We start from the raw sequence: 137,933 nt of genomic DNA on the forward strand, positions 1-137,933 counted from the left end.
TTACTACTTCCTACATATGCTGCCGCAACAATTTCTAGAAAGTTAATTTTGCGTTTATTCATTATAAAGGCATTGTTTAAATTATTTAATATGAACAATGTCGCGATATCAATTACTGCGAAACCAAATTCCTTTAATCACTCCCATTTTGTTTGATTATCTGAGATAGTAATAGCCACATTTATTATTTTTTCGACATGTATTAACTTGACAATAAACTTTTAAAAAAATATATATGTTCTCTATTTATTCGGATAGAGTTCGGAGTAGAGTTCATCCGTACTACCTGGAGCCACTACGTTCATCCACAGTGCGTTCCAGAGATCTTTTTTGCCACGTACCATCCGGCTATGGAATGAGCTCCCCTCCACGGTGTTTCCCGAGCGCTATGACATGTCCTTCTTCAAACGAGGCTTGTGGAGAGTATTAAACGGTAGGCAGCGGCTTGACTCTGCCCCTGGCATTGCTGACGTCCATGAGCGACGGTAACCACTCACCATCAGGTGGGCCGTATGCTCGTCTGCATATACGGCAATAAATAAAAAAAAATATTATTTACTTATTTGTCGTCTTTTCATTAATATAATGAGCGTAGGTTTACGTACGTTGGTTTTATGGGCTAGTGAACTTACAGCCGAACTGACGTATTCATTGTTACCGAAGTGCGCAGACATCCCACAACTCGAAGAATGTTGTTCAACTTCAGAAATAAGATTGTGGTCTCATAATATGAAATCAGATTAAAAAACAAGGAGAAAATAAACATCATGCACTCGGAATTAATAAATTTGTTAATATACTTATCAGTTTTCCGTTAGAGCCACATTACTTCAAAATTGCGTCGGAACGCGCGGGCGCGCGGGGCACCGCGTATAGCAACGAAAGCGGTAGTTTCGTCCTGCACGCACGCTTCTTGTATCCGCGTATAGTACCGAAATTAAACATTCGATTTTTTACGCTGATTGATTTGTTAAGTATCGATATTATACTCATTGAAAACATGGTTTAATATGTATTTTGTAGCTTTTTCTCTTTTTTGTGTGAAAATATACATAAAAAGAAATATCTTAGTGTCATAAAAAAAAATCGCAAATTTTCAGTTTCGATACTGTACGTAGGGACAGTCGATATGTATTTAAATGAACTTACATAGGTTGGTGTTATATAACAATATATTATATTTTATAAATTGTGCACTGCAACATGCCTGTCATATCTTTTTCAGAATTTTCCTAGATGAAGAGATCAGGAGATAGCTAGCAACGACCTCCTATTGTGTTTTGTTGTTGTTGATTTTTTAGTTCACGTTGTGGTATCAATGGGCTCCGATAATCACTCAACATCGGGTTGGCTGTAAACTTGTCCTCCAAACTAAATATATAAAAGAAAACACACACACAAACACAAATCTGCTTAAGTTTTTCATAACTCGTAGAAACAATTTTCCGCTTTTCACATTTCCCGTTACAGGGGGGTACGATTCATCCTCACTAAAAAAACCATTCGCTTCGCACTGAAAAGGTTGATGAAAACTAAATTTACATTCTTTTTTATTATAATAATAATGTTTTTATTGCAAGTAACCATGACTCATACAAATTGTTAGTAAGACTTACACCTATGTTAGTAGTTACATTTACATCACAATGAATGACTGTCGTAACATCCCATGGGAGTTATTATGTAGTTAATTTATTAAAAAGATGTATTCGGTGGTTAAGATTAACATAACCCAAATATAACTTTGTATGCTCATTTTCTATTAATTTAATTTAGAATATTTTATAAAATTTGTTCCTGAATCAAATCAACTTTGCACTTATTTAAAACTGGTTATGGTTATACAGTTTTGACTAACAACAGCAGTGGTTGATTTTCAGATCGTTAATAATGCTATTACAAGAATCATAGAGAAAAAAGGCAACGTCACTAAGACTAACAATGTTTTTACTTTAAGGAAACACAGAAAGCTCTCTCCTTTCCAACGCTAGCTGGCTCTGAAAAATGTAATTTATAATTAACGGTTATCACAGTACATTGTAATGAATTAATTATATAACAGAAGTTGCTAATGAAAAGTCGACTAAGCTCAGCGACTGTTAATGGACCCATTTTCCGGGAATGTTAAAATTTTTTAGGGAGCTCATAATTTTTATTTGCCCACGTTGTGGTTTTTTCGATTATTTTTTGTTAATATCAAATGGACGATATAAAAGACAATTAATTAATTTAATTACCTTTAGTTAAATTGAAACCTTGACAAAATGCAGAAGTTTAAGGAAAGCGGTCTCTAGCACTAGACCGGGAAAACGTTAAGAAGAAGAAGAAGAATTTCCTATGACTAGTTTCTTGGAAGAGAAGTTAGACAATTTACCGTAGTAAAATTTATAATAAAACTGTTATTTCAATCCTTTAAAATCCTCACTATATGCATTGTCAACAATAAGTTGACATTTCGGAAAAGATGAGTAATTAAACAAATTCTTTCTAATTACTTTGTTGATAACCAAGGAAATTTGGATTAAATTACTTTACATAATATGAGAGTTATCATACGTAAGTGCGATTCAGAGGTTTGTTTTGTCACTTACCGTCCCGCTTTGGGATGAATTTCTCTCACGGTGATTCCAGAGCGTTATGACACGTCCTTCTTGAAGCTTCAGAGGTTTGAGGAGAATTCGGAGCGCTTTCGCTATATCCCTGAAGCTATACCCCTAGAATCCATGAAGGAGGATGACCACACATTATCACAGATTTTTTTTTATTGCTTAGATGGGTGGACGAGCTCACAGCACACAGGTGTAACCACTTAACACCAGGGTGCTATGTGGTTACTGGAGCCCATAGACATCTACAATGTAAATGCGCCACCCACCTTGAGATATAAGTTCTAAGGTCTCAGTATAGTTACAGATGAGCTCTACGAAAAACAAAAAAATAAGTTAATAACTTATTTAAACTTTCAGGTTAAGCCGTTTCAGAATATATAGCAAATACGAATTGAAAATTAAATAAATCACGTGTATAAGTAAAAAATATTAATAACTAGCTGTATTTATGTTTCCATGTCACGTTGAATTAGAAATTTCGGCTGTATCGTGAAATTAAAATGAACTTTAGCTCATGATATTCAAAACATTTTTTTATTCTCCCGTGAAGAAGTTAGATGGGTGGATGAGCACACGCCCCACCTGATGTTAAGTGGTAACCGGAGCCCATAAACATTTACAACGTAAATGCCGCCACCTACTTTGAGATAATAGTTGTAAGGTCTCAGTTTTTACATACAGTACAACGGCTGCCCCGCCCTTCCAACCGAAATGCATTATTGCTTCACGGCAGAAATAGGAGGGTTGTGGTACTTATCTGTGCGGATTCATAAGGCATCCTACCACTAGTAAAAATAATTGCTGTTTATTTTATTTTATTTAATTAATTTACTAATTTAATAAAATTTATTTTATTTTATTAACTTAGTTATTGTTTGTAATTTGATTGAAGGATTACTGGTGGCCCGGAGGCCATTCCAGTTTCACCAGGACAGGTGGGCGAGCAAAGGCTCAGCCAGAAGGGGTGGGATTTGCTAACAGCTACCCGAGTGCCTCCGAAGAAGACCTAACAACTTAATTGCAGCTGCTTCGCGAATGAATCTGCTACCGGATCGGAATCGCGACCCGCTGAGAAGATACGGCGAGAAACTCAGCGAGCTGATGAGTTAGGTTGCGCGTCGACCTCTTTGTCGAGTTCGACGAGTACGGTTACCGGGGCCCTAAGCCTGCTCCTAGTGTTAGAGCTTAAGGCATCTAATGTAAAGGTTATTGGATCTGATGAATCCGTAAGGACGTGCCTAGGGCGTCGACGGTGACTGACTCCTGCGTGATCAGGATAAATAAGCATTGTCTAAAGCAGTCTTTCCCAAAGTGGGCGATAGCGCCCCCTCGTGGGCGCTGCAGGCCTAAAGGGTAAGGCGGTAAGAGACCCAAAAAAATGGGGGCGTTGTGTAGAGACTTGGGAAGCGATTTGTAACTTCATCTAAGAGGACTCTTAGACACCGACTGGGCTCTCGCTACAGTGGTTTTTAAGTAGGGGAAAAAATGGAGGCGCTAAAAAATAATTTATTCTCAAAGTGGACAGTAGACAAAATAAGTTTGAGAGCCCCTGGTCTAAAGGATGACGTGTTCTTGTATTGAGCGTATGTGACTAGGAGTATTCGAATCCAAGAGTCAGGTACCAATTCGCCAAATGAAATACGTATTTAATACATACACGCGAATCACTTCCACGATTAAGGAATAACATCGTGTAATAAACATCAAATTAGCATAAATTATAATTAGCGTAATTACTGATGGTAAGTCGCCTTGTGAGCGCGTACGGGTAAATGCCCTCACATTGCTTATTTCTGCGACGAAGCAGTGATGCGTTCAGACTGAAGATTTGAACAATATTTGATAATTATGACTCAGATCGTATGTCTCAAGGTGCGTGGCGGCATTTATTTAGTGACGAGCAGCCCGCTCCGGCTCCGCTCGGGTCTTTAACAAAAATTTCAACGATATTTGACGTTGTTTTATTTTTTTCAATAAAAGAACATTTATTGTTTCTTTTTTTTTCTTTTTTATTGCTTAGATGGGTGGACGAGCTCACAGCCCACCTGGTGTTAAGTGGTTACTGGAGCCCATAGATATCCACAACGTAAATGCGCCACCCACCTTGAGATACAAGTTCTAAGGACTCAAGTTCTTCAAAAACGAAAAATTTTTTAGAATGTATAAAAAACACAATAAAGGAAATAATAAGCTTGGTACGGTTAACGTAGGTATGAGTGGACCAGACATGCCAATATTTATTTCGGAAAATCTTACAGCCAAAAAGAAGAGACTTTTTTACCTGTCTAGGGATTTTGCTAAATGTAATGACTATCGCTACTGCTGGGTATCAAACGGAAAAATATTCATTAGGAAAAATGATGGATCCCCACAACACTTAATTAATGAAGAAGCAGATCTTAGAAAATTAAATATAACAATATGACAATTGTATGTCCAATGTTTTTGTAAGATAATTAATCGATTTTTGTTTTTATGCAATGAGGAAATATTGTTACTATTAATTGTTTCGTTACCCTTATTTTCGTTTAACTTACCCTATTTGTTTTGTATTGTTTTTGTTGGATTGATTTATTTAAATAAAGGTACTCAATATTATGACACTTACATTTTACACTCCGCTACAAATCACACACATATAAAAACTAATATTTTCTACTCAAGTAATTTATCATTCAAACAATTGAAGATAATATTTCAAGTACATATACTCAAACCTGCGCTACTATATTTTCGATTGGTAACAAATACTTATATTCTGACCATAGGTGACCCTCGCAAGATGCTAATGTACAACAAATTGTTAACTCTAACTTTCAAATATGGATGACACCACAGGCATGATAAACGATTTAAATTATTTAACTACTTCAAAATCCTACATTTGTGCTCCTGAAGAATGTTGTACATATGTCCAAAATGACATCACAGCGCTTAAAATCTTTCACATGAATATCAGAAGTATGGGTAGTATAGCTAACTTTAACAATTTTCTTATTCTGATAAAACGTCTTAATTTAATGTTTGACATTCTTATTTTGTCCGAATGTTGGCTAAGTAAATGCACAAATGTGCCTAGTATACCTGGTTTTAAATGCTATAAATCCAAATATTTCAATCAAAATGATGGCGTTGTGGCCTATGTGAGACTTGACATTCCAGTCTCAATAGAGGTTTGTAATCGTTTTTACCATCGCACCTCCCGCCACCGGAGTAGAGTTCATCCATACTACCTGGAGCCACTGCGGTCATCCACAGTGCGTTTCCAGAGGTCTTTTTTGCCACGTACCATCCGGCTATGGAATGAGCTCCCCTCCACGGTGTTTCCCGAGCGCTATGACATGTCCTTCTTCAAACGAGGCTTGTGGAGAGTATTAAGCGGTAGGCAGCGGCTTGGCTCTGCCCCTGGCATTGCTGAAGTCCATGGGCGACGGTAACCACTCACCATCAGGTGGGCCGTATGCTCGTCTGCCTACAAGGGCAATAAAAAAAAAAAAATAATAATATCATAAATGCAAGCTGTATTCTAGTCAAATTGAGTACAAGTGTCGCTGTTCTAGCAGTGTATCGTTCTCCTTCCATTCATAATATTAACGGGTTTATTAATAGCTTAGACAAAACTTTAACAAAACTCAAATTGTAGCAAACCGACCGGTACGTCACTCTCGCGGCCGTATGCCCGCTCGCTATACATAGTTAGCATCTATGTCGATCTTTTTTAACGGTGTATAATCTATGTTCCGGGCGCTTCCGTTTTGAGTGTGAATAGCGTGCGCCCGCGTCTAAATGTATTTATTGTATAAAAATTGAAAATTGTTTGTGTTAAAGGAAGATTAAAATTCGAAGTTCGATATTGGTGACTAACCCATAGTTTTAAATACCCCTGAGATCTACCCCTCACTATATCTGGCTGCCCAACGTTTCCTAATTTTTTTCTTGCTTGGACTAACAAAATGGCGCGCACGCTTTTGTGAAAAATTTGCTAACTATTGTATGCTGTTGGTGCTTAATTGTAAAGAATGCCTTTAACTAGAAATCAAGATCGCCAGCAACGTCGCAAAGACGACGTTATTCCTGCTGCAGATGCAAATGCCAACGAAAATCACGAGGAGCATGATAGCCCCCATGATCGCCCCCACGCCGAATCACGTAGCAACAATTCTACGTTCAACCTGGATGATGTTTCAGCGTTGATGGCCTCGCTGCAACGTTCGCAGGCCGAAACATTTAAGAACATTATGTCGTACGTGATGGAACAAAGATCGTCGACTCCGGCACCTCCGCCGATGCCCCCAGTGAACGTAGATGGTACCTTGGCGCGTTGCAGAGCTTCTTTCAGCGGTGCACCTGGTGAATCTGTTGAGGCCTTTATAGATGCACTTGAAAGCTATACAGAATGCGTTCAAGTATCTGACGCTAACATCATACGAGGCCTAGCCATGCTATTGTCTGCTGACGCAGCTACGTGGTGGCTAGGATTAAAGCATCACATCTCCACTTGGAACGAAGCCAAAGAAAATTTAATATATGCATATGGCACCCGCCTTCCACCACATAGAATATATTTGGAAATATTTGCTTCCCCGCAGGATAACGAAAACACAGACAAGTTTGTTGCTCGTATTCGTGCGCTTATGGCAAAGCTACCGCGGGATGATATTACTGAAAAAGTACAACTTGATATGATATACGGGTTGCTTCATAATAGAATACGCACAAGATTGCGCCGTGAAGAAATCACATCTTTCAATTCATTATTAAACCATGCTCGGAATATAGAAGATTCGATAGAGGAGACTCAATCGAGACCAGTGTCGTCCACTAGTGGTGTGCGTTCGATCCGTGCCCAGCCGGCCCCGGCTGCGAGTCGGCCTGAACCGTGCGCCGCTCGTGCGAGTGCGCCGGCGCCGCGCGCGCGCTTTCCTAACTCCGCCGCGGCCGTCGTGCCCGGCGCCGCTGTGCCTGTCGCTGTCGCCCAGCCTAGCGTTGCCACGCCTGCCGCTGCTGTGCCAGGTTCTGCAGAGCAATTCGTGACCACGAAGAAACAGCGTCCAGTGTGCTCCTACTGCAAACGGTTTGGACATGCACGGGAACAGTGCCGTAAGTTAAACAACCGAGGTGAGCAAAGTCAATCTAACTTTTCCGAGGGTGTGCAAAATGACAATAATGCGTTTTACAGTGTTCAGTGTAATGTTAATAATTCTAACACAATTAGTTCTAATTTACCTGTTCAGAATGCAATGTATGATATTAAGCAGCATGACAAAAATAATTTTCTGAGTAATTTTGAATGTCAAAATTTTTGTAACCGGGATGCAAATATTAATTATGCTACCATTAACAGAGGCCCTACTCCCAGAAAATCTTATTTTCATGCCAGTAATGATTCTGTGTCAAAGAATATTAACTGTAATTGCACTAGTAATAATGAGATGCCAACCTTTTGTGATTCTCATGTTTTATATAATCAGGATGTTCGGACAAAGTGTAAAAATTTAAATATTTGTTATAACCAGGGAACTAGACCTAAATGTAAGAACTCATTTTTACCTTATGATCAAATAATTGAACCAAATTGTAATAATTTAAAATTTTCAACTAACCATGACTGTGACACAAAAGGCAGTAAGTGTAATTTTGGAAAAATTAACGAATGTGTGGAAATTGATAATTGTTTGAATTTTAATTTTTTGTACATGTGAGGGAAGTGTTGTAGCGTCCGTGTACGACCGTGAGAGTGATGATAGGTATTTGCATTTACGGCCTATTTTCAAAATTCAAGTTCTCGGTAAACATGGTACTGCACTTATAGATACAGCAGCTAAGCATTGTATTGCTGGTCACACGCTGTATGCTCTCCTTCTGCATAAGGGTCACCCTCTTACTCCCTCCACTAGGCGAGTCAAACTTGCTGATGGGCATGTTCGGAATATGGATGTATTGACAACCATATTACCAGTGAGGTTAGAACACATAGTGATTAACATTCCATTTATAATCTTCCCTGATTCTAATAATAACGAAACTTTACTGGGTATTGATTTTATTAATGCTGCCAAAGTTATTATTGATTTTCATCGTCATGAATGGTATTTTAGTGCTGATGCTAAGGTGCATTATAAATTACTTTTTGAACCTATGTCTCGTGGTGTGTGCATAGCTTCTACTAACATGCTTCGGGATGATGAAGGCATGCACTTGCAATCAGCTGAGCGCGAAGCATTATCTGAGTTCCTTATTCGGCATGAAAGTATTTTTACAGCAGAGGGAGGTCCGACACCATTCATAGAACATTGCATAGACACCGGAGATCACCCCCCGATAGCTGTGCCGCCCTATCGCCTTAACCCTTCCAAGAAGGAGACGATGAAGAATGAAATAGAGAAGATGCTGGCAGATGACATCATTGAAGAGTGCGAATCCGCCTGGTGCTCTCCTGCATTGATGATACCGAAGTCCAATGGTAATGTAAGATTCTGCGTGGATTACAGGCGCTTAAATGAAGTAACCAAATCGGATACTTACCCACTCCCACGCATTGATGATCTTCTCCAGAGTACGAAGAAGAATTGTTACATGACCACAATAGACCTTCGTTCTTCATATTGGCAAGTTATGGTCCGAGAAGCAGACAGAGACAAAACAGCTTTTGTCTGCCCCCTAGGCACTTACCGTTTTAAAAGAATGCCGTTCGGCTTGAAGAATGCGCCGGCGACTTTCCAAAGGCTTATTGATCGTCTACGCTCCTGTGCTGCTTTGAAGGATGTTACAGTACTTGCTTATCTAGACGATTTGTTAATTATTTCAGAAGGATTCCAGCAACACCTACAAGATCTGGAAGCTGTTTTTAGACGTTTGTCTGAATTTAAACTTCACTTAAACAGAGAGAAGTGCACTTTTGCCAAAGAAAGGGTCCGTTATCTGGGCCACGTCATCACTCCAGACGGTGTGTCTCCTGACCCTGAGAAGGTCAGTGCTGTCCTTAATATGCTGGAACCATCTAGTCTAAAACATTTAAGAACTTTTCTCCAAACATGCTCTTGGTTCAGGAAGTTTATTCCAAACTTTTCAAAGATAGCAGAACCGCTTACTCGACTGACCAAGAAGAATTACACATGAAGCTGGGGACCTGAACAAACACAGGCATTCAAAGAATTGAAGCGTCTGCTGACCACGGCGCCCGTACTTGTTCAAGCGAATTTTAAACAACCCTTAGTACTGCGTACCGACGCGAGCAACTATGCACTTGGCGCAGTTTTAGCTCAAGGGGAAGGCAAGGACGAAAGGCCTATCGAGTATGCTAGCCGCCTACTCACCGCAGCGGAGCGCAACTACTCTACTACAGAACGGGAAGCGCTTGCTGTAGTCTGGGCCGTGGAGCGTTTCAGACCATACCTCGACGGCCAACCAATTATTATAGGCAGTGACCACCAACCCTTGCGTTGGTTGCTTTCTTTAAAGTCTCCTGCTGGTAGGTTGGTCCGTTGGGCGCTTAAACTCCAAGAATTTGACATCAGATTCGAGTACACCCCAGGAAAAGCTAACGTTGTCGCTGACACGTTAAGTAGACCGATCTGTTCCAACGAAACACAAAATAACTGCGGCATCTGTTCTGTCATTTGCGACCTGCCCACCGAGTCACCTACCCAGTTACGTCAAGACCAGTTGACTGATCCGGAAATACAGAAGATCATCACAGAACTGGAAGGAGTGGATGAACTTGCTGCTAAAAGATGGTCAGAAAGAGGATTTCTCATTAGAAATCCTCCATTGAACAAGGTGTTTTATATCGACTTAATCCGGATTCTGATGCCGAGGCCCCACAATTAGTCATTCCTGCCCATCAAGTGACTGACGTTCTCAAAGAGCTTCACGATGCCCCTACCGCTGGACATGCAGGAATTGACCGGACTTACCAACAAGTCTCACGTCTGTTCTACTTCACAGGAATGAGAAGAATCATAACCGACTATGTAAAGGCATGTATCCATTGTCAACGCTATAAGGCTGCTAATACCAAGCCTCCAGGTCTATTGCAGACGCCGGTGATGAACCAGCGCAACGAGGTCTTGGCAGTTGATCTTTTCGGCCCGTTGCCACCTGGAAAACAGGGGGAGCGTTGGATCTTGCTTATAGAAGATACTGCTACGAGGTGGACAAAACTTTTCCCATTGAAGGAAGCTACTGCTGAGGCGTGTGCACATGTCCTCATAGAGGAGTATTTTATGAGATTTGGTCTTCCACGCCGACTAGTTTCTGATAATGGCGTACAATTTATTTCGGCAGTCATGCGTCAATGCATGTCCATCCTGGGGATAAAGCAAAACCTTATCCCTCTCTATCACCCAGAAGCAAACCCCGCCGAACGTAAAAACAGAGATCTTAAGACTTTGTTAGCACAACTCGTGGAATGTGACCACACTTCCTGGCCAAACATGTTACCAGTGATTCGGTTCGCTCTTAATAACGCTAAATGTCGCACCACAGGTATGTCACCTGCTTACTTGTCATTTGGCAGAGAGATGAGGTCCCCCACAGAAGTCACCCATGACCTTCGTGCTGTTCTAGATAAAGATAACTTTGTTCCCCAAATAACTCCCTATCTCAGGAAATTTGTTAACTCCTTTTCAGCGGTGCGCGAACGTGTAGAGACGCTTCAAGATAAAGCTAAAGGGTATGCTGATCGTTCGAGACGGCCCATTGAAACATTCAACGAAGGTGACATGGTTCTCATCAAATCACACGTCCTCAGTAAGAGCGCTAAGGGCCTTACTTCTAAGTTTGTTCCAAAACGCGATGGTCCGTATCGCATCGTTAAAAAGGTCAGCCCTACTACTTACCACGTCGCGCATGTTGATAAACCTGATGAAGTTTTAGGGAAATATCATGTGAACGATCTCACTCTATACCGTGAGAATCAGAGTGATGCTCTTCCGCGGCCGGTGATGCCTAAAAAGAAATGTGGTCGTCCCCCAAATAATGTTAAAACAGATTCTCGAGTTCCAGGGCATATGACGACACGGCATGCTGAACCATGTGCTGAAGCTCCACGTCTTTCTCCCGCAGCTGGTGGTATGGTTGGTCTTGCGCCTGTCCCTCAGCCCAGTAGTAATGAGATGCTAGTCCAGGAGCGAGGGCGTCCTCCAGGACTAGAGGGGGAGTATGTAGCAAACCGACCGGTACGTCACTCTCGCGGCCGTATGCCCGCTCGCTATACATAGTTAGCATCTATGTCGATCTTTTTAACGGTGTATAATCTATGTTCCGGGCGCTTCCGTTTTGAGTGTGAATAGCGTGCGCCCGCGTCTAAATGTATTTATTGTATAAAAATTGAAAATTGTTTGTGTTAAAGGAAGATTAAAATTCGAAGTTCGATATTGGTGACTAACCCATAGTTTTAAATACCCCTGAGATCTACCCCTCACTATAAAATCATTTAAGACAATACTCTTAATCGGAGATTTAAATATAAATATTTCTGAAAATGTCGGAGATGCGGTTTCTGACTTGTATTTAAATATGTTGGCCTCACATGGTATGCTTCCAGCTCATTTGTTCCCAACGCACGAAAACAACTGTATTGACCAGGCAATCTCAAAATCAGATAAACCTGCAATTTCTCTAGTACTTGACACTCAAATTACTGATCATCGCCCTATTGCTATTTTCTGTAATTCGGAAATTACTCGTAAAAAAAATTCTAAACGACGAAAACATGTTAACATCCCTGCCTGTGTAACTAATCTTGAAAGCGTTGACTTTTCACCCGTACTGACTGCTGTTAATCCAAATATAGCTGCTTCGAAACTGGTAAACATTATTTCAGATGTGGTTAAATCAAATACTACTATAAGATGTGTACCTAATAAAGCAAAAATTATAAAACCTTGGATTACTTGTGGGCTCCTAAGATGCATCAGAAATCGTGACAAGCTGTATGTTAAATCAAAAAGAAACCCAAATAATTTTGTACTGAAAAAGATATATACGAGATATAGGAACTTCTGCAATAACCTATTAAAGAAATTAAAACGGGAATATGAAAAAAATGAGTTTCTAAAACATCGTAATAATCCGAAGGCTACCTGGAGACATATTAAAAACATATCGAACATTACAAATGATAGATCTTCCGCCAGTGATTTGTTATCGCTCAAAGGAGATCCCATGGCTTCGGCAAACGCAGTAAATGAGTTCTTTGCAAATGTTGGAAAGAGTTGTGCATCTAAAATAACTAATAAGTCAAATACTTCACGCAACAAGCAACGTCCGAGAATCACAACTACATCATCTGAGAACTCAATGACGCTCTTCGGTACGGATATTCATGAAGTGATGGGAGTGATAAATGGCTTGAGAGGGGATTGTGCGGTGGGTTGGGATGATATACCAGCTGCTTTAATAAAGGCGGCTGGTCTCATTCTCGCTCCAGTGCTTTGTCATGTTTTCAATACTTGTATTGATTCCGGTATCTTTCCAACAGTTTTTAAAAAAGCATTAGTGCACCCCATACACAAGAATGGTGATAAGATGAATATTACAAATTACAGGCCCATATCAGTTTTATCAACCTTATCTAAGATCTTTGAGAAATTATTAAATAAGAGACTGCTAAATTACCTGAAAACGTATAACATAATTGCCCAAAACCAATACGGTTTTAAATCTGGTAGAGGCACTGAAGACGCAGCACTGGAACTAACCTCCACTATATTAGAACACCTAAACAACAAAGCTAAAACGCTCGCCATTTTCCTCGATCTATCAAAGGCGTTTGACACTGTATCTGTACCTATATTGCTGAGTAAACTGGAAGTCATTGGTATCAGGGGACACTCACTCAAAATATTTCAAAGCTATCTGTCTAACCGCTCACAAATAGTCACCATTGATAATACCACTAGTGAAGAAGCGTCTGTCACTTACGGTGTCCCGCAAGGCAGTGTCCTTGGGCCTACCCTATTTCTTCTGTACATAAACGAGCTTTGCTTGTTAAAAATTAAAAATACAAATATCGTTACATACGCTGATGACACAGCTGTAGTTGTTCATGGTGATAACTGGATAGAGACGCGTTTATGTGCAGAGGAAACGCTAGAGACAGTATCTGATTGGCTTAAAACTAACTTGTTGACCCTTAATATGGAAAAAACTAGATTTGTTACCTTCTCTCCGAGGAATGTATCGCAGCCACCGCTTTCCTTTTCCTTGACTGTTCATTAATGCCATTCAGAAACGAACACACATGATCTTTGTCCAAAAATTTCACGAACTAATGCTGTAAAATATCTTGGTCTAAAAATTGACGGCACCCTATCTTGGCAAGAGCATATAAATGATTTGGTTGGAAAAGTACGAAAGCTTATCTTTGTCTTTCGGAAGCTAAGAACATCAAGCGATCTCCACATACTGAAAATGGTTTATTATGCTTTGGCACACTCTGTCATAACCTATTGCATTGTCGTCTGGGGAGGCTGTAAGAAAGGATTATTACTTAGATTGGAAAGAGCACAGAGAGCCGTGCTTAAAGTAATATATAAAAAACCAATAAGGTTTCCAACGGAGGAATTGTATGATATCTGCAAAGTGCCTCGAGTTAGACAATCTTTTATTAGGAGCACATTGTTACGTAAACATTTGGAACTCGTTTTTGACCCTAATATCTGTTCGCAAACTCGTCGTCAGGGCAGAGTGTGCAAAATCTATGTAGCAAATTATAATGTAGTCAGGTCTCACTATAGGTATTTAAGCTCTATTCTGTACAACAAGATAAATAAATTACTAAATATTTACCCACTTATTTCTAAAGAAATTAAAATTATCATTGATAGATGGCTTTTCTCCCTTACATACGAAAATATGGAAGAATTACTGGAGTAGATTACACATTTTTACACATTTTTTGTAATGAGCAATTTATATATTAGGTATTAACACGCATCTACACATACACTCAGACATACACACACACACACACACACACACACACACACACACACATACACTAACTGTACTTCTAGATTTTGAAATAATATTGTATTAATTTGATAATTGTATCTAAAATTAATTATTATAATGTGTTAATGAAATATTTAAGTTTATATGTTATTGTTCGTTGTGTGTAGGGGTTGGCGTTGTTATCTGCAACACAGTCTATGACTACAGCAGATAACATCGTTTCAATATTTGTTATTATGATTAAAATTGTATGTTTTTGTAATAAATAAATAAAAAAAAAAATAAAAATAAAAAAAAAGTATAGTTACAACGGCTGCCCCACCCTTCAAACCGAAACGCATTACTGCTTCACGGCAGAAATAGGCAGGGTTTAAATTTTATTCTATCATCAATAGTTTTCGCAGGGCACGCGATGTAAATAATATTATAGATATTTTTTTTACACCTTGGGTCACATTATTGGAGCTTTAGTAAGGTTCCCTAATTTTTTTCAAAAAAGATTATTGCCTATGTCACTCGGGAATAGTGTAGTTTCCAAACAGTGAAAGAATTTTTCAAATCGGTTCAGTAGTTTTGGAGCCTATTCAATACAAACAAACAAACAAATATTTCCTCTTTGTAATAATAGTATAGATGTCAATGGACTACGGTAACCACGCCACATGGATAGTGAGATGTCAATAGCAAGAAGTAAAACTTTTGTCCCTTTCTATCTGATATAGTGCTGTTTTTTTGCATCATTATCATTTATCATTTCCATACAGTTGATTTATTATGTGTATGTAAGTATATTGGTATGTATTGTATGTAAGTATATTGGTATACAAATCAGTTAGTTATATATTTCATATTATATGTAAACGGTATATATCTGTTTATTGTATGTATATATTTTCTATAATAATGTATTGTCTATAGTACACAACAACATACCTGCTATATTTTTATATTTTCCAGAATTTCTGTAAATTAAACGGTTGTCTGGAAGAGATCGCCTATTGTACAAATGTATCTGCTTTTTTACTGTCTTTTGAATGTAAATTGTGTCTTTGTGTGCAATAAAGTGTATTCTCTGTATTTTCTTTGCCATACCAATGAAATATTCACTTCGATAAGATTAAAAAATAATCGTTTCACGAAGAATATTCAACGTGAAAACGTGTTGCAATAAAAATAACAATAAACAAGTTGAACGTAGAGCATTATGCGCACTTACAGTCAGCGCCAGACCGCACTGCGAGTGAGCACTCCGCTTTTATTACAATTTATTGTGCGAATACATTATATTCTCGCTTAAAGGTTATAACACTTCAAATTTATGATTCGAGATGATTGACTCTGAGATATTTACATAGGAATCGCGTTTTTTTTTCGCACGTTTTTCGTTTTTGGAACTCCATCCCGCTCTCTCTTTCGTATGGGTGGTGAGGAAAGATGTAAAGTCAGATGTATAAAATTGTCAGGCTCCGCTTAATACTCTCCACAAGCCTCGTTTGAAGAAGGACATGTCATAGCGCTCGGGAAACACCGTGGAGGAGAGCTCATTCTATAGCCGGATGGTACGTGGCAAAAAATACCTCTGGAAATGCTCTGTGGATGACCGCAGCGGCTCCAGGTAGTATGGATGAACTCTACTCCGGTGGCGGGCGGTGCGATGGTAAAAACGAGATGCCGGTATCATCTCGAACAATTCCTCAGAGCACTCCCCATGGAACTTACGGTACCAAATACAGAGGGAACCGAAGTCCCTCCGCAGACCCAGAGGTTCGAAACGATCCGTGAGAATGGGATTATCGACAATACGAACGTATAGGTATAAAATTTCCTGAAAATCCTGAAATATTCCTATCAACTCTTATCGATTCACTAATTTTTCAAAATATATGTTCAGAATTACTTTCAATCTACATTAATAATATGATGTAAAAAATTACCCAAAAACTTTATGAGGTTTCGTAGTGATTGATAGGAGGGCGTACAATAAGCTGCGGTATGAGGCAAATTCAAATCACAACGTGGTTCTGAGTTATGATTATGTGACAATCCTCACAGTAAGCTAAGGTATAATTTGAAAAAAAAAGTCTGATACTAAAACTATTTCTTGATAAATACCTTCAACTTCGCTTAAGCCGATAAACATTGCGAATCAAAAAGAAAAACATCTCTCTTTTAGATAAACACAGTATTATTAAATAACAAAAATTTCGACTTTTTGAAATTTCTATAATAAACTTTATTCGTAATTTTTTCTACTGTCGTACGAAGTATACGAGGTTATACGAAGTGTTTTATGACGTCATGTTTCGGGTAAAGACAATTGTGAAATAGGCTCTTAGTTCAATAAATAAATATTCAGGAAGATTCCACCTTTACCAAAGGGTTCGGTAGGACCCTTTTTTCAATCCGCGAGGGTTAAATAGGTTCACGCGTCTCAGCCTGACGTTGGGCGTGTATCCAAACAAACCTTTTATAAGAGCCTTTTCCATTGAGTTTTTATATGTCCGGACGTCGCGTCAGTCGGTGTGAAGAGACCTAAACAGAGATGTGTTTTCGTGTGACACACGGATCTATATTGTGTTTTACATCGCGCAATCTAATATATAAAATTCTCGTGTCACAGTTTTCGTTGCCATACTCCTCCGAAACGGCTTGACCGATTTTGATGAAATTTTTTGTGCTTATCCGGTATCTATGAGAATCGGCCAACATCTATTTTTCACCCCCCTAAATGTTAGGGGTAGTCCACCCCTAAATTTTTATTTTTATTTTTTAGACAAAATTTTTAATTTCTATTTTTTTATGATACAACATACAAAAATACATACAATACTCAATTTTCACCCTTCTACAATCAACCCTTATTTTTTATTTGCTAATTAAAAACTTTAAATTTTTTTGCGAGAATTTTGTTTTTATTTTGTCATGACGTAGAATAAAAAAAATCATATTACTCTGAAATTTTCACCCCTCTACGATCAACCCCTATTTTTTATTTGTTAATTATAAACTTTAATTTTTTTGGCAAGATTTTCAGTTTTATTTTTATTTTGTCATGAATTAAAATAAAAAATCTGATTTTACTCTCAATATTTCATCCCTCTATGATCAACCCCTATTTTTTGTTAATTATAAACTTTAATTTTTTTGGCAAGTTTTTTATTTAGTTTTATCATGACTTAAAATAAAAAAAATCATATTACTCTCAATTTTCACTCTTATACGATCAACCCCTATTTTTCCATCCGCAATAAGGTTGCAAGATGGCAATCAAATATTATAATTGTAGTACGATAAATTCTTATTCAGAGTTTATAATTTCAAGTTCCTTTAATTATGATTTTTTTTAAATTGAATTTGATCTCCCGCGCTCGGCGGTCGACTACTGATCAACTATCAATCGATCAGCTATCCCCACCAGGTGTCACCACTGATCCAGCAAACATCACGTAGTAGGGATGGGGACGAAGCCGGTCTCCTGTCTTACTTACTCACTATACATCATAGATTATACACTTAATATATTTGAGAGCTATACAATACTATATATTTTTCAGCCATGTTTTGTTGGTTTTATTTGTGTATCAATAGTATGTTCAGTAGGTCTGAGAATCGGCTACTATCTATTTTTCATACCCCTAAGTGAAAAGGGTTGTCCACCCCAAACATTTATTTTTTATTTTAATTTTTTGGATATATTTTTTTTGTTTATAATGAGGTATTATGTAGTTAAATGAGGTTTTTATTTCTACAGTAGAATTTCCCTAGAAATCTTATTTAAGGCAACACAACGTTTGCCGGGTCAGCTAGTTATTATATAAAACTACAAACGCTTTTTAGCCGATAATGACAGACTAAGTAGTACCGTCATTCATAAAATTAAATGCAAAAATAATAATTGCATTTTCTTTCAATACTTTAAATTTTGTAATTAAATCTACTCTGAAATATCTAATTAATTTAAAAGGCTTATTCGTATTAGTTACAACAGCTTTTCACGTCTACTAATAAATTATGCATAGGCTTGAATTGATTGAAATAAAATACTTTGTCCTTTTAACAAAGTGGCACAAAATATTGAACATGTGAGGCACAATGTTAAATGTACTACATCGATTCCATAGATTCTCCGTAACAACATAAAAAAATATATTCAAAACTAGCTGACCCGGCACACTTCGTAGTGCCTCAATCGATAAATACACAACAAACAAAAGGAATCCGTCCGACGGGGGACACATCAAAGCGAAAACAAAATTGCTATTTTTATTTAATTCCGAACATTTTCATATTTTTATTTACCTTTTAAACCTTCTCTGGACTTCCACAAATAATTCAAGGCCAAAATTAGCCAAATCGGTTCAGCCGTTCTCGAGTTTTAGCGAGAGTAACGAACAGACAGCAATTCATTTTTATATATATACCTATAGATATCTCAAAATTTAAAATATACAGAAGAAAAAATACACAAAAGTGAATCCTGTTTAAAATACATAGGATAATCCAAGTGAATTATTTTAAAACATTGTCTGCAAGAATGGAATCCAAATGAAATAGTTTACGTCGAGTATATAATACAATGAGAAAACACACACGAAAGCGAATGAGCCATAAGCTTTAATAATTTAGGGTCGCTTTATCGCGAAACTTATAAAACATATTCTAGAACTAGCTTAAAACTAGCTACAAGCGTTTTTTCATGCAAAATCCCATACCGTGTGTCTCGAAATATGCGACGAGTGAAAAACACAGTGATTTATATGGTCAGCCGTGGCTGTCTACAAATGAATTACCCCGCAACGCAGATGCACTCATTTGTTATGAGAAATGTACGCATATTCATAGTAACACACCGCGCATTTATAAAGCGTATGTTTAAATATTTATTAAAGCATAATAAAATTTCAACACACAAATCGGTAAACCGAAGAACTATGAGAACAGAATAGCGGGTATTCAAGGTTTTCGAAATAGGAGGGGAGAACGACTAATTCAGTACGAGATTGTATCCAAACAGGAAGAGACTGGATGACCACTGCTAAAGATAAGGAAAACGGAATTCTTTGGAGGAGGCTTTTACCTTTAGGGAGTCCACATTAGAAGGAGATTAAATTGCATGAGTAGTAGATTTATGGTTACCTAAATACTAAATTAATGAAGGTCCATCTAATTATTTTGGAATCAAATAAAGCTATTTTTTATTTATATTTTTATAAATTTGACTTTTATGCTTCGTATTACTTTTCAGAAGTCTTGTTACTTCAAGATGTCGATGTATACTTTACACGTGCAACTTTGGTTTTAACTTGAGAATAATTTTGTAACTTATACATTATGCTTTAAGTTTCCATTAAGTTTTAATGTTGGGTTGGTAATACTATTTTGTTTTTCATTTATCATTTAAGCACAAACTCGATAAATCATTTTTAATTATTATAAAATTCTTGTTGGAATTTTCAAGAAGAGTTCCCTTCATCGATGCAAGCAATGCCAGGGGTATAGATAGTGAAAGCGCTCACAATTCTCCTCAACCTCTGAAGTTTCAAGAAGGACATGCTATAGCGCTCTGTAAGCTGTGAGAAAAGTTTATCCCAAAGCCGGACGGTGACAAAATAGACCTCTGACTCGCACTTACGTATGATAAGTCTCATATGTAAAGTAATTTAATCAGTCCTTGGTTATCAAATTAATTTTTATTGCTTTTGTAGGCAGACGAGCATACGGCCCACGTGATGGTGAGTCGTTACCGTCGCCCATGGATTTCAGCAATGCCAAGGGCAGAGCCAAGCTGCTCCCAACTGTTTTATCGAAATAGATACCATAAACGTAGGATGGGGAAACTAAACCAGATACACTACACATCTGACACCGACTAACTCAGAGGTACTGTAGTCATTCCGATAGAGGCACCCGTCACATGCGGACGTGCTCATCGTCCACTCGATCGCCCGGTCTTTGTTCGCCCGGCTTTTGTTAGCCCGGCCATTGTTCGCGCGGCCTGTGTTCGTGATACATCTGCCGACCAAGTGTGTTTCCTGGAAGCTTTTATTTGTTTTGTTTTAGTTATTTTTGTGTTCGTGGAACATTTGCCGACAAAGTGTTTTCCTGCAAGTATTTATTTGTTTTGCTTCTTTTTGTAATTTCTGTTTTGTTGTGCTTTTTCTTTGTCCTGTAGTAATCGCGCCGCATTGCCACCTGTGTTCAATAGAACCGCTCAGGTCCGAGAAGTTGGGGCCTCGCCGCAAGGCGAGTGTTTTCAAGACCCAGGGCCGCCTCACCTGGGTACTCAGCGATCATGGACGCTGTATTCGTGGAATTCCTCCGACTTCGTCACCCACAGCTCGCCTCAGAGTTTCTGGCTTTCAAGGCCAATCACACTGCGAGCTCTTTCGAAGACTCCGCCGTGCTCGCTGCTCCTGCGTCGCCTGTACCTGCGTGCAAAGCGTCTACATCGAGCACCGCAGCCTCCGTCGTGCCTGCCGTTCCCGCGTCGCCTATACTGGCGAGTAAAACTACTGCGTCGTCCGCCGTGGCCACCGTTCCAGCAGCGCGATCATCCGCGGCCTCCGTCGCGCCCTCCAAAACTCCTGCTTGTAGGTCATCTGCGCCCGCCTCCTCGTCCTCCGACTCTGACTCGGAGATGGAGGTCGACCTCGCCCCCGCCTCATCGACGGATGGATTCACCCTGGTACAAAAGGGTAAGAAGCGTGCCGCGGAGTCTCGAGCTCTCGCGGCCGCTAAAATTAGCAAAGCCGCGAACGCGTCGCGCCCCCGCCCTCAGACTCCCGTTGCGCCTCCAGCCCGTGCCACTCCGTCGCCGCGACCGGTGGCGCAATCTAAAACTCAGACCCCTCCCCCGGTTATCCTTCAAGAGAAGGCAGCTTGGGACCGAGTTTCCCTGGCCCTTAAGGCCAAAAATATTAATTTTGCCAGCGCCCGTAATCTCGCCAACGGGATTCAAATAAAAGTAACGACACCCGACGACCATAGGGCCCTCTCAAGTTACCTCCGAAAGGAGCGTATAAGTTTCCACACTTATACGCTCCAGGAGGAGCGCGAACTCCGCGTTGTCATACGTGGAATCCCGAAGGAGCTAGATGCCGATCTCGTCAAGGCAGATCTGATAGAACAAGGCCTACCAGTAAATTCCGTGCACCGCATGCACACCGGCCGCGGTAGGGAGCCATACAATATGGTTTTAGTCGCCCTCCAGCCTACCCCCGAGGGTAAGCAAATTTTTAACATTCGGACCGTCTGTAGGCTCTCCGGTATTGCCGTCGAAGTCCCCCATAAAAAAGGCACTCCTAGTCAGTGCCATAACTGCCAACTGTACGGGCACTCTTCCCGTAACTGTCACGCGCGCCCCCGATGTGTTAAGTGTTTGGGCGATCACGCCACGGCCCTCTGCGCTCGCGACCAAAAAACCGCGACGGAACCGCCTAGCTGTGTCCTGTGCCGAACACAAGGTCACCCCGCGAACTACCGTGGATACCCCCGAGCTCCAAAAATAAATCGCCGCGTCGCCCGTCAAAACCGCCTCCGAGCTTCCGGCCCAGACATCAAAGCCACGGTACCCTCTGTGCCGAAGGCTAAGCCTGCTTTCGTGCCGGCGTCGGTGCCCAGCGTCTCGGCTTGGGCTAAACCGTTGCCGTACACGAACACGGCTACAACTCTCTCCCCCGCGACTCGTCCCACCCCCGCGATACGTCCCTCCCCCGCGACCTGCCCTCCAACCGCGTCCGAAAATCTCGCTCTAGCGATCGACTTTTTTCAGTCGATCAACTTTGAGCGTGTTAACGCTTTGGGTGACGCCATTCGCGCCGCCTCCACTGCACAACATTTCATCGCCGTTGTGCAAGAATACGCTGACGTATACGCGTCGTTAAATACGTACGTCCTCCCCTCACTCCGCCGGTAATCAATGGCGTACATTAGTAGAATAAAACCCTTATCCGTAACAATAGGATTTTTTAACGCTTACGGTCTCGCAAATCAACGTGATCAGGTTTGTGATTTTTTGCGTGACCATCAAATTGACATTTTCTTAGTGCAGGAGACCCTACTTAAGCCCGCGCGCCGTGACCCTAAAATCGCGAACTATAACATGGTCAGGAACGACAGGCTCTCTGCCCGTGGTGGTGGTACCGTTATTTACTATAGAAGAGCCCTGCATTGCGTCCCGCTCGATCCTCCCGCGCTCGCTAATATCGAAGCATCAGTGTGCCGAATCTCACTGACGGGACACGCGCCGATCGTTATCGCGTCCGTTTATCTTCCACCGGATAAGATCGTTCTAAGCAGTGATATTGAGGCGCTGCTCGGTATGGGGAGCTCTGTCATTCTGGAGGGCGACCTAAATTGTAAACACATCAGGTGGAACTCACACACCACAACCCCGAATGGCAGGCGGCTTGACGCGTTAGTCGATGATCTCGCCTTCGATATCGTCGCTCCGTTAACCCCGACTCACTACCCGCTAAATATCGCGCATCGCCCGGATATACTCGACATAGCGTTATTAAAAAACGTAACTCTGCGCTTACACTCGATCGAAGTAGTTTCAGAGTTAGATTCAGACCACCGTCCCGTCGTCATGAAGCTCGGTCGCGCTCCCGATTCCGTTCCCGTCACGAGGACTGTGGTGGATTGGCACACGCTGGGCATCAGCCTGGCTGAATCTGATCCACCATCGCTCCCGTTTAACCCGGACTCTACCCCGTCTCCTCAGGATACCGCTGAAGCCATAGACATCTTAACATCACACATCACCTCGACATTAGATAGATCATCGAAACAAGTTGTAGCGGAGGACTTCCTTCACCGCTTCAAATTGTCCGACGATATTAGGGAACTCCTTAGAGCTAAGAACGCCTCGATACGCGCCTACGACAGGTATCCTACCGCGGAAAATCGTATTCGAATGCGTGCCCTACAACGCGACGCAAAGTCTCGCATCGCCGAAGTCCGAGATGCCAGATGGTCTGATTTCTTAGAAGGACTCGCGCCCTCCCAAAGGTCTTACTACCGCTTAGCTCGTACTCTCAAATCGGATACGGTAGTAACTATGCCCCCCCTCGTAGGCCCCTCAGGCCGACTCGCGGCCTTTGATGATGACGAAAAAGCAGAGCTGCTGGTCGATACATTGCAAACCCAGTGCACGCCCAGCACTCAATCCGTGGACCCTGTTCATGTAGAATTAGTAGACAGTGAGGTAGAACGCAGAGCCTCCTTGCCACCCTCGGATGCGTTACCACCCGTCACCCCGATGGAAGTTAAAGACTTGATCAAAGACCTACGTCCTCGCAAGGCTCCCGGTTCCGACGGTATATCTAACCGCGTTATTAAACTTCTACCCGTCCAACTCATCGTGATGTTGGCATCTATTTTCAATGCCGCTATGGCGAACTGTATCTTTCCCGCGGTGTGGAAAGAAGCGGACGTTATCGGCATACATAAACCCGGTAAACCAAAAAATCATCCGACGAGCTACCGCCCGATTAGCCTCCTCATGTCTCTAGGCAAACTGTATGAGCGTCTGCTCTACAAGCGCCTCAGAGATTTCGTCTCATCCAAGGGCATTCTCATCGATGAACAATTCGGATTCCGTACAAATCACTCATGCGTTCAACAGGTGCACCGCCTCACGGAGCACATTCTTGTGGGGCTTAATCGACCAAAACCGTTATACACGGGAGCTCTCTTCTTCGACGTCGCAAAAGCGTTCGACAAAGTCTGGCACAATGGTTTGATTTTCAAACTATTCAACATGGGCGTGCCGGATAGTCTCGTGCTCATCATACGGGACTTCTTGTCGAACCGCTCTTTTCGATATCGAGTCGAGGGAACCCGCTCCTCCCCACGACCTCTCACAGCTGGAGTCCCGCAAGGCTCTGTCCTCTCACCCCTCTTATTTAGCTTATTCGTCAACGATATTCCCCGGTCGCCGCCGACCCATTTAGCTTTATTCGCCGACGACACGACTGTTTACTATTCTAGTAGAAATAAGTCCCTAATCGCGAAGAAGCTTCAGAGCGCAGCCCTAGCCCTAGGACAGTGGTTCCGAAAATGGCGCATAGACATCAACCCAGCGAAAAGTACTGCGGTGCTATTTCAGAGGGGAAGCTCCACACGGATTTCCTCCCGGATTAGGAGGAGGAATCTCACACCCCCGATTACTCTCTTTAGACAACCCATACCCTGGGCCAGGAAGGTCAAGTACCTGGGCGTTACCCTGGATGCATCGATGACATTCCGCCCGCATATAAAATCAGTCCGTGACCGTGCCGTGTTTATTCTCGGTAGACTCTACCCCATGATCTGTAAGCGGAGTAAAATGTCCCTTCGGAACAAGGTGACACTTTACAAAACTTGCATAAGGCCCGTCATGACTTGCGCGAGTGTGGTGTTCGCTCACGCGGCCCGCACACACATAGACACCCTCCAATCCCTACAATCCCGCTTTTGCAGGTTAGCTGTCGGAGCTCCGTGGTTCGTGAGGAACGTTGACCTACACGACGACCTGGGCCTCGAATCAATTCGGAAATACATGAAGTCAGCGTCGGAACGATACTTCGATAAGGCTATGCGTTATGATAATCGCCTTATCGTTGCCGCCGCTGACTACTCCCCGAATCCTGATCATGCAGGAGCCAGTCACCGTCGACGCCCTAGACACGTCCTTACGGATCCATCAGATCCAATAACCTTTGCATTAGATGCCTTCAGCTCTAATACTAGGGGCAGGCTTAGGGACCCCGGTAACCGTACTCGTCGAACTCGACAAAGAGGTCGACGTGCAACATAACCCATGCATCAGCCCGCTGAGTTTCTCGCCGGATCTTCTCAGCGGGTCGCGATTCCGATCCGGTAGTAGATTCATTCGCGAAACAATTGCTCTGGAGTTGTTAGGTCTCCTTTGGAGGCGCTCGGGCAGTTGTTAGCAAATCCCACCCCTCTTGGCTGAGCCTTTGCTCGCCCACCTGTCCTGGTGAAACTGGAAAGGCCTTCGGGCCACCAGTAAACTTTCAATCATAAAAAAAAAAAAAAAAAAAAAGGTACTGTAGTTAGCACCTTTGACTATTGGGTCGTGGTTTCTATTCCCACATCGGGCAAACAATGTGTGATGAATAGGTTTGTTTGCTCTTTGTCTGTGTGGTTATAATGTATATATGTAAATATTTAAACATATATAAGTATGTTTATCAGCTTCTGGTGCCCTTAAAATAGGGAATCCTAAACTGGGCTCGGATGACCGAACATGATTTATCCCCAGCTATTTATTATTTTTATTATGAGCCCGAAAAAATATACCATAGAATCTCTAATAATTTCTTAAAGTGCTACCGTCACCCGACGTGATATTTCACTTGGTGGTATCAAAATGTTAATAATGGAAACTTTTAAGTTTTTAATGAAACGAAAGTCCAAATTAATTATCGCACCTCAAGCCAATACCTCCACCAAACAACAAGGTAAATCTCATTAAATAGCCTTTAGAACTTAAACCAAGAAATCCGTTTATCAATTCGTGCACCTGGCTTCCGTTAATAAATAATTAAAGTGACTGTACTGGTGGTAGGACCTCTTGTGAGTCCGCACGGGTAGGTACCACCTCCCCGCCTATTTCTGCCGTGAAGCAGTAATGCGTTTCGGTTTGAAGGGTGGGGCAGCCGTTGTGACTATACTGAGACCTTAGAACTATATCTCAAGGTGTGTGGCGCATTTACGTTGTAGATGTCTATGGGCTCCAGTAACTACTTAACACCAGGTGGGCTGTGAGCTCGTCCACACATCTAAGCAATAAAAAACAAAAACAAAAAAAACACTGACAGAAAATTTAATAGCAAAACCTGAATATCTAAATAACAATTTTCTAATTCTTTCGGATTTGGAATATCAGAACATAGTCCTGCATGTCACGACCAAGAAGAGAATGTGATAATAACGGGTTATTGTAATGCAGTAGATACAGTATTATCAAGACACATTAAACCTAATAAACTATGAGTAGTAAATCTACTATATTTCATGAATTGGAATTATCAAATGTACTGTATTGTAATGTATTATCAAATACTTAGGAATGACCTTACGTTAGGAAAAACTTTGGTAATTTCAAACAAGAGATCTTCAATAATGAAACATCTCTTTTAAATAAGGCGAAATTGATTTCATATGTAGTGTGCAACAACGCGTTACTTTAGTTGTAGTATAGGTATAACCATTGTATTTTGTATTAAGTAATTAGTAAGACAGTAAATAAACGATCATCGACCAAAGCACTCGTTTCATTTAGATAGCCCACACATCACACATACTTTAACCCGCCACTTCATGATACCGGGCTAGCTAACTTCCAACGATTAAACCATAAGGCGGGATCGCCCTTCGTCGTAAAAGATGAATTTAAACATAATTCACAATAATGAATAAAAATTATTCAGTATTAGTGAGTTATCGGTAAGTTATCATATTAGTATATAGAGTATTTTATCAGTATCCAGAAGTCTTTTATCAGCCAACCTAACTTTTTATTTATTGCTTAGGTGGGTGGACGAGCTCACGGCCCACCTGGTGTTAAGTGGCTACCGGAGCCCATAGACATCGACAACGTAAATGCCGCCACCCATCTTGAGACATGAGTTCTAAGGTCTCAGATTTTACAGTACCCATTTTTTTAAATTCTTTATTAGAACCATACACCTATTAAGTTAAGTCGGCTATCCATTTTTTTTAATTTAAATATCTGTTTAGGCAGAGTAGAGGTAATATGACGAGCCAGCTCAGCACACGCACAAGCATATAAAGTGAAAATAAAGCTTTGGCTTAAATCGACTGTCCCTACGTACAGTATCGAAACTGAAAATTTGCGATTTTTTTTTATGACACTAATATATTTCTTTTTATGTATATTTTCACACAAAAAAGAGAAAAAGCTATAAAATACATATTAAACCATGTTTTCAATGAGTATAATATCGATACTTAACAAATCAATCAGCGTAAAAAATCGAATGTTTAATTTCGGTACTATACGCGGATACAAGAAGCGTGCGTGCAGGACGAAACTACCGCTTTCGTTGCTATGCGCGGTGCCCCGCGCGCCCGCGCGTTCCGACGCAATTTTGAAGTAATGTGGCTCTAACGGAAAACTGATAAGTATATTAACAAATTTATTAATTCCGAGTGCATGATGTTTATTTTCTCCTTGTTTTTTAATCTGATTTCCTTAACAATATTCTGTGATTAATTAAGTTTACCTCAAAAACAATGTATTTTAAAGTAAATGTCATTCACCCGAAGTATACTATCGAAAGTCCCAAATTCGATTTTGTACGTCGATTAACATTTTTTTTGGAGTATCGAAAGTGACAGTTTCGATATTATTCGCTGATGTTTAATTTCCTTGTGTAATCGAATCTGGTACATTCATGATTATACGCGGGTACATTAGTCAACGACCCTATCGAAAATACCACTTTCGATGATTTCATTCGGAATTATATTTTTTTTATTTTTATATTCGATATATCTACCATAGAATATTACTTTTCTTAAAATCAATTTGTATGTTTTATTAATTTATGTTATAACATATCAACAGAACTATATTTTTTACAAATCAATTTCTGTTTTATTAACTTATTTGATACATGGACACTATTATAATTTCTCCTAATGTGGCCATACCTAGTGCCGCGTCACTTATAACTGAATCGAACTGAACTGAATGTGAGTCTCCACTTATAACCTTGTTGGAAGGTGACTCGTCATCTACAGTTAAAAAAAGAAAATCTACTTTTAAAGTTAACCCAAGCAAAAAAAGAAAAGGAGGAAAGGAAAAGGTGCAAAGACAACTAGATAGATGTTAAAATAAAAATTGTTGTGAATACTAGTCAGCAATATATTTACAGGAATGAAAAGGTACATAACAAAAAAGGAATTGTAAAGCGATTTGTAAAGCAACTTGTAAATTAAACTGCTGCGAACATTTTAATGAAACAACTCGTCAGAAAATTTATACAAGTTTTTAGCAATTGGCTGACCATGCTAAAAAATTGAATTTTTTTAACAAATTTACCAAAAAGTTAAACAAGCACCGTTTTACCACTGAAAGTACATCTAGAAGACAGTTTACCACTCAGTATTTCTTACCAGATCCAGTCGAAAATCAAAACTATCCCTGCGAATATAGACGTGTTTGTATTAAAACTTTTTTGAACACCTTGTCGATTACGGATCAATTCGTCCGTACTGCTCATCAAAAACTAAATCAGGAAGGTATCACTTTACCAGATAACAGATGAAAGCAACCATATATTTAAGATAGATTCTAATATTATTCAAAGTGTATCTGATCATGTAGCCACTTTGCAACCAGTTGAATCCCATTACACCCGAAAAAATAGTAGCAAGCTTTATTTAGATAACAACTTATCAATGAGAAAAATGGTTTCTTTATATAATGGGTGGGACAATCTTCATCTCTATAATAACAAAGCGCAAACTTTACGCCAGTATACAGACATAATTAATGAAAATATGAATAGGATATATGTGACCAATGCCACAGTTTTTCTAACGAAAACTCTCCATCTGAAGAGCAAATTAGCGCCTATAACAAACATAATTATTGAGACTAAAACTGTTGCTAGAGACTTTAAAAATAATGATAAAATTATTGCTCAAAAGTGGTCTGAAACAGTTGTGCCACATTAGATTTCCAGAAATTTTTTAATCGTCCTCATGGTGAGGTGGGATTGATTATTTTATTATAAACGGAAGCTCTGTGTGTACACTTTTATTTTATTTGATACTGGAAAGAAGGAAGAGGCGTGTTATATGTAGACAGAGTGCACAGGCAAAAGGGGAGCAAATGAAGTAAGCAGTTGCTTACTTCATTTTGCTAACAGAAAAGTAAAGCAAGGTGCCAAGGAATTTCTCTTTTGGTCCGATAATTGCGCGGGCCAAATCCCGTAACCGAATAATATACTCTTTATATATGTATCTGGCAAAATAATATAAAATCGATATTACTCATCGCTTTTTAGAGCAAGGGCACACGCAGAACGAAGGAAATCTAAATGAACTGATATACATACACCCCAGATCAATGGTTTGCGTTAGTGCGTTGGTATAAAACTAATAAAACCCCATATAATGTAGTGGAAATGACTCAAGATGACCTTTTTAATTTTAAAGCTATATTGGATGATCGCAAGTGGAAAAGAGATATTAGAAACGAAAACATGAAGTGGAATTTATTTTTATTAAAAAAATTAGTGTGCGTAAAGATGATCCAAATTGTTTATATTTTAAATACAACCTTAAAGATAATCCTTCATGCTTAAACACCAAAATAGAAACAAGAAGGCATGGAAGAAGGCAAGTAATTAATATCGAATTAAATAAATTGTATAGTCAAACATTACCATTACCTGAAGCTAAATACATATAAGGATTTAATTCATTTAAGTAACACTGGAGTCATATCCAAAGAATATTATAGTTATTATAAGAATTTGAAATATAGCAGGAACACATTTGAAGAAGACTGACGATTCAGACTAAATACAATATTACAGTTATCCTACAGTCTGTACTTATCTGAATCTGTTATGTTAACTGCTTTAGTTTGATTTTGAAGACGTCCCTTTTTAAAACTTCCCTTTATTCAGTATTTAAATTTTTTATGATTATTTATAGAATAAATTATAAGAAATGTTTATTTTAATAAGAATACTAAATCATTATTAGTATTACTCTAAGAAATGCGAATGTTATTGGATTTTAAGTTAATTTAAAGCTTTTATTTTGTTTAGTTTTTACTTTGTAGAATTAAGTATGTTCATATTTTATTCAAATAAGTTTTTATTTCTATATTTTATTTTTAACTAACTGAAGAATAAAAGTGTGTTTCATTTGATATCATTATATTAAACGTAAATCTGTGATTGCAATATTAGTTATGAATTTTATTGATTTCATTTTATAAATTAAAATGAAATCAATTAAAACCTTAGTAAACTAAACTTGCCTTTGTTTTAATTAAAATCGTTTTACAGGCCAAGTATCGAAACGTATATAATACTTTGACGTACTGTATCGAAAGTGACACTTCCGATAATTTCTTAATTTAAATGTACAACATAAAATATCGAAAGAGTCACATTCGATAATTTTGATAAAACAGTTCCCAAGTAAATAATCGAAACGGGCAGTTTCGATTGTTCACGCTAATTGATTAACGTAGTAAAGTATCGAAACTAACATTTCTCAAAAACTATGAAAAATTTGGGATAAAATGACATATACATTTAACTGCCAGTAAAAGTTTACCATATATCTGAAATTATTTGCAGATAGGCCAATAAATGACAATTTGGTACACAAAATTAACTTCAAAGTGCTCTCCTGTAAAGTACCGTTTTTCAATTTCGATATTATACGTAGGGACAGTCGAAATATTGGTCTTATCATATTAGCTTTAATATACCTCACTAATACCCAATTTTCTGATTTCATCAACCCATCCCGAGATTATAATAGGACACCATACAAATCAAAAGTCTTTGAAGTACGAGCTTTAATTAAATTAAACTTTGACAAAGTGACCGTGGATCTTGCGTTGACATGAAAAGGGGCCCGTCGGGATTCTTAGCTTTACCGTGTTTCAGAATGTTTAAAAGTTTAATCTTGAAGTTTTTGACAAGTAAATAAATATTATTTGAGAGTCCGGAAGCTTTTAATGTGTTTCACTGTGGGAGCTTAGTTTGATAGCTTTAGCTTTGATTGTTTGTTTATGGAATTTTAATACTTTTGTTCTTATCTTTTGATATTTGGTCAAATGAATGATCAAAGCTACTAAGGATTATATCACTGTTTAACACGCTTTTATTACGTTAACCTCCTACCAATCTGTGTAACGGTATTTACTACCAAGCGTTCTATTTAAAAATTTGCAGACGTATCAAGTACCGCTGACAATACAATAATTTTATTATTTCGGCTTAGTATCCAAACTATTACATATTAGATGATTATTTAAATTTTTCTATGACTAGCTACTTTTGCCGCGTTTTTAATATTTATTACTTACTACAGTCATCTGTATCCTTTGACTACTAGGCAACCAGACTGACATCATTAGGATCGTCTGATGAAATAAGTCAATATCAATGAATTTATAAATATTGTATTTATTTGGTCACTTCAATGGTCTTTTGGGTTAATGACTGACTTCTATACCTACGAATCCGACTTTTATTCCAGGTCGGAGACGTTATCTTTGGTAAAGATGTTTGATGGTTATATATAAGATGGTTTATCGATAATGGAAGAAAAAATAAATAGTTTTGAATTTTGCGTTTAGTTTTTTTCTTTTTTTAGTGTCGCATTTTATCGGAGCTGCGCAACTGTTTAGAGTGTTTTGACTTTCAACACAACAACGTCAAACAAGAGATCCATTCTTTTTGAACCCTGATTTAAATTTTTAATCCAAGATATGACATCTACCATTACTCCTTCTACACCGAAATTTCCAATTGAATAAGAATACGATTAGAGCTCGCTTAATTAAGCTGAAATTAAAATTTAACAATGATGTAATGGAAGATGCTTTTCACATTATGAAGGAGTGTGAGCGGAACGATGATTTGAGACAATTCAAACAATTGTTTGCAAAATATACAGATTTTCGACAAGCTGGAGGTGTAAATTACGTATCAGCCTTTCCGGAATCCGAAATGGCTAAGTCACTTTATAAAATAGTATTGGTGGGCCTTCAGAGACGATAACAGTTTCCTTTATTTTTTTATATAATTATTTTGTTGCACAATAAAGTGGCATATTCATTAGGTGAATAATCTCCTTAAATAAAGATAAAAAACAAAAATTAACAGTCGGTTAAAATTTAACAATCGGTTATTTAAGGCCATCTGCTACAGAATTTCGCGAGCGTCGGAACCCTGACAATCTCATATTTAATTTACACCATCCACGTAATAAGAGACCGGCAGAGCCTGCCAATTAAAACACAAAAAGCGAGCTTATAAATAAATATACGCTTTTGATCGTAGCTATTTTCGGAAGTGAATTGTATAATATGTTTATTTTGAAATCTAGTACCGAGTCAACCCCGTCGAATGCGTAGGTCAATATCAATGTCCATAACTAAATACTACAGGGGAGATGCCAATATATTGGTATACTTTTGACTTTTGAATAATTTAGCTATAAATAAAAATAGACATTTGTCGTAGAAAAAGAAAGTAAGATAAATTTTACATCTTAATTTGATAGTGTTAGTCATAAAGTACCTCATAGCGTCAAATTCGAGTAGTTTCAAACGTATTTCTTTTATTTTGAAGGCAAACCGTTTCAATTTGACTTTTTACACCTCCCGGGATGATTCTCAAAACATATTGCCTGTGCCGTTGGATATCTGAGAATGCCTAAATTGAACAATATTGGACATTTAATAAAAATGGTGTCGCCGTTGAGGAGAGGATACACCGTGGATACGTTATGTTATTTTTATGTTTAATACTTTATTCGAATTGAATGTGTAATATGTTATTTAATTTTTTGAAACTTCATGTTATTATGTGGCGTCGTCCTATCTTATATGTCAATATGAGTTTATCAACAAACGTGGAATGAGTTATGCAGCAATGTTTGTAATTGACTGTAACTAGATTGATAATAAATTTATTTCCCTTCATAGGAAAATTACTTGCAATTCTAATGGGGCTGGGGCTACGGGTTTAGATGTATATAAATTAAGGTTTAAAAGTATTTTTTTCTTTATAGTTGTTAGTGTTGGCGGCCTTGTTTACATATATTTTGATTGTGGAAACATATTTGGTTATTGTATTAGCTATATTTTTTAAAATATTATATTTTTGTTATTGTACTGTTTGTTTCCCAAATAAATAAATAAATACTTTTTTATTCACAAAAGATTGGATTTTGTGATGTGATTTCGACTATAATTTCTTTGCCCGTAGACTTTAGGTGGAAGCGCATAAGACCTAATGGTCTACTGATATTGAGAGTTATGATTTTGCCGGCTGAAGACTTGTAACATCAATTTTACATTTTAACAATTACTTCCAACGTGTAATACAGTTATTGGTCGTAGGGTGCATTGAGAGTGCGCGCAGATGTTCATGGTGAATCATTTTCCGGGGTCCTTGTATAATACCATGAGTATGCTACTTCTCACTCTACAGCAGATCCAGGTGAAAAAAAAAAACATAAAAAACATTGCGTCATATTTATATATTGCTACGTGCCTTCACGTAATCACAATATACTCCTTTCATGGAAACGGATATTATTTCCCGTGTTCTGTGTAGAGAACGATTGACATTTTTATATTTAAAGCACAATAAATTTCTATGAAACTCTACTTATATTACCTTTCAGTTTAATAGGCGGAATTGAAAATGTAAGAACGAAAAAATAGTCAATATTCTGAAGTGAACTATTTTCGAGATCTTCTCTCAGACCACAGAACGAAGCGAGAAGTTTACCATGTGCATGCTAATATTGAATTCCCCAAAATCTTACGTCCGTATCGTTTATTTATGAGTGATGGTTTACTGGTGGCCCAGAGGCCTTTCCAGTTTCACAAGGACAGGTGGGCGAGCAAGGGCTCAGCCAGAAGGGGCGAGGTTTGCTAACAGCTACCTGAGCGCCACCAAGGGAGACCTAAGAACTCAAGAGTAGCTGCTTCGCGAATGAATCTACTACCGGATCGGAATGGCGACCCGCTGAGAAGATCCGGCGAGAAACTCAGTGGGCTGATGCATGGCTTAGGTTGTACGTCGACCTCTTAGTCGAGTTCGACGAGTACGGTTACCGGGGTCTCTGCTCCTGCTGTTAGAGCGGAAGGCGTCTAATGCAAGGGTTATTGGATCTGATGGATTCGTATGGACGTGTCTAGGGCGACGACGGTGACTAGCTCCTGCGGGATCAGGATTCGGGGAGTAGTTAGCGGCGGCAATTATAAGGCGATTATCATGACACATTGACGTCCATATATTTTTTTAATTTTTATTGCTTAGGTGGCTGGACGATCTCACAGTCCACCTGGCGTTAAGTGGTTATTGGGGCCCATAGACACCTACAACGTAAATGCACCACACCTTGAGATATAAGTTCTAAGATCTCAGTATAGTCTCTAGTCAGTATATCTCAGTCTTCAAAACACACACTTCAAGGAATCAGATTTTTATTAACAGTGTGTCGTGATAATGTCAGTCAAAATGAAATAGCGCATGTTTGTTATATTTTGATATTGTAAGTATTTAATTACGGTATACGATACGTTCTATCACTAATTGGTACTACGTCAGGTTAGTCGAAGTATAACATGTAACATTTAATGACTAGAGGCAAGTCGATTAGTGGCAGAACATGGTGCGGATTACAATTTCGACAGCTGCTACACAATATAATAACTTGATTTTAAGGAGTATTTGAACTTGATGGTAACCATGCTATAATTATGGTCAGAGGACTGTGGTGTTCACGGAGTGTTGATCGTTATATCGTATTTATCGCCTCATTGGCCTAGTGATTAGTGACTCTAACCACTACACTACGTAGTCCAAATTTGATTCCCAGGCTGTACTTGTTTCGGGTGAGTTTTATTTATCTAAAATACATAAGCCTTAATTTTTATATTTTAACCGAGTTCCAAAAAGCAGGAGGTTCTCAATTCGACTGTATGTTTTTTAATGTTTGTTACCTGATAAATTTTGACTGGATTAATCGATTTTGATGATTATTTTTATATTACAAAACTGACGCTTCCTGTGTGGTCCCATTTCAATTTAGTCCAGTTCTGATAATGGTATCCATGAGAAAACAATATAAGTCTTAAATTTGCATTCAGTACGAACGCGACAAATAGATGAATAACTCAATAACTCAATATCACGCCAACCGATTTCGATGATTATTGTTTTTAGTGTATATTAATTTGTTTTGGAATATCTTTTTTTTCTATTTGAAGTCGTTTTTTGTTAAAGCATGTCTATTTACAATTGTTGTGTAAAAACAACAGCTGTGTTGTCTTTCAATATCTCGATCTGATGATTCTGGGCAGGATAGCAGGCCAAAAATTAAAATGATTGTATTCCTGTTGGCTCTTGATACGTATGAAGATGTATATAGCTAGTGACATGCAGAGATATATTTTAGAAACACGAGTCCATTTTTTTTATTATTGTCCTCGTAGGTTTCCGTCGCCTATGGACTTCAGCAATGCCAGGGGCAAAGCCAAGCCGCTGCCTACCGCGAATTTTTTCCTAACGATGCTTAAAATCAATTCAACATTATTTCCAGTTCAGTTCCGTTGCGCTAACGAGTTTTTAAAATAACAACTCATTAACGTAAGAAAAAAGTCGATGAAAACATTCCCCGGAGAAGAAAAACAGATTGATTCTGTACGAGATTAATTTAAAACCAAGGAAATATCTTGGGATTTGTGTCTACCAATTAGTTAGAAGTTTCAATATTTTAAACATAAAATAATTAAGGTATTAATCTATAATATATAATAATATTATAAAGAGGAAAGATTTGTTTGTTTGTTTGTATTGAATAGGCTCCGAAACTACTGAACCGAATTGAAAAATTATTTCACTGTTTGGAAGCTACACTATTCCCGAGTGACAGGCTATAATCTTTTTGAAAAAAAATAGGGATCCTTACTAAAACTCCAATAATGTAACCCAAGATGTAAAAACATTACGTAAAATATTCTTTACATCGCGTGCCCTGCGAAAACTAATGATGATAGAATAAAATAATGTATTACGACTTTGTAGAACACATTACTATTTACAAAAAGTGTCGAGACAGCATATGTATAACTATTACAGTTATGCCGCAAGAAGTGTTCTTTTATTTAAAAAAATAAAACAACGTCAAATATCGTTGAAATTTTTGTTAAAGACCCGAGCGGAGCCGGAGCGGGCCGCTTGTGTTGTTTTTTTTCCTACCTAAGCTGGTAGCCTTGAGAGGCTATTCCAGCGTAACCTTAACTAGTAGGTGAGTTCACGGGGCTCAAACCTCACGACGTTGCTAACACGAACCCTAGCAAGAGCCGTGCTTCGCAGAATCTACTACCGGATCGGAAACGCGACCCACTGAGAAGATCCGGCCAGAAACTCAGTGGGTTGTGTCTGAGGGTTAATTTACTCATCGGACCCTTTCGACGGGTTCGACGAGAACGGTGACCGGTGCTTGGGGTACCTAAAAGCACCGTTAGTGGATCGGGAGGATCCGAGATGATGTGTTTAGGGCGACGTCGACTGTTTTCCATTCTTTCCACAGGATCGGGTATGTAGTTACCGGCGGCCACAATGAGAGGGTTCTCGTGTCGTGCCGCTTTATCGAAGTGTTCCGCTTGTGTAATAATAATTGTAAGCCCGCGCGAATAGGTACCTTCATTCTGCCTATTTTTCCTGCAAAACATATGATTGATGGTAGGACCTCTTGTGAGTCCGCGCGGGTAGGTACCACTACCCTGCCTATTTCTGCCGTGAAGCAGTAATTAATGCGTTTCGGTTTGAAGGGTGGGGCAGCTGTTGTAACTAAGTATACTTGAGACCTTAGAACTTATATCTTAAGGTGGGCGGCGCATTTATGTTGTTGATGTCTATGGTCTCCAGTAACCACTTAACACCAGGTGGGATGTGAGCTCGTCCACCCATTTAAGCAATTAAAAAAAAATATATCTTCGTGATTGAAGTGTGTAGTAGTTGTACAGTGGAAATGAAACCTAGACCTCATGTCTAAAGTCAGGTCACGACATTCACGTTGCAATCACGTTTGAGAAGCCACTTAATGCTAAATGGGCCGTAATGAGTAATAACAAAAGCAGCTTGTCTTTATTTTTGTACACCAAAATAATTTCCATCAAACCACTTACATCGCAAACGTATAAAAGCTAAGACCAAACTTTTTATCCAAAGTCTGACCTCGTTTTCCATTAGCTCCAAACTCGAAGCCTCAATATCTTGTTCCTTCCTTAATTTGTCACAAACTTTTCCTCCTAAAGATATAAGTTCAGGTCGTTAAGGACACTTTTGTTTTTCTCATATTTTCATTACAGTCCCCGTTTCCGACTGAAGTTTCCAGGGCTTGAAGCATCTTAGGACTTGCAAGTCCCTCAAGGTACACATTTATCGTAAGGATGTCGACTTGAATTGTTTTGTAAATAAACTTGGGAATAAACAGTAAACTCACACTGAAGTAGATTTGCAGGGTTGTGGGATCTTAATTTGATTTCCAGTTCGATCTTATTCGTAGGTATTAGCATATAAATTGTAACGTTAGTTTTTTTATTTTTTATTTATTGCTTAGATGGGTGGACGAGCTCACAGCCCACCTGGCATTAAGTGGTTACTGGAGCCCATAGACATCTACAACGTAAGTGCGCCACTCACCTTGAGATATACGTTCTAAGGTCTCAGTATAATTAGTTACAACGGCTGCCCCACCCTTCAAACCGAAACGCATTACTGCTTCACGGCAGAAATAAGTGGGGCGGTGGTACCTACCCGTGCGGACTCACAAGAGGTCCTACCACTAGTAAAACCAGTTAGTATCATAGGTAAGCCGTTAAATGTCTACCAGCATCAATTATTGGTTAATGTCGTCGAAGTTGGACAAGAGTTGACGGATGGAATGCGATACGATAATACGAGTGACTACTGGTGTTCATTGATATGCGAGGACTACAACAAGATTGTTGTCAATCGCTAACAATATAAAAACTGAATAGTTTATAGTCACGTGCAGTTAGCAGTCGTCGTGGCCTAAAGGATAAAACGTCCGGTGCATTCGTATGTAGCGATGCACGGGTGTTCGAATCCCGCTGGCGGGTGTACCAATTTTCCTTTTGAAATACGTACTTAACAAATGTTCAAGATTGACTTCCACGGTGAAGGAATAACATCGTGTAACAAAAATCAGACACGTAAAATTATAATTTGCGTAATTTCTCGTGGTAGGGAGTCCTGTGAGTCCGCACGGATAGGTACCACCGCCCTGCCTATATTTGCCGTGAAGCAGTAACGCGTTTCGGTTAGAAGGGTGGGGTAGTGCGTTGTAGATATCTATGGGCTCCGATAATTACTTAATATCAGGGGGGCCCTAAGCTCGTCCAACCAACTAAGCAATAAAAAAAAGTGCTTGAATTGTCACTGGAGCTGATGGAATGTATAAAGTGAAACCACTGTCTAACACTAAACTTTTACAAGAAACTAAACTAAACTTTTTATTATTTTGACAACCCTACATCCCGAAAACACAGTTCTAAGAATTGTTGACTTCCACGTACTTTTAAGTCTGAGAGTTCATGCGGGCTATTAGTTTACCTTCACATTTTTTTCCAAGGACTTTCTTCGTATTCTACAATGAAAAGCTGTTTTACTTTTTAAAACCCAAGGTCATGACAATTGCGGGGAGCATTCGAAGATATTTAGTCGGTATCTACAGATATTTATAGATTTTAATATAATTTAGAGGTCATATTGTCCATATTATGTTGGTAGCCACTTCTGTGCAATGATCTGGGAATGTATCGTTAATTATTAATGTACTTCAGCAATGCCAGGGCCAGAACCAAGCCGCTGCCTAACCTTTACCTGTTTTTTTTTCAATATTGATTTTTCTGTGCATATTTTCGATCTGCTCTGGTCTATAAGTGGATGTGTTGCATGTTCCATGTCATGTCGAAGAGGTTCCTCAACAGGATACTCTTCATTCGTCACCAAAGCTGCCCTAGCAAAGATGCATACCATGGATGCCTATTTTGACGGTAGAAATAAAAAAAATATTTATAATACAGCTTTCTTATACTAAATGCCATTTTTACAAGCGCATACTTGTTACTCTACTACAATTACCTTGTATATTTTAATTTGAAATTCGCTTGAAATCGACACGCTAATATAATATATTGAGATTAATGTTTTAATGTTCACAATACATAGTCTGAACAATAGTTAGAGTTACACTTCTCTCATAATAGGTCATGACAAACAGTTTTTTTTTTCAACTTTATTAACAGATTACTTTTCATAAAACAATTTTCCCGTATGACTCCATTTCACCGACACCATTTTGAGTATAATTTAGTGTTATTTGGTACCGAAAGTGGAAACGTGGCTCTATTCTCTTCATTACTTTGTTTTTATTATCTCAACTACACTATCGGGTCCTTGGTCTATTCCGATCGCTATCTCATAATAGGATAGGCTTTTCTAGAGAAAAAAAAGCCGTATTGTGAAGTCACATTTTTATTTTTCTTCATCTGATTCTTATTTGTCTACCTTACTAAAAATACTACTTTAAGCATTGGCAAGTCAGAGCATATCCGAACTAGTGATATTTTTAGCCTATTTGTTTCTAAGATAAGGAATTATTTGAGATGATCCATTCATCTCCTTTTTATCACCACACCTTCCGCTATCGGAGCAGAGTTCATCCATATTATCTGGAATCGCTGCGTTCATCGACAGTGCGCTTCCAAACATATTTTTTGCCACGTAGCGTCCGGCTTTGTAATGAAGTCCCCTCCACGGTGTTTCTTAAGCGCTATGACATGTCCTTCTTCAAATGAGGCTTTCGGAGAGTACTTAATGGAAGGCAGCGGCTTGGCTCTGCCCCTGGCATTGTTGACGTCCATGAGCGACGGTAACCACTTACTATCAGGTGGGCCGCATGCTCGTTTGCTTACAAAGGCAATAAAAAAAGAGAAATTAATAGAAAAAAAACTTTTAGCAATCGATTTTCATTGCATTCAGAGCAGAGGATCCTGTCCTGACAATAATATATCCGAAGGACACACAGAAGACACAAGTATATAGCTACATCAACTATTTAAATAATCTTTAATAGCAAATTGTAGTGAGTTTTTCTCAATGACCTTCTTCTTCCTAAATATCATTGCATCGCCTGCCACCGGTACAGAGTTCATCCATACTACCTGGAGCCACTGCGTTCATTCTCACTATGTTTTCAGAATGTTTTTTTGCGACATACCGGCTTTTTTACTGGTGGTAGGACTTCTTGTGGGTCCGCACGAGTAGGTACCACCACCTTGCCTATTTCTGCCGTGAAGCAGTAATGCGTTTCGGTTTGAAGGGTGGGGAAGCCGTTGTAACTATGCTTGAGACCTCATAACTGATATTTCAAGGTGGGTGGCGTATTTACGTTGTAGATGTCTATGGGCTCCAGTAACCACTTAACATCAGGTGGGCTGTGAGCTCGTCCACCCATCTAACAAAACAAAAGCAACAAAAAAAAATGTAATGAAGCCAACAAATTCAAAAGCCAGTTTCCCTTGACTTAATAAATGCTTTAAATAGTGGTAGTATCAAAATAAAGTAACGCACTAAACAATATTCTGTATTAATGAATCAATTTTATGGCATATTAGAATGGCAATTTTAAACCTCAAGAATGCCAACGCCCCAAAATATGCGCATACCTCTTGGAATAGCAGTGCAATGAAAAACGACTCGATAAAAATGCAAACCTGTGCTTTCACTGGGTTCAACTGAATCGCATTCAATTCAACCCATCCAGGGATGCGTCCCAAAGAGTTCGCCTGCTCAGACACAATTTCGAATAGGTTTGAAGTTTCAATCGCTTTCCCTGAATTACCGTATGAGCTCAATTGAACTTGTGTTCTCTCGATTGAGAGGCACCCTTACTATTGGGACACAAGTGGAACTATTTTAAGTGTATCGAATATAATGTTTTTTCTTTTAATTATAATATCAACCAAATATAATTTCAAGCATTTTGACGGAAGATTTCAATTTCGACTTGTTATAGTTTATTGGTATTATTAGTAGATGTGATCCGCTGTTTCGTTAGCGATACATTTTTTCCGAGACATGTGTAAAGGTCAGCCTTCTATTCATATGCTCTGGCTTTGAAAAAATCATGCATATTCTTTCCTCGGTTGCTCCAAGAATAAAGGATCAAAAATATATTCTATTGGCTTTTTTATTTCTTAGATGGGTGGACGAGCTCACAGCCCACCTGGTGTTAAGTTGTTACTGGGGCCCATAGACATCTACAACGCAAATGCGCCACCCACCTTGAGATATAAGTTCTAAGGTCTCATATAGTTACAACGGCTGCCCCACCCTTCAAACTGAAACGCGTTACTGCTTCACGGCACAAAAAGGCGGGGTGGTGGTACCTACCCGTGCAGACCCACAAGAGGTCCTTCCACCAGTAAAAAATTGATGTTAATAGACGGACAGATTTCTCCTTTCATACTCCATATCAAATATCATTTTGTAGGCTCACCCCCCTCTTACACATATCGTCTTTCACGCAATCCATCCATTTCTTCTTAGGCCTACCTCTTCCTCTAGACGGATATATTCAAAAACCACTTAATAATACATCAAATTACTTACCATTAAGATATAAAATTGAAATTCCAACACAGTTAAATAGCGACGTTTCCACCTTATAAACCACAGAAAAAGCTAAGGGTGTGTTTTAGGTCACGCTGGCTTCCGAGGAGCCAGTAATTACGCAACCTTCCAAAATAATCAATGATGACGGACCGTCTTACCATGAATCATAGAGTTCTCTCAGAAATCTCGTTGGGTTAGAACCAATTCGTGCGTACGATGAGGTTGGTCCTATTTTGTTTTTTGCTGTACCAATTCAGCCAGGTTCGACTTTTTTTAATTGTCCTTGTAAGCAGACGAACTTACGACCCACCTCATGGTGAGTGGTTATCATTGCTCATGGACATCAGCAATGCCAGGGGCATAGCCAAGCCGCTGCCTACCGACTCCCTGAGCTTCCTCATAATTTATCCCTATTAGTGTTATTTAATTTTACCTATTGTCGGTGGGATGTATTCCAAGCCCTACTTATAGATTTGTATTGCCGTATTGTTTTTGCCCCGAATCAGGCAATAACTGTTTCTGGTCTAAATTCGTTATTCTAAGCCCTAAGGCAAGTGTCAATGGTTACAAGATCAAAGAATTTAAGCTGAGATGTTTATAAGTTCAAGACACAGAAAGCTCTTTATTACAATACGACTGTTATCAACACTGTTTTAATTGTTAACAGAATGTTTCACTGTTTGAGCTCTTTAACGTTACGTCATGTGCTCATAAAGCTTAAAAATTAGTTCGGTACGAGCATAAAAACATCTAAGCCATTTTATAATTTGGCAAAACTTCGACGAGAGCTTCAGCAATGTTGCGTTGACAAAGTTGCCTCGAAAGCCTATAAATGAAGTTCCAAAATCTTCATTATACAACGGTGGAAGCTAACAAAAAAGCTTTGATAATATTGTTTAGTACCTTCTTCAGTTTTGGCGAGTTTTACACATAATCTAAATTACTTTTACGGTTTATCGCTGCCTTTTCTTTTCTTGTGTAGATTGGTGAACGTGCTCACGACCTAACTAGTGTTAAGCTGTTGCCAAGGCCCGTTGTCATAATTACGTGCTTTCACCATCCACCTCGAGACATGAGGTCGACATCTCAATTGCATTGTATAATGTTTGTCCCAACCATTAAACTGGAATTGAATTACACAAATTCAAAAATATTGCACGTCTGACTTTTCTTACATCAGAAATCTCGAAAGACTTGGGCGAACGCTTACAAAAACCATTTCCTCAGAACGCATATTGACATTGCTATTTGCGAATACGACAAATGTTATCCTGTGCCTTAGACTACGATGACTTCGCTTATCACCACATCGGTTTTTTGGATCCACTGAATAAAACGAACACATAAAAATACATATTTTATTTCCGATTCCATGCATTTCTACAATACGTTCGTTTCACTAAAGATTAACGTTGTGATAATTTTGTGCTAATGTTACAAAAACAGTCAGTTTGTGAAGATAAAAAATATCTTTATCGATTTATTGACAGTACAGACATAAAGTCCAACCACAGTATAAATATTTCAAACTAAACATTTCCAAGTTACCTTAATTATTAAAATATCAGTAATGTATGTAATGAACCACGTAATCGATCTAAAAATAAGTCCAGTCTCGGTCGAGGCACTAATAAAATACACAAAAATGAGTGTTAGGAATTCGTGCAGAAAGTCGATTTTTATGTTTTGCTTCGAAGGCTAGGTAGGATTCATTCTTCAATTAATATGTGATTGATACATGGAACGCTACGTACTAATTATTTTGTTGGTTTTGCGCTTGGTCTTATTTATAGGACGTCTTATTGAATCCTGGAGTAGACACGATTATTTCTAATTAATTGTTTACTTGTTTTTGTCTAGATCCAATTACAGTGGAATAATAATATGCCGTCAAAACGGGTAATGAATGCCGACTGAAACAGGCAATTGCGTGGTGAAGTCACTGGGTTTGATTTTTTAAACATATAGACGTCCTACATTAAATTTGGAGACATTAGTGTTCAAATTACAATAAATACAAGATAAAAAAATCGGTTGTCTGTAAAGTCGGTTTACTGACGACAGTTCAACGTGACAACGTCATAAGAAAATACTGATGGAATGGTTTCACATTTCAAAAGAAAATTTTAATTTTATTTGTTTGATACATATTTTGTGTGAATATAGAGAAGGAGGTAAATGGAAATCACTATTACATAGTTTTTTTACAAGTATGAATGTGCTTTGAATTGTATTATTGTATAGCAGCTGTCCACGCGGATGTATCGCTCACTCAAGTAGGAGAGAGACAGATGTCGAACGCTGCCCAACGCGGAGGCCCATCGTGCCTCTTTGTTGCTCGTTGCGCGCTCTCGCTTGCACTTCAAGTCTTAAATGGAACGCCTCAGAGCGAGGTAGCGCCGTATGATTCATGTTTTTTCGTGCTTGCAGCCGGCTCCATCGAATTATAATAAGACGTTGTCACGTCAAAAATCTCTTACTAAAAATTAAAATGGTTCTATACAAAATTCGCATTTTATTGTGAAAATGATAGAATGCATTGACCAATTTTAGTATTGTTTCAAATTAAGCAATAATTTATAAAAGACTAAGTGAAGGTTTGTTGGTTACAAATTAAAATAAAAACAAGATTACAGTTTGAACTAGATATTAGTACTGAACCACTTTCACGTGGCGCTTTCAACTAAAATAATTATTGCTATGTTTACTTATGAACTTCCAAACCTGAAAGCTCTCCATACAAAAGATAGTATCTAAAATGTTACTATTCATTAATACATAAGATTTTTCCTATAGGTGTCTTTTTGACGTTTTTTTCTAGACAATTAATAAAAAATAGAAATATGTTATGTAAAATAATATGTTAAGTCTCGTTGTAACACAATTGAAATTCATTTTAATTTGAATCCAATAAATCTCAATTTCAGAAAGCAATAGAAGCCTTTCAACAAATGTTCCACGTGCTGATAAAAGCTCGAACTTCCAGTGCCTTTGTCCACTTCAAAGGGTTAGTGGACTCCATTGCTCTTTTACAAAAGGATGCATCTGTCATAGGATTAGCAATCGTCCATTAAATCTTTTATGCCGCAATTTCTATTAGCATCGGCACTCTCTACAATGTCCAGTAAAAGGGAGGTAACAAAATCAGTCTTGACGTACAAAGCGTCAAAAATGCCAAAGTATCTCTTTTATGACTGTTTCCAATAAACTTACAAAAGTCATTCTAGTACTGTGAGAAATTTGGCTCATTTAACGGTAGGCAGCGACTTGGCTCTGTCCCTGTCATTGCTGATGTTCATGAACGATGGTAATCACTCACCCTCAGGTAGCCCGTATGCTCGTCTCCCTACAAGAGCAATAAGATATCCCTCAGCTTGGCTAAAAAATAAGGCCGTTATTAGTGAAAACACAGAACTGGTGTTTTTGCGTCTGTAAATATACCCCTATAATAATATTCACTGTAGCAAAGATTGTTTTGCTAGTGATATTATTTTACTAGCTAAGACCAACTACGCCAATAGCCCAGGATATCTCACAGTTGATCATGGCTCATTCATGGAAACTACAGCATGGAAGTCAATTTAGATATACCATTGAAGTATCAAATGTATTCCTACAGCGACTGTCGACACGAAAATGCTTGATTAGACTGTATGGGATAAGCCGTTAAGAATAATTGTAATTTCATATACATCTTATACCTGTAAACGAGCAATTCTTGTATATATATATATATATATAATCTAAATCTCGGAAACGGCTCCAACGATTTTCATAAAATTTAGTAGGGATTTCGGGGGCGATAAATCGATCTAGCTACGATTTATTTTCAGAAAATATTGCATTGTTCTCGTGTTTTCAATAATCAACTTTATGACTCTTCCCGACATCTATTGGCGAATAATAATACAATTTTTCTTAATTGGGAGCAACTAACTGCTTTAAAGACACAACAAGATGGCGTTATCAAAAAAAAAAAAGGTCATCATCTAGTTATTACTAAATTGAAGAACAATAATCAATTAGAAATAAACGTCAAAAAGACAATAACACATAGATCAATGATATTGTGTACTTACTTATAACGTTACAAGACTATACTAAAACCAACAATATTCTTATGTACTTATAATTTAATATAAAATGCTAAAAGTAAACGGAAAATCGTAAACAGCTTCGTAAAAGTAACAAAAAAATAAAAACGAATTCTGTGCCCAAACTTTGTATCAAACAGGGATGTCCAAGGCGAACTTCAATTAAGTGGTATCACGACATCTTATGTGACGCCCACTCTCACGTCTTTTACCCCAGAAACGACAATATTTTGGATATTATACTTGTTTGATGCATCTAGGAAGATATTTAAAGGTAAGCAGCGGCTTGGCTCTGCCTCTGGTATTGCTGAAGTCCATGGGCGACGGTAACCACTCACCATTAGGTGGGCCGTATGCTCGTATGATTATGATTTTTTTATATCGCTCGATATAAAAAAATCCAACGAAAATCAACTTATTACTGCATGTTTTTTTTATTTTATTACTTAGATGGATGGACGAGCTCACAGCCCACCTATTGGTTACTGGAGCCTATAGACATCTACAACGTAAGTCCGCCACCCGCCTTGAGATATAAGCTCTAAGGTCTCAAGTATAGTTACAACGGGTGCCCTACCCTTCAAACCGAAACGCATTACTGCTTCACGGCAGAAATAGGCAGGATGGTGGTACCTACTCACGCGGACTCACAATAGGTCCTACCACCAGTGTATATATTTTGTAAATTTTTTGTAACATCAAATAAGTATAATCTCCGATGTTTGGGCACAGAGTAAGAACTCGAATTTTCCGTAGTCTTGCACGTAAAAGTACCATAACACATCATCGTTATACAACGGGAGAATTACCCTGATATCGAAGTATTACTTAATGAGACCTACATTACATTTGAAACAAATTCTAATATTTACAAGTTTTATTTACATAAATTGAATTTAACAAAAAATTTAGGCTATGTAACGTGAATAAGAGCTGTTTCCTCAAAGCGAAAGTCCCTTTCAAATTGAAGCTATGTATGCAATGTGTATGACAATATTAAAATGAACTCATTTATAGTTTTCTTAGTGATTGAAAGAAAGCCTTATGATTTGATCTCATTTTCTTATCTGAAGCTTAGAAAGCTGGCCGATGCTCGGTATTTTAGTTCTGTTTTGTGTACTAATTTAATGACATTTTATAAATATGATAATTGAAACCGAGCAAGTCTTGATTCTCTTGCAGTGTCTTCTCAATGGTGCAAATGCATTATGAATCGGTGATGAAGATAACTATTTAAAAAGCGCCTGTAAAGCTCTGAACAAAACAATTAAATTTTCTACTTGAATTAAATAATTCACAATTTTGATTTTTCAATTCACTGGTCACGGAAGACTGTAACTGAAATTAATTAGATGTTATATTTCATTCATTTTCCTAGTTTTTATAAATTTATTTTTCGTGATGGCCGAAAGGTTCAGTAATGTAGAGAAGGAATTATTTTATGTTTATTCAAATTGACTACAGACGATTGTTATCTTCCTCGTGCAGTCGTGCTCATCACGTCTAAGGGTCGTGATCACCTCCATCTATAAGTTTCATCCTGACGACATTGTGCCATCTCGTCTTGTCTTCAGCTAGGCTTCGGCTTTCAGTAGGCAGCGGCTTGGCTTTGCCCCTGGCATTGCTGAAGTCCATGGGCGACGGTAACCACCCACCGTCGGGTTAGCCGTATGCTTGTCTGCCTACAAGGGCAATAAAAAAAAGCTACTCTGAGCGCATCGTATACTGTGGAATCGAGTAGTGTGGACCTGGTCAGATCAACGCAATGGATTGCGCTCCCACGATCTTTTTCCTTCCGCTTTGCTACTAATCAGCAGGTTTTCAAAATTGATTTTGTCTTTCCTGGAAATACGTCCGAAGTACGGTAGGATTGGCTTGAGGCAGATGCTAGACCAATTATTATATTTAAGTAATAAATTGTACGCAGTTTAAGTCTTCCTTGACCACGAAAACTGTCAAAAGCTTCTAATACATTTTACATAAAAACATTATTATACATATAGCGTTATATAGAAATATCTTCAAAGAAATATTATCATATTGGTGCTATAGGCTAAAAACAAAATAAGCTATTAATTAAATATCATTCACTTCTTCGTATGTATTTTAGTACACTATGAAAGAAACTATCACATACATTCTATAAAAACATACATATAAAAATGCAAAACAGAGAGATCCATACATTAAACACGCTCCGTCAAATCGAACAGTACAAAAAACATTTTTCTAAGATAAAACGTTCACTGCACTCCCGACTTATCGTCGAGCAACGCGAAATTCGTATATGCGTGATACACCGCCGCCATTATATATACAAAACTATTTTACTCAGTCGCTTTATCATTTTAGGAGCGTCTTAACACCGCCTACGTGTTTTCGTTGCGACGACGTCAGATATCGTTAGCGTCCCCCACGTAGCCCTCGTCAGGGCTCTCCGAACAAATATCCCCGGCACATTTCACATTTGATACCTGCGGTAAAGGTTTCAGGACGCTTTCGATGCCTTCCGCGGGCATGCGAGCGTCCGACGCACTGGTCTGAGTGTCCACGCATCTAGTCTCAACTTGGTAACATCGTCCTGGTCCCTCCGTTACACTCATGGGCACCATGACCGCACAAGTTCCTTTAGGGTTCCACGACGGACAGGGTTCGGTTGCGCAGTACTGCATCGGGTCGGTTTTGTAACCTTCCGGTGGCGAAGGAACGAATTCGTCATTGTAATACACAGTGCCGTTCCCTACAAAAGCTATTTGCCTGTTTCTCGGAACGGGGTAGCCCTCTAAGGTACGGCGCACGTTCGTCGTCATATTGTACATTTCGAAATTAGGGCACGTCGGCTGTGCCGTATTGAACTCTGTGTCTTTCGCGAATTTGCAAACTAATTTCTGGTTCTTAGGCCTGTTGTGGGGTAAGGTCTGGTAAAACGGGCCAACAACCGAATAATTTGACATAATCGGAGGTCGACACGGATGCTTCGGTAGACCATAATCGTACGGATAGCCTTCGCTGTCGAGGAAGCAGCCCGGATTGAGGTGCACGTCAGCTGAGTGTTGGTACATATTGTTTAATGTGTTTTGCGGCAAGTTCATGTTGTTTACGGGCTGTTGGTCTTGCCACGTGACCTGCCGCGGCACAGAAGCTGCCGTGAATGCGGTCTCCTCTTCAAACCCGTCGCCCCCCACGCTCTGCGCTTTGTACACTGATAACGCTGTGTTCTCGTTTTGCGCATTGTTTGCTACTGTTTCCGCGTCGCTAATTAGGTCGGGATTTCTGTCGACGAAGCCTTTCATGTTATTGCTTTGATACACATCGCTTGGCTCGTAATCACGGTTCGTTTGTACCGTGTAGTGCAGTGCGTGATGAGAGTGCGCGTTCACTATTAAGCTCCCGTTATTTTTAGGTATGTTTCCATTGCTGCGACTCGATGGCAGTATCTGATTGCACAAAGCGACGTCCTTGCCGCTTTCCTTTTTCTTACGACTCCTCGTATCGGTTTTGAATTTCAGCATGACTACGGCGATTATGGCTATTAGCAACACTATAATTAGGAATACAACGGTCACTATGACTACCAGATGTCTGTGAGGGAAGGTCACAACGATAACGACCGGTTCCTCTTTCACTAGGATCCTGAGCGTGTAATTGGCACGTGCCCGACCGGCGGGGTTCTCAGCGGCACATGTGTACGTACCGTTATCCTCGTTACTTATGCCCATAATGTACAATTCGCTCTTTTTGTCGGTGACGCCGTTCTCGACGTAATATATTCGGGGATCCGGCGACATGGTCGAATAATTATGAATGATCTGTCCCTGGTATAACCACGTTATTTTCGCTTCGGGGATTGCTTTCACTAAGCATTCGAGCGTCACATTGTTGCCGGCGTTCGTCTCTACGTACACAGACGTAGGGCTCATTTTCGGTAGGCAGGCCAGCTCGTTCTCCGAAATGCTGGTGATGGTCCGTTTCCTCAAGCGTTCTGGAAGCGAGCAAGCGGGCTCGACGGCGTGCGGCATATTGAAATTCAACAGCCAACTATGCAAATCCCTCAAGTGGCAATCGCAGTTCCAATTATTATTTTGCAGGTTGATCCCCCGCAGCGTATCGGGAAATAAATTTTCTCCCTGAATATTCGATAGTTTATTCCCGCTCAGTCGCAGCCATTCAAGGTGATTCAAACCGGCGAATGCGTCTCTCTCGATCGCTTCTATTTTACAATCGCTCAGCTCCAACGTGTTCAGATAGGAGAGATGTTGGAAACAATGTGTTTTGATACTGGCGATTGGATTGTTATTGATCGACAGTCTCATTAGCGACGGGATAAACACGAAGTTACTCGAGGGTACGAGGTTCAAATAATTGTTGGAAAGGTCCAACTCCACCAAGTTAGCGAGACCTTTGAACGCTTGGCTGTCTATTTTCTGCAGTCGACATCGCTGCAAGTAAATCTTCTGCAGATCGATCAGTTTGAGTTTGTGGAAGGTTTCCTTTTGCAGTACTTGAAGATCGTTGCCGGTGAAGTCTAGGACTTGCGTTTCAGAGTCAAGCGAGTCGGGTATCGCTTTTAGGTCTTTCTCCGAGCACTCTACGTACCGTTTTCCGTTTTTCCATTTGCATATACATTGCGAGGGGCACGCCATCGCTTGGAGCAGCATGCATGTCGTACATAAGGCAATGAGCCTCACGTGCACGCTCCTTTTGACTCTCATGTTGCCTCAAGGCAGGGCCTCTACGTAGAGCGGGTACATTATCTGAAACAAGCGGAAAATGCAAATGAACGAAAATGTCATTTAAGTTTGTTGTTGTGAAGTGTTTCGGCTTGTTTCCTGCAAGCTTTGTGATGTCGATGGGTCTTGTTTTTTTTTTATTTCGCATTTTATTGGACAAGTTGCGAAGTTCAGTGAATCGTGATATTTTCACAAAAAAGTAAAAAGTACTTTAATTTCTATTACACATGGTTTTAATTGAAATTAATTTCAGAATAACATTACAGTTTCATGTGACAACAAATATGTCATTTTTATCGGCTTTCCTAAACAATATATCGTCGCTGTCAAACCAAAATCTGCTATGTGCAAAAACTCTATTTTGAATCAACGAATGAAAACATTTTCGTATAAAATTTTATATGAAGGTGAATTTTTAAGAATTATATCAAATATAATGAAAGCTATAGATAAATATTAGAGCTGTAGACACATAACAGTTTTTTTTATACGGTAGATAGGGCTGTGAACAATACGAAAAGGTCAAAAAGTAAAAATCTCAAAAAGTGCACATAGCAGATTTTGGTTTGACAACCACGATATGCTCCAATACAAGTATTTCAAGTCTTTTAAAGACTATTACGAGCCCGAAATCGAACAAACGGAAAACAAGAAAACGCTTTATATTCACAGATTCAGCGGCAAATAAGGTTAGTATAACGTATAGAAATTTTGGGTCGGACGGTCGGCTCACATAAATAATGTAACAACCGCATACATAATGTAATCGGAAATGAAAAAAGGAATTCGTGTCCAACAAATACGCGAGCTTGTTCGACGAGGTTCGCCGGGAAATTAACACGGAGCGTCCACCCTTGTCAGTGTCGATTTAGCGAAGTACTTTTAATTTGGCAGTTCGTTAAACGCGCGACATCCCGGTACTACCAGGGCTTACTGGTCGTAGAACCTCTTGTGAGTCCGCGCGGGTAGGTACCACCGCTCTGCCTATTTCTGACGTGAAGCAGTAATGCGTTTCGGTCTGAAGGGTAAGGCAGCCGTTGTAACTATACTGAGATCTTAGAACTTATATCTCAAGGCGGGTGACGCATTTACGTTGTAGATGTCTATGGGCTCCAGTAACCACTTAACACCAGGTAGGCTGTGAGCTCGTCTACCCATCTAAGCAATAAAAAAAAAACTACCAGGATCGACTCCAATGGGTTACGCGTTTTCGGACGACGGCCTTCAAGGAAGGTGCCAATGAAAAATACTTAATCTGTTTGTTCTTAAAATAAATTTGGGCCGGAGAATAAATCGAGGAGCTACGTGGAATGGAATTAGCCGTATTTTCCGGAGATACATATCGGGTTTCTTTCGTTTGATATTTTTTTCTCCTTAAACTTATTCCATGCGGAATCTTGTTAATGCCCGGTCGTGTAATTTAAAAGTTATCTCAAAATAAATTCTTTCGCCTTTTTTTTAATATTACGCAAATGGGTGAGCGACCTCACAATATACAATTTTAAGTGTGTACCCGAACCTATAGGCACATGTCTTGAGACATGAGAACGGGATCCTAAGAGTATGACTGCCACACTACCTTCGAATCAGAACGCGTGACTGCTTCATCGCAGAAATACACCCAATGATAAAACCGAAAAAAAAAACACCTTTCATTAAATTATAAACCTAATTACGCATTTTTACGGATTGTGTTGAATTTCTTTTTTATTACCTCACTAGCTGACCCGGCAGACTTCGTAGTGCCTCAGTCTATAAATAAAAGACCTAAGCTTTTGTATAAAATAAACTTAAAACAAATAAAAGGAATCAGTCCGACGGGGGAAACATCAAAGGAAAAAGAAAATTGTTATTTTTATTTCATTCCGAGCATTTTCATATTTATCTACCTTTAAAACCTTCTCTGGACTTCCAAAAATAATTCAAGACCAAAATTAGCCAAACCGGGTTCCAGTCGTTCTCGAGTATTAGCGAGACTAACGAACAGCAATTCATTTTTATTTATAGAGATAGATTTTAACACTTATTGACCGTGGAAGTCATTCGTGAATACATGTCAAGTACGTATTTACATATAAAATATAACAGATATTGGAAATTAAGGGTAAATGACTGCAGAATTTGAACATCAGCACAATTTCATCGCTTGAGACCAGCATATGCAGCAACAAAACATAAGCAAATAACACAACATTAGCTAAACATAACAGCTGCAGCAACAAACAGCAAACTGTTTTTAGGGCTTTAGGCCGCGATGATATCTTTAACGTCTTCTTGCAGATTTTCATATATCATGATTACGGTAGTTATTGATTTGTTAGTTGGTTAAATTTGATTCAAAAACAAATACTTCATACAGCAAAAATAGCATTCGACTTAAATATAAGCTCACTAAGCAGACACTAGACATGAAATACAGCTACAAAGCCCTTACTAGTATTTGGCAATATTGAATCTAATCCTCAATAATTCACGGCGTATATTTCAATAGCGCACCGCCCCCTTACTCATTTGTATCGCAATATACGCATTGCCATTTGTCGGATTCAATTGTGAGATATTGGAATAGAAGCCGCCATCGTTAATGTTTCAACTCGGTGGTTTATTAACGGCCTATGTTTGAATTATAAATATATTATTGTTCAAGGAACAATTGGATTTTGCTTGTTTCCGAAATAGTGGATAATCGATATCCGAAGCTCAAAGGTGATGGTGCCCATGGATCAGCCCGCTGTGTTTCTCGCCAGATCTACTCAGCTACTCAATTGCTTTTGATTTGTTAGGTCTCCTTCGGAGGTACTGGGGCAGTTGTTAGCAAATCCCACCCCTCCTGGCTGAGTCTTTGCTCGCCCACCTGTCCTGGTGAAACTAGAAAGGCCTTCTAGCCAATAGTAATCTTTCAATCATAAAAAAAAGATGATTGTTAGAGGTGGCCAGATTGATTGACTAGGTGGTGCAGTACTAACTACTGCGCTACCGGCCTGCGGCTCTGACCGTCGCGTCGAAGATCATGGGTTCGATTCTCACATCGGACAGACATTCGTGTAATGAACATACTAACTAATTGTAACTATACTGAGATCTTAAAACTTATATTTCAAGGTGGGACGTCTACAACTTACGTTGTAGATGTCTATGGGCTCCAGTAACGACTTAACACCACGTGGGCTGTGAGCTCGTCCACCCATCAAAGAAATAAAAAATAAATAAAAAAATAACAGATTTGTTTTACTTTTTGTCTGGGAATTTATTATTGTTACGCCGGTAAAAGTAACGCCATCTGTCATCAAATAACAGAAACACATGTCGAAACGACTCGTCTTATCTGGAATGTTCTCGATTATTGTAGAGTTGTCGTGTTGATTATTATAAAAGCGCTGCACAGATGACGTGAAGGTGAAGTAATCGGTGATATTCGAAGCGGATGAAGTGAATTACGAATTCTAATATGTTCCTTGAGTGTTTTAAGTGTTAAATAGAGTTTTAATTTGTACGTCGGTGAACGTTTTATTTATCCCGAACCCCAGCACGTATCGTTATATATATGTATATATTTAAACGTATATATGAGTATTTATGTCAGTCTCTGGTACCCTAATAACACAGGGAATCCTAATTTGAGGCCGGATGACCGTACGTGATTTGTTTGTTTTTTTATTTATTTTTATTGCTTAGATGGTTGGACGAGCTCACAGCCCACCTGGTGTTAAGTGGTTACCAGGCTCCACCCATAGACATCCGCAACGTAAATGCGCCACCCACCTTGAGATATAAATTCTAAGGTCTCAAGTATAGTTACAACGGCTGCCCCATCCTTCAAACCGAAACGCATTACTGTTTCACGGCAGAAATAGGCAGGGTGGTGGTACCCACCCGCGCGGACTCGCAAGAGGTCATACCACCAGTAAGAAATTGAGAGAGTTTGTTCGCGGTTATTTATTTATTCAGTTATTATTTAGAGCGGCAATTTAGATTGTCATTTTATGTACATTATTGATAGCACTATCTACTGGATCTGTTTAAGTTCCTATTCGAAATCAGTCTCTAGTAAAATTATTCACCATTCGAAGTCTGATGGATATTCTTGAATGTGTTACATACTTGTATCGCAAATACCCAAAAAAAATTTAGCTTGAGCTTAGAATATGTTGTTTATTATTTTCAATCATCTTCAAAAATCTTATCAAAACATCCATTGGTTCTCCTCTAAGCGCATATATCCGTGATGTAATCATTTCCCGAGGCTAAATAATTGTGAGCTATATAAACGCTTCGACGCCCCGGCACTGTTAAGGAGAGCTCTTGACGGCGCTTTGTGTAGAGGCAATAGGGATATGGCAAACCGCCAGTGGACGAACAATCTATAGATAATACGAATATCTAGTTATTGATGGCCTGCGACCTGGATTACGTGGTTTTTAGTGCCTAAAAATGAATGCTGACGGTTTTTACAGCACGTTGGAGAAAGAAAAACGTGTGCCATCGTGTAATAAAAATCAAAACCCGCAAAATTATAATTTGCGTAATTACTGGTTGTAGGACATTTTGTGAGTCCGCGCGGATAGGTACCACCACCCTGCCTATTTCTGCCGTGAAGCAGTAATGCGTTTCGGTTTGAAGGGTGGGGCAGCCGTTGTAACTGTACCTGAGACCTTAGAACTTATATCTCAAGGTGGGTGGCACATTTACATTGTAGATGTCTATGGGCTCCAGTAACCACTTAACACCACGTGGGCTGTGAGCTCGTCCAGCCATCTAAGCAATAAAAAAAAGCTTAGATTTTTTGATTTACTTAAAACTTCCTGCTAGCTAAGTCGGGTACTCGTAGTGGTGACATTGTCGTGTTGACGTCCGAATTTGGAACCTTGCCGACCTCCACGGTATTTCCCGAGCGTAGGCTTGTGGAGAGTACTAAACGGTAGGCAGCGGCTTGGCTACGCCCCTGGCATTGCTGAAGTCCATGGGCGACGGTAACCATTCACCATCAGGTGGGCCGTATGCTCGACTGCCCAAACGGCAATAAAAAAAGATGTGTGGTGTCGTGGGACACCGGACAGGAACGAAGTTCCTTATTATAAAAATATTAATTTTAAGTTCTATTCGAGGTATAAAGAAAATAAAATTGGAAGTTTCGTAACAACCCACGGTCATTCGGTAATGCGCGAACTTATTGTGGTACACTTCATTCACGGTTGTTTGCATAAGAGTTAGTGTATTGCGCAATCAAACGGTCTGAGATCGTGGTCAATTAATGATAAAAAAATATGTTCTTTTTTGTACGTTATTACAAAGGTACGTCGTACACTGTGTGCATTACTAATTTGTACGTTATTACAAAGCTAAGTCGTACACTGTGTGCATTACTAATAAAAATCTTACGTTACGGACGTTTTTTTCCGGTTAAGGTACCCCTCCGCATCGTCTCATAAGGAACTTCGTTCCGCAAAAATTCGCAATCAATTTTCCTAAATGTTTCGGCGCTCAACCTCATTCACGAACGGTTTTTATCACAAAGAACCAACTGGAAATCACAATCATAGATCGTTTACCGAATTTAATGGTTAAATTTGCAATTTCGCATAATATGTTTCATTAGCGCATCATTAAGTTCGACGTGCAGCTTAAATCGTTTAAATTAGCTTATTCAAGCTAAACTGTAACTGATGGTTAAACCCGAATAAAAGTCTAAGCTTTTTATTCGTTTGTCCATTTGTATAATTATTGGTGTTCATTTTGTGAGCTTACGGAATAATTGCCATCGTCTTGGCTGTCCCTGCTACGATGTAAATATTTGGGTTAGCCTTCGAACCGGAATGAAGGAATAACAATAAATACAATTGAGTATTTAGTAGGTACCTAGCCTGCCAGTCTAAATAGATTAATTACTTGGAATGAGCTCCCCTCCACGATGTTTCCCGAGCGCCATGACTTGTCATTTTTCAAACAAGGCTTTTGGAGAGTACTTAATAGTAGGCAGCGGCTTGGCTCTGTCCCTGGCATTGCGGAAGTCCATGGGCGACGATAACCACTCACGAACAGGTTTTTTTTTGGTAGTAGTGCTCACAGCCCACCTGATGTTTTGTGGTTACTGGAGCCCATAGACACCTACAACGTAAATGCGCCACCCACCTTGAGATATAAGTTCTAAGGTCTCAGGTATAGTCACAACGGCTGCCCTACCCTTCAGACCGAATCGCATTACTGCTTCACGGCAGAAATAAGTAAGGCGGTGGCACCTAACCGTGCGGACTCACAAAAGGTCCTACCACCAGTAATATGCTCCGTGAGCCGTATGCTCGTCTGCCTACAAGGGTAATAAAAATGTTTATTAAAAATACAAGCACTGATCAGTTTAATGATAAACATCTTAAAATAAATAACAATAATAAATGCTCCACACTCCACAGCCCTGATCCGAGTAAGATTTTCCCTCTGTGTTATCGATTTTGCTAACACATACAAGATAAGAATTACTGGGCACAGAATTGGAACTCTATAGTATGTACATTAGTCACATTCACTAACCATACGACCAACGAATCGGTCTAAATGCTTCGGCGTCAATTTGAAAGCTGAACCTTTCGATATTAAAAAGTTATTATTAACCGACCTCAAGAAATGAGGCTATCGATTCGATTGTAGTTTTTTCACTAAGTCACTTTTATCTAAGTGAACCAATTTTGATGATTTTATTTGAAAATAATGCTTTTCAAGATGCCAATATAAGTTTTAGCAAGTTCCTAGCAGTGGTTTAGGTGTTATTTATGTATATTAGTATTAAGATTTCTTAACAGTCTATTTACATATACCTGTATGTATATTTAAAGACAGACCGCGTGGGCGAGCTGTCCTCAGTTTAAATAGTTAATAGCCCTAAAAGGGGACGTCGCAATCCGGAAACCATTCCGTGACAAGAATATTTTAGATTCAACGCTTCAACTGCGAACAATGGCTCGTTTTTTTTTTTAGAACATGCCGTTTTCAGTTTTCAAATGGAATAAAAGCATTTATCTGAGATAATTTCGATTTCTTTAAAATCGTTCTAAAATAGTTTTCCATTTTAGCCCCGTTCGAACTTTAGCAATGCAGTAACAGCGGAATGTGGTATACTGAGGACTTTGTCGAGATGATCCCGTTATGTCTTTTTTATTAAAGCATTTTCGGCCATTGGGAATCCTTACTATCTGTAACTGCTACATTCATCCACAATGCGTTTCCAGAGATATCTTCTGCCACGTACTATCTCTCTGACTCTGGCATAAACGGGGTTACTGGAGCGCTATAACATATCCTTCTTCAAAGGAAGTTTTCGAAGAGTATTCAGTTTTTGACAGCAACTAGGTTATGCCCTTGGCATAGCTAACGTCTGTTAGCGACGATAACCACTAACCACCAGGCAGGCCATTAGTCTGCTCGTATATAAGGGCAGTAAATGCTGGTCAAAAGTTTGTATTTATTACAAGGATTAAACACTGTAAAGAAGCCCTAAAGATATTCTGTGACGCAGAAACTTCAAAAGCTTTGAAAACAAGGTTACTGTGAAAGTAAACAAGGACGTCTAGGTCTGCCAACTTTCGGAACATTTTTCTCTTGGTGGGTAGCTGAATTCACGTCCAGTAAGCTCCATTATCCTATTAAAATCATCTGGATCTTGAGTTTATCACCAAATTCGCATCAACAAAATCTATGCTAATTTTATCTTAATACACACGCACGTTATGTCAGTCAAGTCAGTACAAAAAACCTACTAAATCCATATAATCAGCGAGTCTTAAGAAAACAAGTATTCAAACACTTTCCGCCTCCGAAATCCTATTACATCAAAGAAAATACGAATGAAAGGACCGTCGTGTATTAAGTCCTTCAGCAAGCCTCGTACTGGGTGAATCCCATTTAAATGTACATAATTCAAGGAACGGAGACACTTCGCATACGAATACCTCTTGGAATAAATTCGGGGATCCTGACTAGTTTCGAAAGACCTATCATATGAGAGCACGTTGAAAACCTCCTCCGTACCCAAATCGAACCGAGCATTTTGTTGGTAATGTTCCCTTAATTTGGAAATAATGATTATAAGTTTTATAAAAATTTGCACATTTCATAACCCTCATAAGAATTTCTCCTGAAGAAACATTTCTCCTGCAATATAAGCACCAAAAACTTACGTATATTGCTGTAAAATAATCAATTAAAATTCCTTAGAGGTCTTATTTAGGAGCATGCCTAGGGCGCTGCCTATCGTTTGGGCATTCTTGAAATCGCATTTAAATATCGCGTTATCACAGGGCTCCGGAAACACTGGAGCGAAGTCCATTTTTTTTTTTGTTGCCTTTGTATGCAGACGAGCATATGGCCCACCTGATGGTGAGTGGTTACCGTCGCCCATGGACTTCAGCAATGCCAAGGGCAGAGCCAAGCCGCTGCCTACCGCTTAATACTCTCCACAAGCCTCGTTTGAAGAAGGACATGTCATAGCGCTCGGGAAACACCGTGGAGGGGAGCTCATTCCATAGCCGGATGGTACGTGGCAAAAAAGATCTCTGGAAACGCACTGTGGATGAATGCAGTGGCTCTAGGTAGTATGGATGAACTCTACTCCGGTGGCGGGCGGTGCGATGGTAAAAACGAGACGTTGGTATCATCTCGAACAATTCCTCAGAGCACTCCCCATGGAACTTGCGGTACAAAATACAGAGGGAACCGAAGTCCCTCCGCAGACCCAGAGGCTCCAATCCCTCCTCGTGTCCATTTCAGAGCCGGGAGTTGCATTTCAGTAGTGATCTGGCGAAATACAATATGATAGCCGCAGTGGATCCAGGTAATAAAGACGCGAAGTTATTAAAACGATTAATTTATCTCATGGTTGATATGGCCTTTTATAGTAACAAAAAGCATGTTTCTTAATTCTGGGTTCAATGGATTGGATCTATTAAAAAAAGTTTCATGGTCATGCCAAAAGGTTATGCACCACTATGGTTAATTGTATGAAAAATATTGAAGAGTGGGGCAGCCGTTGTAACTTGTAAATTGGTGGTGCAATGACAGAAACCTTCCCTGGTATGCTAATAACGACTGTACCAAATTATGACATTCAGATAAACAGAAACGTGTAGAAGACAAACAAACAAACAAACAAACATACCACCGAACATTGATTCTAATTTAATATAGACAGATAGATAGAAAACGAGTAACACAACGGTGGAAGACAAAAATTTCTTGTTACTCAATGTTCATACAGCCTACGGAACTCTTTAGTGTGTGTGTAGGCTTTACATGTTGAAGGCAAGGGTAGGGTCATAATATAATCCACTCACCTAGTAATAAATTGATACATTTACATTTTGAGTGGATCCAGTTGTTGTTTTGCTCTCCATTGATATACCAAGTTGAGGGTAACTTATATTGTCGTATAATGAATTACGTAAAAGTATATAAGGAGTAATACAAATGTTCGTATCGACGCTTGAAAGGCAAACGTGACTTAGCGACAATGCGTGAACTTTACAGTAGACTAATTTAAAGTTGAAATACATGAAAACAAAATTTATTTTAACGAATCCAGCTGTAGCAGAATCTAGCTAGTAGCTGTAGGATTGAAGTGATTTGAATAGACCTAGAAATATATATTTTTTTGCGCGTCGAATATGGTTATTGCCTATCATTTATGTACAAAGCAGTTATTGTCGCTTAGTCATGTTTGCCTTTCAAGCGTCGGTATGATGAAAAAGATAAAATCAATAAAAATATTTGACAAAATCCAAATACTAGCGCTAAAGAAAACCAATTAATTCCAAGTATTATGAGCGAGGCCATTGAAAAAAAAACCCTGATTTAAATCAAGAAATACCATTGGCACTTATCCTGCAGTCCTTTTATCGTGAAAATGAAAATCCAGGTCAAACAAACTGCAGAACTTAGAATATTGTTGGCACCGCTGTGCTAGAGCACGTTGACAAACTGCAGACTTGTGTGCTTTATTATTATTGACGTCCGCAATGTGCTCTTTAACTCTGACCGATATGTGTCTCTTAGTTGTATGAAATGCCTATATATGAAGTGTAAATATGTCTATGTTTGAGAGCCTAGACATTGTACAGCTTATTGACACTAGAATCCGGCAGAAGTATGCCAAACTTAACAGATCTTAGGTACTGACTTACTTTCTTGTTTGGTCTATAAAATTATTTTGTAGTCACACATCCAAATATGTGATCGGAATGTACGACTTGCAATATGCTTTATAACGTAAATACGTAAACACGGTTTGATTTTTATTATAAAATCTAATTTCTTCATCATGGAAGTCTGTTGTGCGATAAGGTACTCTTTTTTTAAAAACCTTTACCTGCCGTCGAAATTTGAATATTGGCACATTCATAGTGGCTGTAAGTTATGGCAACTAAATATCCCTTATAATGTGAAATACGAAGTGATCGTGATTTGGTGATGGTTCGTAATTATCTAAGACCTGGGATTCTCTAATGTTGAAGACGAAACCCCAAGTCAAACAAACAAGCAGACCTCAAGATATTGGTTGCTTCAATATATGCGAAAATAAATTTATAGTCAATAAATAATTTTACAAAATTCTACAGTGTAATTTGCCCGTTATGAAATCACAACGAATTACACTTTACTCACCCATGAAAAGTATTCGAAAAGTCAAAAATCGTAAAATGAAAGTGTCCAAAGGATTTTAGCACCATCGTGCTTATTGCTACGACCTGTCAATCATACGAGCTGAACAATAGCCATGACACAATGCACCTAAAGTTCCGACTTGATGTATCAAGATAGGTGACAGCTTATACGTTGTATGGTCTACGGGACTTTGTTACTACGCTCATACATATGTCCAACCAATGAACCTACTGAGAAAAGAGTATAAAGCTATTTAAAATAAAGCTTCAACATTAAGGCACTATTTCACATGCAGATAACTTAGGACTCAGTAATAATACACCGAGTCCAACTTCTCGGAATACTTCCAGCGTTTCATCTCGGAGAGCTCTCAACAAAGTTCCTTGGGCATTATCTGTACTGAATGAATAAATGATCTGACGCATGCTAGTTTTTCTTAAATAGGTCACTGTGATTCGCGTAAGGTAACTAACTGTTTTTCTTTTTTTTTTATTGCTTAGATGGGTGGACGAGCTCACAGCCCACCTGGTGTTAAGTGGTTACTGGAGCCCATAGACATCCACCCACCTTGAGATATAAGTTCTAAGGTCTCAAGTATAGTTACAACGGCTGCTCCACCCTTCAAACCGAAACGCGTTACTGCTTCACGGCAGAAATAGGGTGGTGGTATCCACCCGCGCGGACTCACAAGAGCTGGTCCTACCACCAGTATGTTTGCATTGTCTAGTTTGTTCGAACAGGGGGCAAGTGAAGTTTACGTAGACCAGCATATCTCGCCCCTTATCCTTCAGTGAGTTCAAATTCTTTAGTCATCACCACCTCACAGTTACAAGTGATGTTATTCAAAGTTAATCCGGAAAGAGGAATAGAAACTTAAACGCTAGATGCTCTAAACTTGGCACTACCCTCAAGGGCGGATCCAGCTTTGGCGCCAGGAGGGGGTCACATAGTCAAATTTAGATACGTTCGTTCCCAAACGTTTGCCATTATACAAAGTTATTATATTATATTAAATTAATTAAATATTGAAGGTATGTAGTTACATAAAATCCGTATGGTGACAAAATATATAAATAAAATCATTATATTCAATTAGTGGTCTACCTAAGTCCTGGAACCAGCTCAGGGAGTGGTCATGACCCCCATGACCCCCCCCCCCCCGGATCCCCCATTGACAACCCTCCTGCTAAAACTTTTGTAGCCATCACGCGTTTAGAACTAAAAAGCGGGTAGTTGTATAATTAAACTAAGATTTCTACGATTCGATCCCCAAGTAGAAGAAGGGTAGATGAGCCTGTGATCTCATTTATCATGTTAGATGGTGGCACTCTACGAGCCTCTGATTTATACCATTGGAAAACTCTTAGTTCAATTATGCAGATCTACTTTTCTTTGTAAGCGCACCTTTCTATCCTACCCTCCGGTAGAAGAGGGTACTTTTGTAATTTGCACATAATTCAAATTCTGGTGTTTTCTTACAAAGCGATCCGCTCGACGTAAATTTTCCGCGTTCTTAATTATTAATTCGTATTTTATCTCTCTTCTTTCCTTCTGTTTTAAATAAACGGTTTCTTTAATTACATAGAGATCGAAATTAACTGTCTCAAATGCGTTAGAAATGTTCTAAGGGTATTTTACTTAATGTTCTTTTCATAAATGAATGAATCGCTGACGTTTTAATTCAAACATATCTATATATATATATAAATGAATTGCTGTTCGTTAGTGTCGCTACAACTCGAGAACGGCTGGACCGATTTGGTTAATTTTAGTCTTAAATTATTTGTGGAAGTCCAGAGAAGGTTTAAAAGGTAGATAAATATGAAAATTCTAGGAATTAAATAAAAATAACAATTTTGTTTTTTCTTTGATGTGTCCCCCGTCGGACGGATTCCTTTTGTTTGTTTTAAGTTTATTTTATACAAAAGCTTAGGTCTTTTACTTATCGATTGAGGCACTACGAAATCTGCCGGGTCAGCTAGTTTTGAATAAAAATATTTATTCAGACGAAACGTTCATAGTTATATAGGTTTTTTTATTGGTTCCTTTTTTATATACATGTACATATAAACGAGCTCACGGTCCACTTGGTATTAAATGATTATCGGAGCCTATAGACAACTTAAATGCCGCCACTCAATTAGACATAATAATATTCTTCTGTCTTCTGTTCTGAGTCTGTCTCAATTACAACGGCTGTCCCACCCTGCAAACCAGAACTCATTATTACTTACCGGTAGAAATGGTTAGGGTGGTGATACCTATCCGAGTGAGCTCACAAGATACCCTACCACCAGTAAAAATATGTCACAATTGATTAATCATGTTTTATCATTGCACTATAAGTAGTCAGATTCTTGAACAAGCTCGAGTCCCAATATTTAACAGCCTATTGCTCATTGGCTGCGCTAATTTGAAAGGTCTTTACTACATCAAGGAAAAATATGGATAACAAATTTCTAAGGCCAATAAAAATATATATGTAATTAGTATCATAATCTATCTCATCATTGCCTCATCACTATAATGCTATTTAATAAATAACGTTCAAAGTCTACAACTCTAAGCCGCTTTTAAGATTAGTTAAAGCAATTTGTCCGCTATATCTCAGAGGTGAGGTTGATAAATTACACGAGATGTGTACCTGAGATTTCTTCTATGATTGATTACTTCTTAATTCTGATTAATAGGGTAGACAATGTTAGACGAATAGTCATGTACAGGATATAAAATCTGCTACGTGATCTGGATTTCGTGGTAAATGCCTACTGAATGATTTAACTGAGACAAGAAATAGGAATGAACAGTATTTTTCATTTTTTTAACTATGCTAATAAAATGTGTCAATGAGAAAAAAAAATCATAAATAACTTCATTAGAAAATATTATAGTTATTGGAAAAATGAAGGGAATTGTTCAACCAAACGTATTATCTTAATATCTTAATATAATATGTAAATTACGTGTCACGTTGTTTGTCCGCGATGGACACCTAAACTACTGAACTGATTTTAACAATTTTTTTTTAAATATGTGTTTTGTTCCCACTTAAGCCATTAGGATGACTACTGATGATAAGCCATTAGTATTAGGATGATTTTTATTTCGATTAATGGTCGCAACATTTATTAATCTAATATATAAAATTCTCGTGTCACAGTTTTCGTTGCCATACTCCTCCGAAACGGCTTGACCGATTTTGATGAAATTTTTTGTGCTTATCCGGTATCTATGAGAATCGGCCAACATCTATTTTTCATCCCCCTAAATGTTAGGGGTAGTGCACCCCTAAATTATTATTTTTATTTTTTAGACAAAATTTTTAATTTCTATTTTTTTATGATACAACATACAAAAATACATACAATCCTCAATTTTCACCCTTCTACGATCAACCCTTATTTTTTATTTGCTAATTAAAAACTTTAAAATTTTTTGGGAGAATTTTGTTTTTATTTTGTCATGACGTAGAATAATAAAATTCATATTACTCTGAAATTTTCACCCCTCTACGATCAACTCCTATTTTTTATTTGTTAACTTTAATTTTTTTGGCAAGATTTTCATTTTTATTTTTATTTTGTCACTAGCGACCCGCCCTCGCTTCGCTTCGGAAACATTAAAACACACATGAAATAAAAAAATAAAAAAATAAAAAAAAGTAGCCTATGTTCATCGGGGACAATGTCGGCTTCTAATGGAAAAAGAATTTTTCAAATCGGTCCAGTAGTTTCGGAGCCTATTCGAAACAAACAAACAAACAAATCTTTCCTCTTTATAATATTAGTATAGATGAATTAAAATAAAAAATCTGATGTTACTCTCAATTTTTCATCCCTCTATGATCAACCCCTTTTTTTATTTGTTAATTATAAACTTTAATTTTTTTGTCAAGTTTTTTATTTTGTTTTGTCATTACTTAAAATAAATAAAAAATCATATTACTGTCAATTTTCACTCTTATACGATCAACCCCTATTTTTCCATCCCGATTAATATTTTTTTAATTCTATGCACAAATCCGCAATAAGGTTGCAAGATGGCAATATTATAATTGTAGTACGATAAATTCTTATTCAGAGTTTATAATTTCAAGTTCCTTTAATTATGTTTTTTTTTAAATTGAATTTGATCTCCCGCCCTCGCTGGTCGACTACTGATCAACTATCAATCGATCAGCAATCCCCGCCAGGTGTCACCACTCATTCAGCAAACATCACGTAGTGGGGATGAGGACGAAGCCGGTCTCCTGTCTTACTATTTTTTAAGAGATTTTATGACCTGGTAACTGAGACCTTTAAGTCATGTCTTATTTTAATTGATATTAATCATATTTTTATGAAATATGATACTATGGAGTGAAATGAAATGAAGATGATTAATTTGAGACACTAATCAACTGGGACGAAATTAAATGAAATGAATTGAGATGATATGGGATGAAATATAATCTTAGTAAAATGGTGGTCATTACTAAGATTTTTTAAGTGGACTTTTTTTTTTTTTATTGCTTGGATGTATGGACGAGCTCACAGCCCACCTGGTGTTAAGTGGTTACTGTAGCCCATAGACATCTACAACGTAAATGCGCCACCCACCTTGATATATAAGTTCTAAGGCCTCAAGTACAGTTACAACGGCTGCCCCACCCTTCAAACCGAAACGCATTACTGCTTCACGGCAGAAATAGTCCGGGTGGTGGTACCTACCCGCGCGGACTCACAAGAGGTGACTCACCAGACTCACCAGTGATTACGCAAATTAGAATTTTACGGGTTTGATTTTTATTACACGATGTTATTCCTTCACCATGGAAGTCAATCGTAAACATTTGTTGAGTACGTATTTCATTAGAAAAATTGGTACCCGCCTGCGGGATTCGAACACCGGTGTATCGCTTCATACGAATGCACCGAACGTCTTTACGTCCTTTAGGCCACGACGACTTTCAAAACTTTTTTGAGGATCCCGAGAAGTTACGTCCAGCGGCTTTGTTTCATTTTCCCACATTTGTGCACTTTCACAGATATTAAACAGTTAATAAACGACCATTATTACACATTCAAGCCCGAAGAAACACTAAATAGACAAAATAAAACAAATCACACAACTTCACTCCTCGCGTTCCCGCCAAAATGGGGACATTTTGTCTTACTTACTCACTATACATCATAGATTATACACTTAATATATTTGAGAGCTATACAATACTATACATTTTTCAACCATGCTTTTTTGGTTTTATTTGTGTAATAGTATGTTCAGTAGGTCTGAGAATCGGCTACTATCTATTTTTCATACCCCTAAGTGAAAAGGGTTGTTCACCCCAAACATTAATTTTTTATTTTAATTTTTTGGATTTTTTTTTTGTTTATAATGAGGTATTATGTGGTTAAATGAGTGTGGCGGGTAGCCATCATACAACGCAAGATAATTGACAGATGCCTGAATCTCGCTTACGACATTTTCAAGATAAAGCGCATAAGCGCAAGCTCAGTGACCTCCGACCCATCAGTATATTGCCCTGCTTGTCTAAAATTCTAGAGAAAGTAATATCTTCACAGCTGACGGACTATCTCGAGAAACATAACATATTGCCTGAGTATCAGTCCGGATTCCGGAGATCGCGTGGTACTGCAACTGCTCTCTTAGATGTGACGGATAATATCCTTGCTGCACAGGATCGGGGTATGTGTACGGTTCTGGTACTTCTGGACTTCTCTCGAGCATTCGACAGCTTGAACATTGACCTTCTTCTTGCCAAATTGAGTTTCTACGGCTTAAGTGCGGATACCATTCGTTGGTTCTCAAGTTATCTGACTGAACGATCGCAATTGGTGGAAATTCGTCGCGGTGAGGGTAATGTTCGATCCAACATGGCTAACGTCATTAATGGTGTACCACAGGGTTCGATCCTGGGCCCTTTACTATTTATCCTTTACAGCGCAGATATTGTTGGTCATATCAATAATTGTCAGTACCATATATATGCTGATGACATTCAACTGTACATCTCTTTTAAGATGTCCGAGTTTACAATGGCCATTGAGAAACTTACAGGGGACCTAAATAGAGTGGCGAATTGGTCGGAACAGAACTCACTCTTCTTAAATCCCAGCAAGACTAAATATATTGTGTTTGGAAATGAATCTCGATTGTCTAAGCTTCCATCACAACCTTTCAATGGGTTAAATATTCGAAATGACCCCATTGAGAGAGTATATGAGGTGCGTAACTTGGGCCTACTGATGGATGCAGGTCTCCGGTTTAAGAAGCATGTCACTGAGATGGTCCGCCACTGCTTCTATCGCTTGAAGGTCCTGTACCGCATCCGCAATTATCTCGGTGAAAAACTTCGGATTCAACTCGTTGAGACACTGATTCTCTCGAAACTGAATTATGCGGACGTGGTATACGGACCAAGATTACTTAATTCAACTGGGCGCATATTACAGAGAGTACAGAATGCATGCATGAGATTTTGCTTTAGCATCCCACCACGATCCCATGTTACGCCGATAATTAATCAAAGCAAAATGTTGAATTTAAAGTTGAGAAGGAAGTTGCATTTTGCTTGTTTATTATTTGGAGTCGTAAAATTGCAAACGCCGAATTATTTATATCTTAAGTTGACTTATTTAGGAGATGGCGGTAGGCAATCGCGACAACGCTCCCAAGTGTTTGCGACTCCTCGACACTGCTCTGCTGCTTTTAGAGGCAGCTTCCGCTACTTGGCCTCTAAATGCTGGAACAATATTCCTCCACCTATCCGGCACCAGAGAACGCTAAGGTCCTTTAAAACAAATTTAAAAGTATATCTTTTGAATATACAAGAAAAATTCGAAAATATCAAATATAATTACTCCGTACTATAATTAATTGTGCTTTGCAACTGCAATTTTTATTTAATTAATTTAATAATGTCATTTTGTTGTCCTTTTCATAACTGTTTTATTTTTAATTTTTTATTATTCATGTTCTTTTTATTTTTTAATATATTTTACAATGATGTGTATTGGTCGTTCTAATGCTGGTGTGCGCGTCACTCCGCAGGTGCCGGCGGAAGATCAGCGCCGCAGTACCGATTGTCTCGATACTGTTAGGCATTGCTGAGCCGGTAACCGTTTCCAAGCCTCGTTATTTTTGTTATCTTTTTTATTTATTTTTTGTATTTGTGTTTGGAATAAATGTTTATTATTATTATTATTATTATTATTATTATTATTATTATATACAAGTTCCGAACAACAACATTTGGACCGTCGGTCTACCGAGCAATATCACCCGCTCGGTGGAAGATCTTCCCTTTCGTCGTTAAGCCTTCCCCAAACTGGTGACCTGCGACGGAACAATCGCAATCTTCTGATTCATCATCAGCGCATCAAGAACTTCGGCTACCACAATCCCCGCATTCTCGCAGATAAAAGCAAGTCATCGACAGTCGTCCCACAGCAAGCCAGCATCGCAGCCTCAACAGGATCATCGCAGCCGACTCACCGCGCCTCCTGGCCCTACGGCACGCACCTACACTGCCTCATCACGCAGCATTCAAGCTCAGTCTCGACTCACCGCAGACTTCGAGCAGCACTGGCGACAATCACGCAGCATTCAAGCTCAGTTTCGACTCACCGCAAACTTCGAGCAGCACTGGCACTTGCAAGCTAATCTCAGCACGGACAACGCTAACTAAAAATGACACGACCTCCAGTCTCGGAGGGGAGTGATGTGGCGGGTAGCCATCATACAACGCAAGTTAATTGACAGATGCCTGAATCTCGCTTACGACATTTTCAAGATAAAGCGCATATATACAAGTTCCGAACAACAACATTTGGACCGTCGGTCTACCGAGCAATATCACCCGTTCGGTGGAAGATCTTCGCTTTCGTCGTTAAGCCTTCCCCAAATGAGGTTTTTTTTTCTACAGTAGAATTTCCCTAGAAATCCTATTTAAGGCAACACAACGTTTGCCGGGTCAGCTAGTTAACAATAAAATGATTTGTTATGTTGATTAATTATTGTTATTAATTGTAATTTTCGTAGGTCTAAAAGAGATGGCGCCTTAAATCTGTTTTACAGACAGTTGTAATACTGTCTGACATTAATATCTCATAGATGGCGCTGTGTTAAAAATACCAACGCTTCACATAAGCTACAATTTAATAGCATAAACACCACGTGTTGCTGAGACTAAAGTATACGTGAAATTTATTTCGTAGTAAATGCAATACAGTGAAATCCAATTGTTCTTACTTTTTTCTTCTTTTTTTTTGGTATTAGCATAGCCGGCCGCGTGCTATTTAGAAACAAAAACCTTAGCCATAGCAACGTGTGGCCGGGTCTGCTAGTAGTAGTAATAAGTTAATGTTAGAGTCATTCCTATAGCATAGTCTTGTACCATGTCTATACTGCCTATCATAAGAGTTAAAATAATTTCAATACATTACTTCATCGAGTTTCGAGATGAACATAAAAATATTAAATTAAATTTTATTCTAAATTGTTTTATAACTTAAATTTTCAAGGACTTACACACCAAAAACTCGTTCAGATATTTAAGGAGGTTGAAAACCTTTAATATATAATCAAACGTTGGATACCCCTTGACGATCCCTTAAAAACTTTCAAGAAGACTTCATGTAACATGTGAATAGCATTTTCAACTATGTAAATCTCTCAGAGGATTGGAGGGATGTGGCCTTTTTTGGATAGAAGATATAAAAGCGACAGCAGGAAGCGATTGGAAAAAGAAAGTCATGGACCAAGTGGTTTGGAAGAAGCTGGAGGAAGCCTTTACCCGAGAAGGGGTTTCAATCAATGGTACAGAAGAAAGTAACGATAGCGAGTAAATGAAAGTGAAAGAAATTCTACCCTAGTATATATTAAATCGCATGTAATAACGATATTATTATGGATTGGAAATAAACGGGCTTTATTATTATTATTAAATCTCTCAGAATGAGGCATGACGACTCTGGCTAGGCTTTTTTTCATTACTATTACTTTTTGTTCATGTTAATGAATTATAATAAATACAATGATAAAGTTACAAAACCTGCAACAATTTCCCTCATACAAATGTTTATCCATATAATGGGGTTAAACTAAGTGATAGCTCTAGGGGAACATTAGACGTGACCCGCCATCTCTTTTTACAGCAACAAAGTTCATTCCTACTGTGTGGGACCCGCACGGTCATCAGAGTATATTTTCAGAGTGTTTTTGCACGTACTATCCCGCTCTGGAAAAACCTCGTTCTCCGTGCTCACGCTTCGTCATGTATTTTTAAAGGCTACTGTAAAAGTTTTTTGGTGGATATTACAGCAGCCATGATATTGCTAATGTGGATGATAGGCAGGTAAAAAAATAATATATACATTATATATTTTAATATAATATCGTTTTCATTAAAGCTTTCTAAAAAAGAAGAACTATGGTGATCTGCTTGCTGCCACATACCACTAATAGTTTTGAATCATAGTCCACGACTTATAAAATAGATATAAAAAAGTATATAAAAAAGAGTTAGCATATTGTTCAGACTCAGAAAAAACTCTACCAGTGTCTCTACGTAAAAAGAACAAAAAAAAGCGATTTCGAATTATTCGTTTCCCTGAAGATGTGTGCTCGAATTCCCCAATGTAGAAAATAAACTATTGACTTTACCCAGACGTAGAGTCGTATGTTTGCAGTATGGGGGCTGTTAGCCAATTTGCCTTAATTGGCCCCTAGGGCGGCGGAGTTTCGCGCTCGAGGTAAAAATATATTGATGTTATATCGTTGTTACAATTTCACAAAATTTGCGTTTGTTTTTTTTTATTTTCTTTATTTAATTTAATGCTTTCAAATATCGCGTTTGTTTTTTTATATTATTTATTTATTTATTTAAATTAATGCGTTGGTAGACCGCTTCGGGAATTCGGCAGGAGTAGCATTCCAATACCACATTATTTATTAGGTGGCCATTTGGTAACAAATCAATTTCTTTTTCTAACTGTTGTATTCATGTTTTTCTTGTGAGTCACGATTTAGTAACCTATTATAAGGTGAATTCACGTTGCTTCTTCTATGGATCCCAATATACCATACTAATGTGAACTGGTATATTGTCTATTCACAATCAAACAGCAAAAAAGAATTCGTCATCATCTTTAAAATTTATTGAGCTGCACGGTAGACTTCGTAGTACCTCAATCGATAAATAAAAAACCTAAACTTTTGTATAAAATAAACTTAAAACAAACAAAAGGAATTCGTCCGACGGGGACACACACATCAAAGGAAAAACAAAATTGTTATTTTTATTTAATTCCGAGCATTTTCATATTTATTTACCTTTTAAACGTTCTCTGGACTTCCACAAATAATTGAAGACCAAAATTAGCCAAATCGGTCCAGCCGTTCTCGAGTTTTAGCGAGACTAACGAACAGCACTTCATTTTTATATATATTCAGATTAGATAGTATTTCAAATGTTAAATGAATAAAATAAACAAAGGTATTGAACAATCACGGTTGCTACTTATCAAAATCTCAGGAGATTAAAAAAAAGAACACTAATAAAAATAATCTATAAACAAAAGTTGTGTAAGCATCAAATATATCGAGGGGTAAAGGCTATTCAGTTTAAGCGACATTTCGCTCAATACGCGAGATTTATCTATGTAATTAAAGGCCCGTTTTATTTGGTATTAGCATCAACAATGCGACCTTGTTCATTGGAATCAAAATTATGTTTACCCCATAAAAAAACCGAAAAAGTTTTTAAGTCATGATATTTTTTGCCAATTTTATTCTTTAAATGGTTCTCCTGTAAATTTGTAAAAATTTTGCTTAAACCAGCTTAGCCTTTCGTCCTTCGGTAAAATAAAAACTTATACTGAAAACCCAGCAATAGAAACAGTTTAGATTGGAATTTAAAAGCAAAAGTATACATGAAGCATCAGGACAAGATAAATGAAGCAAAAATGCGGCCCCTAGAGAGTCCCTGGATGTGGGATGAGCTGCTCTTTTTTTTGACTTATGCTGATAGTCATGAGAGGCTATTTCAGCTTTACCCTAACGTTTGTAGGTGAGCTCACGGGGCTCAAACCGGAGTGTTGCTAACACTGGCCCTAGCAAGAGCGTTGCTTCGCAGAAATTACCACTGGATCGGAAACACGACCCACTGAGAAGATCCGGCGAGAAACTCAGTGGGCTGAATCTGCGAGTTAATTCGCTCGTCGAGCCATTCGTCGCAAGCGACGGGCTCGACCAGGACCGTAACCGGTGCTTGTGGTACCTAAAAGCACCATTAATGGATCGGGAGGATCCGTCATGACGTGCTTTGAACGACGTCGACAATCGGCTCACTTCGGGTGGTGTGCTTCGATAGCCGAGGTGTCATCGCTCGACTTGAATTGAAAGACGCTCTTTACCGGAGTTAAGAAGAATTAATATATCTGGGATCAAACCTTTTCATGCTGCGCTTTGTTATACATATTTTGATTTTATAAGCTCTACTAGATTGTGCATCTTAATATTATATACCAATTAAAAATTTCCTTTGTTATTGCGACAGAGTCTCGTTGCAATACTACCCACTATACGCTCACTATGTCGAATGATAATGTAGATGTCAGCTATTCTGTCACATACGTATTGTTACGCCGCTAAGAGTAATGCCATCTGTCGTCGTATAGTAGAAACGTATATCAAAAGAACTAGTAATATCGAAAACACTCGAGAAGTGTAACGCTATCTATTATTAAATAGTAGAAAACACATATTGAAACGACTCGCCCTATCGGGAATCTTCTTGATAATTGTGGACTTGTCGTTTCGACTATATGAGCGTTGCAGAGGTGACATGAAGGTAGTTAGGAATCGGATCTACTCGAAGCGAAATAGTGAATGGATCACCTGAAGCGAAGCGGAAGAAGTGAATTGTGATTTGCAAAGTGTGACTTAAGTGCTAAATAGATTTTTTTATTTGTACTTCAGTGAGAGTTTTATTTATCCCCAGCCCCAGCGTAATATTTACACAAGTTGACACTACTAAACATTATCGCAATTTGGTCGACAGGAACGGTCGTGCTAAAAAAACTGTATTTAAGTCTACCCTCGAACTAATTGCAAATCCAGTAGCTAATTCCCTAACATAAAAAGGGCCCACAATAATTCCCTAAAAGCCTGAGACCTAAATACACAACTAAAAAAGGCTTTTCGGGAACCCGGGGATTACAGGGAAACGTGATCGCCGCACGCCGTGTTAGTGGCCAAACGACCACAGCCTTGAAGATAAAACGAATCGCTCCTCTCATAGAATCAGTCTGTTTCTTCCATGCGTGTCATTTGTAGGACCTTCCCTTAAATCGCGTTACACTTTATCATTAGATTTTGGAGGTACATTACCGATTTTAATAGGCAACCTTTCTGTGTATTTTTCCTTTTTTTGTGAAAGCTCTTCAAATATTTTTTCTCTAGTCATCGTTTTCATATTTACTTTTTCAAAAAAGTTGGTATAAAATGGCTCGTTATCTGTCTGATTTTTAGTACGAACTATTTCTGTTATTCGTTCATCTTAAGCTATCTATTTAACATGAGTATATTTTTGGGTATATTTTTATAACGAGAGGATACAATCTGTGACACTTATGCTCATAACAATACTTCTAGAACGCATGTACTTTCCAATTACGATGAAATTTAATTCAAAGTATTCATGACCTAATCGCCCTGTATACTAGTATACATTTTTTAAAGCTAATACTTATTTAATCGTGTTCATGATTGACTCAGTGAAGAAAAAACATCTAAGGAGTATTAAAATCAAACCCGCAAAAATTATAATTTGCATAACTATTGGTGGCAGGGTGTTGGGTCCACCCGCATTAATGGAACTACTATTCAGCCTGTTTCTATTTGGAAGTAGTATTAACAATTAGTTCGCTCTGAAGGATGGACAACTGTTTTACAATACAAATGAAGTCCAGTGTGGGTAGCGGTAGCTTGTTTAATCAGTACATATAAATAAAATTGGAGTGTCTGTTTGTAATATTGAAATAACCGCTTTTTACTACATGCATATGAATATATATACAGTACATACAACAAAATAACATTTTTTACAATTTTTGTCTGTCCATCTGTCTGTTTGTTCCGGATAATCTCTCGAACGGCTGGACCGATTTTGACGAGACCTTCACTGATAGATAGCTGATAATATAAGCAGTAACTTAGGCTACTTTTTTTAGAATAGCTTCGCCTCGCGGCGTCATCCGCGGTACGACAATAAACGCGGGTAGGTAACATCGCGGGACTCAGCTATCAATAATAAAATTTAATGTTTCCGAAGCGAAGCGAGGGCGGGTCGATAGTATATAATAAACCACGTTGTGGTAACGTGTGGTACCTTAAACCAACACTACAAATTCCACCACAACGTACTTAAATTCCATGCCTTACTTTAAAAATATTCAAAACTCTAACACAGGCGTCCTTTGCAAACAACTTCGGTCGCTCATAATCTTAATACTTCAAAAACAACAGTATATTTCGGTAAGTATTCTCAGTCTCCAGCATTTTAATGTTCTCGACTGCAATTTAATTCCGGCCACGTTTCCTGAGCAATTAGTGCCCGCGGTGAAACTCGAAGGCTTTGCTGCAAACAATAAAATTAATTGTACGGTCTTTATTGTAATACATGACTATTATTCAAGAAGATGAACAGATTGTAGAAACCAGTATCCTTAAATCATGGGGGGCTTGAACTGAATACTTTACTCGGAATGGAGAAGTGGAGATTACAGGTTTTGTTTTTTATTGGGAGACCATTGGAGATTGGTATATTTAAATTTAAATTATCTCTATAAATGAAAATCGAGCTTGGTCACCTTATGTCTTGGATTGCGTGAGGCCTTTTGTAATTATCAAGAATTGATAGTAATCAAATTTTTTTTTAAACTTCAATGTATTTGCAATAGATGTTCAGGTGACGTCACGTGACCATTTGGTATTTATTGCAGTAAAGATACGAGAATATTGCCAAATCACGAGGCGCGATAACAATATGTGGAAGTTCACGAACAGTCACACCCTTTAAGCTAGAACTGGTTCGCGGTAGATTTTAGGCATCTTTTCACTACATAACAGATTATTTTAATTTGATTTATATCAATCAACCTTCCGATAATCATCAGAAAGTTTCAAGGGATTGTTACTTATCACATGTCGTAAATTGCTGAACTCAATCCGCTAATATGCATTCGATATTTGGAATAGTAGTTTTTACGGTCTTTGTGCAGACAAAACTACAACTACTGTTTACTTTAAACTATAGTAGTGATATTTTTTTTTATTGCCTTTGTAGGCAGACTAGCATACGGCCCACCTGATGGTGAGTGGTTACCGTCGCCCATGGACTTCAGCAATGCCAAGGGCAGAGCCAAGCCGCTGCCTACCGCAAAATAGTAGTTTTAATTTTATATTCTCTGGAATTACCAAATTGAAAAAAAAAAGCAGTCAACGAAACATATAAATTTGATCAAAGAAATTTAGTAAAACATCCAGGAAGCGAATGGACTGTGCTCTGAATTAGACGATTTGAGGCATCTGTTGGCATGTAAGCTGCAATTGCTATTGATCGGACTATTAGGCGATAAGGGTCCTCCCGGAATCCGATGCGCCTCAAGATTGCCAAATATGCGACAACAATGCACCAATGCTCGGCAACGACAGTTTTGGAATGGTTACAAACGCTAAAGACCATTTGTTGTTAAACACGACTTACATGGAAGTATGTGCGGAAAACTTTGTTTTTTTCCGGCTTTTTGTCCACGGGTACTAACAATCTTACCGGCTTAGACCACGTGAAAGTATTTACAAATTTGTCTTTTCGACATAGTAAACTTCAATTGGAATCTAAATAAAAAGAATATATACTACAACCAGAAATAGACGGTAGGAAAAGAGCAAAGATTACAATAATAACATAGATCAGTGCTCGTGTTGTGTGTGACAGCTTACCCATTGGCTCGAATGTCGACCGTTTAGTTATCTCCCGCTCGTGCTAAATACATATTTCAACAAGGGATTTTGTTTTTGTTACTCCGAGGGCTTAGAATACTTTACGTTGTGCCAATGGACGGAAATACCCTTCAGAATTGTAGGGCAAGCCAATTCAGTTTGCTTGAATAACAAAATTAACTCAAGTTTGTAGGCCTTAACAGTTAAGTTGTTTGGTATTCGGAAAACAGCACTGGAGTATCTCATGACAAAATAGGTAAGACTAGTGATAAGCTCAGAAGCTGTACTAGTACCTATTTGGCCACGATTAAATTGAATCTTACCATTTCAACAATAAGATCTATTTTTTTTATCTTAATAACGCGAGCATCTTAAAAATTGAAACCTACTAAATTTATAAATCGGTAGTGAATAAAAAACTAGAGAGAGTTAGATTATTTATTTCCAAACATAAAATTTTCTCAGATTCTGTTCCGTGTACTTCGAATGAGGATTTTTCCATATCCCAAAAATTACTTACGCGTGAAGCTTAGGTACGTAACATGTTTTATTGGCGTTCACACAAAACATTTCGTCTACAAAAAACTTATTTTCTCAAGCCTACATAAAGGACCTTTCCGGGAATCTTTCACAATTACTACCCGCAGATTTCTCACGTATCGGAGCGAGTCACTCACTGCGCCAGAGTCATAAAACCCACGAAATACGTTCGCGTACTCTGCGTTCGTCGTAAAACGGAGAATTCTTCGAGTACTGTAGAAAATCTTTTTTTTATCGCATCAAAACGAACGATCAATCATTTCGGCGACATATAATGTATTCCTCGTTTTGTCGCTTGGATGTAGATGGATTTATACTGGTTTAGGGAGAAAATGGGTACGAAAGAAACGTTTCTTTGAATAGAGAGCGGTTTTTCGTGTTTATTTTTGATATGAGAAGTCTTTGTGTCGTTCTATCGACTTTTATGAGGGGAAATAAATATTTGTAAGTAGCGCGTACTTAACAACTTTTACATTATGCTATATACTATACGATTATGGTTTGGTTATAATATCAATAAAATATATTTTGGACAATTGCTGTTTTTCGTGAGTCGGAGAGATAATTATTTTAATTTGTAAATAATTATTTTATAAATTTACAATGTAATCCCGCTTTTATTATTTTCATATTATTTATTCCAATATTTCGAATACTTTACAGCTCTCATTGTCGCTGATGACTAAGTTTCTTGTCATTTAAATATCGTGCGGTAGTCAACAATCTATTCTCATAATTACTATTCATTGTCATTTACGTTTAACATAGAAAGAGCTCACATTACCTTATAGTCTGGTAGTTTGAGTTAGGATTTCGCCTTCAGGTCAAGGGGATCTTTTAACTGATTGTAGTTCGATTTTTGGTGCTACCATTGGAACATCAAGTGAACATTACACCTACGGTATCGACAGCTACTTCCACCTGTTCTTATAATCTATAATCCTGGTCGAAATTTTTATATTTAGATATATCATTTGCTTCTCTGACTAGATCTGGAATATAATACCGTTCAGTTGATCGTAACTATACTGAGACCTAAGAACTTATATCTCAAGGTGAGTGGTGCATTTACGTTGTAGATGTCTATGGGCTCCAGTAACCACTTAGCACCAGGTAGCTGTGAGATCGTCCACACGTGCTTAGATAGCAATAAAAAATGGTATCTGTAGCTTACAAAATCTAACCTAATGATTTATTTAAGCCACAGTCCGGAATCTAGATCTATTCAGCAGTGGCATATTTATATCTTTTGTTACTTCTAATGGCAAATGTGTTCATATATCCCAGGCAAGATGGCAGGTACCGTTAGTTATGCCATATCGTTTATTCGATATTTAGGTACAGCGGTATAGTAATAGACAAAAAAATTAAAAATCATGGATTCGTGCATTAAGACAATATTTAAATAACCTTCATATTAGCAGTAAGTTAATAGTCGTGAATGCTGATTTAGTTCCAAAATCACCTCGCGTTGTGGGTTACAATAACAAAAACTTTGTTATTGTTTTAAACAAAGGTCAACCAGCCAACCACTTGATCTGTCATAAATTTCTAGGGCAGTTCAGTTTCAATGGTCATTGATACGACTCTTATTTGTATTAGATGGGCAGATTAGCTCTTAGTTCGCTTGATTTTGGGTGGTTAACGGTGCCCATAAACATAATAATGCGAATGTCAAATTTCAAACGTATGTCTCTTTAGGATAGTTATAGCTGTTCCAGCTTTTATAGCAGACAGTTACATAAGAGCTAGACAGTATGGCAGTACCGACCAGTGCAGCCCAACAAATTCCCTTCTACACTTTTAGGCCGGCTTAACAACCGAAAGAGAAAACAATACCTACTTCAACTACATACATTCTTAAAAAAAACTAGCTAATCCTTAATTATTTTTTATTATTTTGATCCAATCACTAGTTTCACCACTTTCGCAGAAACTCTGAAATGTCCCACCAAAACAACCTTCTCATGCTCAGGGTTACTATGCAATGTAAATGCCTTCCATTGTATGGCAACCGAGGCTTCAAAAGGGGTGCTCCAAAAATGAATAGACACCATTTAGAGTGTCCTTGCTTGATTTTGCAGTGCTGCCGAATCATTAATCAGAGCGACGCAATAAAACACGGCGGGAGGTCCGCTAGCCGCCCAACCGTCAAAACGATTGATCTCACCGACACCTCTATCTGCAGCCTCGTGAATATTTATTGCGTTTTAGAACGACGTCCGACGGTGATTTTTCATTTGGCTCGAAAAGTCGCATCGGCGTTTATCGGCGGTATTTACGCTCGTTTTATGGCCATCGGTGTTTAAAGGCTTTCGAGTAGTCGCTTTGTTCTTTATAAGCTTTAATTCAAGTGCTTGTTACAAGAGCTTTCCAAGCCTTGATGTGCGCACAGCTTGATCATAAATAATACTTCTCTAAGAGTACATCGGAACATTTCCCTGATTAGAGCAATTTTAAAGCAACATCCTTGTTACTTAATTTCGTAAAACAATTCTTCAATATCCAAACAGGACAAATGGAAGTAATTGGTTCAAATATAAAAAAAAGTTTTTGTGATACTAACTATCATCATGGACGGGGTATGTGGAATTAGGCATAGTTTGAATCACATATTCATATATTCTCACTGACAATCAGACATATTTCTAATTTAATCCTACCATTAAAATCGCCACTTAAGTATTGTGCTTGATAAACCACCACTAAATAAACTATGTAGAAAAAAGGTAGTAAAAGAATCAAACCTATCAAATAAATACAATATTTATGAATAAACAGACTGAAAGCCAATCGAAAAGTTTCAAAATGTTCCTTACTATCAAATATCGCAATTCATCAATCAACAATACCTGGTCTGATATCTATTGAAAAAATTAAATGAAGTAAAGCTTTCTTAGACGCTTTCATTTGAAAAATCAAAAAAACCGACTAAGTATTTACAATATTTCTCTTCGGTTACATAATGGCGTTATTTATTGAATTGTTTCGTTTTGCTTATAATGGAAGACGGGAATGCGATCCACCTAATTAAATACTGATTTTCATGACACGTATCTTGCAATATAACACTCTCCTTAAACGAACATTGAAGAGTAATACTTTGTCTGAGAAATACCACCATATAACTGAATAGTTTTTTAAGCATCTAAAATCTAAAAATATCTAAACTAGCTGTACATAAACTAAATGATAAAGTGACAAACCCAGAGACCAAAGACTGTTTGTTTTTTTTTTTTTTTATTTTTTTTATTGCTTAGACGGGTGGACGAGCTCACAGCCCACCTGGTGTTAAGTGGTTACTGGAGCCCATAGACACATACAACGTAAATGCGCCACCCACCTTGAGATAAGTTCTAAGGTCTCAGTATAGTTACAAAGGCTGCCCCACCTTTCAAACCGAAACGCATTACTGCTTCACGGCTGAAATAGGCAGGGTGGCGGTACCTACCCGCGCGGACTCACAAGAGGTCCTACCACCAGTAAAAAAGTTGGTGTTTTCAAATGACGCAACATCAGGAAGATTGGTTGGTCTTGTAAGCCCCCAAGCGTATTCACTCTGCTTATACTCGCTTAATATACATAGAGTATATATATATATATACCTTATTCTAAGTCGCATAGAAGGCAAGTGCGTCATGGACATAACACCAGCCAAATAGTCAGATCTAGTAAGGGAAGCACTAGGTGGTAGTCTGTACCATGCGATCCATGCCACCCATGACCGAACACTGTGGAGGAACTTTACATGTGGTCGTGATCCTCAGCAGTGAGGGAACGATATAGATAGATAGATATTATACCTTACATAGTATACCTTATTATACACTGCCTGCTTATTACACCCGGGAATATCTTGTGGTTTGAAATATGAGTCATCCGCTATACTATACAATTGAAAATTATACCTCATATTTTATTTATTTATTTCATTTACTTCAGATTTTGCATCCATATTACATTCATTAACATTTCATATAGTTAGTATACCAGAATTAAATAAAAACAATAACTACAATCTCGGAATAAAAAAAAAATCAAAATTAACGTCAAAACTACCTTAACTTAAATGCACACGTGTCCAGTGTTGCATTATTGGGCAGTCCAGATCCATCCGCGAGGCAAACAACCGCAGGTGGCTGTTGCGACTGACCCGCACGCGGCGAATCAGGGAAGCAATTCGTTTACGAATGATTGCTGCGAAGCTGTCTATTCGCGCATCTGCAAACATCCCCGACGCACCGCAGTGACGCGATAGACACATCAGGGCTCTGAAAGCGCTATCATACTGGACACGCAGGATTTCTTGGTATACTTAATCCATAGGCTGCACGTGTAGAAAGACTGGCAGTATGCTCTGAAAAGAGTAGCTTTCACCTCTGCAGTACACCGCGCGAACCTACGGGCCATATTACCTCTGATTGACAAGGCATCGTAACCTGATTGACAAATTGAAATATTGAGTGGCTGAATCCACATTGTCATGGCTCTGGCCTCAAATAAGCAATTAGGACAGACGCCCCTAAACCAATTCAGATATTAGAATATAATTGATTTGACATTGTCAAAACGAGTCACAATCAACTTATCCAAAATACTGGATTAACTTTCCCTATTTTAAATTACAAACAAGATTAAATTCAGTTGGACCGCTGAAAAATCGTCCGTCCGTGAAAAACGGTAGGTTAATTTGAACGTGACGCGCACAGGAGAGTTTCACGCGATGCCCTCCGGTTGATTGGTCCAATTTCGTTTCGGCCCTACATATAAATCGAGGACGGATCTGTGGTTCGTTTATTTATTTTTTTATGTATTACATTTTCATTATTTTAACCGTATATGATTGGGTGTGTATTGCATAGGAAATTCATAAATGTTTCTCGCGTTTGGCGAGGGCAACCAGATTATAATGTAACTTTTTTATACACTCAAAATATTTACACGGTCATTTTAAAATCGAGAGGAGTGCAGTTATCTCATTTTCGAAGTCAAAATTCTCTGTAGATTACTAAGCCACACGGGTAGGCAAGATTTTGTTTTGAGCAAAGTATATTTTTATAAGTCCTTCCGACTTCTGCAAGACTTTTCCATCATCTGTCTATAGTGGTAGAACCCTATCATTAATATACAAAAAAAATTAAAGAGCTTTAGCGTCTAACACTAGGCAAATAAAAACTCTGACAACTAACCTTTATGGAAGTCAGAACTTTTTTTGTTTTCTTATCTTAATAAGTTTTTGTATTTTAGGGCCCTAGCAATGCTATATTTATACAATCTTTGTACAAAATCTCGTCAATGACAATCACATTTTCATGGATCACTATCCATAAAAATCCATTTCCACTTGGACGTTTTATTTTGATATTTTATTTTTATGGCTTAAATAAGTGGAAGAAGTCACGATCCCCCTGGTGTTAAGTGGTTACCGGAGCTCATAGACATCTACAACGTAAATGCGCCACCCACCTTGAGATATGAGTTCTAAGGTCTCACTTTTAACAGCATAACGGCTGCCCCACCCTTGAAACCGAAACGCATTACCGCTTCACGGCAGAAATAGGTGGGGCGGTAGTACGTACCCGTACGGACTCATAAGATGTCTTACCACCAGTAATTATGCAAATTATAGTTTTTCGGGTTTGATTTTTATTGCACGATGTTATTACAACCACGTACTACGTTATTATTTGGACGTGAAACAATAAAACCTTTAGCTTCGTATCTCTCGACTGTGTCTATGTCATTTTAACAGTCTCGGTACAAGTAGGCAAACCTGATATGAATTAGTTGTAAAGGCCCAAAGATAGCACAACATATTATACCGCTTCGGCAGAAGGCAGCGACTTTACTATACATCAGGCATTTTTTTCCACCTAAGCTGATAGCCTTGAGAGGCTATGTCAGCGTAACCGGGCGAGTAGATGAGCTCATAGGGCTCAAGCCTGACGTTGTGGCTAACACGAACCCTAGCAAGAGCCGTGCTTCGCAGAATCTACCTACCGGATTGGAACTGCGGATTGAAGATCCGGCGAGAAACTCAGTGAGCTCTCGGGCATTGTTATTGTCTATCATCCATATTGACGACTTATCATCATAATTTCAAAATCATAATATGTTCCATCATTGTCCAATAGAAAGTCAAACCACCAAAAAACACTGAAACGTGCTCCAGCAACACAAATGCAAATTGATCCCTCATTCAATTTTCATAAAGCAATGAAAAATTCCATTCCAGCGCTTTGACCCTGGACGGTTCATATTTCCATAATAAATGCCATAAACATTACCGAAACGTAGGAAACATGCCAAGTTTTACCCAGGGGCAGGTCGACGGCGAAATTAATTAAAGGCAGGCTTCGACGCAGAAAATTATAAATATGTATAAGAAGTCACAATTTTATTTCTTTGTCATTCTCTGAGCTTATCTCCAAAGTAATATGTTCGTATGTATACAGCAGTAACATGCGTGTCTTTAATTCCAGAGCTCATTTCATCACAAAGCACGCATCGCTTTGTTTACAGTTTGTATAAAATGCGGTCTATTTTATGATCAACAACTTATTTTGAACTAGCGACCCGCCTTCGCTTCGCTTCGGAAACTGTAATTTATTATTGATTTCTCCGCTATTTAATGGATGTTATTATACATATAAAACTTCCTCTTCAATCACTGTATCTATTTAAAAAAACCGCATCAAAATCCGTTGCTTAGTTTTAAAGATTGCATGCACACATAGGGACAGACAGATATAGGGACAGAGAAATCAATTGCAGATGGTTTCATTATCTTCGTATGTTTCCCGTATTTTTTTTTATTTTTTTTATTGCCTTTGTAGGCATACGAGCGTACGGCCCACCTGATGGTAAGTGGTTAACGTCGCCCATGGACTTCAGCAATGCCAGGAGCAGAGCTAAGCCGCTGCCTACTGCCTATTGTTTTACGTCCCTGTAAAAAATATATTTTAAATTACAATCTTTCTAGAATCACTTTACTGTTAATTCTCGGGCTTATTAATTTCGCTTTACAATATTCGAAGTTTCGCAACCGAAGTATCTGTGACAAAAATATAATTGATGCGACTGCCACTCAATAGATGTAGTGAAAATAAATTTCAATAAAGAACAATATCGAGAAAGATATTACTCCTTTGTATTGAATAGTAAATTTTTATTAAAAAATAATCCATAGACGATCCATTTTACATTCGGAACGATCAAAGCAATGTTTCGGACTAGTCAGTTATTGAGTTTTTTTGAAAAAGCAGCCTAACTTAATTTAAAATTTCATGATGCTTTTTCGCGATATAGAACAGAGCTGCATTTTTTAATTCTGGTGAAAATGTACGTAGCTTGTATACTATGACGAACTATGACAAGTAGGAGTCATGAGCTACATAATTTTTTTAATTACTTTCAAAGTCATCGAAAGCCAGAAACTAAACGAAAAATGCTACTGAAATTTTCAATAGACAACACAAATATGTTTTGGTGGAGCCGGCGCCAGACACATTGCAAATGCCAGACATTTTCTAAGAAAATTTGTTGTTTTGTTAATATTGCAGCCCATTTAATTTTTTTCTAAAAAATATTTAATCCCAAATAACAATTACGGGACTTAATACCCAAATACACAAATTAAATACGCCATCCAAATACAAAACAAGACAACGACTATGAAGCTACATATAAAACATAAAACAAATCGATCTTCTACCGTGAATCCAATTAGGCAGACCCCAAAACGAACAGTAACATTTCATAATGAGACTTTTTATTTGGGAGTTGTTGCCTCGAGCAATTAGGGGCACAGGAAAATTAGGTCCGTAGTGGCTTCGGCTTCCTTTAGCAACGAGAAAGTTCATGCCATTGTCTGCTAATGTATATAGAAGCTACAGTGCTGCTCCGTACGTGTACGGAATCTTAATTTCAACATTTCAATACTAGTTTCAGAAACTGTTGATCGAGAGTATGAACTACATGTTCTTATCTAATGAACTGTGAATGACTTCGAAGGTTTTGTTTGCGTCGAAATCCAAGAGAGTTCATTGTTGATCCAGTTTTATAGTAATATTAGTATAACTTGCTTCAAATTTCAGTAACTACTTGTTACATTTGAGGTCGTCGTGGCCTATGGGATAAGAGGGTCGGTGCATTCGTATCAAGCGATGAAACGGTGTTCGATTCCCGCTGACAGGTAGGTATCAATTTTTCTAAGGATCAAATGCTCACAATTGACTTCTACGGTGAAGGAATAGCATTGTGTAATAAAAATCAAACCCCTAAATTATAATTTGCGTAATTACTGGTGGTGGGACGTCTTGTGAGTCCACACAAGTAAGTACAACCACCCCGCCTATTTCAGCTGTAAAGCAGTATAATGCGTTTCAGTTTCAAGAGTGGGGTAGCTGTTGTGCTGTAAAAACTGAGACTTAGAACTTACTTACTTGGTATTTTAAGTGTGGTCATTAAGGCTTATAGATACAGCCGAAATCTAGGTCCTTTAAGTCTACTAATAGGGGTCATATGGCATATGTTACCCTCTGTCGCAATATTATTGACAATGTTAGGGTAGAGGTCCCAAACGATGGTCGGACCAAATAGCGGAGGAACTGGGGGTACCTGTCAGCGACGCACTCCACCAAGTTACAAAACGAGATCGATGGAGACAGTTGGTTGACGGAATCGAACGGAGTCACGATGCTCAGCAGTGGGGACCGATCGGAAAGAGAGCGAGAGCTCTAGCAAGAGCAGTGCTTCGCAGAATTTACCACCGGATCGGAATCGCGACCCAGTGTGAAGATCCGGCTAGAAATTCAGCGCGCTTTGTCTATGGTTTAGTTCTAGATGCTAACCGCTGCTATAGAATTGCTTAAATTTTAAAAGACTAATAACAGGGTAATTTGTAATAAAAGAGAAGAGAAATATCCGGTGTATTTACTCTATTCAAGGTGTCAGTCAGTATGCTTAAATGCTAGCATTAATATCTGTACCAATAGAGTATCAATCATTAGTATTTTCCAATCAGCACAAGTATTTTTATGCAAATTAAAAACATTCTACATACAATCTTACTCGTGAAGAGAATAAATCTTTTCAACACAGGATAATGAGTTGATGGCTAAACATGACTTCCTCCCCGAGGGTGGAACCGATTACCAATGTAAGGATTCAAACGAATAAATAAACCGGATTGTAATCTTCTTTCCTGGTTTTGTGTTTGATGAGGGTCTCTGTTTAAAAATCCCTGAGAATTTTTCGGTGTATGAAATATAGAGAATGGTTGATTTAAAAAATGTTACCTGTAGCTCGTGCTAGAATAGAAATTAAGTATGTCTTATTGTTTATCATAGAAAATTATAAATATAAACTACTTAAATATATAAAAAATTTAAGCACAACGGTGGGTCTTAAAATGATTTATTCGAAAGAACTGGAACAAGAATAAAGAAATAATATTTAATTACAATTGAATTGCAATTTTCATAGTACCTATGTAATTTGAAAATTTTTAACCAAATAAAGATAGGATAATTTAAAGTAACAGAAATAAGAATTTCAGATTTGAATTTATTCAAGTTTTTAAATTAATTTTCAAGAATTAGAATTAGATTTATTATACCGGGAATAATAATATTAGTGCTAGGAGCGCTAACTAAGCTACCGTGTTACAAACATATTTGTATTCAATTTCACTTGATTAATTTTTTAATCACACCTGAATCTTCGTAATATAAGATAGTGTAAATACCGTAATATAAATAAATCCGGTTAATTTATAATTTGTGGAAGTAAAAGTGGTAAGGAATATAGTGGGCTGATATTGATCGGTACCAGCATTTTATCGGGAAACAATAATCACGTCCTGTTAGATGGGTAAAAAATCTCGATTCCAATGCCACTGTAACCTCGAGTTTATGTATCAAAATGCATTCAAATTGGGCTCTGCATTGTAGGCTTTGGTCATGACAGGGTGCCGTGTTGTCAACTTATTAACGAAAATTTAATTATGAAAATTTCTAGTCGAAAACCAACTTCAAAGGCTTGGTCCAGGGCTCAACGGATTAATTTATGACCATTACCAAATTCATAATGAATGGAATATTTTTTTCGGGGATCGCCTTACGAAATGAGGAAGTTGCTGATGAAATATTTTTTTTATTTTTGGGACACAAAATACTGGTGATAAATTTAAATTAAATATCTTTCACATTAATATAATCAATGAAGAAGTTTGAAGGGCTGAAGTTGCCGATGCGATCAATTGATGCTATTATACCGGTGTTTAAACCCCGTAGGCAGATCTAAGCAATAAAAAAGGTTAACAAGGTACAATTTTTCTAAAAAAATGTAGGGGCTTACTCATTGTTTCCACAAAATTTACCATGAATTAATTTTTTCGTTTGGTATAGTGATGGCAGCCATAAGTATGCCCTCATATTAACTCATATAAACTTATTAGCCACTTTGAATTTCTAATTAAGTTAACTAAGTTAGGAAGAATTAAACTATAGATAATTATGAAACATATTGATATATCCTTGTGGACTAGGATTAAGTGCCTAAGAGCTTTTGGACTCGATCTAAAAGCTCGGAGACTTGATAAAAGGGTCCCCCGGCTTCGTATTCAGGAATAATCTTATATTCGCCCTTACGTTTTGATGTTATGTTTAATCCAAATATACCGTGGGTCTGTTAATGTTTTGATGAATAATTTTATTAGAATATATTGATTTAAAAGTCGTGTTTATTAAGATGCTTTTAGGATTAAAATTAGCTAGTAACCTCACTAGATTCGCATTAACTTCAGTCCTTGTGTGGAAGCTAAACGAATAGCTCAGGGTATTTGAAAATTTAGAGACCAGCGATGTACATACCGAAACGTCATAATGAAGTGTCCCTTCCTAAGGGCGGAGCTGGATTCCAAGAATTCCTTGTTTATTATAACAGGACTACATCCAAAGCTATTTCACTAACGAGGGCAGAGCGTCGTTATATACTGGTGCTAATGATTGTGCTTTTATGTATTTCACTAGATGATGACCGAGCATTGCTCGTTTTTTTTTTAATAACGCCATCTTGTTGTGTCTTTAAAGCGGTTAGTTGCCCTGAATTAAGAAAAATAGTATTATTATTCGCCAATAGATGTCGGGAAGAGTTGATTATTGAAAACACGAATAAAAAAACATTTTCTGAAAATAAATCGTAGCTAGATCGATTTATCGCCCCCGAAATCCCATGTATACTAAACTTTATGAAAATTGTTGGAGCCGTTTCCGAGATTCAGATTATATATTATTATATATATACAAGAATTGCTCGTTTAAAGGTATAAGAATAAATAGACGAGCTTTAAATCGACATGTTACCGAAATCTATAAGAAATACCATTTGTTTCTAATTTATTTTCTCAGACCTGTATTAGTCTATTACATATATTACAAGACTACAAAAAAGACAAAAAACGTGCCCAGAAAAGGCTTCAAGAGATTTAAATCCAATAAATAAATGGAAAAATTTGATCCAGCCTTTTTCCGATTTGAAAAATTATCCGTTTCATAATGATATCACAAAATGTCCCATTTTGCGAAATAGCAATGATTAAGAACGGAAACATCAAAAGAGTTCTCGAAAAGCTGATTCGGTAACATAATTTTTAGGAATAAATTATTTTGGGGCTTTCCACGAATATTCTGGAAAAATCACTTCAAACGAAAAGGTTTTTTCCTAATAGCTACGTTATAAACACTGTCAATAAATAGTAAATTCACGTTTAATTTTAGAATGAAATAACAGCAATGGCTAATAAAGTTAAGCTCCGAAATTTATAAGCTTTCGTAGTTACTTAATCTATTGTGAAACGGCACATGCATGTAGGTACCGCCGCCACGTTGTCTATTTCTGACGCGAAGCAGCTACAATTCCCGGCTTATAGCGAGATTCTACTGTAAAATTCAATTAAAAAATATGTGTGGTGTCGTGGGACACCGGATAGGAACGAAGTTCCTTATTATAAAAATATTAATCTTAAGTTCTATTCGAGGTATAAAGAAAATAAAACTGGAGGTTTCGCAACAACCCACGGTCATTCGGTAACTAGCAAGAGCAGTGCTTCGCAGAATCTACCACCGGATCGGAAACGCGACCCACTGAGAAGACCCGGTGAGAAACTCAGTGGGCTGTGTCTATGGGTTAGTTTGCTCGTCGAGCCCTTCGTCGCAAGCGACGGATTCGACGAGGACGGTGACCAGTGCTTGTGGTGCCTAAAAGCACCGTTAATGGATCAGGAGGATCCGTAATGACGTGCTTTGGGAGACGTCGGCGGTTTACCATTCGGTCTACTGGGTCGGGTATGTAATTTCCAGCGGCTACGATGAGAGGGTTCTCATGTCGTGCCGCCTTCTCAAAATAGCGCAGCGATGCCGACTGCAGATATTTACTAACTGAATCGAGCTCCAGGTCATCGTGGAGATCCACGTTCCTAAGGAGCCAAGGCGCTCTGACGATTATCCTGCAGAATCGTGATTGAATAACCTGAAGGGATTTCAAGTGGGTGCGGGCTGCGTGAGCGAACATTATGCTTGCATACGTCATGACGGGGCGTATACAAGTTTTGTAGAGAGTTACCTTATTGCGGAGGGACAGTTTGCTTCGACTACAAAGCATTGGATAGAGTCCACCTAGTATAAACGCGGCGCGGTCGCGTACCGTTTTTATATGGGGACGGAATGTCATCCCTCTATGGTGACGCCTAGATATTTGACCTTCGAGACCCACGGTATGGGCTGGCCAAAGAGAGTGATGGGACTAACGGCGGAGGTGTTTGCGCGCCTACTACGGAGTGGGATGCTCGAAGTGATGTTCGGAGGGCGACCCCTTTTGAAGAGCACTGCTGCGCTTTTCGTGGGGTTGATGTCAATTCGCCACTTCCGGAACCACTGTCCCATGATGGCTACTGAGATCTGGAGTCGCCGATGAAGCAGCGACATCTTCCTACACGAGTAGTAGATAGCCGTGTCATCGGCGAAGAGCGCTAGATGGGTCTCCGGAGACCGGGGTATATCATTGATATACAAACTAAATAATAACGGGGAGAGCGCGGAGCCTTGCGGGACTCCGGCAGTCAGTTGACGGGGACGAGAACGAGATCCCTCTATTCGATATCGAAACGAACGGTTCGACAAGAAGTCTCGTATGGTGAGCACGAGTCTGTCTAGCACTCTCATGTTGTACAGTTTGTAAATTAAACCGTTGTGCCAGACTTTGTGGAACGCCTTCGCGATGTCGAAGAACAGGGCGCCGGTCGGGATTTGTTTATGCCTATTTAGTCCTATCAGGATGTGCTCCGTGAGGCGGTGCACTTGTTGTACGCACGAGTGTTTAGAGCGGAATGCAAACTGTTCGTCTATGAGAATTTTGTTCGCGGTAACAAAATCCCAGAGGCGTTTCCTAAGGAGACGTTCGTAAATTTTTCCTATCGTCGGGAGGAGACTAATCGGACGGTAACTAGCAGTTTCGTTTGTCGGTTTGCCCGGCTTATGTATACCGATAACGTCCGCTTCTTTCCACACCGTGGGAAAGATGCAGTGCGTCATAGCGGCATTTAAAATGGTAGCCAACATTGCTATCAGTTGGACTGGCAAAAGTTTTAGCGCGCGGTTGCGGATGCCGTCGGAGCCGGGTGCCTTTCTAGGTTGGAGGTTGTGTATGGCGTCTCTAACTTCGTCAGTGGTAATAGGGAGTAACGCGTCCGAGGCGGCAGGGAAGCTCTGCGCTCGACCTCCCTGTCGACTAACTCGGTGTGTTCGGGGTCAGCGTGTTGAGTGCTGGTGGTGCACTGCTCTTGCAGTGCATCGGGCAGCAGCTCAGCCTTGTCATCGTCATCGAATGCCAGTGGTTGGCCTGAAGGGCGTACGAGGGGAGGCATAGTAGCGGTAGTTTCGGATTTGAGAGTCCTAGCTAGTCGCCAGTGTGCTTGGTGGGAGGGCGCAAGTTGTTCTAAATAGCTATGCCAATTATCTTTACGCGCGTCGCTTAGGCGGGAGTGGACTTCGCGTTGTAGACGACGCATCTGAATCCGGTTTGAATGCGTGGGAAGACGATCGTAGGCCCGGATTGCCGCGTTCCTAACTCTTAAGAGATTCCTAAGATCGGTGGACAGTCTGATGCGGTGGAAGCTGTCCTCCACATCAACTTCTTTTGAAGATCTAATGATCGCGGAAGAGATGTGATCGGTAATGATGTTTATGGATTCGACGGTGTCCTCGGGGGATAGATTCGAATCCGGGCCGTAAAGGAGTATTGGCGGAGCGGTTTCGGCTAGGCAGGTGCCCAGCTTATTCCAATCCACCATGGTCCTCGTAACAGTGACTGAGTTGTGAGGGCGACCGAGCTGCATAACGACAGGTCGGTGGTCTGTGTCGAGCTCTGATAGTGCTTCGATGGAACGCAAGCGCAGAGTTACGTTCCTAAGCAATGCCAGGTCTTTAGTGCTCGGACGGAGTGCGATGTTATACGGATAACATGTTGGAGTTGGGGGACCGACTACTTCAAAGGTGAGGTCGTCTATAAACGCGTCGAGACGCCTACCGTTAACGTTCGTACGATGGCAGTTCCACCTAGTGTGATGGCAATTTAACTCGCCTGCCAGGATGACAGAGTCTCCCATGCCGAACAGTGACTCGATGTCACTGCTCAGGAGGGGCTTGTCCGGGGGGAGATAAACGGATGCGATGACGATCGGCTGGTGTCCCGTCAGCGAGATACGGCACACTGACGCCTTGATATGGAAGAGCGAGGGAGTATCGAGAGGGACAACGTGCAGGGCCCGCCTATAGTAAATGGCAGTCCCGCCTTTGGAGGCGGTGAGTCTGTCATTCCTAACCATGACGTAATTCGCGACTTTCGGGTCACGACGCGAGGGCTTCAGATAGGTCTCCTGCACTAACAAGATATCTACAAGATTGTCGCGGAGGAATTCGAAAATTTGATCGCGTTGCCGCGCGAGTCCGTTAGCATTGTAGAATGCTAACGTAAGGGACTACGGTTTTTCTCTACCTTTTTGCGCCATTGGTTACCGGTAAAGATTTTTATAACGTGCGGGACACGGACTCGTAGACGTCCATGTCATCGAAAGCGGCCGCGAGCCGCTGTTCGGGGGTTACCGACCTACGTATCGCGTCTGCGAACGATCGCAGACGGTCGAAGTTAACCGCGGTGACGAAGTCGCGCACGAGCGCGAAGTCGTTGACGGCAGAGGGTTGCGGGGGACAGTAGACGTCGGATGGCCCATGATGATAAATATCGGACCAACTAAATACTATAACAATCGTCATAGTATTTAGTAGCGTTTCGATCCCGAATGAGCTCAACATCAAGGAGAGACTGTCGCCAAGAGTCCAAATACGAATCCTCAAGTTCTTCGGGCACATCACTCGTTATGAGGACTACATTGAGCAATTGGTGGTGCAAGGGAAAGTCGAGGGCAAAAGATCTCGCGAACGATCTCCAACACGAAGGACTGAACTCATAAAATCTGGGACTCACTCAAACATAAATGATTGCTCTCATTCTGCGAAACACCGTGCCACATGGCGTCGCATCGCGAGAGCATCGGTATCACAGGATCCGACTGATGCATGACCACGACCACTCTGTCAAGAGTGTACGAACAGGACGAAGAAATCCTATAACACGAATTATTCTATCTATTTACATCGAAACAAGAAGTCCAAATCACATTTAGTAACATAATAAACCATCTTTCTCACTGCAATTCCGAAAGACCTTTACGCTTCGGTCACGTTCGACCCAGATGGATTGAGATTTGGATCTCGGGTTGCGATTAGTTCACTCTACTGTGAATCATGTCCTTTAGATGTGACTCAATATGAACCGTCTTGACGGCGTGAGTTTGGTACCTACACTTTACAATGAAAGTGAAGTAAGACTTCGTGGCCTAAATCACAAGACGTCTTGTGCATTCATATCAAGCGATGCAACGGTTTTAGAATCCCGCAGGCAGGTACCAACTATTCTAATGAAATACGTACTTAACAATTACGATTAACTTCCACGAAGGAATAGAAAAAAAAAAAAAAAAAAAAACCCGCAGTACTATAATTTGCGTAATTACTGGTGGTAGGACCTCTTGTGAGTCCGCACGGGTAGGTCCACCATCACCCTGTCTATTTCTGCCGTGAAGCAGTATTGGGTGGACGAGCTCACAGTCCACCTGGTCTTAAGTGGTTACTGGAGCCCATATACATCTACAACGTAAATGCGCCACCCGCCTTGGGATATAGGTCTCAGTATAGTTACAAGGGCTGCCCCACACTTTAAGCCGAAACGCATTACTGCTTCACAGCAGAAATAGACGCGGTGGTGGTACCTACCCGTGTGGACCCACAAGAGGTCCTACCACCAGTAAAATAAGGCCAACTACTAATACTAAGAGGCCAGATTCATTTTCTCATTAGAAAGGAAAGCCAAAAACAATTCGAGTACATAGGAATCATTGTTATCGGCTTACAACGACTATAATCCGGTATTTTTCAGCATAAATATCAATGATCATTAATATTGTTACGCCAGTAAGAGTAACGCCATCTATCGCCGAATAGCCGAACGAATATCGAAGGATCTAGCAACACCTAGAACGCTCGAGAAGTACAACGCCATCTATTGTCAGATATCGGAAGCACGCATGTTGGTGCTCGACTTGTGAGGAATGTTCTCGACAGTTCTAGAGATGTCGTATCGACTATAAAAGCGTTGCAGAGATGGCACGCAGTCAGTTAATAATCGGAGCTACTCGAAGCGAAACAGCGAACAGATCACCTGAAGCGAAGCGGGAGAAGTGAATTGAGAATTTTGAAGTGTTTTGAGTGTTCTTAGTGTCGAATACAGTTTTAATTTGTACTTTGGTGGACCATTTATTTATCCCGAACCCCAGCGCGTAATAATATCATTTACAGTTTACTTGAACCTCGAATATTATTTTTTATTTATTTCAAAGTGTAGGTCATGCAAGCTTGTTAAATTGGTGAAACGAGAATTGGCCATCAAATGCTACGTCTTCTATTTTATAAAAATATAACGTTTACTAAAAATCCCTCACTCCATGACGTAACGACAAAAGCAGTAAAGTAACTAATGAAATAAAGCAACTACTTACATTTGATTCATTGTGTCGGTTACATCGTAAACCATCTGCTGAATTAGCTTAACGCTTTATAACGCTTAGCGTTAACGTTACGTAACATCTGCTGTATTGTTATTTACGACTAGCACTTGGCCCGGGTTGGCCCTTAAATCAGATTCTCATATGTGGATAGATTTTAATCACATTTTGATATTAATTTCGACTTGATTACCATTGTGATTGTGAATTTCTTGGATTTTGGTTAGGTCGTGGGTTTAGTTATTAGTGGCACTGACTACTCTTTTATATAATCGGAGTTCGATATCCATTTTCGTCGGTTTCTGATATTTACGACAAAGGATGGGGCAGCCGTTATAACTATACTGAGACCTTCGAACTTACATCTTAAGGTGGGTGGCGCATTTACGTTGTAAACGTCTATGGGCTCCAGTAACCACTTAAGACCGGGTGGGCTTTGAGCTAGTCCACCCACCTAAGCAATAAAAAAAATGTAACTATAGATTTTTTTTAAATAATTTTGTAGATTTTCTTACCATTTATCAAATATAAAACTTATAATTTGTTTTCAGGAAAATCTCTCGTGTTTCATACCACCGGCCATGACTCAGCCTGATGGAAGGATTAATGCAATAGCGGCTTACAATTAATCAAGTCGAGGAATCGAAGCCGTAACAGTCCTGTCCTGGTGATTTTTCAACCCCCCGCCCTGAGGGAGGCTTAACAATACCCTTAATTAGTATCCATTAATTTGTCCACCACTCATTCAAGTAGCTGGAGAATAAATGTCACATTTAAAAAATGCGAAATAGACATTTACGATGGATCATATTATGCTTACCGTTCATAGTTTGGGACAAAACTATAAAAAAATTACTTTTGTTATTCTTGAGAATTACTTTATAAGCATTTGTTCACGATAGCTTCCAAAAACGAAATAATAACATCTGCTTCATTTATTTGTGAAGCATCACAGGTGTCTTATCTTGTATTTGAGGGACACCTGATATTTTCACACACTCATTCAAACATCGGTTTATCTAATTAGCTATAGCGTTGGGGGATAGCATCATATTAAGACACTTTGGTTGTAGGACCTACTGGTGGTAGGACCTCTTGTGAGTCCGCACGGGTAGGTACTACCACCCTGCCTATTTCTGCCGTGAGGCAAAATTGCGTTTCGGTTTGAAGGGTGGGGCAGCCGTTGTAACTATACTGAGATTTTAGAACTTATATCTCAAGGTGGGTGGCGCATTTACGTTGTAGATGTCTATGGGCTCTAGTAACCACTTAACACCAAGTGTGCAGTGAGCTCGTCCACCCATCAAAGCAATAAAAAAAAACTTTGGTCCGAATAGCTGTCACTCATCATGTCTATTCTGCTTTTTGTTGGGATTTCACACTCACAGAGTACGTGGTTCATAGTTTCTTCCATCCAAACTCTAGAATAATCTAGTCTGCGTAGATGGAAACAAACATTATGTTTAAAATGGTACTTCTTCGACTGTCTGTTTGTCTTTTTTACTTGTTTTTATTTTTATTGTTCTTAATTGGCACACAAATTCACAGTTCACAGTATTATGTGGAAACTGAGATGAGTGAATTAAAAAAATTGTCTGTTTTTTTCGAAAACAAACACTAGATTAGTGCTATTAAACAATTTCTATTGTATAAAAGTAATCAGCTATGAAATGAGATATTCAAATTGAAATTTGTTTCGAGCATAAATAACTATATTAGATTAGCTGACCCGGCAGACTCCGTAGTGCCTCAATCGTTAAATAAAAGATACATCAAAGGAAAAACAAAATTGTTTGTTGTTATATAATTCCGAGCTTTTTTCAAACCTTCCCTGGACATCCACGAATAATTCAAGACCAAAATTAGCCGAATCGGTCCAGCCGTTCTCGAGTTTTAGCGAGACTAACGAACAGCAATTCATTTTTATATATAAAGATAAACCGTAAGAAAATTCGGAAATTACCCTTTTTTTTTTTTGGTCAGGAGGAATTCGCCGGACTCCCACCCTCCACTGGGGATGGAGGGTGGGGCATGTCGGAGTCGAACCGACTAAAACTTCCTGTCGCTCAACAACCCACGTCCGAGGGTCCGATGTCCGCATGAGACAGAACTCATGAAAAGGCAAGGGGAGGAGAGTGAAGCGTTTAGTGCGGAGTACATCTCTCCCATCACCCTCTCCCTCGGGACGGCGGGCCAGCGATCGTCGGCGCCACGACCACCAGCCCTCTCGGTCGGCAGGCTGTCCGAAGCCCGCCTAGATGGCGCCGGTTTCGGAAATTACCCTACAAAATATTATACTCTTATCTTCAATATTCTGTAAGTAATGTGCAATGATATTAATTTAAATTCTGAAATACTATTACCACATTTTAATACATACGTAATACGTAGCCTTCACGGTTAACCCCTATTTGGTTCAATCTCAAAAGTAGTCCATTAATCAATTATGGTTCGCGGTATTGATCCAGCTTATCATGAACGTAGCCAACACGTAATACGAATTCAGAACATTACACATATTACATACATTGGTACATTTGGTAGGCTGCGGCTTGGCTCTGCCCCTGGCATTGCTGAAGTCCATGGGCGACGGTAACCACTCACCATCAGGTGGGCTGTATGCTCATCTGCCTACAAGGGCAATAAAAAAAAACAAAAAAAAATACATTTCAAACATAATTTAGGAAATTTAGAGAAAAACGACTAAAGTTTTAAAGGACTTAAGTTAAAGGACAACTTTTTTTTTTCTCAAGTACGGTAAAGACGGAGTCAATGCAGCATCAATCGCGTTTGAGTGGCAGCCGCTTGGCAGGAGAAGACCTGGTCGCCCTGTACACACTTGGCGACACTCCGTGGACAGTGAGATGAGGACTGCCAACGTGAGCTGGAGTGATGTCAAGAAGAAAGCGCAAGACAGGGTAAAGTGGAGACAACTTGTGAGGGCCCTATGCACCAGCGGGGTACCCTAGGACTACAACAACAACAACGGTAAAGACAGTTTGTAAGAAACGACAAACGGGAAAAATCCACCGCGTGATATCACTACATAGACGAACAGTTTGTTCGGAACTTGTCACTTTGAGTGAATAACAAAGTAACAGTCTACACACAGGTCGACATTGATGCGACGAGAGTTGCTAAACCTCAGGGGTTTCCGATCGGCTTTTAGGCCTCTGTAAATTAACTTAACTACAATCCAAACTGTCCCACACTCGCATGAACCTGAACGTAGTGGTATGCCGCTTAAATTGATGGACTGACATATTGTACTAGTTGAATTGTGGTGACCTCACATGGGTAGGTACCACAAAGCGGTCAGGCGTTCCGGATTAAACTTATCTTTCCTAATATTTATTTTTACTGTGTAGACGGAACGTGCTCTGAGGAATTGCTTGAGATGATCCCATAATCTCGTTTTTACCATCGCACCGACCGCCACCTGAGTAGAGTTCATCCATACTCCTCCTCTTGTGAGTCCGCGCGGGTAGGTAACACCACCCTGCCTATTTCTAGCGTGAAGCAGTAATGCGTTTCAGTTCGAAGGGTGGGGCAGCCGTTGTAAGTATACTTGATACCTTAGAACTTATATCTCAAGGTGGGTAGCGCATTTACGTTGAAGATGTCTATGGGCTCCAGTAACCACTTAACACTATGTGGGCTGTGTGCTCTTCCACCCATCTAAGAAAAAGAAAAAAAGAACAAATACTACCTGGAGCCACTGCATTCATCCACAGTGCGTTTCCAGAGATTTTTTGGAATGACCCCTTTACGGTGTTCCCTGAGCTATGACACAACATGTTCTTCTTCAAACGAGGCTTGTGGAGAGTATTAAACGGTAGGCAGTAGCTTGACTCTGCCCTTGGTATTTCTGACGTCCATCGGCGACGGTAATCACTCACCATCAGGTGAGTCGTGTGCTCGTCTGAGCCTAAAAAATACACAACATAAAAGCTTTTTTTTTTTTTATTGCTTAGCTTTGTGGACGAGCTCACAGCCCACCTGATGTTAAGTGGTTACTGGAGCCCATAGACATTTACAACGTAAATGCGCCACACACCTTGAGATATAGTTCTAAGGTCTCAATATAGTCACAACGGCTGCCCCACCCTTCAAACCGAAACGCATTACTGTTCACGGCAGAAATAGGCGGGGCGGTGGTACCTACCCGTGCGGACTCACAAGAGGTCCTACCACCAGTAAAAAAGCTAATTTGAGAACGATGATATGATATGATGCCCTTTATCTTGGAAGTCGTCTTGAGAGATTTACACTACGGCGTGGTAGTCTTGTGTTTGTGACCGGTACCAAATGCACCAAGCATAATATTTTCTTTAAGTTCAAAATAACTTCTAACTCCATCTCTTACGAGGGTGGCACTGAAAATTTCGGGAATTAACGAAGTGACACAACATTACTATTTAAAAATGTATTTATTGCTTTTCGAAGTATTTTCCGCGAAATTTGACACATTTTTTTATACGATGGAACCAATCATTGAAGCAACCATTCCATTCGGAAGTTGGGGTCTCCAAAATGACCGTTTTGTAGGCGTCCACAGCTTCTTCAGGTGATAAAAATCTCTGTCCACGCAATTTATTCTTTATTTTAGGGACAGTATAGAAATCATTAGGGCTTAGGTCGGGGCTGTACGGCGGATGGTCTAATAATTCTATGTTTTCTTGCTCTAAAAACTCTTTTGTTCTGTGCGCGGTGTGAGAACTCGCATTGTCGTGATGGAGGATGATGCGGCGGTTGCAGTTCTCTTTACGGAGTTCAGAAACGACCTGTGGCAAACAAATGCTAGCATACCATTCTGCATTAACCGTTCTTTGTCCTTCAAGAGGAATAGTCGTAACATGGCTGGTTTTGGAGACAAACATGGCCACCATTTTTTTTGCAACACTCCGTGAACGAGCAATTTTTGTTGGCTTTAACTCATTTTCGAACACCCAAACTCGTGACTGGTTTTTTGTTTCGGGTTCGTACGCGTATATCCAGGATTCGTCACCTGATACAATGTTGTATACAGCATTTGAGGATCCTGCGTGGAATTTTTCGAGAGTTCTGACGCACCAAGTAACGCGAGCCGCTTTTTTTTCTTCGCAGAGCGAATGCGGTATCCATCTGGAAAACATCTTTTTTACACCTAATTGTTCATGCAAGATTATTTGTATTTGAGTCATGCCAATGTCTAAAGTTGCCTGAATTTCGCGGTATGTCACATGTCGATCTTCCTCAATCAGCTTACGCACAGCATCAACGTTTTCTTGTGTGACTGCAGTTTTTGGACGACCTTGACGGGGATCATCACTGAGCTTGACACGTCCACGTTGAAACTCAGCAAACCAGCGATAAATTGTGGTTTTGGATGGGGCTTCATCACCAAATGCAGAAATCATCCGGTCAATACACTGTTTTTGTGTTAAACCACTTCGAAAGTCATAATAAATCATCGCTCTTGAATTTTCTCGAGTCAATTCCATTTTCTCAACGACTAAACAAGTTTGACAAAACCTCGTGACAAGACCGAGAATCTTTTTTTAAATAAATAAATGATATTCGATTTTTAAAACCAAAGAGTTTTCAATTAAAAAGATTTTAATATGACAGGAACAGTGGAAATATTCCATTCCCGATACTTTTAGTGCAGCCTAGTATCATAGGCTGCGCAGTACCAACACATCATGCACCAATACTCACTTCACGTCAAATGAACCGCTAGATCGTTTGACCGACCGAGCTTAAAAAAAAAAGTTCTTAGACTTACAACAAGCTCCATGATTGAAGGCAGAAAATTGGAAGCCTTTAAGAAGCGGCGTTAACTTAATTATAAACTTTTGAATATTCAGTTATCCGAACGAAAGATAATTTGAAACTACAAAGTTCATTAAGAAAATTCTATATTCGAGATCAATTTTTTTTTCCAATGGCAGCTCCTTTTAAGACGATCAATAAATACACTTTTATTTATTTAGTTTACCAAACTGGATGGACATAGTTACGTCGGGCACCTCTGTTGACCCAAGTATGCGAAGGCAGATCATCGGCGGATTCAACTGCTGAGTTGTGGAATTTCCAGACCACGCCATCCGCTGGACCGGTGGTCCGATGCTCTTTTCCGTTAGATTAAGATTAGTAATAAGTTAGTCTTAAGTCAGATTTAAACATTACTAAAATGTATTTTCATTTTTTTAAAACGTCCTCCGCAACTTGACTACAAACATTAAAATACAACTTATCTGTAAATAAGTACAAACTAAATTTCAAACGTAAAGCTAATTTTAAGGCTGCTATATTTCGCCTTGACCAAAAGACTTATTACAATGTTAATAATCTAAAAAATATAAGGAAACGACTAAAGACATAATGATTTGGATAACAATAAACAACCTAAATGAAAATGAACGAGCCTTGCAATTCAGTGTTGATCCCTGAGGTTAAATTTATTTTAAGTGAAGCTTGTGAAGCGTGGTAAATAAATACATTAGTTTCATCACGTAGGTACACTGTCGGTCAGGGGAGTCCTGCGATAGACAGGAGAGTACTCAGTAATATTATTACTAAAACTTTAGGTTAGGTTGAAATTTGTTATTTCTATTATTCATTTTATTTCACGCAAAAATGATTCAGTGGAAAACTTAATGCTTAAGTCTCTATCGAGAGAGAGTAGAGATTGAGTTTTAATTTACCTTCATTTAAATACTTCATTAATATAGTTCTTAAACTAGACTTTTGGATACATTCAGTCGCTTCTGCTATAGTAAGTAATGATTTAGTTTTGACTAAATCGCCCCAAGTGTCCTTATGAAAATGATCAAAGAACGATGTCTCCTTCGAGTACAGCATAGATGTTGTACAGGCTCTTTAATGATCAGATGTGCTTTGAAAAATAGAATTTAACCTCAAAGAGGCAATTACGTGGAACATAATTATGACAACATATCCACAGACATTGTAAATTGGAACTTTATTTGATACAAAAACAAGATAACGACAAAAGTTTGTGGCCTAATAACTCAACTCATAGTATTCAATAGTTGGAAACCAAGACAACTAATTGAATTGATCACGGATGCAATGGATATCGACTGCTCCAATTGGTAATTTAGTAGGCAGCGGCTTGGCTCTGCCCCTGGCATTGCTGAAGTCCATGGGCGACGGTAACCACTCACCATCAGGTCAGTTTTTCCATACGCGAATCTGTGGTTTTAAGAGCAGCACAAACAAATATATGTTAGACTAACTACTTTAAAGATAAATATTATTGGCAGATTAAAATTTACACAGAATATTTACATGTTTAGAATAGACTAAAGTTAATACAGAATCTATACATTAATACGTGAAGCAAAAACTTTGTATCCCTTTTTACGAAAATTGCGCGGACGGAGGAGTATGAAATTTTCCACACTTATACAGAATACAGAGAAGAAGTGCACAATGCTAATATTTTTTTAAAATAATGCATAAAAGATAATTTAAATCAATAAAGAAAATATTACACACACTATATACCATGTATTTGACGCACACACGCATGCATACCGTACTATTTATTGTCAAACTTTTGTTCTTGACTTCTGTGGTCAAATTGAGATAAAATATTGTTTGTCTTTGTTAATATTTTTAAAGTGTAGTCTTGGCGAAATTTGTGATTATAGAAGTATAAAATATAATCATAATAGTGTACAAACTTACAATTCCAATTAATTATAGTCGAATTTCGACTATTGCGGGACCTCTAGTTGATATTAATAGGCCGGGGAAGACACGTCTTTTGTTTGTCCCGAATTGAAAATTTGACGAAGGTGGAATCGTAGTCTATAATTTATAAAAATAAAATGATGAAATTTCGATCAATCCAAAATTAAAATTCACGTGAAGACTGCTCAATAAACAGCTTTCGTTCAAATTCATACAACGAATGTAAACAATACTAATTGCTTGTTTTAAAAAAGTTTTGAATTATCCTAAACAGTTTTGCTCGTCTAGACTTTAGACTAGACCTATTTTATTGACGAATTTGCAAACAATTAGTTGTGTTATTCTTGACAAACCCAAAATATGAACTTTTTGTTTTTAATTCTCAACCCCATTTGAGATTGGTAATTACGTAAAGCTTACAGTGAGAGATAGTTTTTGATTGTTTCTAAATGAAAAATTAAGCTTTAAATTTTTATTATTATTAGCATCCGTTGATATACTACTAAATTGCTTCTAATTTGCCAGAACATTAACCATCATCGTCATCATCAAGATCATCCCACAGAAGTTCACTACTGGACTTAACCCAAATATTGACATGACCGGTCCTACAATGTCATTATCCAGCGGAATCCCGTGACCTTCGACAAGTCGTAAATCCATCGTAAGTAATCGCACCTACACGTCTTTCCACATGACCAATATCGAAACTAATATCACGAGAACAGCGAGCAAACACGGGTGGGTACCACTATCCTACTGCGAAGCAATCACGGGCTGTAACTTGAAGATAGTACAGCTGTTCTACAATAAAGTAAAGTGTTTGATGTTATATCCCAAGTCAGGCGACATGTTGGCATTCATGCTGTGATCTCCATGAGCTCCGGTATCCGCTAAACATCAGATGAGCCGTCACTAAGTTTCTACGTCTAAACAAAAAAAAAAGATGTGTGGTGCCGTGGGACACCGGATAGGAACGAAGTTCCATATTATAAAAATAATAATTTTAAGTTCTATTCGAGGTATAAAGAAAATAAAACTGGAGGTTTCGCAACAACCCACGGTCATTCGGTAACATGCGAACTTATTGTGGTACACTTCATTCACGGTTGTTTGCATAAAAGTTAGTGTATTGCGCAAACGAACGCTCTGAGATCGTGGTCAATGAATGATAAAAAAATATGCTATTTTTTGTGCGTTATTACAAAGTTAAGTCGTACATTGTGTGCATTACTAATAGAAATCTTACGTTACGGACGTTTTTTCCCGGTTGGGGTACCCTTCCGCATCGTCCCATTAAGAACTTCGTTCCAAAAAACTTCTGCGGTGAAGTAATAAAATTGTGGCAAAGCAGTTTACATAATCGAACTAACATAAGATACAATAATTATCGAAATAGCTACCGTGAAACATGTTAGGGTTGATCCTAAGCTAACAGTTACAGCTGCTTAGCCTATGTAATGTTTGTGGGACGGGAAGGGTGAGGCGGGATAAGAAGGGATGAAACTGTATGATTTAGTTTCGAGGATGTATGTGAACTTAGAATCACAATCTACTATATTGTTTCAAGAACACTGAAATGAAGCTTAATATGCTATGCATATTTTATGTAGGCTAAAAGAGGTTTGGAGAGACCGCAGAATAATCAAAAACACAAAAGTTTGATGAATGAGATGCCTGGTCTTTCCAATCTTTCTGTATAGGGTTGAAACGTGGACGCTGAGAATGCCAGACTGTCGTAAAATTGACGCACTGGAAATGTGGTATTGGAGACGTCTCCTCAAGATTTCGTGGACCGCGCACCGTACCAACGTTTCGATCCTGAAAGAGCTCAACATCAAGCAGAGACTATCGTCAACAGTCCAAATACGAATCCTCAAGTTCTTCGGGCACATTGCTCGTAATAAGGACTCCATTGAGCGGTTGGTGGTGCAAGGAAAAGTCGAGGGCAAAAGATCTCGCGGACGATCTCCAACATTCGTGTGGACTGAACTCATGAAATCTGTGACTCACTCCAACATAAATGATTGCTCTCACTCTGCGAAACAACGTGTCACATGGCGTCGCATCGCGAGAGCATCGGTATCACAGGATCCGACTGATGCATGACCACGACTATTCTGTCAAGAGTGTACGACTAGGAAAAAGAATTTTATACATATGTAAAGAAAAATCTTTATTATTTAGAACTCTATAGTTTTTATAAAAGGATTTTTCTTCAGTGTCATTTAGTGTCGTGGAGTGTGAAGTCTGTCATTCAGTAAAAAAATAGTTCAGTTTTGTATAGTTTATAAATACTGTCTAATTTTCAATATTAATTTTAAAAGTGTTCAAAGGCTTTAAATGTTCTTTTCTTATTATATCGCAGAAAACACAATTAAGTCTTTTATTGTTTATTTATTTTGAAGTGCTCCATATAATTTATATATTATATGGAAAAATTTCAAAGGCCCGAACCAAATAATGTGTGCGGGGGTTGAGAAAATGTACCACGAATTCTAGCAAAACAGCTGAACTAGCACATAGCTCACCTTGTATTCATTAGTTTATCTGATGATATTATCAATCATCAATTGTTGATCAATAATTAGGTTGATATTAAAACTATTTTTATATTATTTCCGACGTGTCAAATACATACTTTAGTTTTAGACTAAGGCTTTATCATTTCACACAGAATAAGCTCATAGTATCTTGAAGTCTGTTTGTTTGTTTTGGGTTTTCATATTTGCGATAAAAAGTGGAGGCTGTAGATAAGCGAGACCATCTTCTCTATTAAGCTTGAAGTAATTATTTTAAATTTTTAATGGCCTGACGCGCCAAAGATATCAGTGTGTATGCCACCACCCAGCTTGAGGTATGAGGTCTAAGCCTCAATAACCTAAACCCCTGTCCGATTCTTCAAACTGGAGAGCACTACCTCGCGGCAGAATTAAGCAGATTGTGGGCACAGTACGCCCTACAGCGAGTTAAACTTATTTCTTTAAGTACATTATTTGCAATCGCACGCTTTAGATTTTACAATTTTTATTTAGATTCTATTCTTGTATTAACTTAAACAAATTTTAGTCTGCCTTGAGCTTAAATAAATCTTTTTCTTTATGCCTAGACGGATGAACGAGTTCACGGCCCACCTGATACTAAGCGGCTACCAGAGCCCATAGCTGACAATAACGCAAATGCCTTCCAGATCCTGTGGCTGTACAAATTTCATTACATAAATTATATACGTGAATAATATTCACTATTGAAATATAATTTCGTGTGATAAGATGAAAACAGCCAAATTTTTCATAAATACCAATTCTTTACTCATGGGAGTGCGTGATGTGTGGTGAACATCGGCCGTCTCAGTACGGCGGCCCGTCAAGTCACCCAGGTGGTGCCGCTGGTGTCCAAGGATACCCCGCTAGGTCAGAACCAGGATGAAAATATATTACCTCGTAAATACAAAAATATGCACGATTAGCGTTGACGCTAGACATCAAAGCTCACAAACGTAACAAATCTATCGACATTCCGACTATTCCTAAAGCGGAATGATTTTATCCGAACTTAAATCTCGATCGTTTTATCCGCTTTTAAAGCTCGGATTTTCCGCAATGCCACGTACAGGGTTCCGCACACGAATATTTGCGCTGCGACACCGCATTAGTGATTCAGCTGACACTTGGAAAAGCTTTCTATGTGAACAAGCTGAAATGAACACGCTAAGGTGGGCCATAGAAACAGAGGATCTAATAATAATAATAACAATTTTTATAAAGCTAACGGGAAGGCTTATATAGCTCAATGCTCTAAAAAGCTAGTGCGTAAAACAGCTAGTGCATATAACTAAAATTTATAATTAAAAGAAAATAATAATTTGTAACAATATCAAAGGATAAAACTACGGTTTATATAACTATAAATATTTCAAACTACCTTTAAACGAATGACTTCGACTAAAATAATAGAATGATGACGTTGACATCAAAAAGAAAAATAATATCGTGTTAAAATTATTTAAAAATCAAACCATATAAATAAATACTTTTCTCTACATGAATTGATCGATGAAGATAGTCAATTTACTGTACACAATATAAGTATTACTGTATTACTGTAATGTATTTCATGTTTCCAAGGGTCAACCTTATCTAGGATCCCTGAAATTCTATCCGACTAGTGTTGTACATAATCCATCAACTTCAGGAGGGCCTGTTTACAAACTGTCTGTTCTGTCAGCGATATTTTATGGTCCGTCTCCAAAGATATTACGTTTTGTAATTCTAAGCTACGGCTATCTACGTTGAAGGAATATTTTCTTGCTTACTTTACGGTATATCGATGTGTAGCTCTCTCCGCGCGCTATTCAAGATGCCAGCAAAGCCATGTAATTATGCCCCTATGCTTAGTGTAATCTACCTTGAGTATCCAGGTGTTCCGTATATGATTACAAATCATACAAATACTTTTTCGTGGTCACATAAAACTGGAAATTAGGAAGAGAATAATCTTATCAAGGAAACTAGTGTTACTATGGTGGAATTCCGATCGTTGGGCGGGATAGTCAAAATTTGTTTATATTGATTGATGCCTAGGTTTAGATTCAATAATGTTTTTTTTCCTACCTATCCTGATAGCCTTGAGAGCCTTGAGAGGATATCAGGATAGGCTAGCTATAGGTTAGCTATCAGCGTTACTCTAGCGTACAGGTGAGGTTTCGAGCCTCAAGAGGTGTTGCTATCACTGGCCCAAGCAAGAGCAGTGCTTCGCAGAATCTACCACCGGATCGGAAACGCGACCCACTGAGAAGATCCGGCGAGAAACTCAGTGGGCTGTGTCTATGGGTTAGTTTACTCGCCCAGTCTTTATGTATTACGTTTCCTCTTGTATTTTATTATTGTCAACAAAATCTCCATGTACCCTCAAATTCACGACGCTCTTAATATCTATCACCACGAGAAAATGGAGCCACAGTCGGTGTGGTACCCAATAGACACTGTAGACAATAAAACTGCCCAAACACAAAAACAAACAACGTACAAACATCAAGAAACTGCTATTTGCACAGGAAATACCCAATAGAGCTGTTCATTTTTTTAACATTATATCTACAAAGAAAAAATATCAGCAGTATACACAGAAAAAATAACGAAACGTAAATTCTGTACGTACTGTTTGTTTTACGTTTTCAATCAACACCCCGACCGAACACATGCGGAATAAAATTCATGTGATAATAGAAAAAAAAAGGTTTCTTAGAGAGAAAAAAAAATCAGTAAATAAAGATGTTTGGGGGAAAATTGTTCGGAACTCAGCCTTTGTTTACGGCTCGTGTGGAGTTGGTCGTTACTCTTTAAGGGAGATTGTATGAATAAAGTTTAAGGCTACATTATGTTTTGGGCTTTTAATATTTAGCTTTTGAGGTTCTTTAACCTCGATTAACACAACAGTCAGGGCCGCTAACAACTGGACCGCCAAGTCAGTCAGTCAATCAAATGTTTTTTTTTTGTTTAGATGAGAGGACGAGCTCTCAGGCCACCTGGTGTTAAGTGGTTACTGGAGCCCATAGATATTTACAACGTAAATGCGCCACCTACCTTGAGATGTAAGTTCTAAGGTCTCAACGGCTTACAGTTACAACGGCTGCCCCACCCTTCAAACCGAAACGCATTACTGCTTCACGGCAGAAATAGGCAGGGTGGTGGCACCTACCCGCGCGGATTCACAACAGGTCCTACCACCAAATGTGAAAACATTTCCCAAAATACCCGCGACTTATTTGTGTAATGCAAAATGCCTATAAATATTCAACATGCCGTGATAATTGGGCTATAATGCGCTTGCCGGAACGTCGAGCGGGCCCGATATTCTCGCAAAATTGTTTATACCTAATACAATTTACATAAATTGTGAGCACCTAAAATGCTTAGGTAAATACTTGGCGATAGAGCGGAACCCGTTCGCGGAATAAGCTGTTAGATAGAAGACGTCTATTGTTACCGTTGAAATACTGCTCAGAAAGATTCGTTGAATTCTTCTATCGTGCTTTTGTAAATAAGGATAGTGACAAATCGATTCAAGTTAAAGACTAATTTTTCAAGCATTAAAAACAAACAAGGTTTACTTCACAGATCATTTTTAGTTAAAAGCTGTGCCCATTATTTTATCTAATGTATTGTGTCTGCTAGAAAATACATATTTGTCATTATATATTAGTGGTAGGCAGCGACTTGGCCGTGCTCCTGACATTACTGACTTCCATAAGCGACGGTAACCACTTACCATCAGATGGGCTGTATGTTCGTCTGCTTATAAAGACAAAAAATAAAAATTATACAAACTAAGCGGACCCATGTTTTTAGTTGTAAAATCTTATAGTCGATATTCCTATATTAATGATTAATTTCTCGATAGATATGTTGTTTTGTAATTCTATCAATAAGCAAATTAGCTCATGACTGGCATGATTGGCTTCGTGGAAATTCCTGTCGTTCGTAGCCAATACAACTGGCATGCCTCTACTCACTTTGAAACATTAGATCGGAGGTTTCATGGTATTGGATAACGGGTGTCTTACTTATCAAATCTAACGCAAGACCACTTTGCAACAGAAATAGGCAGAACGGTGACCAGGACAATATAATTGAGACATCTTATGTATGAAGATAGACGCCAGGACTGTGGTGCCAATCGGCCACAATTACCGTTGACCATCTGGGTAGGCCATGAGCTCATTTATCAATCACAGTAAATAGGTACTTATATGATCGTTCGGTTTTTATCCTATCGCCCAGAAAAACTATAAGTAAAAAGGTTATCCGGGTACACTTTTGTCGTGTCACGCGGATGCCTCCCCTGCTTATTTCAACCCCACAACCTATAAATGCACTACCTGTGATTTCACTTGGTAATCTCAAACGAAAACCTTTGTTTCAGCATCGAAGAAAGAGTAAATGTTTGATGCTCTCTATTATGCCTTGTACTATAGTGTTGTTCCGATAGTGAACAAATAAAAAAGACACAGTACGTAACCAGGTCACAATTTATTTATTTATTGTTAACATAGAAGTAGAAACACAATCATAATTTGCATCTGTGCTTGAACTAGGTGATAAAAGCTGTATCTCAAGCAGTAAAATTAGCAGCAAGCAAGTATAATTATGTATAACTTAACTAATATGATTCTGATCACGTTTTAACTAGTTTGTGTACAATTAATTTTAAATGCACATCACGTTCTATAGCGGCTAGTTGATTCGACGGCTCCATTATTGCCCTCATTAGAGTATCAATTAAAAATTAAGCTATTATTAATAAATCAGCGCTGTCGGCTTACATCGAAAAGTTTGTAACGGCTCCACAGAAATCACACAGATATCTAGACGCAGTCACAGCTCAGCTAAAAACCAAAAGTTTTAATCAATTGAAATCATCGAATCGATCGAATCAAATTGAAGTCGTCGTGGCCTAGAGGATAAGACGTCCGGTGCATTCGTATCTAGTGACCGTCATCGGTGTTCGAATCCCGCTGGCAAGAACCAATTTTTCTAATGAAATAATTATGTACTTAACAAATGTTCACGATTGACTTCTACAGTGAAGGAATAACAAAGTGTAGTAAAAATCAAACTCGCAAAGTTAATTATATTTGCGTAATTACTGGTGGTAGGACGTCTTGTGGGTCCACGCGGGTAGATACCACAATCTATGCTCTCTAGCCCAACAGCACATACTAAGTCTGAGAATTGGTGATTAACTTTGAAAATACTCTTGCATTTATTGCTCACTATTCTAGGAAGTTTTGTATTGTAAAGAAATAATTGATCAGCATTGGAAGTGTGTTTGTGAGTCCACACGGGTAGGTACCGCCACCCTGCCTATTTCTGCCGTGAAGCAGTAATGCGTTTCAGTTTGGAGGGCGGGGCAGCCGTTATAGCTATACAGTTCAAAGGTCTCAGTTTTTACAATCAGGGTTTACTCTTTTCTAAATCTGTATACGCAAAATATTTACAAAGATTTTAGGTAGACACAAAGCCGTATAGAAGATTTGGACAGGAAAATAAGTCTGCGTTCCCGAGCACTTGACTACACGACATTTGGTGTTAAGCTGTCGCCTTAGCGTAGACGCGAAAATGTAAATTACTCCGCTTGCTCTTAGACGTTGGCTCTAATACTCGCATAGCACTGGATATACTGCGCAATATTTTTCTGAGTGTGAATAATCAGAATGAGTTCCTGAGTAAGAATAATAGAAGAATAGTCTTCTAGAATAAGTCCCTGCGGTAATCCCGTATTGCTGTTTTATTACAATTTCCGAATATAATATTTTTATTTATTTACTAGCTGACCCGGCAGACTTCATAATGCCTCAATCGATAATGTATAAAATAAACCTAAAACAAACAAAAGGAATTCGTCCGACGGGGGACACATCAAAGGAAAAACAAAATTGTTATTTTTATTTAATTCCGAACCTTTTCATATCCATTTTTATGTATTTATGTACACACAAAAAAGAAAACAGAGTAATAGGAAAATTATGTACAAAGGCACTGCTTATTTCTTTAAGAAATCTCTTCCAGCAGATCTGCGCGAGAATCTTTATCTAACCTTGTAAACCTTTTCTGGACCTGCACAAATAATTCAAGACCAAAATTAGCCAAATCGATCAAGCCGTTTTCGAGTTTTAGCGAGACTAACGAACAGCAATTCATTTTTATATATACCTATATAGATAGATTTATTTATTACAAAGAGAACCAACAGCCAACTCAACATAATATAATAAATAATAGAAACAAAAGGCCAATCAAAGGTCCTCACCAATATAACCAAATGAAAACACTAGAGAAATAAATAAATAAAAAACAATCAATAAATTTAAGATGACATACAGGAGATTCAACAACAAAAAGTTAAACTCGATTGTTGCCAGCCATAGATATAATTAAAAATACCGTTATGGTTTATTTTCGGTGATGGTAGGACCTCTTGTGAGTCCGCACGGGTAGGTACTACCACCCTGCCTATTTCTGCCGTGAAGCAGTAATTCGTTTCGGTTTGAAAGGTGGGGCAGCCGTTGTAACTATACTTGAGACTTTAGAACTTATATCTCAAGGTGGGTGGCGCATTTACGTTATAGACGTCTATGGGCTCCAGTAACCACTTAACACCAGGTGGGCTGTGAGCTCGTCCACCCATCTAAGCAATAAATAAAAAAATCGCGTTTATTTTTAATTTACTCTTTCTCACGTCTTGAATATTTTACAATTTCATTCGGGCGACTGTGATGTTTCGCTGTATGGTTATGGATCAAACGAAAGCCATGTCACAATGTGTTGTCATAAATAAAAGAAAGAAGTTTCCTATGAATAAACTATCGATATTTATTACTGATTTCAGATTAGAAGCCTTATTAGCACGCTGCTCACAATAAGATATGTTCACGACAATACAATTACGAGAATTTCACGAAACAACTATCCACAATAGAACTTTATCAATATATTCGAATGACGAACATTACGATAAAATAAATATCTGATTTTGTGTCACAAGCTTATTTGCATAAGGCTCATTTTTATGATCTTTTTATTTACTTTACGATCAGACAAACTCACGACTAGAATCGATAGATCTCACAACGCGAACCCGCCTTGATGCTTGAAGTCGAACTCCCAAATGTTGTATAGCGGCAGTCCCACCCTTTAAATTAGAACGCATGACTGCTTCGCAACTGAAACAGGTGGAGTTGTGGTACCTACGCATGCGGGTTCATATTAAGCCATAAGTAAATTGTAAGCCGATTGAATATAAAATCAAACAATTGAGTTATTCTCCTCTTGCAACTGGGATCTGGTTCGGTTGTGTTGTGAATTTTATTCTATGTATATTTTGTATATCAGAGGAAGTGTGAAAGTAGCCCCGGTCATCTACAAATTAAAGACCGGACGGTTAGCGTGGTATGGACATGTGATGCGTAGAGAGAAGATTCACGTGACTAGGAGATATGGAAATGGTAGTGCAAGGTAGAGGGGACGAGGTCAACCGAAGAAGACATGGATGGAGTGTGTGAATGGCGATATGAGAGAGAGAGAGGAGTGAGTGTTGAGATGATGGCTGATAGAAGAGAATGGAAGAGAAAAATTTGCTGTGCCGATCCCACTTAGTGGGGTAAGGTGGAGAAAAAGAAGAAGATTGTGTAAATACTTTGAATTGCAGTATTTGTTAACGTTTCAAGATTATGTAGTCAGGCATAAAGTTGTAGCCTACCCGATATCACTAAGTAATTTTATTACTGGTGGTAGGACCTCTTGTGAGTCCGCGCGGGTGGGTACCACCACCCTGGCTACTTCAGCCGTGAAGCTACTGCTTATAGCAGCTTAAACGCATTACTATGCGTTTCGGTTTGCGTGGCGCATTTATGTTGTGGATGTCTATGGGCTCCAGTAACCACTTAACACCAGGTGAGCTGTGAGCACGTCTACCCATCTAAGCAATTAAAAAATAAGTAGTTGGGTTGTCGTTTGAAGAGCTACAAAATGATTTTAACTCTGGCCTTAAGGCAGTCACGTATTCAAGTTACGATTATAGATGCTCAGGCAATCATTTAACAAGAGGTGGGCTGGGAGCTCGTTCGCTTGTTTACAGTAAAAAGTAGTGCTAAGTTGCTAATGAAAAGTCAATATAACTGTTGTTAGAGAATTTGTCACTACTCGGCCCCTCTACTCAGTGACGTCAGGCGGTGGGGCGAGAGTCACGTCATCGCGCCAGGTGCCTATAAATAGCAACGCCTTTGCTCGAAACATTCATTCGATCGGTGGCGTTCGTGAGAGAAGGTAGTCGTGGACATGGTGTGCGTGAGTCATTGTTTTAAGTCTTTGTAAACGTGTCCCAACTGTAATTTTTTTAAATGGTTCTTCTTCTGATTTTTAATATCAGAAGTGGGATAAAGGACTCAAATAGCCCACAGTAGAGTAAAACTCTGAACTTTGTTTTGTTTTACAATTACTGCTTACTTTGATGCTTTCATACTTTTCTCAATCCGTGGACCTTACCCAATGGTGAGGATGGTGCCTCACGGGCATTGTCGCCAGCTCGGGCCCCTCAATGGTTCCTGCGGCAGTAGCACGCAAGCGACGTGCCGTTGCCTACGCGCGCCCATCTACTTTTGGCGTGCATACTGCACGTGTTGCTCGCGTGCCGTAACTGTGCGCGTTTGCCTACTTCTGGCGTGCAAAATGCGCGCACTGCTCGCGTACTGCTGCCTGCGCGCGCTCTCTCACTTCTGGCGTGCAGACTGCGCGCACTGCTCGCGTGCCGTAACTGCGAGCGCTCGCCTGTTTCTGGCGTGCATACCGCACGTACTGCTCGTGTGCACACTGCACGTGATGCTCGCGAGCCGCCAACTTCACGGTGCCGTACGACTGGCAGTGACGCAGAGGGCGATGTCGCTTAGTCTGCGGCCTGCTGCTGCGGACTACCCAACGGATTATCTATCAGGACGGTCGAGCGGGACGCCCGCCACACGTGGTGCAGCCTCGCATCGTGTGAGCAGATTGGAGCTGGGACGGCTGCCCTGCTTCCACATCATCCTTACGAGTGGACCCTGGTGACATGCAGCCTTTTCTTCGAAATTAATATGTGAAGGTCGAGGTGGGCACGACGGTGCTTTACTTCCCATTTTTGAGGTTGAGGTGGGCACGACGGTGCTTTACTTCCCGTTTATTTTTTTGAGCAGTATGGTAGATGCGGATTCGGCCGGATCTTGCGTCCCTACTGTTCAGCTGTGTTGTGTCTGTAATGTTCAGTATCTGTATCGGTGAATATTGCCGACAACAGCGCGCTACTGTTTTAGACGTTTCCTGTACCGGCTAACTCAGTAAAGGAATCGTGCAGGTGTTTCAAATTGCGCAGTTTGGGACAGTTGTGCGATATCTATTCTTCTCACTTCAAATGTTTATCTTTGGCTCGTCCTCGCTGCAGATGTACGAGTGCACGCTTGCGTCTGTAGTAGGGATTGAGGTCTGGGTGTAATTTTTTTTGTTACGTTGCAGAGGGTGACCTTGTTGATGCAAGCTCTGACGTAGCTGGAGGAGATATGCTTCTGCTGAGGGATGAAGCGGTCGGGGACGCCTCGCCGTCGAAAGCGGGGCCGTGTTACAGAATCCTGGCAAACCCCCGACATTGTGGCAATGCCCCGACATTGTGGCTGTTGTTTTGCCCCGACATTGTGGCAATGCCCCGACATTGTGGCTGTTGTTTTGCCCCGACATTGTGGCTGTTGTTTTGCCCCGACATTGTGGCTGTTGTTTTGCCCCGACATTGTGGCAATGCCCCGACATTGTGGCAATGCCCCGACATTGTGGCTGTTTTTGTGCCCCGACATTGTGGCTGTTGTTTTGCCCCGACATTGTGGCAATGCCCCGACATTGTGGCTGTTGTTTTGCCCCGACATTGTGGCAATGCCCCGACATTGTGGCTGTTGTTCTGCCCCGACATTGTGGCAACGCTTCGTAGTTGATATTGCCCTCTAAAAACCCCGATAGTGGTTATTGGATGTGCACACTTGTGGTCTGGTTGGAGTGGGTGACTGCTAATAATAGCAAGAACAAACATTGAGCAGCTTACTAAGAGTTTTCTGTTTTGAATGACGATGAACACAATGGGCACTTGTCCAATGAGAATGAGTCCCATGGTGATCGTGTTGAAGAGGAGCAGGAAGACCAGGTTGGGGTGGTCGAGGGAGACCAGCCTGAAGGGAACCTAGCTGACGAGGCCGTTCAGCTGTCAGGAGAGGCCGTGTTAGAGAATTTGTCACTACTCGGCCCCTCTACTCAGTGACGTCAGGCGGTGGGGCGAGAGTCACGTCATCGCGCCAGGTGCCTATAAATAGCAACGCCTTTGCTCGAAACATTCATTCGATCGGTGGCGTTCGTGAGAGAAGGTAGTCGTGGACATGGTGTGCGTGAGTCATTGTTTTAAGTCTTTGTAAACGTGTCCCAACTGTAATTTTTTTAAATGGTTCTTCTTCTGATTTTTAATACTGTCAAAATTAGTTGAGGAATAACTTTCATGAGTGAGTTTTGAACAGTAGGTAATGTTTTCAAAAACTAAGCTAAATAATCCTTTTTGTGTCTTGATAAGAGAATTTTTAGAATTTTTACAAGTGTTCTCATAGTATTGCACCGTTCTAGAATTGTGATGAGTTGCACTAGCTTTTGTAATAACGTGCCATAGTACATTTTATACATTTTTTTTATATAGTAGTATGTGAAAGTTGATTAAAATTTAAAATATTCTTAAATTTGCAATTTAACTGCCATTAATATTCATGTTACTTAGGTAGCTAATACAGAAAAATTTAAGGATATGTTCACATTTTTAACCACAGTATCTAATCACAGGGTATCAAATTACAACATTTTTCAAAAAAATTAATGTAAGTTTGGAAAAAAAAGTGCTGTTTTTTTATTATTTTTCCATGGGTGCTTATTGACCCGACCATACACACCTTACGGCTTATCGTTGAATTTTGGGACACGTTGTATATGTATTGGGCCGTGAGCTGAATCGCTATAAAAAAATTAACTGTCTATGCCAGTAACAATAGAATTAAAGAATAAATGTCGTCTCTACATAATTATGGACATTGGAAAACCAATTTGTAATTTGTAGGTTAGTAGCAGGCACCGACTTATGAACATTTACGGACGATTTGCCTTCGGGCCACCAGTAATCCTTCTTTCATGTAAAAAAATAAAAAAGGGACGATTTAAATGGCTTTATCATCCAACGAGAGCTTGAAACGTGTACCCGCTAATCAAAATGACATTTTAAAAATTAATGAATATAAGTTACTTGACGTATCTTTTGCAATCATTAATCGATATTCTCTCTGAATTGACAATGTCAGCTGCTAATAAACGTTGGATCTCCGGTCATCGTTCTCGTCGAAGCCGTAGCTTGCGACGAAGGGCTCGACGAGTAAACTAACCCACAAATACAGCCTACTGAGCTTCTCGCCGGATCTTTTATTTTATTTTTTATTGCTTAGTTGGATGGACGAGCTCACAGCCCACCTGGTGTTAAGTGGTTACTGGAGCCCATAGACATTTACAACGTAAATGCGCCACCCACCTCGAGATATAAGTTCTACGGTCTCAGTATAGTTACAACGGCTACCCCACCCTTCGAACCGAAACGCATTACTGCTTCACGGCGGAAATAGGCGGGGTGGTGGTACCTACCCGTGCGGACTCTCAAGAGGTCCTACCACCAGTGATTACGCAAATTATAATTTTGCGGGTTTGGTTTTTATTACACGATGTTATTCCTTCACCATGGAAGTCAATCGTGAACATCCGTTGAGTACGTATTTCATTAGAAAAATTGGTACCCGCCTGAGATTCGAACACCGGTGCATCGCTACATACGAATGCACCGGACGTCTTATCCTTTAGGCCACGACGACTTCAAAACTTCTTCTCAGTGGGTCGCGGTTTCGATCCGGTGGTAGATTCTGCGAAGCACGGCTCTTGCTGGGGTTCGTGTTAGCAACGTCGTTAGGTTTAAGGTTATGCTGAAATAATAGCCTCTCAAGGCTATCAAATTTGGTAAAAAAAGAAGTTGAATCGGAACTACAAATAAGTGAAAAACACAAGCGTATTTTCGGAAAATACATAACGTGATTCCGGCGCGACCACGGCGAAACCGCGGCTCTGTACTTCTACAAAGAGATTACATTAATTCCAAACACTAATATCGGTTCGCTTCTAATTGTTCGTTCCAGCGATATTAATTTCGTAACCTGGCACATAATATATGTATGTACAACGTACATAAGTATATATTGTGGAAATACTTATCTGCCGTGAAGGTTTGAAGGGTGGGACAGCCGTTGTAACTATACTGAGAACTTAGAACTTATAACTCAAGGTGGATGGCGCACTTACGTTGTAGATGTCTATGGGCTCCAGTAACCACTTAATACCAGGTGGGCTGTGAGCTCGTACACCCATCTAAGGAATAAAAAAAAGATGTTGTGTCGTGGGACACCAGGTAGGAACGAAGTTCTTTCGGCTAATGTAGAATCGACACAATTTGCAAAAAAAGAAATGGTGCTCAATTTTATGTAGGTTTTCTTGGTTTTTCTCTTAAATTTTGCTGATTAGTTTTTATTTAAGTACGGGAAAGTATTTAGGAAATTCAGTATTTTAGGAAATAATAAATTACGTAAAATAAAAATAAAATCGTAATTCAAATTATCAATTAAAATAACAAAATATGTCTCTTTATTTTTGTTTGACAACATAAAATTACATAGAAATAGAAATAATTACAAAATAGAGAAGGGATGGGAGAACGAAAAGAAAGAGGGAGAAAGAGAAAGGTATTATACACTACTCGCTTGTGTATGCGACTGTCGCGCCTGCGCGCGTCTCATTTAACGGTTTTATTCCACCCACTTTTTTCCACGGATTTTTTCTTACGGTTTTACTATCACATTTTTTTCAGTTCGGTCGCGCAGCAAAATCCCTATGCCCTCCAAGCCTGCCGTAAGGAACTTCGTTCCAATAAAATAAAATAAAAATTTCAATCAGGTGTATAGTTTTTTTTTCTTCGCAGACCTCACTTGAACCATTCATTTTGGTAGGAATTTAGGTTCAATTACACCTACGAACAACTTTCTAATCGGCAGGGTAGTATTCACGCTTTTCTGTGTTTGAGCAAATTAGCCAATTTATATAACATCAGCCGTGAAGCGTATGTTTCTCTGAAGTCAGCCTAAATGAGTTAGAATTCAAATAACACTTGCATTCTGTACTTTATTTGACACTATTACAACTGACGAAAAACGAAGAAGTAGTCATAATAATTCATAATGGATTTTTTTGTCTTACTGACTTATTTACTTGGGCTGGTGGTATGACTGATATGGTAGGGCGTATTGTGGATCTCCAGGGTATCTCTACCGCTAAACAGCATCGGATAACCTTTGTACAATGCAATTTAGACTTAATCGTCATGAATCAAGGTCGCCTTCGTATTCGCGTCTAGATGTATCACGGAATTTAGTATTATTGATTATTTTTTTACACGAAACAAAACAGTCGTAATAAAATATAATTTCCGTGCCAGCAACGTTTCATTCAGGTACATAGCGTGCGCTGATATCGTTGAGCAAATAAATCGTGTTAATCAATTACGTCCGTTCATTTTTAAAGGCTCAAACAAACACTATTCTTTCTTGTTTAAATTCATATATTCATTATGTTTGTAAAATGTTAATAACGGTACAGGAATATGTTTTAAATAAACCTTTCTTGCTTTTCTTTAAACGTGATACACGCGATGTATTTATAGTTTATGACTAGGGAGGTTTCTCAATTTTTTTAAGTCAATGAGATATATGGAAGGAAGAGGTAGACCTAAGAAAAAAATGATAGATTGCGTGAAAGACAACAACAATTACAATTATTCACGATTGACTTCCACGGTGAAGGAATAACATCGTGTAATAAAAATCGAACCCGCAAAATTATAATTTGCGTAATTACTGGTGGTAGGACTTCTTGTGAGTCCGCACGCGTAGGTACCACCATCCTGCCTATTTCTGCCGTGAAACAGTAAAGCGTTTCGGTTTGAAGGGTGGGGCAGCCGTGGTGACTATACTGAAACCTTAGAACTCATATTTCAAGGTGGGTGGTGGCATGTACTTTATAGATGTATATGGGCTCTGGTAACCACTTAACACCAGGTGGGCTGTGAGCTCGTCCACCCATATAAACAATTTAAAAAAAAGACGATATGTGTAAGAGGGGAGTGGGCGAAGAAATGGTATATGATAGAGGAGTATGGAAGGAGAAAATATGTTGCGCCAACCCCAGGAGACTGGGAGGAGGGCAGAAGAATGATGATGCTGAGATTTACTTACTGTCTTAATTATTTAGGAGGTTTTATTTGGGAGGTTTACTTTCCTGTCATAATTATGAAGACACTTTATGGCGTTCACATTCTGACTATACATGGACTCTCTTAACCGCTGAACAAGGGGTGGACGGTGCTCTCTTCAACCATCGACAGTAATAAAAAAAACACCACAAGTACAGTTGAGTACAAAAATAAAGGACCCGTAAATGAGTATCCCATTACTGTAGTCCACTGTACAGCGTAGAAAATTAACAGCGAGTGCACCGTTGAACGCAAAGGAATTTGCGTTCTCCAAGTTCCAGCTCGACTGCTTAATTGCATGATAATTGAAATGCAAAGGAAACGTATCTTTAATTGTTTCACTGGTTATATCGGAAAACGCTATAGGGAAGCGAATACTGGCAATCTATACTAATATATAAATATACAGTGGTTTTTACGGATGTTCCGTTATAACTACTGAACCGTGCATCCGATTGACTTGAAACTTGGTATCCATGTAGAAAATACATGTATTTAATGGATAAGCTAATATTTATATGAGTGTTGGCCACCCTACACCAGTTGCGGGGGCGTTAATGATGAGAATCTTTGTGGGGGTGAGAAATAATAATGTTAATTTTAAATGCCCAGCAAAGCGGACGGGTACAGCTAGTATTCTATATTATTGTTTTTCGATTGAGCAGAAGCAATTGTTGTCATGGGTCAATTTCGTTATCATAATATATCTTGAGTGTTAAAACATCAAATCTGGAACAACTGTCGACCTTCTTATGTAACATTGGGCTCTTAAATACCGTTATAACGAGAATCCTGGACATCAGGGTAAAATGCATAATTCCTTCGCTGCAAAAAGAGACAACATAGTGGCTCTGGTGTACAACAAAAGGTTTAGTGTTTCTTATTGCTCAAGACAATGACTTCAAGGTCCAGCTACTGGTGGTAGCTTTACTGGTGGTAGGACCCCTTGTGAGTCCACACGGGTAGGTACCACCACTCCGCTTATTTCTGCCGTGAAGCAGTACTGCGTTTCAGCTTGAAGGGTGGGGCAGCCGTTGTAACTATACTGAAACCATAGAACTCATATCTCAAGGTGGGTGGCGCATTTAAGTTGTAGATGTCTATAGGCTCCAGTGAACATTTAACACCAAGTGGGCTGTGAGCTCATCCATCCAGCTATTCAATAAAAAAAAGGTAGTACTAAGCGGTTCCTGTAGACCACAGGGATAAGATGAACACTGCCTTTAACTTTAAGATATAAATTTGAGATCTGAACTTTATTGTATAACGGCCTTCGTTCTTGCAAACCAAAGCACATTATTGCTTCGTTGCAGCTATATACAGCATTGTAGTACCTACCCGTGTTGGTTTATATAGAACCTATCACCAGAAAATATGCTGGTCGTTTCTGAGTAATTATTGGGCAAGAGAATCAATACCTTTTGAGACTTTAAAAGTTTCCTTGCTTTTTGGGTAAAGCAACATCATTAAGTTTTTAGTAGGAGGATAGTATTTGCGGTTTCTTGAAGAAAAGTCCTTGAGTCCTTAAGTCCTTAAGCTTAAAAAATAGAGGTACATGTAAGAAAACTTTAATAGAAAAATTGTCAAAGAAAATGAACACAAAATGAAGAGCGGTAGAGCTTCGTGTGATTATGACACAACTTTTCTCGGATGTGAAGAGCAGAAGTTTAATAAAACAAAATCAAATGTTCATCAATATCAATTTTCTTGTGATGCAGAGGAATGTCCTGAAACTTTTATAAATCAGTGTTATCTCATGATAACTTAAGCTCGTTAGACCACATGATAACTATTGCGTACTCAGCTCACAAACCGCCGTAAAAAAACTGTAAAAGTTTTGACAGTAAAAATGTTTTCAGGAATTCCCAGTACCGAAGTAGCTATTTAGCGGTATGGAAGATTTAGTACTCTTCATTTAATAACTATGCTAATGTTTAAAAGATAAATAAATAGGTTTTTTTACTAGTGATCAAACAAATTGATTCACGAGCAAAAATAACATAGTAAAGAATACACAGTTTCTTAAAATTGTTCGACTTAATTTTTCCCGCTTCTTACTTATTACTATGATCATTATTTGATGCATAATATAACTGTACCTAGAATATTGAGTATTACTCACGTGGAAATCATAACAAAGGCGAATCCTTTTTGTTTAGAAAGAACAATTACTTTCACAGAACATCTAACACTTTATCGTACAGCAAAGCATAAGACACTTCCGCACTTTCACATTTATATATACATACGGTTTGCTTCTGTGCGTATGAAAAACGTTTGAAAACGTGTTCACGTCTCGAGGGTAGGATCTGACTGGTGCAGGGGTGCGCGAGGGGTGAGGGGCAGGCGCCGCGCAGGCGACCCCCATTCAACCCCCGCCCCTGGTACACTTTTATTTTTCTCATTTCTGATCACACTCGTCTTCAGGTTACGAACTGAAAAGCGCTATCGGGATATCGCATTTAGTTTTAAGTTAAACACATGCAGGAATGCCGTTCGAAGCTCACTCAATTTTGCTTATAAATCTGATTCATTGCAAGAGAATATAATGTTTATCCATTTTTAATGTCACACGTGAGATCTTTATTATTACTTTATTAGTTCACATGGATATCAAGTTTACGGCTTTTCTGAGCTTAAACTGTAATCATAGTCTATAGGCATCACACTTTGCTAGATTTCCCAACGTTAGCTATTTTAAATACATTGGTCCTTAGAATTGAACCGCATTAGACTTTGTGGCAGATAGACACATTGTTTGTTCCTTGCTATGCGAGATTTCATGCTTTACCTGTACACATGCATTACTAGATAGGTACTACTGTTAATCTTGGACTATGGGATTAAGTGTATTTATAAGCTGCTGAAGAACATCGCAGCACCAGAATATCTGCAGGTTTTGAATTTCTAAGCGTCTCCCAAGACGACGTTTTTCGGGATCTTGCCGGTGAAGAAATCCGGTTCTATCGTCACGACGGGTACCGACGAAGGCAGACTTTCAGCGCGCACTATGTAGTAACGTAGGTTTCCTCTATCCAGTGTGGCAGAGTTCGATGGGGTTTAGTCGGTAGACGTTTCTTCAGGGCGTATCTTACGCATCTTTCTCAGAGTGTAGTAGTAGAAGGAAATTGAAGAAGAGGAGGACCTCAGTCTTCCTCTTCTGCCTCTTCTTCGCTAGAAGCACCGGAGTCTGACATAGTCTAGTATGTTACCCCTTCGGCGGGGTATCAGTAAAAGAATTCCCCAGCCTTAAAAAAAAATGGAAGGCTTGGGGGCAAAAGCATTTCTTATGTTTACCTAGAATCAATTTATTTATTTATTATAATAATTAACTTCATAATCAAGCGAGTTTGTGAACAAATTTCATTGATTGGAAACTACAGACGCGCTTTGATAATTCAATTTTGAGGACACGAAAATGATAAGAAAAATTCAAACTAAAATTTTAACACAATACGTTTCTTATTTTAAAACAGAATAATGTAATTTGAATATCCAAACGTAATTTATTCGACTACGTAGCGCGGGGCGTAGCGTGCCTGCTAACCTGCACGCCGAGTTTGGATCGGGTTTACGGCGAAAGACGATCGTCCTAAATTATGTTTTATCATCGGTAATATCCGTATGGCGACGTGTAAGCTTTGTCTTTTTAACTGAATCTATGTCTATTGCACAAAAATATTGGTGTATTATTTGTGTTTGTAAAACTCACTATCAAAACTGAGCTGAAATGATGGTAGGACCGCACAGATAGGTACCACCACTCTGCGTATCGGTTTGAAGGGTGGGGCAACCGTTGTAACAATACTGATACCTTAGAAGTCATATCTGAAGGTGATTGGAGGCGTTTACTTTGTAGATGTCTATGGGCTCCAGTAACTATTTAGCACCAGGCGGACTGTGAGCTCGTCCACCCATCTAAGCAATAACAAAATGAACTTGTTTTACAAATGACGCGACCTTTTGTATCTACATCCTGTATACTTTTACACTGCAATACTCTGCGGATAAACACAACGGTTTTAGGTAGTACGAATAAGCTCTGCTCCTCTGCTCTGGCCAAATTGATAAAAATACTATTCTAAAATAAAATAGATGTAATAAAAAACGTTCGTCAAAAACTAAGTTGATCGTTATAAAAAATACTCACATAAAATTTAAAAAAAACTTAACATTTTGTCAATTTGAATTTGGCCCTCCTCGATTGAGACTCTTAGCTCTATGGAATCTCGCTGAAGTACAAAAATCAATTCACAAAATTTCGACCAAACATAAACCTCACGACGCGTCGTTCAATCATTCCCTCCCTTACATCTGTCATGGGGTCGTTCCGTGACTATGCGCACCCTATTCTTAAGCCCCCTGCGATAAGCCATGGAGACCCTCTGCATCCACCCTTATACCAGGCAACTGATAAAACCGTATCGCCCTCCTTGATTTCGTTATAATTACGGGAAGGAACTAGTTTTTGTGTCCTGTTTTTCTTGGTTTCAGAGAGTATTGATTTTTTTAATAAAATATCTAAATTTATTGATTGAGTTTAAAATTTAATTGATACAAATATTGGACGTGACAAAAGCGTCTAAAATTAAAAAAGCAGTGCTAATTCGTGATAAACGCGCTAAGTTATTGTTAGCGATCAGTGAGAGACAGAAAACAGTATGGCGGAGCTAAAGGACCTTGAGGTTGGAATTACTGAAAGTCGAGAAAGAAAATAATCATCAGATTGATAGCAGAATAGAAAAAGATCATGTAATATTATCTTGAATCACATGCTTATAATCACTCTAATGTAATTAGATTAGACGTAACCACGAGTTTCATTTAAGTATATTAGTATTAAATTGAAACTTGGTTAGCGTAAATGTGGTGGGAGAAGTCGCTCTCAGTGGGTTCAAAATTTACCCTAGTATTTACTGGTCGGAGTTACGGCCTAAATGACAATAAGTGGTTACCGCAACCCATAGACATTAGAACGTGTATGCCAACCTCAATTTGCGATACTACTTCAAAGTATTAGTTGTATTGTATTGCGGCTGTCCCATTCTTCATAACCAGCCACCTGAATGATTCTTGATAGGAATAAACAGGACCGTGGCGCTGGCAGGATGGTGGTACTTACTCACATGTACTTCCAACACACCCCGATATCAGTTAACATAAATCCTATTTGTTTAATTTATGTTACAAGACGTCGTTTCTTCGTCATATTAGAAGTCGTTTGTGAGCAAGCCTTATCATTTACGCCAGGACGATTTCGTAGCCAGCGAAGACTTCATCTTTGTTTCAATGTGAGCTATTTGCTGCCTATTTCTGCCGTGAAGCAGTAATGCGTTTCGGTTTGAAGGGTGGGGCAGCCGTTGTAACTATACATGAGACCTTAGAACTTGTATCTCAAGGTTAGTGGCGCATTTACGTTGTGGATGTCTATGGGCTCCAGTAACCACTTAACACCAGGTGGGCTGTGAGCTCGTCCACCCATCTAAGCAATAAAAAAAAAGAGCTCGCAAAATTGTAGCCAATTAGTCACAAATTTGGTAATTGTCAACCGTGAGTACTCGTGAACATATTTCTCGTTAGACTATCACACTCAGCCCAACCTAACGAGGGAATTCTTTAATTACGTTTCATATTACCCTATATTTGAGATACTGAATTTTTATAAGTACATGGTGCTTTACGTAATACGTGTACAGACGGCCAAAGCGATTTGTGTTATTACTCTTTGGAGGTCAGCGGTCATTTGTTACCATCTCATTGCTTTGTATGGAACAGTCTCGTCATCCTCCGAGGATTATATCATGTGGCTTCATCGTAATAGGTTTTTGATGCTAATAAAATGTTTGTTTACTATAATTATTTTATGTTAATCACAGGTCCTGTATTTTTTATTGCTCTACATTGGTAGATGAAGTTCGTGGTTTACCTCGTGTCAAGAGAATGCTGCTACCCACTCTCAAAGTGAATTCAAAGTCTTAGCTTAGCACCTTTTTACTGGTAGTAGGACCTCTTATGAGTCCGCACGGGTAGGTACCATAACGTACTGCTATTTCTGCCGTGAAGCAGTAATGCGGTTCGGTTTGAAGGGCGGGGCAGCCGTTGTAATTATACTGAGATCTTAGAACTTATATCTGAATGTGGGTGGCGGCATTTACATTGTAGATATTTATGGGCTCCGGTAACCACTTAACACCAGGTGGGCTGTGAGCTCGTCCACCGATATAAGCAATAAAAAAGTGAGATTTGAACATCGGTACGCGAAAAATTGATACGATTTTTAGCACCTAAGCCAATGTTAGCCATTCAACAGCCTTAAGCTAGAATTTTCTTCTGTTTTGAGTATCGAAAGCTCACATTTTTATAGCTTAGACGGGTGGACGATCTCACAGCCCACCTGTTGTTAAGTGGTTACTGGAGCTCATAGACATCTACAACGTAAATGCCGCCACCCACCTTGAGATATGTGTTCTAAGATCTCAGTATAGTTACAACGGCTGCCCCACCCTTCAAACCGAAACGCATTACTGCTTCACGGCAGAAATGGGGTGGTGGTACCTATCCGAGCGGACTCACAAGAAGTCTTACCACCAGAGTCACATACGAGAAGAGAGTTATATACTCTTACTCATGCTATAACTATATACTCCTAGATACTAAATACTTTTAATAATAGTTATCGAATAAAACGAAATAGTATCTACTTAGCTTAAAAAAATCAAATGTTTAATTCATATCGACGTTTGAAAGGCAAACGTGACTAAGCGACAATTACTGTTTTGTACATAAATGATAGGCAATAACCATATTCGATGCGCAAAAAATATATATTTCTAGGTCTACTAAAATCATTTCAATCCTACAGCTAGATTCGTTAATTTTTTTTTTTCAGTTATTTCAACTTTAAATTAGTCTACTGTAAAGTTCACGCATTGTCGCTAAGTCACGTTTGCCTTTCAAGCGTCGATATGTACCGCATATATTCCCGCGTCACAATGGTGGAGAGGTAAAATAAATTGGCTATCTTTCATCTTATGTTATGTGAATCGTGTTCGAATGATCCGTTAATTGCTTGTAGTTGTGAATACCGTGTGTGCTGAATTCTTTTCTATCGCTTATAGTGAATTCCGAATTATTTTACCTACATGGAAAAATACAATATATTGTATACTTTTTTGTGATTGCCAAGACCGAATATGAATTAATGGTGCTCAGAAAGTAAAAGTGACTCGCGGTTTTTAAAACCGGTGGCAGACTTGACGTTGAAGTTGATTTTTTTTTATTTCCTTTGTAGACAAACTAATATACGGCCCACCTGATGGTAAGTGGTTACCGTCACTCATGGACAACAGCAATGCCAGGGGCAGAGCCAAGCCGTAAGTTTATTGCAATTTAAATTTTATGAGAGATTGCTAGCTACTACGAGTATTATTATTATTACTCGATCGATCTGATCTAAAAAAAAGCAAATGCAAAACTTTGAATGATAGTTTTTTTTCTCCTCATCAGGAGTGCTTAGAAATTTTGTCTGGATTTTTATAAGCACACTTGGTGGGTGGACGCTCTCGCGAACCAGTTATAAAAGGCTTTTGTCTTGAAAACTTATCGGTTAGCTTTTGAATAAACTGCTTTTAATAAAACAGGAAAGTCCATTGTTAAAATTTTAATGTAAATTTACAATCTGCGTATTGACACCTCTGAATGTGGTCGGTGAACAATGGATCGTTTGTCCGATTCCGGGAAAAGTACCAGTTAATTTTGCGAATATCATGAAAAGTTGAATTCCAATAATAATTAAAATTGTAATTAAATTCAGTATGGATGTTACAATACGAAAAAATCAAACCAGATTTTTTGTTCTATTATTGCAGCTGTGATGATGGACATTAACAATTAACGCTAAAATGTATGTGAAAAGTAGCAGCAGTCGAAGTATGCGTGTTTTACTTATACTTTGAAGTTGTAATGGCCTAAAGGATAAGACGTCCGGTGCTTCCGATGCACCGGTGTTCTTATCCCGCAGATAGGTACCAATTTTTCTAATTAAATATGTACTGAAAAAATGTTCACGATAGACTTTTTTATAATATCGCTTTGGTGGGTGGACGAGCTCACGGCCCGCCTGGTGTTAAGTGGTTATCGGAGACTATAGACTATTTACAACGTAAATTCTGCCGCACAGCTTGAGATATGAGCTTCAATGTCTTAGAATTCCACGGTGAAGGAATAACATCGTGTAATAAAAACCCGCAAATTATATAATTTGTGTAATTACTGGTGGTAGGACGTCTTGTGAGTCCGTACGAGTACCCTGTTTATATCTGCCGGGAATATCTCAAGGTGGGTTTTTTTTTTATTGCTTAGTTGGATGGACGAGCTCATAGCCCACCTGGTGTTAAGTGGTTACTGGAGCCCATAGCCATCTACAACGTAAATGCCGCCACCCACCTCGAGATATAAGTTCTAAGGTCTCAGTATAGTTACAACGGCTACCCCACCCTTCGAACCGAAACGCATTACTGCTTCACGGCGGAAATAGGCGGGGTGGTGCTACCTACCCGTGCGGACTCACAAGAGGTCCTACCACCAGTGATTACGCAAATTATAATTTTGCGGGTTTGGTTTTTATTACACGAAGTTATTCCTTCACCATGGAAGTCAATCGTGAACATTTGTTGAGTACGTATTTCATTAGAAAAATTGGTACCCGCCGCGTTTACGTTGTAAATGTCTATGTGCTCTGGTAACCACTTAACATCAGGTGGGCCGTGAGCTCATCCACCCATCTAAGCAATAAAAAAAGCATTATTAGGAAAAAACGAAAATTGATATTATTTTCCTATAAAATAATTTTAATAGAAAAGAATATTAGGATTGATCACTACAATTATGATGAAGAAGAAATTAGCAATTAGTGACTGAAGCAGACATAAAATAGTTAAAAAATCCGTCGAAGTATTTGTCGGTAAAACTGTTGAAACCAGAAAGTTATCGGTTTATAATTTATTTAACACTAGTGAGTCTGGTTGAGTACATAAAAAAAAAACACGTCATACTACACATCTAACTGGTAGCTTGAAATTTGCAAATTCAATATTGTTGAGGCTACCAAACGAAACTGTATTTTATTATCATTAACCTAAGATTCGGTTTGATTTGCATTGATGTTGTGTAAGAAAAGGAATCGATGAAAGGTTGATGAACGTGAGGTGTTCGTTACGTGAGGTCTAGGGATGCCGGCAACGGAAGCTTAACGCAGACTTAATAAAGCTCTCCCGGTGCCTGGGAACTTGATTTATATCAAGCTTTTGTATCTAGTGCTTACGGAACATGGTAGGTTTGTACAAATTAAGAAAGATACTTTTAATGCAGAAAAATTAACACAGAATTTTAAAGTATTTTTAGTGGTGGTAGGACCTCTTGGAAGTCCGCGCGAGTGGGTACCACCATCCTGCCTATTTCTGTCGTGAAGCAGTAATGCGTTTCGGTTTGAAGGGTGGGGCAGCTGTTGTAATAATACTGAGATCTTAGAACTAATATCCCAAGGTGGGTGGCGCATTTACGTTGTAGATGTCCATGGGCTCCAGTAACCACTTAGCATCAGGTGGGCTGTGAGCTCGTCTACCCATCTAAGCAATCAAAAAAAAGTAGTTATGAAAATCAGCTCATCAAAAGGTTACTTAGTTAATTTAAATCATGAATACCAATATTGATTCCACTGCTCATTCTAAAATGACGAGAGAAAAACGATCTCCGTATCTGGCTTCTGTAACCGAGGACCGTGGACATCACAACGAAAATGCCGTTACCGACCTTGAAAAATTCGTTCAAAATCTAAGTTCTGTTGTGTAACGACTGTGCTAACCTTCAATCCAAAACGCATTACTGTTTTATGGTAAAAGTAGGAAGGATAGCATTACTCGTGTATACAATACTTACGTCTACCGGTAGTGACTATGCCAAGTTATAAAGTTAGCGGTTGAATTTTATTATGCTTCATTTTTATCGTTCATCGGGGAAGCTTGAAAAAAGAAAGGAACGAAACGGAAATACAAAGCTTCAATCTTCAACTTGTGAGGGCCCTATGTACTAGCAGAGTACCTTAAGACCTTTTTTATGATTGAAGCAAAGGCTCAGCCAGGAGGAGAGACAACCGCAACCATAACAACAACATCGGGGAAGCAAGTCGCGTTGTCAAAAGCAATTCTGTATACACTTTCTAAAAGATTTCATTTGACAGTAACGTAAATAATGTATATAATAAAAGATGTGTGGTGTCGTTGGACACCGGATAGGAACGAAGTCCCTTATTATAAAAATATTAATTTTAAGTTCTATTCGAGGTATAAAGAAAATAAACCTGGAGGTCTCGCAACAACCCACGGTCATTCGGTAACGTGCGAACTTATTGTGGTACACTTCATTCACGGTTGTTTACATAAGAGTTAGTGTATTGCGCAAACGAACGCTCTGAGATCGTGGTCAATGAATGATAAAAAAATATGTTATTTTTGTACATTATTACAAAGTTAAGTCGTACTCTGTGTGCATTACTAATTTGTACGTTATTACAAAGTTCAGTCGTACACTGTGTGCCTCACTAATAAAAATCTAACGTTACGGACGTTTTTTCTCGATTTGAGTACCCCTCCGCATCGTCCCTTAAGGAACTTCGTTCCAAAAAACATGGGAATACTTCTTCAAAATCAAATGCAACATTATCTAGTTAATATTTCTGTCAAAAGTTTTGACGTCCCTGGCCATCCTCTTGTTATACAAGGGGAGCGCACCCCGGGATTGCTTCTATGTCGGCTCCGACCAAGCTCTAATGAGAACGGACGCTGCCACAGACAGTTCAATGCAAGCTGCACTACAGTTGCGTCTTGACACACTTGATTTAAACGACTCAGAATTTAATTTCCTTGTTTCTTTGGCAGACAACGCAGTTATCTTAATCTTGGGCGTGAGTCTGCCAGCAGGCAAATAGCGTTATTGAAAAATGTGGTCTTATTCAGTCAAGTTTATTTGGTATCTCTATTTCCAGCAGTGGACGTCTATGGGCTGATGATGAAGATTACTAGTCCCCGGCCTATCAATTTTGCTAGTGCCTTGAGTAAAGAAGAAAGTTCACAGTCAATCTCATGTTAAATGTTTACCAAAGCCCATAGACTTCATGGTATATATTCCGTTGGCTTTTTGAGACATTAAGAGGAGCCTACAAGACATCCCAGCATAAACATCGCCACCCACCTTGAGACACAATTTCGAAGTATATTGTTTTAAAGTGGGGTCACTGTTGCTATACGATCCAAGCTGGTAGGGATGATTGTATCTACTCTCACTTATAATACGCCTTAGCATTAGTAATGACGCAAAATATTTTTTTATACCTTCATGTGCTAGGCACACATTTCCTATCCAAAATTGACACTTTTCCGCTGATTTCTCCGGATATTTTATCCTTCATAACACGACATAGCCATAATAAAAAACAAAATCATCAAATATCAAATTTTACTGAAATCTTAATTTTCTGTCCAATGAACCGAACCTAAAAATACACCTAAAATGACCTAGCCCATTATTCACATCCCTATGTATCTCCGTTCTATAACGAGGGGTTTAAATGGGAAGAAGAAGAAGAAGGGTCGTCGTACCCCCTTACGGGGGTACGGAACGGGCCTCGGGGCGAACCCCACTGCCCGGGCAGAAGCTCCCTACCACATAGGGCAGGGGTGAGTTGATGCAGGGGGGAATGGGAAGAGGGTTCGTATGCGCGTTCGGCGCACTCCACATCGACAAAATATATACATATACATAATACGATGAGCTTGATGTAAGCGACGGCTTGATGCCCGCGGAGGTGGCACCCCGGCGCCGGCTGCTGTCCTTGGCTTCGGTTTTTTTTTTTTTTTTTTTTTTTTTTTTTTTTTTTTTTTTTTTTTTTTTTTTTTTTTTTTTTTTTTTTTCCCTTACAATCTAACTAATTCTAACTAAACTAACTACAACTAACTATACTACTATATACATCTATATACAAGAAACCAGGGCAACAGACAGCAGACGAGGGGCCCGCCACCGGCCCCATGCCGCGGCCCCACCTCTACAATTCAGAGGGGGGGGGGCCGCGGCACTAGTTTGGCGCTCACCCGCTAAGAACTCCCCAAAAGGGGAAGGCCGTCGCGGGGAGGGACCGACGTATAGTCACTTCCCATAAGGGGGAGTGGTCCACCCAACGGGGGTGGGAAATGGGTCCCCATAAGGGGGGCACCCCAACAATGTGGGGGGAACTGACGAGTGTGGACAGCTCAGTCCCATGGGGGCACTCATTATGAGCACTCCCATATCACTCCGGTTAAGCCGACTATCTTACCATAGAAGGGGGTTCTAGTAGCTCCCTTGGTAGCGCCCGACCATCAGGTGGTCTGGCGTGCAAGGGAGCTAAATTGTGGAGATGCTCGTGGGGTCCACCGTCAGCCCGCTCGTAAAGATTACGAGCTAGCCTCCGGATGAACTCCTCGAGCGACTCCACATCCAGATCCCGGGCGATTACGGCATTACTGACGTAACGCCCTGCTCCGACTATCGTGCGAAGAGCCAGATTCTGCTGGGCCTGTAACTTCACCCGCATGACCTGCGGGATGAGGTGATACCAGGCCGCAGCTGCGTACGTGATACGGGAACGGACATACGTCTTATAAATGCCGAGCTTAGTCCTGACCGGCAACCCGGAGGCTAACACCGGCCGGAGGAGGAATCTCGCATAGCGAGCGGCCGCCAACGCCGATTTGGCGTGGGCGGTCATCCTCAAACTCCGGTCGATATCGACCCCCAAGTACCGGACGCTGGATCTAAACTCGACATTAGCGCCACGGAGACTGAGCTGTCCCGGGACGACTGTTGTGCGGACCGGACCGAAGAGGATAGCCGCAGTCTTCCCCACGTTGACCGCGACCCTCCATCGGTCCAGCCACTGGGGCAGTAAGTCCAATAGCCTCTGCATCCTCGAAATGGCCGCAGAGGGGAAGTTGGATGACGCGAAGTAGGCGCTGTCGTCGGCAAACAGCGCCAACTTCACGTCGGCTTCCCACGCTTGGAGGTTGCCCTCAAGCGTGGGAATGTCGTTGGTATAGAGAGCGTAGAGGAGTGGTGCCAGGACACTCCCCTGAGGAACTCCGGCCGTGACTGGGCGCACCGACGACTTGGCGCCCTCGACCGCGACAAGGAAGGATCTTCCCTCCAGGTACGACCCCAGTAGTCGCACGTAGGCGTGCTGGAGGTCCGTGTTCCGCAACAACTTGTGAACCAGTCCCGCATGCCAGACACGGTCGAAGGCCTTCTCGATATCGAGAAAGACTGCGGCCGTGTACTGGCGCGCGTTGGACCGATCCGCCAAGTGATGCATAACTCGGACCAATTGCAGCGTTGTCGAGTGACCGCTGCGAAACCCGAATTGCTCGGGTCTGAGAAGGATGTGCGGCGACACCCTTCTCAGCAGCAGCCGCTCGAACAACTTGCCCACATGCGACAGCAAGGTGATCGGACGGTAACTGGAGGGATTTCTCCTATCCTTGCCGGGCTTGGGCAAGGCAATGACCTTGCCCAATTTCCAAATTCCCGGGAAGTGTCCTGTGGACAGAATGGAATTGAACAGCCGTGTCATGTATGACACGACCGTTTCAGGGAAGTGGAAGAATGCGAGGGAGGGAATACCGTCCTCACCCGGCGCCTTGCGCCTCTTCATCCGCTTGATGGAGAGACGCAATTCGCTGGGAGTGATGAAATCATCATCTCCCAACGGTGGCACCGGGGAGGAGAGTAGGTTCGCTACGCTCTCTTCCACCGATTGGTGGAATGCAGCCTCTGAGGATACAGAGTCATTTGGAGCGAACTGCCGCTCCAGCATTGCGGCCAGGACATCGGCGCGGGCCTGAGCCGAGAAGCATCGGTTGCCCCTCTCGTCCACAAGTGGACAAGTGGGGGCAGGCCGATTTGAGAGCTGGCGGCAAAGTCGGTGGAGGGACACGGAAAAGGGGTCCTCACGGGCCTCCTCAATCCTTTCCTCCCACGCATAGCCCCGGAAGGAGCTAATCTTCGCCGCCAACTCCGCTTCCAACTCATTAAGCTCGCGCTTGATCCTGGGACAACGAGTTGTCGCCCAGAGCCTCCTCAGGCCCCTCTTCCGGCGAATGATCGCTTTCAGATGGGCCGGGAGTATACCTCTGGGCCCGCCGCTGGGCACAAGAGTCGTCGCCTGGTCGATCGCTCCCCTGATGGAGTCGACAAGGCGGACCGCCGCGTCGTCGACCCCTCAGGGGTGTTGGGGTCCTGAATTACGGGAAGGTCGACCAGTCGTCTCTTAACGAGCTCCCAGTCGACCTTCGGTCGTAGGGGCGAGGTCGCAACCCGGGTGAGCCCCATACCCAGTGTCACCAGGATAGGGAGATGGGGGGTACCCAGGTCGTACAGTGCCTCGATCGTTACGGGGCACCGTAGCCCCTTATGAACACACACGTCCAGTACGTCGGGCTGATATCGCGCGGCGGACGGGACGTGCGTGGGTTCGTCAGGGCCGACCACGGAGTAGTCGCCCCTATCGGCATCTTCTAACAGCCGCCTGCCCACTGCTGTGTTAAGTCGGGAGCCCCACGCGACATGCTTCGCGTTGAGGTCCCCGACCAGCAGAGCTGGGCGGCTGTCGTAATTCAGGGCCCGTCTTATATCCTCAGGGTGGAACTCAGGCCCCGGGGGTCTATACGCGGCATAAATCCGCATATCTCCCCCCGAGGTGTGTACCCTCACACCGACTGACCTTGTCGATGTGAAGGACAGCAAATCCAACCCATCATGTACCACGTCCCGCCTGACGAGGGCCGCAGTGCCCCTGAACGGCCGCCCGGCAGGGGTAAGCTCGTCACGTCGGTACATGAAGTAGTTTGGAATCCTGAACACATCCTGAGGACGTAGCTTGGTCTCGCCCAGGAGCACAACCTCAGGGTTGTACTCCCGGGCGAGAATCAAGAGGTCGTTCTTACGGGATTTAATCCCGTCGGGGTTCCAGTAGATGACGCGCAACTCCTGGCTAGCCATTGAGCTGCGCAATCATCTGGTAGAACCCCGACAGGAGCGCCCCGAAAGGGCTGGCTCCTGAGGCGATCTCACGGATTACTCCGGAGATCACCTCAGACAGTTTCTCCCATAGCTTGAGCAGCCATGCAGCAAAGCCGGCAGGCTGGGAGGCCTGCCGACCGCTGCGCCGCTCACGCTGCGGGCGGGGTGGGAGGGTTTGCAGATTTGGGCCCGAGGTCGTTGGGTCTTGGGGCTTCTCGATCGACGTTTTTTTATTGGCCTGGATGTAGAGGAGGTGGAGGCTACTGCCTCTTCCGGCTCCACATACTCCACCTCCATTTGTTGAGGCGCCTCTTTTTGTGGCTTGGATTGGGCAGTTAAGGTACTGCCTGTGGCCTGAGTTTGCAAGGCTTGTTCTTGAGCCTTTGCCGCAAGTTTCTTCTCCTTTTTCTTTAATTTTTTGTTTTTATTTTTTTTGCATTTCTTGCGGCTTTCCCTCCGGTAGTGCGTACCTGTTTTGCGGACGCAACAGCTGGAGCTCTTGGGACGGGAGCGGAGGATGTGGAAGGGCGTGGTGGGTTAGCCTCCGCCATCAGCGTTGCCGCTGTGGCGTGGGCCTCCACATTCGTAGGGAGGAGTGTGGGTTGGGAGGGAGGAAGAGAAGATTTTCCCTTCCCTTACCCTTCCCTTGGGGGATCGGTAAAGGGGCAACGGTGGGAGTAAGAACTGGGTTCGCCCTTGGCCGCGGCACCGGTGGTAATGGAGGGGGAGCGGATACCCCCATCATCCTTAGCCTCCTGCGGTAGGTTACACACCGTCTGTCGACGGCGGCATGATCCTTACCACAGTTGGCACAGGTGAAGGGGCCCTCCCTCGGCCTCGGGCAGTCCGCCACAACGTGCTCACCTGCACATCGCACGCAGCGGACCGCTCGATGACAATTGTAGGAGGCGTGACCAAAGGCCTGGCAGCGGTGACACTGCGCAGGACCCTTGCCAGGACGCCAACCCTCAACCGTCACCCCCGGCAAGTATAGCAGTTCACTGACTGCATACAGGCGGGCGAGGTCGACCTTCGAGAGGTGGTCTAGAGCTACATGAAAAATGCAGCTCGGCCTACCTCTCTTGGCCTCTATACACCGGGCATAGCGTGCCGGGAATCCCAGTTCTTTAAGGGCGTTGATGACTGCTGCCGAGTCCGTGTCGGCAGGGAGGCCCCGAATCGCTACCTTAGTGGGAATGTCCTCCGACATTGCGTAACAGTACCACTTAATGGTACTGTCCGCGGCGGAGGCCCCCGACAGGTACGACTGGACCGCCCTGTATTCCTCCACGGATGTAGGCAGGAATCGAAAACCGGACCCATGGGGTCTCACCGAAGGAGCCCGGCCTAATCGCTCCCTAATGGCGGCCATGTGGCTAGGCCAATTAGGGAGCACCTCCACCAATATAGGTGGGTGGCGTTTGAGCTCTGGGGCGCGGCCCCTAGTGCCCGGGGTAGGAATGGATGATGTTGATGGGACTGAAGCTCTTGGAGGGATGGAACGAGCTGGAGGACGAGCTGCGGCTTTAGCCGCGTACGACGTTCTTGGGATGGTAGCTGGGGCAGCTGGGATCACATGAGACTGCGTGTGCGTATGCAACTGCGTGGCCTCTAAGTCCATATACCTCGTGGATTCGAGGTTGCCTGCCGTGCTGCTTAGGGCAGGGGCACCTCGAGGCCGAACAGAAGGGATGGGAGATATAGGAGGAGAAGGGGAACGAGGAGGGGTTCTCTTGCACCGTCGTACTTCCGCCGTACTGGCAAGAGCCCTTGGCATAGGAGTGGGTTTAGGAGTGGGAGTGGGTTCAGGACTACCACTGCGAGAGGAGGAACAAGAAGAGGAGGGAGTCGTGGTATAGGAGGGAGAAGAAGAGGAAGACTCCTCGCTGTTGTTATCCTCCCTAGACCTAGACGACGGTCCTATCCTGGCGCGCTTGTCACCTCCGGATGAGCCCTGGTCCGACCCAGACCTGGCCTTCTTTCGAGACTGAGTGGCCCCCGAACGAGCGGCCGGAGTAGGAAAGGTACTTTCCCCCGGACCGGTCTTCGGGGACCCCTGGGCCTCTCTGGAAGGTCCAGGCCGATTGGCCAGGTCAGGGTCCATAAGACCGGGGTTAGAGGTCGAAGGCGGTGGGCAAACATGCGTGAGACCGCAGAGCGTCCCTTATTGGACGGGCCGGGTGTGCTGACTATGGGGGGTGATGTCCCCCAGACATGTTTTTGCCGACTCCTATCTTACCGAGTTCATCGGTCTTCCGAAGTAGTACGGATAAAGTAAAGTAAGAAGAATCTAAGGTTTAACCGGTAGGAAAGCAACTTAAAATATGACGAATATAACTAAAACTACTTTATTATCAAACTGAACTGAACAATTAAGCAGGTGGCCGGTCGATGCTACCGCTATCTATTAAATTTATTGTAAACCTGTCAATGAAATATCTATACTTTAATAATTATTAATGAACTGAAATTATTGGTAGTTTATGAATCAACTACTAGGTGGAGCTGTAGCTAGTGTTATTATTAAATCTAATTTATTTTGTAATAATAAGTGAATACTGAATTAATAAAAAAAAAAAAAAAACTAAGGGAGTCACACTCCGCGCAACGCGACAGTGGCTCAACTAATGTTTTTAACTAATTAGTTAGCTGAACTATTAAAACTAAGATCTAACCACTATGATATTGAATCAAATTCAAATTAGTACTGGACTGTAAAAACTAAAATAAAGAAAATTAAAAAGATAAACGTTATAATGAATAATGATTGTGATTAATTAAAAGAAAACAATTTAATTAAAGTAATTAGTAATTAAGTACTTGATTGAAACTATAAACTATCCTAACTAATGTGTCATTCGACGGCCGGCGGCCGAAGACCACTCGCCAGCGCAGCTCGGCCAGTCAGAGGACCCAGGATCTCAAGGTTGACGAAACAATTTCGTCGCACTATGAACCCCAGAGTCGACTGGCAGGCAGAGCCACTACCGAACACACGGTCCACGAAAACCTTCGCCAAGCAACACCACAGTTTACTAACCTGGTCGCTGGTCAGCTGTACCACTGTCGCGCCCGCAGGATCTGTCAATCTAACTTAATAACTAATGCTATCTACTAAAGAATTTAATGTATAAATTAAATAAACTAATCAAAACGATATATAATAGAAGTGTAGCGAAGGAGGTACAAACGTTGGTTAATTGTATAATAAAACAACAGTTTGTACGTGGTTAGTAAGGAAATGAATTTAGAAAGGCAACGGCAATCAACGAACGGCCCACTTACCATTGGGTGGGATTTGGTAAATTTCCTTGGTGCTATGTAGTAAATTAAATTTAATAGAATTTGGATCAATATGAAAAACAAGTCTAAATGTGGGTAGTTGGGTGAAGAAAAATCTGTGTAAAAGAACAACGCCTCTAATTGGCTTACGGAACTATTGTAATTATTGAACTAATTTTATCTTAAACTAGGGAAATTTACCAATTAACTATGAATCTATGAATCTAACAATATATATACAAAATGAGAATGAATAAAAAACTTAACTACTATTTACTTACGGGGGTCACGATAAACTGGGCCACGGCTACAAGGAGTCAGTTAACCGGGTTTAGTAGCAGCCCCGCCTAACCCCTAGGGGTAGGGGAGGACTGGGAGCGGACACGGATGGCCAGACTCGGTGGCGCTAACGTAACTCGGTTTTATTCTTAAGAATAAAGTGAGTACGCAGCTTACACAGGTATGAACGACACCCACCCGCATTAACAGACGTTAAGAAATATGGTGTCGAACAACTTACCTGTTCCCGGGTCCCGAATTTCGTTTGCTCGGAGCGTCACCACACCGACACAACACTTCTGGATCACAACACTCACGCTTTGGGCACACACAATCGCACAGCACAAGCAATAGGGGCCTCGTAGCACTGGTGTCCCGGGCGTTTAAATGGGGATAGC

The 137,933-nt window shown here is 39.7% G+C and overlaps 2 protein-coding genes across 2 annotated transcripts; one reads left to right on the forward strand and one right to left on the reverse strand.

The window, feature by feature from the left end:
* The first annotated feature begins 8,543 nt into the window (after nt 1-8,543).
* Nucleotides 8,544-10,148, forward strand: LOC149501857 (uncharacterized). Its single transcript, XM_089732137.1, has 2 exons — nt 8,544-9,072; nt 9,418-10,148. The coding sequence occupies exons 1-2, from the start codon at nt 8,748-8,750 to the stop codon at nt 9,726-9,728; spliced, it is 636 nt and encodes a 211-aa protein (XP_089588263.1). The 5' UTR covers nt 8,544-8,747; the 3' UTR covers nt 9,729-10,148.
* A 33,581-nt stretch (nt 10,149-43,729) lies between these two features.
* Nucleotides 43,730-121,174, reverse strand: LOC114247306 (uncharacterized). Its single transcript, XM_089732139.1, has 2 exons — nt 120,989-121,174; nt 43,730-50,873 (listed from the first exon to the last, which is right to left on the reverse strand). The coding sequence occupies exon 2, from the start codon at nt 50,829-50,831 to the stop codon at nt 48,513-48,515; it is 2,319 nt and encodes a 772-aa protein (XP_089588265.1). The 5' UTR covers nt 50,832-50,873; nt 120,989-121,174; the 3' UTR covers nt 43,730-48,512.
* Nucleotides 121,175-137,933: the final 16,759 nt, after the last annotated feature.

This window comes from Bombyx mandarina, chromosome 12 (assembly GCF_030267445.1).
Source record: "Bombyx mandarina strain Sakado chromosome 12, ASM3026744v2".
In the NCBI taxonomy this organism is placed as follows: domain Eukaryota; kingdom Metazoa; phylum Arthropoda; class Insecta; order Lepidoptera; family Bombycidae; genus Bombyx; species Bombyx mandarina.

Coding starts and splice junctions, on each gene's coding strand:
- LOC114247306 (XM_089732139.1), bottom strand. CDS start 50,831: ATGAGAGTCAAAAGGAGCGTGCACGTGAGGCTCATTGCCTTATGTACG.
- LOC149501857 (XM_089732137.1), top strand. CDS start 8,748: ATGTCTCGTGGTGTGTGCATAGCTTCTACTAACATGCTTCGGGATGAT. Junction 9,073..9,417: donor GATGATACCGAAGTCCAATG/GTAATGTAAGAT, acceptor TAATTATTTCAG/AAGGATTCCAGCAACACCTA.